The sequence below is a fragment of the Emys orbicularis genome, chromosome 12 (assembly GCF_028017835.1).
Source record: "Emys orbicularis isolate rEmyOrb1 chromosome 12, rEmyOrb1.hap1, whole genome shotgun sequence".
NCBI classification, from domain to species: Eukaryota; Metazoa; Chordata; order Testudines; family Emydidae; genus Emys; species Emys orbicularis.
Genome location: NC_088694.1, coordinates 36,092,460 through 36,216,995, shown reverse-complemented (window position 1 = coordinate 36,216,995; position 124,536 = coordinate 36,092,460). Strand labels below are relative to the sequence as shown.

Below are 124,536 nucleotides of genomic sequence, written 5' to 3'. Positions count from 1 at the left end.
ATGGACTGTCTGCTAATCTCTGTTTATGCAGAACTGAGCACAACGGGGCCCTGATCTTGGCTGATTCGTGGACGCTACCATAATAAACACGATTAATGATAAATAACAAAACAAAGTTTTTTTGTATTTTGGTCTAAAAGTTCTGTTTTTTCAACCAAAAAATCTGAAACTGGAAAATGTTTTTTTTTAATATAAAAAAAAAAACAACCTAGTTTTTCAATTAAAAATAAGATTTTTCCACAAAATTGAAAATTTTACCAGATAAGTTATTTTACTGCAAATAATTTTAGAAATTTGAACATTTCCCATTGTTGGTCTTTCTTCTTGAGCAAAGTCCCCCAAAATTTCACTGGAAAGTATTTAAAAAAATTTCCAGTGAAAAATAATTGGCATTTGTCAACCAGCTGTAGCAAGCAATATCATGTGGCCTGTACTATCCCCCGTACAGCCCCCAAAACCAGATGATGGATTCACTTCCAACAGCCCACACTCAGTCATGTCCAGTTGTCCCTCCATCCTTTGTTGAGTTTCCCAGGCAAAACTTGTCACCTGGCCTCCACCTCTCTCTCTCTTTCTTCTCCTGGCTGGCTTCTTGTAGAAGTTGCCCCTCTCTCCCCGGCCATCAGTTGCTAAGTTACAAAATATGAGGCCATTGTCTGGGGTCCTGGCAGCTAAACCACAGTCAGACCCAATCATCTAAGAGTCTCTGTAAAGATCAAACATTGTTATCCCACTGCCTGGTTAATCATGCAACACATAAGGGAAACTGAGGCATGCACACACTATTCATACAAATCATTAAGAAGACCCCCCACTTCATCACAATCTCTAATTAATATTTATAACTTATTATTCCATTTATTTAAAAGTCCTGTCTGGACACATGAGAGACTTTGTAATCAGTCTAGATATCAGGTTTCATGGAGGTATTATGGTTTTCAGGATAAGGCACTGGACTAAGAGTAGGAAAGTTAATGAGAGTTGAATGCCTATTCCTCCTGGGGATGCAGGGTTGCTATAATTGTGTCAGTCCCAGGATATTAGAGAGAAAAGGTGCATGAGGTAATAGCTTTTAATGGACCAACTCCTTGCCTCTATCTCCAACAGAAGTTGGTCCAATAAAATATATTACCTCACCCACCTTATTCCTCTTGGGCTCTTTTTAGAAAATCCCAGCCACTGTATTAAGCAGAATATTTTGGCTGGACCTTTACGCAGATGCAGATGGATTTCAGAACCAGGTTACTTCATTTGGGACCAGATAGGCAACAATATTTCATCTATGCTACCTGAGGGAATGATGGAGATCATTCAGCCTCAGGTTTTCTTCCCTGGACCACATCAGGAGAGGATTTATGAAGGTGTACAGTGGTGACCTAACACTGTTTCAGTGGCAAAGCCTTCATTGGCCTTGATGGGAGCCGAGTTGGGCACATTTGAAATGCCATCTTTAGGCTTGGAATTTCAGTACCCCCTGTGGGTTTTGATGTGAGTGAGTCACACACTGCAGCACCGTGGCAGTTATGGGAACAGAGCAACTCAATGATATCCAGTTGAATTTACTCACCAGGGCAGGACATAACCAGTAGTGCAATGGGAAATGTACAGTTGCAGGACTCTGTCTCTCTGCTTGTCTAGCTGTCTATTGTCATATATACCCCTCCGTCTATCCATGTAGGCTGAGATGCTACTGAAGGTATTAGATTGGCCTATTCTCACTCATTTAAATAAGAATTGGGTGTCTAGATGCCCATGGTGGATTGAAAATCTTCTCCTTAACGTGTCTATGAAGTCTATCAGCTATTATTCATCTGTCTAACCATGCCATTCATTTTTCTGCCGCTCCTTCTGTCCACAACTGTCTAATAATCTCTAGCTAGCATTGATATATCGGTCGAGGTATGCATTTGTAATGTGCCCAATCACACTGTTTATAAGGCACTGATTCCCTTCTCATTTACCCTGGTATAAATCAGGAGTAACTCCATATGAGTCAATGAGTCTGAAATTTCGCTCGCTCACCTCAAAGTAAAGCAGGAGTAATTTCTTTGAAATAACTGGGGGTGCTTTTCCTCTCACTCACCTCTGTGTAAATCAGGAGTAACTGTAGTGGAGTTAGAGCTGGCTGAACATTTTTCATATTTTTTTCCACCAAGAAATGGGGTTTCATCAAAAATAAACTTTTTCAAATGAAAATGTCATTTCTGAATATTTTTTTTAAAAGTTTTTCTACAGGATAATCCTATATGAAACAATATTTGTTCCATTTCCTTATGAGCTGAACGTTTTCATTTTGTTTCACTTTTTGTACATTTTGGATTTTTTTAAAACCCGCCTTTTTATTTTTTAACTACTAAATCCATTTTTAGGTTGTATTTTGTTTGTTTGCTACTTTTTCCTTTTATTTTTCTTCTCTTTTTCCACATTGTAACTTATCAAAACTTCTGCAACATTGGAATGAGCAGCAATAGGAACAACGAAACTGGATAATGCCACCACTCTGTAACTGTTGAAAAGCTGAGGAAATTTTGAAGTCAGTGTAGTTACAGCATTGTGAAACTGAGTGAGGAGAGAGACAAGGTGGGTGAGGTAATATCTTTTATAGGACCAACTTCTGTAGGCGAAAGAGACAAGCTCTTGTCTCTTTCACCAACAGAAGTTGATCCAACAAAAGATATTAACTCACCCACCTTGTCTTTCTCATATCCTGGAACCAGTATGGCTACAGCAACACTGCAAACGTTTGAGGAAAATCAGATCTTACTTATTTGATTTTTAGCTTATCTCAGAAGCCTTCAGTGGTCCCTATTCTTGATCTCACTGAGAAAACTCATGGAAAAAAATGTGTTTGTTCTTTGTGTGATTGCTTCCATTGGGATGTAGGTGTAATTTTCAGATCAGTTCTCGAGGGACACTGAAGGTAAATAAAGAGGCACATAAATATGTGTACCAGCATACTTCATGTAGCTGGAACTAAACTCTGCTCTTCATATCTACTCTGCTATCCAGCTACTCCAAGTTTGATTAGGGCTGCGTACACAGAAGTGGCTTGAACTTTGTTCTGATAATATACAAGGTTAAGGCAAGTTTTCCTTCTATTGCAAAGGTGTACTTCTGAAGTGTTCCCCATTTTGTTTCTGAAATATAAATCTGGATTAGACCTATATTGAAATTATGTACAGATGAATTTATCCATACATAACTTTAAATAGCCTGGGATTCTCAAAAGGACCTAGGGAATTAGAGGTCTGCAAGCCGTGGAAAGCCTATGGAAGTTTGATGCCTAACTCACTTATATGCAGTGTTGTTGTAGCTGTGTCGGTCACAGGATATTAGAGAGACAAGGTGGGTGAGGTAATATTTGTATTAGACCAGCTTCTATTGGGGAGAGAGACAAGCTTTTGAGTTTACACAGACCTCTTCTGCAGGTCTGGGAAAGATACTCTGAGCATCACAGCAAAATGCAAACTGGAACAGATTGTTGGACATAAGTGTTTAACACGTATTTCAAGGGACCCTTCAAGGTGAAGTGGCCCGTTATCACCCCTCCAGTCATAGGGGGAGAAGGAAGTGGAAGCAGGAAAGGCCGCCTGGGGGCAGTTGCTAGTGGGTTATAGATTGTTGTAAATCCAGTATCTGTATTCTGCCAATGATTTTTAGTGTCTAGCAAAGTTATGAATTTAAGCTCCTGGCTAGTCCTTTGAAAAGATTAAATAGAGACACTAAATTTATGGCTTATTACATCAATCTCTAATCCACTAACCCCCGTTCCATCCTAACTCACTCCCTCCTCCTTACTTCCCCCCAGTGACTGAAGGGGTGTTGACAGGCCAATTCACCTTGAATGGTCCCTTGAAATACGTGTTAACTACTTATGCTAAACAATCTGTTCCACTTTGCATTTAGCTGTGACACTCAGAGTATCTTTCCCATACCTGAAGAGCTCCATGTAAGTTCAAAAGCTTGTCTCTCTTACCATCAGAAGCTGGTCCAGGAAAAGATATTACCTAACCTACCTTGTCTCTCTAACACACTCATACTCCTTTGAAAATCAGAGACATAATGTATATATGTTAATCTGTATACATGCCCTTAATTAAGATATCTTTAGGATTATAGTCCCCATATATTTAGTCTTGGAAGGATTAGATTTTTATTTTTTAATATTGGAAAATAAAGATTCCATCACATACACACACACACAAAATGACAAAAAATATTTCCGTCGGTAGTAATTGAAATTTACAGATAAGCAAAGTAAAAAAAAAGCTACTTGAGAGCTTATGAGAGTGTGATTTAAAGATATTTACTTTGTATATTTTTACATGTGATGTTGACTATTTGTGTTTCAATGGTTATAAAACTTTCACTTTTTGAATCTCAGTGTCTTCTGCCATTAAATAATTATTGCCTGACACTTATTGTCTGACCCCACTCATAATTTCCTGCAACTGTGAACAGTTTAATTGATAAATATAAAATAAAGAAATGCTTAAAATCCATAATTTTGTGCAACTGTGAAAATTTAAATTGATAAACATTGGAAAAATACTTAAAAATAAACATTAACATTATTTCTCAATGTGATAAAAATAAAAATTGAAGTCAGAGACACTGGATTTATGGCTTATTACAACAATCTCTAAACCACTAACATTGAATGGCCCCTTACCATCTGTGCTAACTACTTATGCAGAACAATCTATTCCGCCTTGCATTTTGCTGTGATACTGGGAATATCTCTTCCAGAGCTGAAGAAGAGCTCTGTGTGGCTCAAAAGCTTGTCTGTCTCTCACCAACAGAAGTTGGTCCAATAAAAGATATTACCTCCCCCACCTTATCTATGTAATGGAGAAAGAGAGGAAGAGAAAGAGAGGGAGAGTGTCAGGCTTTGTCTGGAATCTTTAAAGGAGCCCAAGGGAATTAATTTTATATTATCCAATACTTCCAATAGCAGCGGCAATTAGTAGTTAATGACCAGATTCTCCTTTCAGCCACCACAGTGTAAATCAGGAGTTGCTCCACTGGCGTCACTGTGTCTGATTTGCCTCTCATTCACCCCAATGTAAATCAGATGTAAATCTATTGAAATTAGTGGTGGCCAAGATTAGCAGTAGCTGACTGTGCATAGTAGAAGTCATTGATTGTGTTTAAAATGAGTTGTGTTGCCATTGGTCCCCATTCCGAAATCTACTCGTTGTACTATTGCAACTGGGGTTTGTGATGTGGAGACCTGCCCCCCTAGCAACGAGAAGGAAGCCCACTGGATGCAAATCATAGACAAGTAGAGAGATGGAACAGCACTGGAGATAAGAATGGCAGTGTTGTTGGGTTTTTTTTAAATAACGCGGAGGTCTATTTATCCCATACACCTATCTATCTATCTATCTATCTATCTATCTATCTATCTATCTATCTATCTATCTATCTATCTATCTATCTATCTATCTATCTATCTATCTATCTAAACTGTGGTATCTAAGAGAAAACAATGACTGGACAGATTGATGTATGAGGGATTAGTTTGTTAGCAAGTGAACCAATCTCCCCGTGACTCTTTGTATATAAGACCCCATGAAACTCTGTACACAAGCCCGAAGTATTTTGTCTCTATCATTCTAGTTTTTGTTTCTCTAATTCTAGGGACTCTGTACTTAGGTTGAATTTAGCGTGTGATCAAATGATGGAATGTACATAAGATTTTTCTCTGACCTGATTGACCGGTGGAGAATGTGTCCAGATGTCCAGGAAGGGATTAATTGTGATTGATGAGGGACACTTGGTATTGCAAATGTCTTCAGTGATCAATGAGATAATGATCCATTAAGCGATTATTTTAGCTCATTAAGAATTACTTCTTGCCATTGGTCTTTTCTATAATAAGGACTTGGTTACAGATATCTTTAGCTTATTGATTAGATACTAGTGCATGGGATGGTGCATCCATTCAGTTTCCCATATGCAAGTATTCTATTAATGAATCCTCTCCTTTAAATATTCACAGATTCAAGTTTTGGATACAGCTCCACTGAAAGAAATGCCTCACCTTGCTGCATATTGACACCTCATTGAAATGTAAGTGCAGTCCTTATGAGTGTCTGGGATTTTCAACGGAGTCTAAAGGAGGAGGTATCCATTATCATGGCAACCATCCTACCTAGCCAAATGACTCACATTGCTTAGGTAGGAGAGCAGACGCGCTCCAGGCATAGAAGTCTGGCCCAGTGACTTGGCTGACCTGGCACCTAAAGAGCGGGTAACATATCATAAACCAGGGACCTCAGCAAAAATTGAGAAAAATTGGCCTAACTTTCTAGAAACTTTTGTTTAATCCCTAGTGGATGGAAACTGAGATGTTTCTCTCCTGTCTCACACACACACATACAAATACATTGAACCCACCAAACCAAGATGACCAGGGGAGATGGCACTGTGGATAGAAACTCAGATGTTCCTCTCCTGTCACACACACACACACACACATTGAACCCACCAAGGTGACCAGGGATGATGGCACGCTGTCTGGAGTCATGTAGGGAAGTTTCCAGATACTATGAATTTTTGAATCTCTGGGGCACGACTGAGGGGGGCACCAGGCAGGGTCAGAGCATGCACCCCTTTGCACGTCGATGGAAAATTTGAGAGTGCTGCATGCTGGGGTATCTGTCCATCCTAGCAACATAGCCAGCATTTCCCTCCCTTTCCATTCCTTTACGGTTTTGTTCTTTTGTCTTTTTTTCACACCTTATTTTTGAAAGAAAAAAAATCAATTATATAGAACTCCTTGAGAAGCCTTTCTAACTCCTTTAGGATCCTCTGAGATAGATAGATAGATAGATAGATAGATAGATAGATAGATAGATAGATAGATAGATAGATAGATAGATAGATAATCAAAGAAGCCCAAAGGAGTTGTATATATAAAGTTTATATATATAAAGGGAACCTAAAGGAGTTAGATGCCAATTCAATGGGAGTTGTGTGCCTAACTCCCTTAGGATCCTTTAACAATACCAGGCTTTTGTTGCAACTCCATCACACACAGTTGTATTCAATTTGTCACTTTGTTTGATCTTTCTCATAAAAGGTTATTTTATTTCCAATTTGTGGAGTACGCTGGGATTTTCAAAGGAGTCTTATGGACTTAGGTACTTGAACATCTTCAAAACCACCTAGGTAATTTAGGAACATCAGACCTATAGCAAAAGTCACTTAGGAGTATATTGACAAAGGTACTTGGACACTGTGACAATGAACACCTAGTTGGTAGGTGCCTAGGAAATCACACACTGCAATTCACAAAGCCTGCGTTTGGCACCCAGGCTCCCTACACAATGAATGGGGAGAATCAGATGTCTTAGGCTATGATTCCCAAAGCCACCATACTAGCCAGAGAAGAGCCTAAGCTAGCCAACGGGAGATTCTGATGAGAGGGGTGTATGCTAGTCCCACCCCTCTCTCTGAGCTAGGTGACTAAATCTAGGTCACAGGGAAGCACCTGTTTCTGCTTAGCAATTCTCAACTGTGATCCCTCTCTGGAGTTAGGTGTCTAAGGCATTTTTTGCAAGAAGCCAGAGGGTGAGGGAAGAATGACCTTCCTCATAACTGTTAGCCCAGTGGTTAGTGTACTCCCCTGGGATCTAGGAAACCTGCTGATTCAAGTATCCCTCTGCCTCACAAGGCAAAGGGATTTGAAGCATAAGCTGCTGCCTCTGAGGCAAGTTCCCTAATCCCCAGGCTTTGGATGTTCTGATATAGAGCTCCCTCAGTCTCTCCTGTTGATAGAGCCCTGCTCAGATACAAAATGTCTATCTGCGGATGCGGATATCTGTGAATATAAATCGGTATCTGCGGAGCTGCAGGGCTCTACCGGTAACTGCAGCGATGAAAGCAGCAGCCTGGTGGGCCACCACTCCCAGTAGCCAGCACCCCACGCCGGCAGTTCCTCTGGTATGGCTGTACCGCCCCCAGCCCTGCCCACAGGGGTGGTCACCAGGCTCACCAGCAGCTGTCCCTGGTCGCGCTAGTGCAGTGGGCAGGGCTGGGGGCGGGGCTGGCACTGGTACAGCCATACCGGAAGAGCTGCCGCTGCAGGGCACTGGCTCCTGGGTGTGGCGGCCCACCAGGCTTCTGATTTCGCCATTGCGCTCCTGGATAGAGCCCTGCAGCTCCACAGATACCAATTTATATCTGCAGACATCCGCATCCATGGATAGACATTTTGTATCCATGCAGGGATCTACCTGTTGAAGCGGTTCAACTCCGGATAACTAATTAATGAGTCATTGAAGTGGAAGGATTGGATCCTGGGTCTCCCTCAGCCTGGGGGGGGGGGCGTACTCTAGCCATTGGGCTAGAGAGTCATTCTAGCAGGCTTTATCTGGCCTAATGACTCTTTAACTATTTATCCACGCTTCAGCAGGAGAGATTGAGGCAGTTGAACAGAGATTATCCCTTCGTCCAGCAGTGAGAGCACTCACTTATGGGCTTGCAGATCCTTGTGCAAATCCCTTCCCCTCACCAGGTGGGAGGGGACATGAACTGGGGGGCTGTCCCAGGTGTGTACCCTAGCCACTGAGCTGAAAGTTATGCTGGATTTCTCCTTTTTGCACCCTATCTTTTTGTGTGAATTTGCCTGAGCAGCCCAATTTGATAGGCAGCCTCTGAGCACATACCTACTGGTTAGGGCCCCACATGGGAGTTAGGCAGCTGAGCACCTGTCTTCCCCTGGTTTGTGAATCGCTCGAAGGCTTTGGTGGGAGATAGGTGTCCGGATGCCTAGAATGAGGCAGCAGTGTACATGTCCAAAGGTAGATACATAGGCACCCAGGGAACTTGTACTGCAAAAGCCTAGGTGCCGAGTGCATTTAGGCACCTACTGGGTTCAGTGGGAGTTTTGTGAATTGCAGTGGAGCCTAAAACTGGGATTTAGGCAACCAAACCCAGATTTAGGCACCTAAATATGCACTTTAGGTGCTTAATTCATTTGTGAATCTAGGCCTTGGGTGCTTGACTTTCAATGAAACTTTGGTTCTATAGGTCAGCTTTTCAAAGGCCTTTAAGTACCTAAAGAAGCAGATGCTTAGTGGTGTTTTCAAAAGCACATTGGTGCCTAACTCCCATTGAAATCCTACTGTGTTAGGTGCTGGACAAACACAGAACAAAAAGATGGTCTCTGGCATGAATAATCTACAATATTAGTCCCTCTCGTCTATTCAGATTCTAAAGGTATTTGGTGCAGGGACTGTTCTTGTACAATATGTCTATACAGAGTCACACACAATGGGGCCCTGCTCTTGGGTTGGGCTGCTAGTTGCTACTATCAAGCAAATAATGAACAGCCATGGATCTAGACTGGTTGGAATCTGGCTAATCATGATTAAATTCATCACAGGTGGAGAAGGAAGGCACTGCATGTAAGGAATGGACGAAGGAAACCAAACCAATGTCAGCCACTTCATCCTACTAGGATTCCCCACTTCTGCTGAGCTGCAGCTGCTCCTCTTCTCCGTCTTCCTCCTGGCCTATTTGCTAACGCTGATGGAAAACATCATCATCATCCTTGTCATCCGGGCCAACCACCAGCTGCACAAGCCCATGTATTTCTTCCTGGGCAACCTGTCGTTCCTGGAGATCTGGTACGTGACAGTCATTGTGCCCAAGATGCTGGCAGATTTCATGACCCAGGATAAGAGCATTTCCTTCCAAGGATGCATGGCACAGCTGTATTTCTTTGTGACCTTTGTGTGCACTGAGTACATCCTCTTGGCTGCCATGGCCTATGATCGTTACTTAGCCATATGCAACCCTTTGCGGTACCCGTCCATCATGAGCAATAGGTTCTGTGCCCAGCTGGCTGCAAGCTGCTGGGTTTGTGGCTTGATCACCGCTGCAATCAAGCTGAGCTTCATCGCCCAGCTCAGGTTCTGCAGCATTGACACTATCAACCACTACTTCTGTGACATCTCACCTCTATTGAATGTCTCCTGCACTGACTCATCCCAGGCCGAGCTGGTGGACTTCATCCTGGCCCTGATGGTCATCATGGTGCCTCTGTGCATCGTGGTCACCTCGTACATCTGCATCCTGTTCACTGTGCTCAAGATCCCCTCATCCCAGGGCAGGCAAAAGGCCTTCTCTACCTGCAGCTCCCACTTGGCCGTGGTAGTCTTGTTCTACTCCACCACCCTGTTCACCTACGCCCGGCCCAAGGCCATGTACGCTTACAACTCCAACAAGCTGGTGTCAGTGCTCTATACTGTGGTGGTGCCACTCCTGAACCCCCTCATCTACTGCCTCAGGAACAAGGAGGTCAAGGATGCCCTGAGGAAGGCAAAGCTTGGAACAAGGAGCACTGGGGAACATAGTTAAAGACTGCTGGAGAAGGGGGTTACTGATGAGTCTCGGATGGATGTCATGCTACACGAGGAACAAGCAAACCTGTGTTATCCTATATCTAGGTGAAATTCGGCAAGCCACACTGCTGGGGAAGGATGGGCTTGTGGTTAAGACAGTGGACTGTAGCTGAGCAGATCTCTGTTCAGTTCTTCTCTCTGCCTCACACCTTGAATTTCAGTGAGATTTCGGTCCCGAGCTCTGGCAGGCTCTTTCAAAAATCCCAACCTAGGTTCCCAGCTCTGTCTGAATATCAATGGGTAGCTAGCTTCTTTGGTCACGTTTGAAAATCTCAGCCCAAGTTTACTCAAAAGTTTACCAAAAGTTTGTGGCCGTGCTGGGGCGATGTTTGGGATCACAAGACCATTCCCCCCGCCCACCCAAGATTTGTGTTGGAAGCATATTGATTCTGGTACTGCTGTCCATGGAGAGAAAACCAACCATTAATATACAGCCATGTCTCTCTTGTCTACATATATAAGTATACACCAACCCGTTGTGTCTGGGCTTTACTACCTTTACACACATCCCACCTGTTCTGTCTCTCTCTGCTCCTCCCTTTGCTGACTTCTCCACCATTCTATCCCTATTCTGGGTTCCCCCATTCAAAAAATTCCTATCCCATTGGAGTACACCTCAATTCTTGTCCTCTTTCTAACCCCCTGTGCTATCTCTGTTCGCCAGTCCTTTGCTCCTCTCATTCTCACTTATCCCCCCCAATCATCTGAAATCAACGGGTGTTATGGCTTCTCAGCACTCGGGCTGGTCAGAAATTTTCCATGAAAGTGTGTTCTGACAGAAAATTGGCATTTTGACTAAACAATTTTTTTCACAAGTGCTTACATTCTGTGGAAAATTTCAATTTTTCTTTAAAAAAACCAACAAATGCTTGAAAAAACAACTTCTTGAAAATATTTTGGCAGTGCCTAATAGGAGTTTGGTTCAGTTTCCTCACATCCTCATCGTCCTCTTTAGGTAGCTCTCACCAACCAAACTACATCTCCCATAATGCACCACAAGTGGGGACTCACATGATGCAACTGCCTCCCATGTCCATGACAGGAAACCATGGTAGGTGTAGTCCAATCAGGGAGCTCGGGTTATAGTGGTGTTGAATGTATGAGGCAATTGAACTGCAACTGCAATGTGGCACTATGGTTGCATTTCAAAACTGAAATTGATTTTAAATATTTTGCCAAAAAGGCAAACTTTTCTGTGGAAAACTTAGATGAAATAAATGTTTGTCATTGAAAAAATCCCATTTTCTGATGAGTTCTACTCAATATCCAAAAACTTCTGAAAAATCAGACCCAAGGTGTCTGAAGTCATCCTCTCACAACCCAAGGAACCAACAATTTATGAACATGTTGATCTAACTCCTTCTGTTCTTGAGATTCACATCTGTAGAATGGCAAAGATCCTACAGTTAGCTATGACATCAAAGAAAGGACCAGCCATAAGATGCAGGATGGCTGAACACTGTTGGGACGGTGGATTCTTCCATTGTTGAAACTGCCTTTGAAGCATGACTTAATTGTGCATTAATTATTGGAAAATAAATTAAATTACTTTCTTTGGAGTCCATGCTCAGAGGACGCTCAGCTAATGAGGGAAGTTGGTCTTAAGGGTGAGCATAAATTTAATGAACAAGTGTGACACACCCAGTATATTGTTTTCTAGGAGAAGAAAGATGGTCTTGATTTACTGGAACAGATCTCCGGATACTGGGGGTCAATTTTCAGCTCTGGGTGACCTTGGAAATGCATTGAGACAGGGATTTTCAAAATTGCCCAAGGAAATTAGGGACCCAAGGAGGGATTTTTCAAATGCCAATGGAACTTGTGCTCCTAAGTCACTTAGGCATTTAAAAAAATAAGTCTCACCCCAATTTCCATTGGTTTTCAATGGTATTTGGGTACCTTATTCTTCCTTTTTCATTTAAAATCTCCACCCAAGTCCTTTGTAGATCCCAACTAAAAGTCTCTATGCCCCAGTTCTCTATCTGTCAAACAGGAATAATAACAATTCCTTCACCTACCTAGTTTATTAGAAATGCAAACTCTTTGAGGTACGGACAGCCTATCACTCTGGCTGTGCAGTGCCCAGTGCAACGGGGCTCTAATCTCACATTGAGTCTATTGGAGCTACGGTACTGTAATAATAAATAAATCTTTCTTTGTCAACTTAATAAAAATGCCTTTGTCATGACCTATAACAGCAATTACCGTTATCAATATGCAACAAACAATCAAAATCAGTGCTTAAACACTTCCCATAAAATACTTGCAAAATGTTTACTGGATCCCCCTGTAGGGGCTGGCCCAGAGAGAAGATAACAGCCTACTACTCTGCCACCAGATAGATATCCTCCTTTAGTTCAAGTGTCAAATGGCTGTGATTTAGGTCTGATGATCCAAAGTTCCAACTTTACTGATGATGGTGAGGGAGGGGGAGTTATTACATTGTATCTGAGCTCATGCATCAGACTTAGACTTGAGAAAAATGTCTGGTCAAGAATTTTCCATTTAAATTGTTTGCCAATGGAAAATTGGGTTTTCAACTAAACAACATTTTCTCAAACAATTCTGATAGTTAATAAAGCTTAACCCCCCCCCCCACGCCCATTCATGAAGAGGGGTTTTTTTTCAGCCAAACCCCTAAATATTTCAATTCACAATGACACAGTAGTGCCTCTTAAAAGTTGTAGTTTGGGTGGCCTATGTTGTCATTTTCCACTATGGGCTCGGGTCTCTGGCCAGAATACATCTCCCATGGTGCACACCCACTCCATACAACAAGGAGAAAAACTCGTGCATCATTGGAGGTGTAGTCCAGCAGGAGATTGCGGCCCCAAGAGAAGGAGGGGTGCATAAGGCATTGAACCTACCATGATGCTCATGATGCCACACGGCCCCATTTTGAATATTTTGCTTTTTTGATATTTCACCAAAAAATAATTTCTGTCAAAATTTCCCAGGGAGGTGGGGACAACACCCAACACAATATTGCACTGTGGGACATCTCCAGTCCCAGTCTCCATAGCAATAGGCCGTGTCCTATTCCTGTTGCAATCAATGGAAGCTTTAACAATGGGAGTGGGTTGTATCCCTAGTCAATCAACAAAGTTATGGGACTTTTCATCCACCAAAAGTGCTCAAGCCAGCGCTTCTCCTTGGGAGAAGCCAAAGTTAAGAGATAAGCCTGGGGGTGGACAAGAAACCTGTTGGATCCCGTATGTGAGCTGGAGCTAAAGAAAGGAAGGGTGATCCAGTGGTTAGTGTGTGTGCTGGGGCAGGTTCAAGGCCCTCTTCTGCTACAGGCTTCCTGTGTCACTTAGGGTCACTTTTGTCAAGGTATTTAGGTTTCTAAAGATGCTGACAAGAACCTAGCGAGATTTTCAGAAGCACTTACATACCTAACTCCTGGTGACTTCAAATTGATTTTAATGTGCATTAGGCACCTCTCTGCATTGGTAGGCATCTTAATCCCCTTTAAAATCTGGCCTAAGTGACACGGGAAGTCTATGACAGAGTAGGGGACCCAAACCTAGGTGTCCAAAGTCCAAGTCGAGAGACCTAACCGTGGACCCATCCTGCCACTCAAATAATTGTTTACAAAACATTCTGAAATTTTGCAGTCAGTGAGCAAATTCTCCAGTGAGATCTACTCTTTCTACAGCACCAGCCATTCTTAGTTTCTTAGTTCTTAAAAAGATTGCATCCTTATCCACATGTGGAAAACAAAGTTAATTGACTGCTTAAAGAATGTGTCCTATGGGAAAAGGAAAGTCACTTTAAAAAGCAGACCACGGGTGAGTTAACGAAACACTCAGAGTTACTCATTCTGAGTCAGCCAAGAAAGCTGCTGCTGCTTCCTAAGGTACCATAGAGCACAATAGATAATGCTGAGTACATTCAGAAATATAATCACAAATGTATGCAGATGGAAAACTCATTTTTTTTTCTCTTCTGTAAGAAATCAGTGAAATCAAGGAAGCACTTTTGTCATTGCTTTCCTGCCATATGACTTCTGGATGTTTCAAAGCTTAGGATTTTGTTTTGTTTTTTTATTTTTTTATTTATCATATTTCTTAAGATCCACTTTTTTTGAATGAAATAAACCCAATGGATTATCTGTGAATCACTGTGGCGGTGTATATACCTGAAAAGTAAGTAATTTTATTATCATCTGACCGTGTGATGTTTCCAGTAGCTACCCTGATTTGTTTTCAGTGACAAAATATTAGTCCTTCTTGGGTGGGAAGACAAGTAAGTTAGAAAAGGCAGAGAGTTAATTTAAAATAATTACTAGTTTATAATGGGGGGGAAGAGAGAGAGAAACTGGCTCTGTGGTGAAGTCAGATGATTAGACATAAGGACACATGATATCTGATTCTGTTGTCTCTTAAGCCAACTTTACAACAAAGCTCTACATTGACTATTCTGGGGCTACACTAGAATAACATTGGAGTGAGTGAGAGCAGAATCAGTCCTGCTGATGCCAATGGAGGTACTCCTGATTTACATCAGGGTGGGGGAGAGGAGAAAACCGTTGATCTTAACACATATTTTCATATTCTATTCTATTCTATTCTATTCTATTCTAGATAGGTTTTTATACTGCACTCCTCATGCTAGTATCCAAGCACTTTCTAGTAGAGCATTAAGCAATGTGACTTCACATCTCTTCCTGATTTACACCAGTCTCAGCATAAGTAAAATTTGGACCCCTTTTCTCCTCTTTCAAATGAGGAGTAAGGAAGTGATGTTTGGACATGAATCAGGCAAACAGTTTTCTAGCTATAAGACAAATTGGCTTGGATTGGCTTGGGCTGAACTCTTGTGAGGTGAAAGCCTGAATTTTCTGCCACTATGAATGGTGAAACTGTCATGAGATTGGCTCTTGTAAAAATGTAGGGGTTGGTTCTTATCTAACAGATTCCCATCTAACTTTCCCCTAAAATTTCCATACTTAAGTTTTCACATCTATCTATCTATCTATCTATCTATCTATCTATCTATCTATCTATCTATCTATCTATCTATCTATCTATCTATCTATCTATCTATCTATCTATCTATCTCACACATTTTCCCTGTTTTCCCTTTCTAATCTCTTTCTCTACTTCCCCTCACTTCTCTCTTTTTTCTAGATTTTTTAATGAAATATATGTATTTAAGTCTACATGTTTATTACAGTTTTCCTGGCTTGTAAAAGTTCTCTCATTCATTCTCAACCTTCTTTCAACTTTCAGGACCAGTCTACTTCCAACATGATAAACTACACATGTGGATGTTTGCTTATGATGAAGAAGCACAATATCTGTTGCAAGAAAGTGTGATTCTTATGTATTGTCTTCTCTGTCCCATGCCCAGGGTTGCAATGGATAGTTCAACTGCATGTGTCTGCTGACAGCTAGTATATACCAACATGGTGATTGGAGCTCATTGAGGAAACAACATTCTCCCCAAATTGTCTCTTCTTTCCTCCATATACAAAAAGAGCCATGGAAAACCACACAATGGTGGCTGAGTTCATCCTGGTGGGATTTGGAGGCCATCCTGAACTGCAAGTCTTCCTCTCTGTCCTCTTCTTGGTTCTGTACACTGTCACCCTGGTGGGGAATGTCGGCATGATCACCATCATCAGCGCTGACTCCAGGCTCCACACCCCCATGTACTTCTTCCTGAAGAACCTGTCCTTCCTGGACCTCTGCTACTCCTCCGTCATTGCCCCCAAAGCCCTGCTGTGCTTCTCAACAGGGCGAAAAGCCATTTCCTACAATGGCTGTGCTGCCCAAATGTTCTTCTTCTCTCTCTTTGGGACCACCGAGGCATTCTTCCTAGCCATGATGGCTTATGACCGCTTCGTCGCCATCTGCAACCCACTGCGTTATCCAATCACAATGTCCAAGAGGATATGTGTTTTCCTGGTGGTGGTCTCCTATCTCTCAGGCTGCTTCAATGGCAGCATCCAAACAGGCTTTACATTCACCTTGTCCTTCTGCGGGCCGGGGAAAATTGACCACTTCTTCTGCGACGTCCCCGCAGTGATGCAAGCCTCCTGCTCTGACACCTTTGCCAATGAAATGGCGATGCTGACTGTGTGCGGGTTCATCATAGTGAGCACTGGCCTGGTCGTCCTTATCTCCTACAGCTACATCATCACCACTGTCACGCGGATACCCTCCGCTGAGGGAAGACGCAGAGCCTTCTCCACCTGCACTTCCCATCTGGTGGCTGTGAGCTTGTTCTTTGGGACAGTCTTCTTTATGTATGCTCAGCCTGGGGCCATAACCTCCCCAGGTCAAAGTAAAGTTGTCTCTGTGTTCTACACCATTGTCATCCCCATGCTGAACCCTTTGATCTACAGCCTGAGGAACAAGGAGGTGAAAGTGGCCCTGAGAAGACAACTAAAAAAGAAAGGCTTTTTCCACTGAGCTCCCTGAAGTAGCTAAGCAATTCAGCAGTGGACAGGTAACTGGGATGGACAACAATAGGTGCCAAAGACAACGAAATTTCTACAAGGCGCTTCCATGGAACAACAGTTTCAGCTGGTGAATATTATAGGGAAAGGCAGGGACATTCAGTGGCCTGAGGGAATTAAGAACTCCATTGAGCATCTAACTCCCTTTGGCTCATTTTAAAATCCCAGACAAAATGTAAGGGTGATGAATCAGAGGCTAAGTCTAAGTGCCTTGAAAGAGGAAAAATGGGGGTGGATGGTTTTGTGATGAAGATGTTGGACTGTGACTTGGGAAATCTGGGATCTATTTCTAGCTCCCCGTGTGAACTTGGGCAGGCTGCTTACGCTGAGATGCTAAAAGATTTGAGTGCTCAGTTCTCATTAACTTTAATAGGACTTTAGTGTCCAAAATCTTAGGCAGCTTTGAAAATCTCAACCTTAATCCCACCGTTTCTCAGGTCCCCATCTGTAAAATGTGGATTTTGATGCTTCCTTTCTCTGGCTCAATCTGTTTACATGGCGACATTTTTGAGAGCACAGACTTTTTCTGACCATGTGTTGTGCAACATCTGGTAAAATGGGACACTGAATGTAAGTGGAATCTGTAGTTATTGCTAATACAATAATTTTAAACCCTGGAAATGCATTGGCAGGGACAGCGGACAGCCACCTCTATGTGAAGAAAACCCGCCTCTTGATTCTACTTTGCATGGTTGCTTACCCTTTCCTCTGAACATTGTCAAACTGTACATACTCCTTTCAATGGACGCTGATGTAAAAGTCTCACAGAAATAAACTATGGGACTTGGGCTCCCAAGTCACTTAGGGCCATATTTTCAAAGGCATTTAGACACCTAAAGAGGCAGATAGACAGAATTTATGTCTCTTCATAATTTTATTTTTATTTTTAAAAATTGGTACATTCTGAGACTCATTCACCATATTTACAGGAGACTGATATTCAGTGATTAACATCCTGGGATTTCCATGGTAAATGATCAGAGTGAGTCTGATACAGCGACCTATAGTCCACCTAAATCTCATCTGAGATCAAGGAGATTTTATCCTATAAAAAGCCTGCAGAATTGAGCCAGTGTTGTGTCCATTTCACCTCCAGAAGAAACAGGAAAAGGGTTTTGATGTGATTTTTTTTACTAAGTTAATGAAACTTTAAATGTGGAGAGAATGGTCTTGACCTTTCCTTCATTTATACACGTTTTACAACAGTACAACTACATTGATATCAGTGGCGTTACTACAGTTTTACAATGAGCAGATGAAAGGAAAATCCATCCCCTTGGCACCAGCAGATTTCCTCCAGACTTACACTTGGGTGAGTGAGAAGAGAATGATCACCACTGGGTGCAACAGAGTTACTAACGATTTACATGAGCGTATGTGATAGTGGAACCAAGCCCACTGGTATAAACGCAGCTACTAGTGATTTATACCAGGATGAGTGAATACTCCTGATTTACATCAATAGGAATGAGATTTGAATCAAAACCACTGACTTTATTGAGGTGTGTTGCAGACAAAACACAGGAGTATTGCACATAGATGAACCAGTCTAACATAGACTCTGTTTCCATTACCTGACACAGATGTCACATTTTTCACCATTTTCCAACAGCTACCTCACCATTACATCAGAGATACTTCAAGGGCCAGATTCTGAGAAGGCTTAAATCCATGTGGCTCCACTGAAGTCAGATTGGCTAAACCAAATTTATATTACCTGATGATTTGGACTGAGGTAATTCCTATTATCAATATATGGAAATATACAAATAAATATGGAAATACTTTATTGTCACAAATATGTTGTATAGTCAATGCTCTGGAATGTTATAGGAGCAGAAGAATTGCCATGCATCATCATCCTATCTCCAGTAGTGCCCAGTGTCAGCTGTTTCAAAGACAACAGTATTATAATCTGAATCATGGAGAAAAAATCTTCCTAAACCAGAGAGTAACAGTTGGTTCATACCCCAAAGCAGGAGGTCCCTATAAACAATGAAGCCATTTTAGAATTCTGCAAATTTATTTGATTACATATTATCCAGTGGCAATGAGTTCTACAGCTTAGATGGCTAGATAGATATGTTGAGCTAGTCCCCTGCTCTCCCATGTCATCCTCCAACCATTCATACACTGATCCCAAATATTCATTAGTTTATAGCTGGAGAAAAATGACAAAGAAAATAATGACATATTTTGTCAGAAATTTGTATTTCTTCTCCCCCCCTCCCCCACATTTCAGAAGTTCACAAAAGCCCTGCACAGGCAGATTTGGTCTCTATGTTCATAAGCAAGGTTCTACTTTTCAAAGATTTCTTCCCCATAGTTCTGACCCAAGCTTCTTTCACCTCTTTATTCTTTAGACTGCAGATGAGGGGATTCATCATGCGGATGACAAAGGTGTAAAACACAGACACCGTTTTCCTTGGGTACAGAGAAGTTAACCAGGTGGGCTGTGCATACATGAAAGCTGTGGACCCATAAAATAAACTCACCGCTATTCTATAGGCGGTGCAGGTGGAGAAAGCTTTGTGTCTGCCCTCAGCAGAGTGAATCCTGAGGATGGTGGAGATGATATAAGCATAGGAGATAAGCATGAACAGGGAGGTGCTCCCTATGATAAGGCCGCATAAGGTAAACATCACCAGGTTATTGACGTATGTATCACTGGTGGCGAGACTAATCGAGGGAGGGCCATCACAGAAGAAATGATCGATCTCGTTTGACCCACAATAGTGCAGTGTAAAGGTGAAGCCAGGCTGCACCATGGAGTTCACACAGCCACCAAAATATGACCCCGCCACCAGCTGAACACAAACCCACTTGGACATGGTGATGGGGTACAAGAGTGGGTTGCAGATGAAAATGTACCGATCGTATGCCATGGCTGCCAGCAGGAACCCTTCAGCAGCGAGGAAGACAGAAAAGAAGAAGAATTGGGTGGCACATCCATTGTAGGGAATGGCTTTGCTCCCTGCTAGGAAGCTCACCATGGCTTTGGGGGTGATGGTGGAGGTGAAGCAGAAGTCTAAGACTGACAGGTTCATGAGGAAGAAATACAAAGGGGTGTGCAGGCGAGAGTTGGCTTTAATGAGGAGGATCATGCTGACTCCCCAGTCCAACCTCTCTCCTCAAAGACCTTAGAGCTATTAATGAATTTGCTGTTGTGAACACAGTAAATAGGAGGTTGTATTAAATGGCTAGCTCTGAATAGGGAAGTTAATTATCTCCGTATATGGCACTGGAGAGGCCACTAATATCTGCATCTGGTGCATACTTCAAAAAGGATATTTCTTAAAAAATGAAAATGGTGCAGAGAGGAGATAAAAGATTGATTTCACGTTTCACTGTGAAATAATGAGGGAGATTTAGTTAATTTAGTGTACTTAGTTAATTAGAGAGAAGGTTAAGAGATGATTTGATCATGTCTGTAAACCCCTGGTAGCAGAGATCGTTAGCCTTTTTGGCAACAACATCACATTGAGAGTTCGTGACCCCACAGTTACCCTCAACTCATGTTGAAAAGTTGGAGACATGGCAGAGAAGAGCCACAAAAATCATGTCAGAACTGCAAAAAAGCATGAGTGAGCCAGATGTAGAGAACACAGTCTGTTTATCTTAGCAAAAAGAAGATCATGTGTGTATGTGTGTGTGTGGGGGGGGTGACTTGATCACAGACTATAAGCACAGAGAGAATATTCTGGATATAAAAGGCATCTTTATTTTTTCAAAGAAAGGCATAACAAGATCCAGTGTCTGGAAGAGAAACCAGACAAATTCAAATTAAAAATCAGGCACATGCTTTTGACAGTGAGAGTGCTTAACCGTTGGGACGAAGTGCCAAGGGAAATGGTGGAGTCTGTCTAAATAAAGACAGAGTGCCTTTCTCGAAAATGCTTTAATAAAACACAAGTTTTCAGGCACAAAACAGGGTTAATGGGTGAAATTGTCTGGCTGGCATTATACAGGAGGTCAGGTTAGAAGATCAAATGGTCCATTCTGGCCTTGAAATCTGTGAATCTCTGTGGTTTTGTTACAGCGGAGGGTTATTTAATTTCATATATTCTCAAATTCCAAGGGTAAAAGGTACTACTGTGACCATCTAGCCTGATCTCCTGTAGAACACAAGTCAAATGACTGCCTTAAAATAATTCCTAGAGCTGATCTTTTAGAAAAATATCTGATCTTGATTTTAAAAAATTGCCAGAGAATCCACTATACCCTGCTGCAAATTGCTTCAATATGTAATCCCAATGGCAAAGAATTAAGAAATAAATGAAAGAAAGGTTTGACATGTAAGAAGGTCTTTCTATCTTCTTGACTCTTATAGTGTTTCCGAATGTTTTTACCATTGATGGTGTTGGTTTCAGCTCTGCTGCTTCTTTCACTAGCTGGCTCATCTCCTGAGTGACTATCTCCTGGACTGCGGCAATTGTTAGCTGTTGCTGATGTCTCTGGGTTCCGTCAGTCCCATTGGTGGCTGGCTGCCGGGGAAGGAGAAGTGCTCTTTCATCCAATCCCGTGGCTTCTACAAATAAAGGTGCAGTAGCATAGGGCAGTGACTCATCGCTAACAAGGCTTCTTAAAGTCCATTTTCTTTGCTTTCCCCTCCCTCCCATGTCTCTACCCCGGAGCCCCAGGACAAATCAGAACTAAGCATTCCCCCCAGAGTCACTGGGCTTTGCAATCAACAAGGGTAGATTGAGACATCTGAATCAAAATCAGGAGAGTTGAAGAGTGGAGAGTGGAGAGTGCTTTGCCCAAGAGTTTAACCTCTCTAACTGCTGGGTATGCTCTCAAATCCCGCACCACGCGGCAGGGTTACCTTGGAGGGTAGTCCCCCAAAATTGGTCAGATATCTGCTGGGGATGGTTCAGTAGGGGAAGAAATACCTCGGGTACCCCCTTGTAGCAAAACTGCACCATAGAAGCCCCCTTTAGCCTGCTAGGAAATGACACCTGGAGGCCATTTAGTAATGCTACCACCATTCCACAAGTACATCCTGTCCTCTGAATAGGCCTTCAATCAGTGGAAGGCCCAGGAACAGGAACCCACTCTATTTGATACCCTCTGGAGCTGGCTCCCTAGCCTAGGGGGCTTGGGAGGTGGTATTGTCCGCCTCCTGCTTACTGGTCTCGTACTTTGTTTCCTCACCCTAGCTCTCTTCTCATGCCTGAAATGTTTAATGATTAAAGTATGTACCACCTCTAGAAGTCAAGACATCTCCTTTTTCCCTTTAATCAATGATCCTAAGCCCACGGCCTTAAATCACATTTTGTCCTCAGAATATGAGAAAACTCAGCCAAAAGCTTGTTGAGTATTCTCAAAGGAGGGAGTTTTTGGTGTCACTAGGCATGACCCTAGGTAACTCAGGGTGTTGGAAGACCTGAGAGTCGATGAAGCCCCCCCCCCCCGCTCTAGGCCACTAGGTAACTCGGGGGGTTGGAAGACCCGAGAGTTGATGAAGCCCTCCCCCCCCCCCGCTCCAGGCCAAAGTGAATCAAAGCCCCTGCATGTTAAACTTTACTAACCTCACAGGCCAGCAGCTGGGAAGCAGTAGTGATAAGGGGAACCTACATGCTTCTAGCTAAAGGACAAGATTACTTGCAGAAAGAAACAGTGAGAACAAGCTGCACAGCCAAGGTCATGTAATGTAGCCAGAGGGAGAAAGGGGGAGAGGCGGGAATGGAGGAGGGGGGGTGAGAAAGGACGGGGGAAGAAGGGAAAGGCTTAGTTACAAACTATAAAAGACAAAGGCCGCTTATGTTGGTGTGCTTGATTTGAGACGTGCCTGTCTCCTTGCACCACTTTGAGATCTCAAATAAACTTTGATTGCTTCTCCACCCTGGTGTGTTCATTGGCGCGAAGCACACCGGGCAACGAACCCCACTGTTGCTGTCCTCGGGCACTCTGTGCCGGCAACAAGATCTTCGGAGGAAATGAACAGAACACAGCAATTGAGTGATCCATCCTCTTTGTTGTCCACTCCCAGCTATATTTCAGGTATAAACCCTTTGCCAGGGTTTCCTCCCCACTCTGAACTCTGGGGTACAGATGTGGGGACCCGCATGAAAAACTCCTAAGTTTATATTCCACCGGCTTAGGTTAAAAACTTCCCCAAGGCACAAATTCCTTTCCTTGTCCTTGGACGGTATTGCTGCCACCACCAAGTGATCTAAACAAACATTCAGGGAGGGGCCACTTAGAGCCCTATCTCCCCCCAAAATCCCCCCAAATCTCTTCACCCACTTTCCTGGGGGGGCTTGAGAATAATATACCAACTAATAGGATAACAAAGTGAGCACAGACCAAATCCCTGGTATTTAGGAAACTGAAATCAATCAGGATCTTAAAAGAAGAATTTTATTTAAAAGAACAAGTAAAAGAATCACACCTGCAAAATCAGGATGGAGGATAACTTTACGGGGTAAATAAAAAGATTTAAAACACAGAGGATTCCTCTCTAGGCTCAACTTCAAAGTTACAAAAACAGGAATAAACCTCCCTCTTAAATTTACAAGCTAAAACAACAGATAATCTAACACATTTCCTTGCTATTACTTACAATTTCTGTAATTTTTAGATGTATCAGTTCAGGATCTTTTTAGAAGATGGGTTACCTGCTTGGTCTCTCTCTTTGTCCTGAGAGGGAACCAAAAAAGAAAGCACAAACAAAACCTCCCCCCCTCAGATTTGAAAGTATCTTCTTTCCCCATTGGTCCTTCTGGTCAGGTACCAGCTAGGTTAATTGAACTGATTAACCCCTTACAGGTAAGTGATTCTGTACCTCTGGCCAGGAGGGATTTATGTTACTGCATACATTACTCTACCTTTAATATTTATGACAGCCTTCTTTCACAATAGTTCCTCTCCCCCAACCGCATGACCTATTCTGTCAGTCCTATATATTCTGTGCCTGGTATTACCATGTCCGATTGATTATCATCATTCCACCAAGTTTCTGTGATGCTTATTATGTCAATATTCTCCTTTAGTACCAGCCCCTCAAGCTCACCCATCTTAATATTTCAACTTCTAGCTTTTCCGTACAAGCACTTATAAAATACATCAATATTGAGTTGTCTGCCATCATGTGATGCAATTGAATGGGACTTTTTTTCATTTGACCATTTCTCTTCAGCTCCAAACTGTACTTTAGCAACTTCTACCCTCTCTTCTCTTGCCATTAAACAGAATGGGAATGCTACCGGGGGGAGGGATAGTTCAGTGATTTGAGCATTGGTCTGCTCAACATAGAGATGTGAGTTCAATCCTTGAGGGGACCACTTAGAGATCTAGGGCAAAAATCAGTACTTGGTCCTGCTAGTGAAGGCAGGGGGCTGGACTTGATGACCTTTCAAGGTCCCTTCCAGCTCTATGAGATAGGTATATCTCCATATACTATTATAACTGTAGGCCTAGGAGCAGAAAATTTTACAGATCTAGTCTGTCCACATCACTCACCCAGCATAGTAGTTGGGTCTCACCATTGGTTTCACAGATATTATGCACTGCACAGCATGCACCAGCAGCTGCTGGAATATTTTCCTCCTCAGAGATGGATCCTTTTCATGAAACACTTTCACCTACCCTTCAAAGTCCACTCCCTAGTCACCCTGAACTTGCCCAGGTGACCACAAAACCTCTTCTTGATTCTCTCTAGGTTATTGTACCACTTTCAGAGAAGGAAAGGATGGGCCGAGTCCCCAAGAGAGAGGCAGAGCTGGCACAGAAACCCTGCTAAAGTCACTTGGACAGTCTGGGGAGAACACCCTAACTTTCAGCCTTTCAAGAAGCCCAGCATTTCTAAAAGTTTGAGAGGTGTGGACTTTTCCCAACCAGCCAACATTCATGTCAGTAAATCACCCACTAGAGTTCACCAATGCCTCTGTACTATGGAGTAGTAAACCTTGTTGTTTATGTACTCAAAGTCTAGCTGGGGAAAAGGACACACAACAAGGACTCAGCATTGTTAGGGGAGTCATAGATTTCATCTACTATTTCCTGCACATTGCCCAGGTTTTCTACACAGAACAGCAAGACATTATTTCGCACCTTGCATATCTGCATGATGATGTACTCCAAAACTGATTTTCTGGAATCAAATTGATTTCCCACTGAACAATAGCAAAATGAGGTTGCACGATTTCACATGGCAACATGCATTCTTTTCTCCACCATCTGGACAGCGCGCATCTGAATGTCTGTGCACTGCAGGGTTTGGGTGAGCTTGGACCTCAGTTCCAGGAATGTGGTTTTCTACACCTGAAAGTCCTGGAGCAACTGCTGGTCATCCCAGGTTTTCATCATAACCCAGTCCCTGCATTCAGTGCTCATTGGATGGGCCCCAAACCACCTCTCTGCTGGGTGCACCTGGTCTTGGGAAGTTGTACGGGCATATCCGCAGGACTATCAGTTCGTTCATCCTCAGGTGACTCGATCTGAACACTGGGGACTAGCAAATAAAACAGAATGGTTTGCTCTCTATATAAAATGGAGGAGAGTGCTGTCTTTCTCTGCACTGCGTGCATCTTTGCAGTGGACAATTCATACATACACTGGGCACGAGAGCAGCAGGCTACTGGATGGAACGGAGGGAATTGTCAACAGTTTTCCCTGGATTCCCTCAAGTCTCTGAGAGACATAAAGGTATTCCACAATGCACTGTGAAAATCTCCCACAAGGTAACATGCTAGAAGGTGCCAATAGGGGACACTGGGGTTCCTATACAGAGTACAACACATCTTTCCCCAATACATCCTAATGCTGTGTGGACACAAGGTACCAGCATAACTGACCGAATATGAAGGTACTCTGTTCAATTAGTTTTGTCCACGGTAGAGCTGGTTTAGAACTCGAATTCCCATTCTGTGGGAAATTCTGAAATTTGAAAAAAGGAATTGTTATTCACATGGGGGCCAATTCCGCACCTCTTATTCAGCAGAACTACTTGCATCAGTACGCTCTACTCAATGAGAGTAAGGGTTGTGGAACTGGTCACACAGTTGGTTTCACTGGGCGTGTTCATGTGAGGAGGGTAACCAGCATCTTTATGGAAAGAAGACTAAAAACACACTCAGTTCCTGTGAGCCCTATATTTCAGTCTGGTGAATCACTGTAATCCCAGAACAAAGCAACAATAAAAAAAATCTATCTTGAAGTTTTGAACCTAACGAAGTACCCGGGGACCATGTCCCAGAGCTTCTAGGAACCAAGCAGAAATACTCATCATTGAAGTCAGTGCTCATTGTTCAGACGTCAGTGCAGAGGAGATGTTGCCAGGATAAAAGTGACTTTACTGGCTCTTGATAGAACCCTAACAGCCATGATAGTCGTGGTCCTTGAGTCTGGGGTGAAATTTTCAAATTCCAGTTCTCAGCAACTTTAAAGCAGTTGCACTTTGGAAGTACTTGAGCTGTGTGTTACACAGCTTTGTTGATCCATTGAGAGAAGAGAGCATGAAGTCACTATTAAGGTTCTGCAAGTTGAATGAAGCTGGGGTATGTATTGTTTTCAGGCTTCTGTTGGAGATCGATCTGAAAGCCATATGGAATGTCATAGTGAATTATCAACAGTGTTGTCTGTAATGTGATGGTGGCAAGCAATACAGAAGACATTTCTTTCAATTCTGGTTTCAATGGTTTTATGTTCTGGTTGGTGGGGAGTGCCCTGATGCAACCTGAAGTGTCACTAAACCTAAGTTTTGATTGTGTTTGTTATTATAAGAGCTGCTCTGAACTTTTTTCCCCTACTGAAACTTTTCAGTTTTCATTGATATACTAAAAATATTCAGTTGAAAACTTAATTGCAAACTGTGGGAGGGAGAATGATTTTCCAATGAAAAATTGAATTGTTTTGAGGAAAGCAGACATTTTATGTGAATATTTTCATTTAATTGAAAGTCACCATTCTGCTGATTAAAAAATGATGACTGGCCTTAATGATTACAATTGTTACAATAGCACCAGAATGAAGGATCAGGGTCACATTGTGCTAGGCTCTGCATGAAAATAAGAAAGAAAGTTCTCCTGATGAAGTCAAGGGGCATTTTTTTAACTAAGGTATGGGAGAAAAACTGGAAGCTGGCATGGAGAGGAGACTGGACAAGGAAACTGGGAGCTGGGAGGTAAACCGGGACTAACTGGGAAATAAAACTAGTGCTGAGAGTTGGGAGGGAGACTACATGGGCAAAGAGAGTAGGACTGAATGCCAGGGAAGGACATGGGGCGGGGCAGTGTTGATAGCCAGTAAGTGACGGGGAGACTGAGATCAGATGAGGAGCTGGGGGAGATACTGGGACTATCAGAGCAGGAAGAATGGGACTGAGAACCAGTAGAACAGGGCGGAGGAGGCATGGTGGACAAATCCAACGAGAAGCCAGGGTGAAGGAGCAGAATCAGCACTGGCTGGGGAAAGAGACTGGCAGAAGGAAATGAGATGGGGGCGAGGGGAAGATAGTGAGATTGGATGAGGAGCCTGGAGAGGGAGACTGGGACTGAGAGCTAGTGGTATGGGGAAATTTAGACAAAGGGATGAGTGAAACTGGTTTTGGTAGGAGACTTGGACAGGGCTGAGAAGCCTGAGAAGAGGGGACTTAGACTGGCTCAATGAGGAGAATAGGATGGGACAAGGAGCCAGGCTTGGGGAAGAGCCAGGACTGGGAAAGGGAAAGGTTGGGGCAGAATAAAAATCCCTCATCTCCAGTGCTGTGAAAACAAATTCATTGATGTTTGTGAAGCGCTCAGATTCTATAGTGATGGGCACTACAGGAAAGCCCCTGGGGGAATTAATTCTCTCTCTGGAGCAGGGTTTGAATCGTGTGCAGTCAGCAAGTCTTGTGGCCACTCACTGATCAAGGAAGACAAAACAAAATATTGAATAACAGTCCAGTAAGTGAGCCCCATCCATCCTGTGCACTGGATGAGGGAGAGGTACTGTCGAAATAATAATGTGTGATCAGGTTAATTTCATTGGATACTATCAATGTTTATTTATAAGCCTTTTTTCAATTGTTATCAATTTAAATTTTCACAGTTATGGGAAATTATAGAGGCTCAAAAAACGGGGGTTAGACACTAATTATTTAATGACAGTACACATTCAGATATAAAAAGTTAAAGCTTTATAACTGCTACAACACAAATTGTGAGCGTCACATGTCAAAGTGTTCAAAAAAATAGATCCTTAAATCAAACTCTATGAGGTTGTCAAGCAGCGTTTTTCTGACTGCCTGTCTGTAAATTGCAATGGTTATTGATGGAAATGCCATTTTTGTCAATGTGTGTGTTTGCTATCAAGTACCTCTAAAAATACAACCTGTCCAAGTCTAGTCATAATGTATGTACAGGGCAGTGAATGAAAGTTGCACAAGCAACTTTAATCCTGGTATTTCCTAACTTTAGAGAGAGAGAGAGTTATGCTCTATTTAAATCACAAACTCTTGGGCTTGATGCACACTAAATCCTCATCTTGCTGCCTTCTAGCCTTGTAATAAAGGACTGTGTACACTGAGAGCCACATTTCACCACACTAGCTCATGTCGAGTACTCCTTCACTCCAAGGGGAGTCCCATGGATCTCAGTGAGTAAGATCAAGATAAGAGCAGCAGAATCTTGCACTCTATGGGAAAATTCCCCTCTTGTAAATAATTGTTATATGGGAAAGCTAATAAATTGGTGTTCTACTGCAGAAAAGTCAAAATTTCTAAAAGAACCTCTGGAGATTTATTAAGAAGTCCACTTTTATCTAAGCCAAGGGGAGACGTGCATTCATTTTCAATGGGTGTGAGCTGAAATTGGGCCTGTAGCCTGGTGTATTCTCCTTAGCCATTTTATTCTTTTTAAAATTATTATCTCATTACTTTTCTCAAGGAAATGAAGACAATGAAAGAGAGAAACCACACAGCACTGACAGAATTCATCCTGCTGGGATTTGGAAGTGGTCTGGGGCTCAAGGAGGGCCCCTTTGTGGTGTTTCTGGTGATTTACATGACAACCGTGGTGGTAAACACCACCATGGTCTTCCTCATTAGAGCCAACTCTCGCCTTCACACTCCCATGTACTTCTTCCTCATGAATCTGTCGCTCTTAGACCTCTGCTACTCCTCAACCATCGCCCCCAAAGCCATGGCGAGCTTCCTAGTAAGCAGCAAAAGCATTTCCTTCTTCGGATGTGCCACCCAATTCTTCTTCTTCGGTGTCTTTGCTGCTACCGAGGCGTTCATCCTGGCAGCCATGGCATATGATCGATACACCGCCATCTGCAACCCGCTCCTGTATCCCGTCGCCATGTCCAAGCAGGTTTGCATTCAGCTGCTGGTGGGTTCCTATGTTTGCAGTGGTGTAAACTCCATGGTGCAAACAGTCTTCACCTTTACACTCTGTTTCTGTGGGTCCAATGAGATAGATCACTTCTTCTGTGACATTCCACCCCTGCTAAGCCTCTCATGCACCAACACAGACATTAATGAAGTGGTGATGTTCACTTTATCTGGCCTCATCATCGTGAGCACCTCCATGGTCATTCTCATCTCCTATGCTTACATCATCTCTGCCATTCTCAGGATTCGCTCTGCTGAGGGCAGACGCAGAGCCTTCTCCACCTGCACCTCCCACATGATGTCCGTGAGTTTATTTTATGGCACTGTTACCTTCATGTATACCCAGCCCAGTTCACTATCTGCTCCAGCTCAGAGCAAAGTGGTGTCTGTGTTTTATACCCTGGTCATCCCTATGTTGAATCCCCTCATCTACAGCATGAGGAACAAGGATGTGAAAGAAGCTTTGGGAAGAACCATCAGCTCAGTGTTTCTACAATGAAACTTCTCTATAAACATTGAGCTAAATAATCCTTTGGGTTATGGAAAGTCCAGTACTGTAACAGTCATAATCTAATCTCTCTCTCTCTCTCTCTCTCTCTCTCTCTCTCTCTCTCTCTCTCTCTCTCTCTCTCTCTCTCTCTATCTATCTATCTATCTATCTATCTAAACTAGCAATTACCATTTGTACTCGTCTCTCTCTCTAAATTTGTACACCAGTCTCAACACTGATGTATGCCATTATAAGAGTGATTTACAAAATAAATCAATCAACCCGCTGTGTATGTATGTTACATTTTTTCACATTGTTATCTATTCATGTACCTTAAAAATGCATCTGGTCTGGAAATATGGATTCAAACGCCCTTGAACCTTGGGGAGAGTTTGAGATCTGTGTCAGAATTTCACCACTGGTCTATCAATGCTGATCCACACACTGGAACTCAAAAATAGTCCCTTGGCTTAATATGTGTGTGTGTGTGTGTGTGTGTGTGTGTGTTTATATCATTCTTTACTGGCTGGCTCCTGCTGAAAGGAGGTAAGGTAGGATTTTCAGAAGCACTCAGTGTTGCAGTCAATGGCAGTTTTATCTCTGATTTCAAAGGGGGATGGGGAGAGGGGCAGCATTAAGCCAACAATGTGCACTTCTAAACAGCCCCCTTTTATTTTCACTTCAAATGATAGGGGTATGTGCTATTGGTGCCCAGTTCCCATTGTCACTCAATGGGAGATGGGTGATAAAATACCATTGGTCTCTTTGAAAATTCCAGCCTTGGTGCTGAAATACCCGTACTTGTTACATTAATATTGGTCTCTCTCCTTTACCAGCTTGTGGTGTATGTATTGTTTGGATGGCCAAATATTATTATAGAAAAAGTGCCATCATCATCATCATCATCATCGTCATCGTCGTCTAAAAAATAATTTTGTATCAACCCAAACCACATTCTTTTTTTTTTCAAGTTTTCAATTGAACCAGTGATTAGGAAAGTCGGTTATTTTCACAGCTACATACGTGGTTATTTCAGACATAGGAGGCATGGTACAAGTGTGAACTACTCTTCTGACCCTCAGTGGTTCTGAACACCATTTGCTCTCACTGAAGTCAATAGCCGTTGCACCTGCAGAAGAAGAGACATGATAACAGTTGAATGGGAGACACACTGGCTCTGTCGGAGCACCTCTGAAGCTAGCAACTTGGATGGCCCTGCAGCCAGTCGCACCAGCCGTTGCTCTGGCATCCCTGGGCAGCTGGCCCCTAGGACTGCCCAAGCAGTGGCCGATGCAGAGGGCCCCAGTAGCAGTCCCGGGGGTGGCGGGAACAGCCACAGATCACTGACTCCAAGCAGTGGTCCTGGGGTGGCTGGAGCAGTGTCTGGCCCCCCAATTCTTCCCCTGGCCATGGCCAGAACAGCCACTGTCCCCCAGGGCTTCCCTGCCCAGCCCCCCAGCAGCAGTTGGAGTGAAAGCAGCCCCCCCGTAGCTCCCCCTCCCAAGGCTTCTCCCTGCAACTGGTACCAGGGCCTTCCCCCCCGCAGTGCCCCCCATCACAGCACCCCCCCCCCATGATTAAATCACGGGTATTTATGGTATAAGTCTTGGTAAGGTCACAGGCCCCTGATTTTTTGTTTCTTGCCCGTGACATGTACATGACTTTTATTAAAAATACCCGTGATTAAATCTTAGCCTTAATTATCATCATTCCACCAAGTTTCTGTGATGCTTATTTTGTTAATATTCTCCCTTAATATCACTCACTCAAGCCCACCCATTGTAATATTTTGACTTCTAGTATTTGTGTGCAAGCACTTATAAAATGGGTCAATATTTAGTTGTCTGCCTTAATGTGATGTAATTGAATAGGACTCTTTTTCATTTGACCATTACCCTTCAGCTCTGAACTGTACTTTATCAACTTCTACCCTCTCTTCTCGTGTCATTGACAGAATGGGAATGCTACTGCAACTGTAGGCCTAGGAGAAGAAACATTTTTACAGCTTTAGTCTGTCCACCTCACTCATCAAGCCTAGTAGTTGGGTCTCACCGTTGGTCGCAGGATATTATGCACTGCACAGCATGCATCAGCGGCTACTGGAATGTTTTCCTCCTCAGAGATTGATCCTTTTCATGAGACACTTTTACCTATCCTTCAAAGTCCACTCCCTAGTGATCCTGAACCTGCCCAGGTGATCATTAACCTCTCCTTGATTCTCTCTAAGTTGTTGTCGTACAGCTTCCAGGGAAGGAAAGGGTGGGCCGAGTCACCAAGAGAGAGGCAGAGCTGGCACAGAAACCCTGTTAAGGTCAGTTGGACAGTCTGGGGAGAACTCCCTAACTTTCAGCCTTTCAAAAAACCCTGCATTTCTAAAACGTTGAGGGGTGTGGACTTTTCCCAACCAGCCAACATTCATGTCAGTACATCACCCACTAGGTTTCACCAAAGCCTCTATACTGTGGAGCAGTAACCCTTGTCGTTTATGTACTCAATGTCTATTTGGGGAAAGGGGCACACAATAAGGACTCAGCATTGTTAGGGAAGTCATTGAATTCATCTATTGTTTCCTGCACATTGCCCAGGTTTTCTACACAGAACAGCAAGACATTATTTCTCACCTGGAATGCCTACATGATGACCAACCCCATAATGATTTTCTAGCATCAAATTGGTTCCCCACTGACCAGTAGCAAGATAAAGTTGCATGATTCCATGTGGCAATGTGCATTCCTTTCTCCACTGTTGAGACAGTGCTCATCTCGGTGTCTGTGCATTGCAGGGTTTGGGTGAGCTTGGACCTCAGCTCCAGGAATGTGGGCTTCTACATGTGAAACTCCTGGAGCAACTGCTGGTCATCCCAGGTGTGCATCATAACCCAGTCCCTCCACTTGGTGCTCATTGGATGGCCCCCAAACCACCTCTCTGCTGAGTGCATCTGGTCTTGGAAAGTTGTACGGGTGTATCCACAGGACTATCTGTTCGCTCGTCCTCAGGTGACTCTATCTGAGCACAAGGGCCTTGCAAATAAACCAGAATTGTTTTCTCTATACATAAAATGGAAAAGAGTGCTGTGTTTCTCTGCACTGCATGCATCTCTGCAGTGGACAATTCTTACACGGGGCTTGAGAACAGCAGGCTATTTTATGGCACAGAGGGAATTGTCAACATTTTCCCCTGGATTCCTTCAAGTTTCTGAGGCCAGGTCTACACTACCGCGGTAGTTCGACAGCTGGCAATCGAACTTCCGGGTTCGATTTATCGCGTCTGGTCTGGACGCGATAAATCGATCCCGGAAGCGCTCGCCATCGACTACGGTACTCCAGCTCGGCGAGAGGAGTACTGCGGAGTCGACGGGGAGCCTGCCTGCCGCGTGTGGACCGCGTCTGAACCGCGGTAAGTTCGAACTAAGGTATGTCGACTTCAGCTACCTTATTCACGTAGCTGAAGTTGCGTACCTTAGTTCGAATTTGGGGGTTAGTGTAGACCAGGCCTGAGAGACATAAGGGTATTCCACAACGCACTGTGAAAATCTCCCACAAGGTGACATGCTAAAAGGTGCTAATAGGGGACACTGGGGTTCCTATGCAGAGTACATCACATCTTTTCCCGATACAACCTGATGCTGTGTGGACACAAGTTACCAGCACAATTGATCAAATATGAATGCACTCTGTTCAATTAGTTTTGTCCATTGTAGAGCTGGCTTAGAACTCAAATTCCCATTTTGTAATAAATTCTGATATTTAAGAAAAGAAGAAGAAAGAAAAAAGGAATCATTACTCACTTGTGGGACAATCCCCACCCCTTACTCAACAGAACTACTTGCATCAGTAAGCGCTACTCAATGAGAGTAAGGGCTGTGGAACTGGTCACACAGTTGGCTTCACTGGGCATGTTATTTTGAGGAGGGTAGCCAGCATCTTTATGGAAAGAAGACTAAAAACACACTCAGTTCTTTTCAGTCTGGGAAATCACTGTAATCCCATAACAAAGCAACATTAAAAATAATATCTTGCTTGAATTTATTAACCTTATGAAGAACCTGGGGACCATGTCCCAGAGGGTCCATTAATGACGCAGAAAGTCTCATCAATGTAGTTAGTGCTCATTGTTCAGAGGTCAGTGAGGAGGAGATATTGCCGGGGGGAAAAGTGACTTTTCTGGCTGTTGATAGAAACTAACAGCCGCAACAGTCGTGGTCCTTTAGTCTGGGGTGACATTTTCAAATTCCATCACTCAGCAATGTTAAAGCAGATGAACCTTGCAAGTATATGAGCTGTGTGACAGGCAAATGTGCCGATCCCTTTACAGAAGAGAGCATGAGGTCTCTATTAACGTTCTGCAAGTTGAATGAAGCTAGGGTATGTATCGATTGCAGGCTTCTGTTGGAGATCGATCTGAAAACCTTATGGAATGCCGGAATGAATTATCAACAGTGTTGTCTGTAATATGACGGTGGCAAGGAATACAGAAGACTTTTCTTTCAATTCTGGTTTCAATGCTTTTAGGTTCTGGTTGGTGGGGAGTTCCCCGATGCTACCTTAAGTGTCACTAAACCTAACTTTTGATTGTGTTTGTTATTATAAGAGCCGCTCTGAACTTTTTTCCCCTACTGAAAGTTTTCAGTTTTCATTGAAATACTAAAAATGATCAGTTGAAAATTAATTACAAACTGGGGAGGGATAATGATTTTCCAAGGAAAAATTGAATTGTTTTGAGGAAAGCAGACACTTTATGTGAATATTTTCATTTAATTGAAACTACACTATTCTGCTGGGAAAAAAATTATGACTGGCTTTAATTATTCTAATTGTTACAGTAGCACCAGAATCAAGGCTCAGAGTCACATTGTGCTAGGCTCTGCATAAAAAAAGAAAGAAAGATCTCCAGATTAAGTCAATGGGGATTTTTTTTAAGTACGGTGACGGGAGAAAAACTGGAAGCTGGCATGGAGAGGAGACTGGACAAGGAAACTGGGAGCTTTGGAAATAGACGGGGACTAACTGGGCAATAAAACTAGTGCTGAGAGTTGGGAGGGAGACTACACGGGCAAAGAGAGTAGGACTGGATGCCAGGGAGGGACATGAAAAGAAGGGGTGGGGGGGCGGGGAGTGTTGATAGCCAGTAGGTGACGAGGAGCCTGAGATCAGATGAGGAGCTGGGGGAGATACTGGGACTATCAGATCAGGAAGACTGGTGTTGAGAACCTGTACAAAAGTGTGGAGGAGATGAGGCGGCATGGTGGACAAATCCAGTGAGGCACCACGGTGAAGGGGCAGAACCAGCACTGGCTGGGGAAAGAGACTGGGAGAAGGAAATGAGATGGGGCCGGAGGGAAGATAGCGAGATTGTACGAGGTAGATTGGGACTGCGAGCCAGTGGGAAATTGGATCTTGGATGGAGGGGGTGAGTGAAACTGGCTGTGGAAGGATACTGGGACTGGTCTGAGAAGCCTGGAGAGAGGGGAATGACTCGGTGAGGAGAATAAAATGAGACAAGGAGCCAGGCTTGGGAAAGAGCCAGGACTGGGACAGGGAAAGGTTGGGGGCAGAATAATAATCCCTCATCTCCAGTGCTGTGAAAACAAATTCACTGATGTTTGTGAAGCGCTCAGATACTATAGTGATGGGCACTATAGGAAAGCCCCTGCATGAATTAATAATTCTCTCTCCAGAGCAGGGTTTGCATAGTGTGCAGTAAGTAAGCCTTGGGGTCACCCATAGAACAATGAAGACAAAACAAAATATTCAATAGCTGTTCAGTAAGTGAGCCCCATCCATACTGTGCACTGGATGAGGCAGGGGTACTGTGGAAATAATAATATGTGATCAGGTAATTAAGGACTCTATCATAATTAAGCTTGGCATAATTCAATGTTTTAATATAATTTCAACAGAAAATACCAACGTTGATTTTAAGCCTTTTTTCAATTGTTATCAATTTAAATTTTCACAATTATGGGAAATTATTGGGGGCTCAAAGAAAGGGGATTAGACACTAATTATTTAATGACAGTACACATTCAGATATAAAAAGCTAAAGTTTGATAACCGCTAAAACACAAATTGTGAGCGTCACATGTGAACATGTACAAAATAAATAACCTTAAATCACACTCCAGTAAATTCTGAAGCAGCATTTTTCTGGCTTTTCCTGTCTGTAGATTTTAATGGTTACTGATGGAAATGCTTTTTCATCAATGTGTGTGTTTGCTGTTAAGTACCTCTAAAAATACAACCTGTCCAAATCTAATCATAACGTATAAGTACAGGGCAGTGAATGAAAGTTGCACGGGCAACTTTAATCCTGGCATTCCCTAATTTTGAGAGACAGAGAGTAATGCTCTAGTTCAGTCACAAACTCTTGGGCTTGATGCACACTAAATCCTCATCTTGCTGCCTTCTAGCCTTAAAATAAAGGACTGTGTGCACTGAGGGCCACATTTCACCAAACTAGCTCATGTCGAGTACTCCTTCACTCCATGGGGAGTCCCATGGATCTCAGTGAGTAAGAACATGATAAGAGTAGCAAAATCTTGCACTCTATGGGAAAATTCCCCTCTTGTAAATAATTGTTATATGGGAATGTTAATAAATTGGTGTTCTACTGCAGAAAAGTCAAAATTTCTAACAGAACTTTTGGAGATTTATTAAGAAGAAATGTAATGACATTTCTAAGGGTTAAGTCCACTTTTATCTAAGCGAACAGGAGACGTGCCTTTATTTTCAATGAGAGTGAGATACAAAAGGAACCTGCAGCCTTCTGCATTCTCCTTAGCTCTTTGGTTCTTTTTTAAAATGCTTATCTCATTCCTTTTCCCAGGTAAATAGAGACAATGAAAGAGAGAAACCACACAGCACTGACGGAATTCATCCTGCTGGGGTTTGGAAGTGGTCTGGGGCTCAAGGAGGGCCCCTTTGTGGTGTTTCTGGTGATTTACATGACAACGGTGCTGGGGAACACCACCATGGTCTTCCTTATTAGCGCCAACTCTCCCCTGCACACCCCCATGTACTTCTTCCTCATGAACCTGTCGCTCTTAGACCTTTGCTACTCCTCCACCATTGCCCCCAAAGCCATGATGAGCTTCCTAGCAGGCAGCAAAACCATTTCCTTCAACGGATGTGCCACCCAATTATTCTTCTTCGGTCTCTTTGCCAGTACTGAGGCGTTCATCTTGGCAGCTATGTCGTATGATCGATACACCGCCATCTGCAACCCGCTCCTGTATCCCATCGCCATGTCCAAGCAGGTTTGTGTTCAACTGCTGGTGGGTTCCTATGTTTGCGGCGGTGTAAATTCAATGGTGCAAACAGTCTTCACCTTTACACTCTGTTTCTGTGGGTCCAATGAGATAGATCACTTCTTCTGTGACATTCCACCCCTGCTAAGCCTTTCATGCACCAACACAGACATCAATGAACTGGTGCTGTTCACTTTATCCAGTCTCATCATCGTGAGCACCTCCATGGTCATTCTTGTATCCTATGCCTGCATCATCTCTGTCATCCTCAGGATTCGCTCTGTTGAGGGCAGACGCAGAGCCTTTTCCACCTGCACCTCCCACATGATGTCTGTAATTCTATTTTATGGGACTCTTACCTTCATATATGCCCAGCCCAGTTCGCTATCTGCTCCAGCTCAGAGCAAAATGGTGTCTGTGTTTTATACCCTGGTCATCCCTATGTTGAATCCCCTCATCTATAGCCTGAGGAACAAGGACGTGAAAGAAGCTTTGGGAAGAACCATCACCTCAGTGCTTCTAAAATGAACCTTCTCAATGAACATTGAGATAAATAATCCTTTGGGTTCAGTACAGTAACAGTCAAAATCTCTCTCTCTCTCTCTTTCTCTCTCTCTCTCCCCCCTGCATCAATCTATCTATCGATCTACCTATCTATCCCCATACAACCCCTTTATCTATCTATCTATCTATCTATCTATCTATCTATCTATCTATCTATCTATCTATCTATCTATCTATCCCCATACAACCCATCTATCTATCTATCTATCTATCTATCTATCTATCTATCTATCTATCTATCTATCTATCTATCTATCTATCTATCTATCTAAACTACCAGTTCCCATTTGTACTCATCTCTCTCTCTAAATTTGTATTTCACTCCCAACTCTGGTGTATGCCATTATAAGAGTGATTTAAAAATAAATCTATCAAACCTTTGTGTATTCATGTTACATTTTTGCACATTGTTATCTATTTATGTACCTTAGAAATGCATCTGATTTGGAAATATGGATTCAAATGCACCTGAACCTTATGGGAGTGTTTGAGATCTGTATTGGAATTTGACCACTGCTCTATCAATGCTGATCCACACACTGGAACTCAAGAATAGTCCTCTGCCTTAATGGTGTGTGTGTGTGTGTGTGTGTGTGTGTGTGTGTGCGCGCTCACTTTTGAAAACAGCCCTTTTTACTTTCAGTTCAGATGACAGGGGTATGTGCTATTGGTGCCCGGTTCCCATTGTCATTCAATGGGAGATGAGTGATAAAATCCATTTGGCCCCTTTGAAAATCCCTGTCTTGGTGCTAATATCCCAGGACTTCTTACATTAATATTGGTCTCTCTCTCTCCTTTATCAGCTTGTGTTTTGTGTATTGTTCGGATGGCCAATAAAAGTAATGATTATAGAAAAAGTGCTGTGTAGTCTCTGCTCTGCACCATGGAGTACCCCACTTATTCATAACCTCTCTAGTGTAGTCGATCTTGGGGGGGCTAACCTCTCACAGATTAAAGTATGTGTAAAATCTCACCTTAGGAACATAAGAACAGCCATACTGGGTCAGACCAATGGTCCATCTAACCTAGAATCCTGTCTTCCGACCGTGGCCAATCCCAGGTGCTTCAGAGGAAATGAACAGAACAGGGAACATCGAGTGATCCATCCCCTGTTTCCCATTTCCAGCTTCTGGCAAAGAGAAGCTAGGGACATTCAAAGCAAGGGGTTGCATCCTCTCACTGTGGGCTGGGTAATTGGTTAATGTAAACCATAACTATAGATAAGGATGCACATAGGATGGAGGAGGTGAGGGAACCAGCTCCTGGATAGAGATGCGGAAAAAAATTCTGACAAAAATCTTTGGGGATGAAAAATTGAGATTTATGTTGACCAAAATATTTGGCAAATTTGAGCTGACTTTTCCAAAATTTTGTCAGTTGGAGAGAAAAAAACGGATTTGCTTTTAAATCAAAACTTTTCCTTTCAACATTTTTTAAAGGAAACGTTTTAATTGTTTCATTCAAAAAATGTTTTTTCATTTAGAATTTTACCGCAATTTTATTTTCTGAAGAATGGTTAAAAACTCCAAAATGAGAAAAACAAAATATTGTGTTTGGGGAATCTGGCTAAACTTTTGTTCAACTGAAAAGATTTTTTTCCAACTTGTTTGGTTCACTGCATCATCATCATCATCATCATCTAAAACACTTTCTTTCAAATTTTCAATCTAAAAAAATAATTTTGGCTCAACCCAAAACACATTCTTTTTTTTTTCTTCAGGTTTTCAGTTCAGCCAGTGAGTAGAAAAGTTGGTTATTTTCACAGCTACATACGTGACTATTTCAGACACAGGAGGCATAGTACAAGTGTGAACTACTGTTCTCGTCCTCAGTGGCTCTGAACACCATTTGCTCTCACTGAAGTCAGTAGCTGGTGCACCTGCCGAAGAAGAGGTGTGATAACAGCTGAACAGGAGATCAGCCACAGCATCTAATGGTCATCTTGCTGCTTTAACCGTGGTTTATTTGGTGGGAATCCTAGGGGATTAATAGGCCAAATAACCATTCAGTTGGGCCTGTCCCAGTGATTCTGTCATAGATCTGCTTTTAAACAGTCTCTTGGTGGTTCAGAGTTCAGACTGGCCAACACCAGGGCTCCCCCCAAGCCAAGCTGCAGGAGAATCCATCTTGGCTCTGCCCCTGTCTCTTTGTCTGTCAGTCCTAGGTGACAGCTCCTGAGTTTCCGTGAGCCCACTTCTTATCACAACCATCGCTGGACACCTTTCTCCTTTGTTCCCCAGCTCAGGTCCTTTGCTGTGCTAGGTGTTTCCATTGCCTCTTTCAGAACCTCCATTTACATATGTAGGTTTATTCAATTTGTCAGTAACTCTGGGTCTCCAACCAGACATCTCTGTAAGTCCAACATCTTGTCCCTTCCCTTTAGACTTACGACACATCTACACTTCAAATGATGCACTGATGCAGCTGCGCCACTGTAGCACTTTAATGAAGATGCTCTATGGCAACAGGAGGGAGCGTAGTTAATCCACCTCCCCAAGAGGCAGTAGCTATGTTGGCTGGAGAAGCTCTCCTATTGATATAGTGCTGTCTACACAGGGGGTTAGGTCAGTGTAACTGGATTTTTCACCCCCCCCCCACCCGAGAGACATAGTTATATTCATATAGGTCTGTAGTGTAGATCAGACCTAAGTTCATAGTGCTACAGAGCACAGAGGGAAAAACAACCGTGCATAGGAATTATAAAAATGTTACCAAAATCTCCACATTTGTCCCAGCATCTACTATTATTTGTGTTAATAGTAGTACCTGCAAGCCTCCCCTGAGTTTGGGGTTCCAATATTCTAGTTGTTGGGCAAGGCACAGGGTAGAAGACGGTCCCTGCCCCAATCTGAATAAACAAGAGGTGGAAGATGACACAGAGACATGGAAAGGAGAAGCAACATGCCCGAGGACACAAGCCAAGTTAATGGCAGAGACAGGGAGAGATCTGTCATAATAGCCTGTCAAAAAGTTCTGTACTTCTAAAAATCTGAGCATCGTGGACATTTCCTGACAGCCAAGATTAGTATCAGTAAACCACCAGCCTGCCAGACAAGGACGAAGCAGTCCTTCTGGGCTATGTACCCAGAGTCTAGGGGAGTGTATGGGTGGCACAGATTGAGGATATGGGCCCCATCTATCACCATGGATACGGAAGCCCTGGTCACTGAATGACCAAAAAGTACATGAGTGAGAGTCTGCTCGTCACCCCAGACAGCATCACCATAGCCAGCCATCATCACAGAGCAATTCATAAAATTCAGCACAATGCCTGAACAATCTTATCACAATTACCATTTCCCCAACATAGCAATTCTTAGATTATAAGGCCAGGAGGGACCATTAGGTAGCGCTCATTAGGAATGGGGGTTACATACATTTTTCATGGAACATATCAATGAAAAGGGTTTTTTTCATATTTGTAATTTTTATTGAATTTTTTTTGGCTTTTAATAAAAATATCAAAGACTCCAAAATCTGTTTTCAGTTTTCTGACAAACAAAAAAAAATTTTTGAGGAAAACATCTGCAAAATGTTTCATGTTGTTGAAAACCCAGTTTTCCACAAAAAAAAAAAAAGAGTTTAAATGGAAAGTTTCCAACCAGTTCTACCATTAGATCATCTAGTCTGACCTCCTGCATAACCCAGGCTTGAGAATTCTACCCAGATATGTCTGAAGCCAGCTTATGTGCTGAAAGAACACCCCTGCTCAGAAACCCACAGCAGCAAGTCTTTTGAAGGGTAAACTTTCCCAGGGATTAGTGGAAGAATGTTTTGCGCAAGGGTTTGAAGGCTACTTCCAGGTCTTCTCTAGGACAGACGAACCAAGAGTAAGAAGAATGGAAGCATCAGTAATCCTGTTTCCTATGGGTGTGTTTGCAGGATCCCTCTCAATTTAAATGACCTGAGCAACACTGAAATAGTTAGTAATATAGCCTGGACATACACCCAGAGAGCTAGGGGAAGAAATTTTCAACTGCAAGAGCAAGAATTTGGAACATCCTTCTGCAGTCATTCTGAAAAAGTCCCCCCTCGCCAACTGCAGGTCTCACAGGAGGACTCACCACACCATCGATGACCAGAAGAGCAGAAAATCTGCTTACGGTGTGTACAGCTGTTGAGACACATGACTAATGTCCACACTTGGATGGACTATTGACTGACCTTCTGGCCAATTTCACTGTTTTGATAATTCCTGTGCAATGCCTAAGTACCATGGTTGCCAACAATTTGAAAACTCTAATGAAAAAAGTAGATGATACTGCAGAGACCACTAATATATGCATCTGGTGCATTCTTCAAAAAGGATATATTTAAAAAATGCAAATGGTGCAGAGAACAGATAAAAGATTGATTTCAAGTTTCACTGTAAAATAATAAGGGAGACCAGTGTATTTAGAGAGAAGTTTAAGAGATGGTCTGTAAACGCCTGGTAGCAGAGGTCGTTAGCCTTTTTGGTGACAACATCACACTTAGAGTTTGTGACCCCACAGTTCCCCACAATTCATGTCAAAAAGCTGGAGACATGGCAGAGAAGAGCCACAAAAATCATGTCAGAGCTGGAAAAAATGCCTGAGTGTGCCAGACATAAAGAGCACAATCTGTTTATCTATCAAAATGAAGATTGGGTGTGAGACTTGATCACAGAGTATAAGCACAGAGAGAATATTCTGGATATTAAAGTCATCTTTATTTTTGCAGACAAAGGCATAACAAGAGCTAGTATCTTGAAGAGAAACCAGACAAATTCAAATTAAAAATCAGGCACACGCTTTTGACAGTGAGAGTGCTTGACCGTTGGGATGAAGTGCCAAGGGGAATAGTGGAGTCTGTCTAAATAAAGACAGAGTGCCTTTCTGGAAGATGCTTTTTTAAAACACAAGTTATCGGGAACAGAACAGGGTTAATGGGGTGAAATTCTCTGGTTGGCATTGTACAGGAGGTCAGGTTAGAAGATCAAATGGTCCGTGCTGTCCTTGAAAACTATGAATCTCTGTGGTTTTGTTACAATGGAGGGCTATTTAATTTAATAGATTCCCAGATTCCAAGAGCAGAAGGGACTACTGTGACCATCTAGCCTGATCTCCTGTAGAACACAAGTCAAATGACTGCCCCAAAATAATTCCTAGAGCAGATCTTTAAGAAAAACATCTGATCTTGATTTTAAAAAATTGCCAGTGAATCCACCACACCCAATGGTAAATTGCTCCAATATTTAATCCCACTGGCAAAGAATTAAGAACTAAATGAAAGAAAGGATTGACATGTAAGAAGGTCTTTCTAACTTCTTGACTCTTATAGTGTTTCCGAATGTTGTTTGCTATAGATCATGTTGGTTTCAGCTCTTCTGCCTCTTTCACTAGCTGGCTCATCTCCTGAGTGACGAACCGCTGGGCTGTGGCATTTGTTTGCTATTGCTGATGTCTCTGGGTTCTGTCAGTCCCATTGGTGGCTGGCTGCCGGGGAAGAAGAAGTGCTCTTTCATCCAATCCCGTGGCTTCTGCAGACAAAGGTGTAGTAGCATAGCACGGTGACTTATTCCTAACAAAGCTTTGTAAAGTCCACTGTCTTTGCTTTCCTCTCCCTCCCATGTCTCCACCCAGTAGCCTCAGGACAAATCAGAACTAATCAGTCCCCCCAGAGTCACCGGGCTTTGCAATCAACAGGGTTAGATTCAGACATTTGTAGCAAAATCAGGATGGTTGGAGAGTGGTTTACATCCATCAGAGGAGAATCAGACACTCAGTCTGCAGCCTGACTCTGAGACGTTCTCTGAGGGTGTTTATGAATTTAGATTAATTGGTCTACTAATGCACATAGTATGGTTTCTCTATTCCTGGAATGGATTAATTTAACTCTGAGAAGTAGGTGTTGGGTTTGACCACTTGTCTTCCAATTTACCTTGAGCGTGATCTCATATTCATTGAAAATTGGGGGCAATCAAAAAAAATAATTATTTTTCATGGAAATTTGAAGTTTTTTTTGAAAAATACATTTCACTTTTCAGTAGTCTTAAGCTGAAAAATTTGGCTTTCAGTTTTTCAATTAACATTCACCATTTTCTAGGGGGTGGGGAGAACACCTTTTCTGTCCAGCTTTAAAAGTCCAGTGAAGATTATGGGTAGGATTGTCTTGTTTGGCAAATTTCTTTCAAACTGTGACTTGCATTTCTATAAGAATATAGCAATGGCTATACAGGGTCAGATCAATGGTCCGTGTAGTCCAGGGTCCTCTCTTCAGACAATGACCAGTGCCAGATTCCTCAGAGGAAATGAATAGACAAGAGCGATTATCGAGTGATCCATCCTCTTTGTTGTCCACTCCCAGTTATATTTCAGTCTATGCCTTCTTTCACAATAGTTCCTATCCCCCAACAGCATGACCTATTCTATCATTCCTATATATTCGGTGCCTGGTATTACCATGTGACATTGATTATCATCATTCCACCAAGTTTCTGTGACGCTTATTATGTCTATATCCTCCTTTAATATCAGCCCCTCAAGCTCACCCATCTTAGTATTTCAACTTCGAGCACTTGTGTATAAGCACTTATAAAATGGGTCAATATTGAGTTGTCTGCCTTCATTTGATGTAATTGAATGGGACTTTTTTCATTTCTCTTCTGCTCCAAACTGTACTTTATCAACTTCTACCCTCTCTTCTCTTGCCATTGAACAGAATGGGATTGCTACTGCAAATGTAGGCCTAGGAGAAGAAACATTTTTACAGCTCTAGTCTGTCCACCGCACTCATCCATCCTAGTAGTTGGGTCTCACCATTGGCTGCACGATATTATGCACTGCACAGCATGCATCAGCGGCTGCTGGAATGTTTTCCTCCTCAGAGATTGATCCTTTCATGAGACATTTTCACCTGCCCTTCAAAGTCCACTCCCTAGTCATCCTGAACCTGCCCAGGTGATCACTGAACCTCTCCTTGCTTCTCTCTAAATTGTTGATGTACAGCTTCCAGAGAAGGAAAGGGTGGGCTGAGGCACCAAGAGAGAGGCAGAACTTACACAGAAACCCTGTTAAAGTCAGTTGGACAGTCTGGGGAGAACACCCTAGCTTTCAGCCTTCCAAAAAGCCTTGTATTCCTAAAACTTTGAGGGGTGTGGACTTTTCCCAACCATCCAATATCCATATCAGTAAATCACCCACTAAGGTTCACCAAGGCCTCTGTACTATGGAGCAGTAACCCTTGTGGTTTATGTACTCAATGTCTATTTGGGGAAAGGGGCACACAATAAGGACTCAGCATTGTTAAGGAAGTCATTGAATTCATCTATTATTTCCTGCACATTGCCCAGGGTTTCTATCCAGAACAGCAAGACATTATTTCGCACCTGGCATGCCTACATGATGACCCACACCAAAACTGATTTTCCGGCATCGAATTGATTCCCCACTGACCGATAGCAATATGGGGTTGCACGATTCCATGTGGCAATGTGCATTCCTTTCTCCACTGTTGAGACAGCGCTCATCTCGCTGTCTGTGCACTGCAGAGTTTGGGTGAGCTTGGCCCTCAGTTCCAGGAATTTGGCTTTCTATATCTGAAAGTCCTGGAGCCACTGCTGGTCATACCAGGTTTGCATCATAACCCAGTCCATCCACTTGATGCTCATTGAATGGGCCTTAAACCACCTCACTGGTGGGTGCACCTGGTCTTGGGAAGTTGTACGGGTGTATCTGCAGGACTATCAGTTCGCTCATCCTCAGGTGACTCTGTCTGAACACTGGGGCCTTGGAAATAAACCAGAATTGTTTGGTCTATACATAAAATGGGGAAGAGTGCTGTGTTTCTCAGCACTGCATGCATCTTTGCAGTGGACAATTCATACACAGGGAATGAGAATAGTAGGCTATTGGATGGTATGGAGGGAATTGTCAACATTTCCCCCTGGATTCCCTAAAGTCTCTGAGAGACATAAGGGTATTCCACAATGCACTGTGAAAATCTCCCACAAGGTAACATGCTAGAAGGTTCCAATAGGGGACACTGGAATTCCTACCCAGAGTACAACACATCTTTTCCCAATACAACCTGGTGCTGTGTGGACACAAGGCAGTGATACAATTGACAGAATATGAATGCACTCTGTTGAATTAGTTTTGTCCGTGGTAGAGCTGTTTTAGAACTCAAATTCCCATTCCAGGGGAAATTCTGAAATAAAAAAAAAAAAGAAAAAAGTAGAAGAAGAACAGAGAAAAAAGGAATTGTTATTCAGATTGGGTCTAATTCCACACCCCTTATTCAGCAGAACTACTTGCATCAGTAAGTGCTACTCAATGAGAGTAAAGGTTGTGGAACTGGTCACACAGTTGGCTTCACTGCGAATGTTAATTTGAGGGGGGTAACCAGCGTCTTTATGGAAAGAAGACTAAAAACACACTTAGTTCATGTGAGCCCAATATTTCAGTGTTGGAAATCACTGTAATCCCAAAACAAAGCAACATTAAAAACAAATCTTGTGTGAAGTTTTGAACTTTATGAAGCACTCGGGGACCATGTCCCAGCGGGTCCTGGAATGAAGCAGAAAGACTCATCAATGAGGTCAGTGCTCATTGTTGAGAGATGCGTGAGGAGGAAATATTTCTGGTGGTAAAACGACTTTTCTGGCTGTTGATAGAAACTAACAGCTGCAATAGTCTTGGCCTTGAGTCTGGGGCAACATTTTCAAATTCCGGCTCTTAGGAACATTAAAGCAGACCGACGTTGAAATTACTTGTGCTGTGTGATAGGCAGATGTGCCGATCCATTGAGAGAAGAGAGCATGAGGTCACTGTTAAGTTTCTGCAAGTTGAATGAAGCTGGGGTATGTATTGATTTCAGGCTTCTGTTGGAGATCAATCTGAAAGGCTTATGGAATGTCATGGTGAATTATAAATAGTGTTGCCTATAATATGATGGTGGCAAAGAATTCTGAAGAGTTTTCTTTCAATTCTGGTTTCAATGCTTTTAGGTTCTGGTTGGTGGGGAGTGCCCTGATGCAACCTCAAGTGTCACTAAACCTAATTTTTGTTTGTGTTTGTTATTATAAGAGCCGCTCTGAACTTTTTTCCCCTACCGAAAGTTTTTAGTTGAAAACTTAATTACAAACTGGGGGAGGGAGAATGATTTTCCAATCAAAAACTGAATTGTTTTGAGGAAAGCAGACATTTTATGTGAACATTTTCATTTAATTGAAACTCCACTATTCCACTGAAAATTTTGACTGGCTGTCATTATTACTATTGTTACAGTAGCACTGGAATCAAGACTCAGGGTTACATTGTGTTACACTCTGCATAAAAATAAGAAAGAAAGGTCTCCAGATTAAGTCTAGGGGGATTTTTTTTTTTTGTAACTAAGGTGATGGGAGAAAATCTGGAAGCTGGCATGGAGGGGAGATTGGACAATGAAACTGGAAGCTGGGAGGTAAACTAGGACTGACTGGGCAATAAAACTAGTGCTGAGAGTTGGGAGGGAGACTACATGGGCTAAAAAACTATGTCTGGAGCCCAGGGAGGGACATTGAGCAGGGGGAGTGTTGATAGCCAGTAGGTGATGGGGAGATTGAGATCAAATGATGAGCTGGGGGGGGGGATATTGGAACTGGCTGAGCAGGGGCTGAGAACAAGTAGAACAGGGTGGAGGAGGCGAGGAGGTATGGTAAACAAATCCAATGAGGATCCAGTGTGAAGGGTCAGAACCAGCACTGGCTGGACAAAGAGACTAGGAAAAGGAACTGAGTTGGGGACGGGGGGAAGATTGTGAGATTGGATGAGAAGCCTAGAAAGGGAGACTGGATCTGGGAGCCAGTGGGAAAGGGGAACTTAGACAAAGTGGTGAGTGACTCTGGATGTGGAAGGTGTGGAAAATAGAATGAGAGAAGGAGCCAGGTTTGAGGAAGAGCCAAGACTGGGAAAGAGAAAGGTTGGAGCAGATTAAAAATCTCTCATCTCCAGTGCTGTGAAAACAAATTCACTGATGTTTGTGAAGCGCTCAGATACTATAGTGATGGGCACTATGGGAAAGCCTCTGGGGGAATTAATAATTCTCTCTCCAGAGCAGGGTTTGCACAGTGTGCAGAAAGTAAGTCTTGGGGTCACCCATAGAACAATGAAGACAAAATAAAATATTCAATAGCTGTTCAGTAAGTGAGCCCCATCCATCCTGTGCACTGGATGAGGCAGGGGTACTGTGGAAATAATACAGGCGAGTCTCATCTTACGCAGGGGTTCCGTTCCGCGGTTAGCGCGTAACGTGAAAACCACATATAGTTAAAATTACATTGAGTTGAATGGCGGGTGGAATCGCCCACACTACAGGTAGAGTATTAAAATTATTATTTTTCTCTTTTTTTTCTTTTTGCCGACCGCGTAAAGCTGAAATCGCGCATGTTAAATGCGCGTAAGATGCGACAGACCTGTAATATGTGATCAGGTAATTAAGGACTCTATCATAATTAAGACTGGCATAATTCAATGTTTTAATGTAATTTCAACAGAGAATATCAATGTTTATTTTTAAGCCTTTTTTCAATTGTTATCAATTGAAATTTTCACAGTTATGGGAAACTACCGGGAGCTCAATGAAAGGGTGTTAGATGCTAATTATTTAATGGCAGTACACATTGAGATATAAAAATTCAAAGCTTTATAACCGCTAAAACACAAATTGTGAGTGTCACATGTCATCATGTACAAAATAAATATCCTTAAATCAAACTCTAGTAAGTTCTCAAGCAGAGTTTTTCTGACTTTGCTTGTTTGTAAATTTCAATGGTTATTGATGGAAATGTTTTTTCATCAATGTGTGTGTTTGTTGTCGAGTACCTCTAAAAATCCAGTCTTTCCAAGTCTAATCATAATGTGCAAGTACAGGGAGGTGAATGAAAATTGCACGGGAATCTTTAATCCTGGCATTCCCTAATTTTGAGAGAGAGAGAGTTATGCTCTAGTTAAGTCACAAACTCTTGGGCTTGATGCACACTAAATCCTCATCTTGCTGCCTTCTAGCCTTAAAGTAAAGGACTGTGTGCACTGAGGGCCACATTTCACCACACCAGCTCATGTCGAGTATTCCTTCACTCCAAGGGGAGTCCCATGGATCTCAGTGAGTAAGGGCATGAGTAAGAGTAGCAGAATCTTGCCCTCTATGAGCAAATTCCTCTCTAGTAAATAATTATAATAGGGGAAAGTTAATAAATTGGTGCTCTATGACATTTCTAAGGGTCAAGTCCACTTTTATCTAAGCCAACGGGAGACATGCCTTTATTTTCAATGAGAGTGAGCTACAAATGGGGCCTGTAACCTGCTGCATTCTCCTTAGCCCTTTGGTTCTTTTTTAATGCTTATCTCATTCCTTTCCCCAAGGAAATGGAGACAATAAAAGAGAGAAACCACACAGCACCGATAGAATTCATCCTGCTGGGGTTTGGAAGTGATCCAGGGCTCAAGGAGGGCCCCTTTGTGGTGTTTCTAGCAATTTACTTGACAACTGTGCTGGGGAACACCATCATGGTCTTTCTCATTATAGCCAGCTCTCGCCTGCACACCCCCATGTATTTCTTCCTCATGAACCTGTCACTCTTAGACCTCTGCTACTCCTCCACCATCGCCCCGAAAGCCATGGCAAGCTTCCTAACAGGCAGCAAAACCATTCCCTTCATTGGATGTGCCACCCAATTCTTCTTCTTCGGTGTCTTTGTCACCACTGAGACATTCATCCTGGCAGCCATGGCATATGATCGATACACCGCCATCTGCAACCCGCTCCTGTATCCCATCGCCATGTCCAAGCAGGTTTGTGTTCAATTGCTGGTGGGTTCCTATGTTTGCGGCGGTGTAAACTCCATGGTGCAAACAGTCTTCACCTTTACACTGTGTTTCTGTGGGTCCAATGAGATAGATCACTTCTTCTGTGACATTCCACCCCTGCTAAGCCTTTCATGCACCAACACAGACATCAATGAACTGGTGCTGTTCACTTTATCCAGCTTCATCATCATGAGCACCTCCATGGTCATTCTCGTCTCCTATGCCTACATCATCTCTGCCATTCTCAGGATTCGCTCTGCTGAGGGCAGACACAGAGCCTTCTCCACCTGCACCTCCCACATGATGTCTGTGAGTTTATTTTATGGGACTCTTACCTTCATGTATGCCCAGCCCAGTTCACTATCTGCTCCAGCTCAGAGCAAAGTGGTGTCTGTGTTTTATACCCTGGTCATCCCTATGTTGAATCCCCTCATCTATAGCCTGAGGAACAAGGATGTGAAAGAAGCTTTGGGAAGGACCATCAGCTCAGTGTTTTTAAAATGAACCTTCTCTATGAACATTGATCTAGATAATCCTTTGGGTTATGGTAAGACCAGTACAGTAACAGTCAAAATTTCTATCTATCTATCTATCTATCTATCTATCTATCTATCTATCTATCTATCTATCTATCTATCTATCTATCTATCTATCTATCTAAACTTGCAGTTCCCATTTGTACTCATCTCTCTCTCTAAATTTGTATGCCACTCTCAACACTGGTGTATGCCATTATAAGAGTGATTTAAAAATAAATCAATCACCCCTCTGTGTATCTATGTTACATTTTTTCACATTGTTATATCTTCATGTAACTAAGAAATGCATCTGGTCTGGAAATAAGGATTCAAACATCCCTGAACCTTGGGGAGTGTTTTAGCTATGTGTCAGAATTTCACCACTGGTCTATCAATGCTGATCCACACACTGGAACTCAAAAATAGTCCCTTTGCTTAATATGTGTGTGTGTGTTTGTGGTTATATCACACTTTACTGGCTGACCCCAGTGACTAATCTCCATGCTATTGGCCAAAGAAGGTAAATTACCATTTTCCGAATCACACAGAATTGCAGTCAGCAACAAAACATTTTGTGTATGAAAAATTCAGATTTAGTTTGACCAAAAGCTTTGGCAAATTTGAATTGAGTTTTCCAAATGTTTGTCAGTTGGAGAGAAAAAAAACAACAGATTTGTTTTGAAATCAAAACTTTTCCTTTCAACATTTGTTAAAGAAAACATTTTAATTGTTTGAGTCAAAAAATGCTTTTCCATTTAAAATTTTACAGCAATTTTATTTTCTGAAGAATGGTTAAAAACTCCAAAATGAGAAAAGCAAAATATTGTGTTTGGGGAATCTGCCAAAACTTTTTGTTCAACCCAAAATATTTTTTTCAACTTGTTTGGTTCACTGAATCATCATCGTCTAAAACATTTACTTTCATATTTTCAATTTAGCCAGTGAGTAGAAAAGTTGGTTATTTTCACAGCTACATACGTGGGTATTTCAGACACAGAAGGCATAGTACAAGTGTGAACTACTGTTCTCGCCCTCAGTGGTTCTGAAAACCATTTGCTCTCACTGAAGTCAGTAGCCGGTGCACCTGCAGAAGAAGAGGTCTGATAACAGTTGTATGGGAGATCAGCCACAGCATCTAATGGCCATCTTGTTGCTTCTACCCTGGTTTATTTGGTGGGAATCCTAGGGCGTTAATAGGCCAAATAACCATTCAGTTGGGCCTGTCCCAGTGATTCTGTCATAGATCTGCTTTTAAACAATCCCTTGGTGGTTCAGAGTTCATACAGGCCAACGCCGGGGCTCCCCCCAAGCCAATCTGATGGAGAATCCATCTTGGCTCTGCCCCATTTCTTTGTCTGTCAGTCCTAGGTGACAGCTCCTGAGTCTCCATGAGCCCAATTCTTATCACAGCCATTGTCAGGCACCTTTCACCTTTGTTCCCCAGCTCAGGGCCTTTGCTGTGCTAGGTGTTTCCATTGTCTCTTTCAGAACCTTCATTTACATATCTAGGTTTATTCAATTTGTCAGTGACTCTGGGTCTCCAACCAGACATCTCTGTGAGTCCAATATCTCATCCCTTCCCTTTAGACTTACGACACATCTACACTTCAAATGATGCACTGATGCAGCTGCGCCACTGTAGCACTTTAATGAAGATGCTCTATGGCGAGAGGCGGTAGCTATGTTGGTGTGAGAAGCTCTCCTATCGACATAGTGCTGTCTACACGGGGCGTTAGGTCGATGTAACTGGATTTTTTACCCCCTCCAAGAGACATAGTTATATCGATATAGGCCTGTAGTGTAGGCCAGACCTACACTAGGAATGATGAAATTATTACTAAAATCCCCACATTTGTCTCAGCATTTACTATTATTAGCATTGAGTAGTACCTAGAAGCATCCCCTGAGCTTGGGGTTCCAAAATTCTAGCTGTTGGGCAAGACACAGGGTAGAAGATAGTTCCTGCCCCAATATGAATAAACAAGAGGTGGAAGATGACGCAGAGACACGGAAAGGAGAAGCGACTTGCCCGAGGACACAAGCCAAACTAATTAAATTAAATTAAATTAAATTAAATTATGGCAGAGACAGGGACAGACCTGTCAAAATAGCCTGTTGAAAAGTACTGTACTTCTAAAAATCTGAGCACCGTGGACTTTTCCCAACAGCCAAGATTAGCTTCAGTAAGTCACCAGCCTGCCAGACCAGGGCAAGCAGTCCTTCTGAGGCTAGTCGAGTGCATGGGTGGCACAGATTGAGGATACGGGCCCCATCTATGACCCCAGCATGGATACGGAAGCCCTGATCACTGAATCACCAAAAATACATCAGTGAGGTTCTGTTGGTCACCCTAGGCAGCATCACCATAGCCAGCATCATGGAGCAATTCATCAAATTCAACACAGTGCCTGAACAATCTTTACCGCAATTGCTGTTTCCCCAACATAAAGAACGAGGAGTACTTGTGGCCACAAGTACTCCTCATTCTTTTTGCTGATACAGACTAACACGGCTACCACTCTGAAACCTTTCCCCAACATAGCAATTCTGAGATTATAAGGCCAGGAGTGACCATTGCATAGCTCTCTTTACCAAATGGGGGTTACATATTTTTTTCATGGAACATTTCAATAAAAAGGATTTTTTTTTCATATTTGTAATTTTTCTTGAAATTTTATTGGCTTTTAATCAAAATATCAAAGACCCCTAAATGAAAAATAAAATCTGTTTTCAGTTTTGTGACAAAAAAAAACCCCAAAAACTTTTTCTTTGAGGAAAACAGACACATCTGCAGAATGTTTCATGTTCTTAAAAACCCAGTTTTCCACCAAAAAAAAAAAAAAAGTTTAAATGGAAAGTTTCCAACCAGTTCTACCATTACATCATCTAGTCTGACCTCCTGCATAACACAGGCTCAAGAATTCTACCCAGTTATGCCTGAAGACAGCTTACCACTTCTGGTTGAGCTATAGGTGTCCTGATCCTATTAATTTTATATTATTTGCCTTAAGGACAATTGTCCTGTGTAAGGCTCCTTCTGAAATGCCTCCCCTTCTTAAACAGTTTAGACCCATTAATTAACACCTGGGGAAAACATCCACCATGCTTGAAAGACAACAAAATGGTGATTAACACCAGGATTTTTGCTTCTTCTCAGCAACTGATGGTGGATCAGCTCCAGGCAAGTATGCACTCAAGGAACACCCCTGCTCAGAAACCCACAGCAGCACGTCTTTTGAAGGGCAAACTTTCCCAGGGATTAGTGGAAGTATGTTTTGGGCAAAGACACATTCTCTGATATTTGCTTGCAAGTGTTTGAAGGCTTCTTCCAGGTCTACTCTAGGACAGAAAAAACAAGAGTAAGAAGAATGGAAGCATCAATAATCCTGTTTGCTTTGGGTGTGTTTGCAGAATGCCTCTCATTTTAAGTGACCTGAGCAACACTGATATCGTTAGTAATATAGCCTGGACATACACCCAGGGAGCTAATGGAAGAAATTTTCAACTGCAAGAGCAAGAATTTGGAACATCCTTCTGCAGTCATTCTGAAAAAGTCCCCCCTCGCCAACTGCAGGTCTCACAGGAGGGCTCACCACACCATCAATGACCAGAAGAGCAGAAAATCTGTTTACGGTGTGTACAGATGTTGAGACACATGACTAATCTCCACACTTGGATGGACTATTGACTGACCTTCTGCCCAATTTCACTGTTTTGATAATTCCTGTGCAATGCCTAAGTACCATGGTTGCCAGCAATTTGAAAATTCTAATGAGAAAAGTAGCCGGCACTGAAGAGACCACTAATATCTGCATCTCGTGCATACTTCAAAAAGGATATATTAAAAAAAATGAAAATGGTGCACAGAAGAGATAAAAGATTGATTTCAGGTTTCATTGTGAAAAAATAAGTGACACCAGTTTATTTAGTTTATTTGAGAGAAGTTTTAGAGATGATTGGATCATGTCTGTAAACCCCTGGTAGCAGACGTTGTTAGCCTTTTTGGTGACAACATCACACTGATAGTTTGTGACCCCACAGTTACCCTCAACACATGTCAAAAAGCTGGAGACATGGCAGAGAAGAGCCACAAAAATCATGTCAGAGCTCGAAAAAATGCCTCAGTGTACCAGATGTTAAGAACACAATCTATTTATGTTATGAAAACGAAGATTGTGTGTTGGGGGGGAGGAGACTTGATCACAGAGTATAAGCACAGAGAGAATATTCTGGATATTAAAGGCATCTTTATTTTTGCAGAGGAAGGCATAACAAGAGCCAGTATCTTGAAAAGAAACCAGACAAATTCAAATTGAAAATCAGGCACACACTTTTGACGGTGAGAGTGCTTAACTGTTGGGACGAAATGCCAAGGGAAATGGTGGAGTCTGTCTAAATAAAGGTTCAGAGTAGCCGCCGTGTTAGTCTGTATCTGCAAAAAGCATCTCCCAGAAAGGTACTCTGTCTCCATGTAGACAAAAAGAACAGGAGTACTTGTGGCACCTTAGAGATTAACAAATTTATTTGAGCATAAGCTTTCGTGGGCTACAGCCCACTTCTTCGGATGCATAGAATGGAACATATATTGAGGAGATATATATACACATACAGAGAGCATGAAAAGGTGGGAGTTGTCTTACCAACTCTGAGAGGCCAATTAAATAAGAGAAAAAAACTTTTGAAGTGATAATCAAGGTAGCCCTGTACAGACAGTTTGATAAGAAGTGTGAGAATACTTACAAGGGGAGATAGATTCAATGTTTGTAATGGCTCAGCCATTCCCAGTCCCTATTCAAGCCTAAGTTGATTGTATCTAGTTTGCATATCAATTGCAGCTCAGCAGTTTCTCACTGGAGTCTGTTTTTGAAGCTTTTCTGTTGCAAAATTCCCACCCGCAGGTCTGTCATTGAATGACCAGACAGGTTAAAGTGTTCTCCTACTGGTTTTTGAGTGTTATGATTCCTGATGTCAGATTTGTGTCCATTAATTATTTTGCGTAGAGACTGTCCGGTTTGGCCAATGTACATGGCAGAGGGGCATTGCTGGCACATGATGGCATATATCACATTGGTAGATGTGCAGATGAATGAGCCCCTGATGGTATGAGTGATGTTATTAGGTCCTATGATTTTTGTGGATACAGACTAACATGGCTGCTACTCTGAAACCGGTCCTATGATGATGTCACTTGAATAGATATGTGGACAGAGTTGGCATCGGGCTTTGTTGCAAGGATAGGATCCTGGGTTAGTGTTTTTGTTCAGTGATGTGTGGTTGCTGGTGAGTATTTGCTTCAGGTTAGGGGGTTGTCTGTAAGCGAGGACAGGTCTGTTTCCCAAGATCTGTGAGAGTGAGGGATCATCTTTCAGGATAGGTTGTAGATCTTTGATGATGCGCTGGAGAGGTTTTAGTTGGGGGCTGAAGGTAACAGCTAGTGGTGTTCTGTTATTTTCTTCGTTGGGCCTGTCTTGTAGGAGGTGACTTCTGGGTACTCGTCTGGCTCTGTCAATCTGTTTTTTCACTTCAGCAGGTGGGTATTGTAGTTTTAAGAATGCTTGATAGAGATCTTGTAGGTGCTTGTCTCTGTCTGAGGGATTGGAGCAAATGCGGTTGTATCTTAGAGCTTGGCTGTAGACAGTGGATCGTGTGGTGTGTCCTGGATGAAAGCTGGAGGCATCTAGGTAAGTATAGTGGTCAGTAGGTTTCCGGTATAGGATGTTATTTATGTGACCATCGCTTATTAGCACAGTAGTGTCCAGGAAATGGACCGCTTGTGTGGTTTGATCTAGGCTGAGGTTGATGGTGGGATGGAAATTATTGAAATCATGGTGGAATTCCTCAAGGGCTTCTTTTCCATGGGTCCAGATGATGAAGATGTCATCAGTGTAGTGCAAGTAGAGTAGGGGTGTTAGGGGACGAGAGAAAAGGAAGCGTTGTTCTAAGTCAGCCATAAAAATGTTGGCATACTGTGGGGCCATGCGGGTTCCCATAGCAGTGCTGCTGACTTGAAGGTATATATTGTCTCCAAATGTGAAATAGTTGTGGGTGAGGACAAAGTCACAAAGTTCAGCCACCAGGTTAGCTGTGACATTATCTGGGATACTGCTCCTGATAGCTTGTAGTCCATCTTTGTGTGGAATATTGGTGTAGAGGGCTTCTACATCCATAGTGGCCAACATAACACTCAAAAACCAGGAGGATAACACTTTAACCTGTTTCAGAGTAGCAGCCGTGTTAGTCTGTATCCGCAAAAAGAACAGGAGTACTTGTGGCACCTTAGAGACTGACAGACCTGCGGGTGGCAATTTTTCAATGGAAAAGCTTCAAAAACAGACTCCGATGAGAAACTGCTGAGCTGAAATTGATATGCAAACTAGATACAATCAACTTAGGCTTGAATAGGGACTGGGAATGGCTGAGCCATTACAAATATTGAATCTATCTCCCCTTGTGAGTATTCTCACACTTCTTATCAAACTGTCTGTACTGGGCTACCTTGATTATCATTTCAAAAGTTTTTTTCTCTTACAGAATTGGCCTCTCAGAGTTGGTAAGACAACTCCCACCTTTTCATGCTCTCTGTATGTGTATATATATCTCCTCAATATATGTTCCATTCTATGCATCCGAAGAAGTGGGCTGTAGCCCACGAAAGCTTATGCTCAAATAAATGTGTTAGTCTCTAAGGTGCCACAAGTACTCCTGTTCTTTTTGTCTAAATAAAGACAGAGTGCCTTTCTGGAAGATGCTTTAATAAAACACAAGTTATTGGGAACAGAACGGAGTTAACGGGGTGAAATTCTCTGGCTGACATCGTACAGGAGGTCAGGTTAGAAGATCAAATGATCCGTGCTGGCCTTGAAAACTATGAATCTCTGTGGTTTTGTTACAGCAGAGAGTTATTTAATTTCTTAGATTCACAGATTCCAAGGGCAGAAGGGACCACTGTGACCATGTAGCCTGATCTCCTGTAGAACACAAGTCAAATGACTGCCCCCAAATCATTCCTAGAGCAGATCTTTTAGTAAAACATCTGATCTTGATTTTAAAAAAATTGCCAGAGAATCCACCACACCCTGCATCAAATTGCTCCAATATTTAATCCCACTGGCAAAGAATTAAGAACTAAATGAAAGAAAGGTTTGACATGTAAGAAACTCTTTCTAACTTTTTGATTCTTACAGTGTTTCTGAATCTTATTTGCCATCAATGATGGTGGTTTTATCTCTGCTGCTTCTTTCACTAGCTGGCTTGTCTCCTGAGTGATGTTCCGCTAGACTGTGGCAATTGTTAGCTGTTGCTGATGTCTCTGGGTTCCGTCAGTCCCATTGGTGGCTGGCTGCTGGGGAAGGAGAAGTGCTCTTTCATCCAGTCCTGTGACTTCCACAGACAAAGGTGTAATAGCATAGTGCAGTGACTCATCCCTAACAAGGCTTCTTAAAGTCCACTGTCTTTGATTTCCCCTCCCTCCCATGTCTCCACCCAGGAGCCTCAGGACAAATCCAAACTAAGCATTCCCCCAGAGTCACTGGGCTTTGCAATCAACAGGGTTAGATTCAGACATGTAGAAAAATCAGGAGGCTTGGAGAGTGGTTTACACCCATCAGAGAAGAATCAGACACTCAGTCTGCAGCCTGACACTGAGACACTCTCTGAGGGTGTTTGTGAAATTAGATTAATTGGTATTCTAATACGCATAGTATGAAGAAACAGATTGACAGAGCCAGAAGGGTACCCAGAAGTCACCTACTACAGGACAGGCCCAACAAAGAAAGTAACAAAACGCTACTAGCCGTCACTACATCCCCTAACTAAAACCTCTCCAGTGCATCATCAAGGATCTACAACCTATCCTGAAGGATGATCCCTCACTCTCGCAGACCTTGGGAGACAGGCCAGTCCTCGCTTAGAGACAGCCCCCAACCTGAAGCAAATACTCACCAGCAACTACACACCACACAACAAAAGCACTAACCCAGGAATCAATCCCTGAAAAAACCCCGTTGCCAACTCTGTCCTCATATCTATTCAAGGGACACCATCATAGAACCTAACCACATCAACCACACTATCTGGGGCTCGTTCACGTGCACATCTACCAATGTGATATATATTATGTGCCATCAATGCCCCTCTGTTATGTACATTGGCCAAACCGGACATTCTTTATGCAAAACAGTAAATGGACACAAATCAGACATCAAGAATTGTAACATTCAAAAACCAGTAGGAGAATACTTCACTCTCCCTGGACACTCAATACCAGACTTAAAAGTGGCAATTCTTCAACAAAAGAACTTCAAAAACAGACTCCAACAAGAAACTACAGAACTGGAATTAATTTGCAATCTGGACACCATCAAATTAGGCCTGAATAAAGACTGGGAGTGTATGGGTCACTACAAAAAGTAAATTTCCCTCTGCTGATATTCACACCTTCCTGTCAACTGCTAGAAATGGGCCACCTTGATTGCATTGGCATCGTTAGCACTACAAAAGTAATTTTCCGTCTCTTGGTATTCAACCCTTCTTGTCAACTGTTGAGAATAGGCCACTTCCACCTTAATTGAATTGGCTCATTAGCACTGACCCCCCACTTGGTAAGGCAACTCCCATCTTTTCATGTGCTATAATATATATTCTTCTTACTGTATTTTTCACTCCGTGCATCTGATGAAGTGGGTTTTAGCCCACAAAAGTGAATGCCCAAATAAATTTGTTAGTTTCTAAGGTGACACAAGGACTCCTCGTTATTTTTGCTGATACAGACTAACACGGCTACCACTGTGTAACCTGGCACATAGTATGGTTTCTCTATTCCCAGAATGAATGAATTTAACTCTGAGAATTAGCTGTTGTGTTTGACCATTTGTCTTCCTTATCTCCCTTGAGCATGATCTCATATTCTCTGAACATTGGGGGCAATAAAAAATATTATTTTTCATGGAAAAGTTGAAGATTTAAAAAAAATACATTTCACTTTTCGGTAGTCTTAAGCTGAAAAGATTGGCTTTCAGTTTTTCAATTAACATTCACCATTTTCTAGGAGGTGGGAAGAACACCTTTTCTGTCCAGCTTTAAATGTCCAGAGAAGATTATGGGTTGGATTGTCTTGTTTGGCAAATCCATTTCAAACTGTGACTTTCATTTCTATAAGAATACAGAAATGGCCGTACTGGGTCAGACCAATGGTTTCTGTAGCCAATGTCCTGTCTTCAGACAGTGGCCAGTGCCAGATCATCAGAGGAAATGAACAGAATAGAGCAATTAATGAGTGATCCATCCTCTTTGTTGTCCACTCCCAGCTATATTTGAATCTCTACCTTCTTTCACAATTGTTCCTATCCCCCAACAGCATGATCTATTCTGTCGTTCCTATATATTCGGTGCCTGGTATTACCATGTCCCATTGATTATCATCATTCCACCAAGTTTCTGTGATGCTTATTATGTCAATATCCTTCTTTAATATCAGCCCCTCAAGCTCACCCATCTTAGTATTTTGACTTCTCGTATTTGTGTATAAGCACTTATAAAATGGCTCAATATTTAGTTGTCTGCCTTCATGTGATGCAATTTAAAGCACTTGAATGGGTTACTGTAACAAGGCAAGACTCACCCCTGCAGCGCCTCCTGCCGGTATCATCCGGGAATTAGCTCTCCAGCCGTTAGAGTGCCCTCTGCAGGCCAGTGCCCTGCTGCTGCTTGGCACCCGGGTCTCTCTCTGGACTCCAGTGACCCATTATCTGGGGTGCTGCACCCAGGCAGTACACACCTCAGTCGCAGGATCTCCCCTCCCCGGGGAATCCCCATCCCCTATACCCACCTTGCCTCAGTCATAGGCTACTGCCAGTCACCAACTAGCTCCCGCTCACTGGGGCAGACTGCAGTATAATCCACTCATCACAGGCAAGGTTGGGTTTGGACTAGCTACCTCTGCCTAGCCTTGGGCTGTCCCCTGCAACCCCAGTACATATTTGGCCTTATACTAGGCCGCAGCCTGGGGGTTTCCAGGCCGGAGCTCCCAGCTTCCTTGGCCTTCCCCCAGCCCTGCTCCACTCCAGGCACCTCCTCTAGCTCCCTGCAGCCAGGCCCCTCCCTCTCAAAGCTAGAGAGAGAGTCTCTCTGCTCCTGGCTTCAGTGGCCTTTATAGGGCCAGCTGGGTCTGTTTGGGGCGTGGCCACAGCTGAGGCTCTTTCCCAATCAGCCCAGCTTTTCCCCCTGCCCCAGCCCTCTCCCAGGGCTGTTTTAAGCCCTTCCAGGCAGGAGCGGATGACCATCCCGCTACAGTTACCTAGCGAGGTGGTGGAATCTCCATCCGTAGAGGTTTTTAGGGCCCGGCTTGATAAAGCCCTGGCTGGGATGATTTAGTTCGGTTTTTCCTGCTTTGAGCAAGGACTTGGACTAGATGGTCTCCTGAGATCTCTTCCAACCCTATTCTTCTATGATTCTAATGGGACTTTTTTTCATTTGACCATTTCTCTTCTGCTCCAAACTGTACTTTATCAACTTCTACCCTCTCTTCTCTTGCCATTGAACAGAGTCGGAATGCTACTGCAACTGTAGGCCTACGACAAGAAACACTTTTACAGCTCTAGTCTGTCTACCTCACTCATCCAGCCTAGTAGTTGGGTCTCACCGTTGGTCTCACAGCTATTATGCACTGCACAGCATGCATCAGTGGCTGCTGGAATGTTTTCTTCCTCAGAGATTGATCCTTTTCATGACACACTTTCACCTGCCCTTCAAAGTCCACTCCCTAGTCATCCTGAACCTGCCCAGGTGATTGCTAAACCTCTCGTTGCTTCTTTCCAGGTTGTTGATGTACGGCTTCCAGAGAAGGAAAGGATGGGCCAAGTCACCAAGAGAGAGGCAGAGCTGGCACAGAAACCCTGTTAAGGTCAGTTGGACAGTCTGGGGAGAACACCCTAGCTTTCAGATGGGCAAAAAGCCCTGCATTTCTAAAAGTTTGAGGGGTGTGGACTTTTCCCAACCAGCCAACATTCATGTCAGTAAATCACCCACTAGGGTTCTCCAAAGCTTCTGTACTGTGAAGCAGTAACCCTTCTGGTTTATGTACTGAAAGTCTAGCTGGGCAAAATGGCACACAATAAGGACTCAGCATTGTTAGGAAAGTCATTGAATTCATCTATTATTTCCCAGAACAGCAAGACATTATTTCGCACCTTGCGTACCTGCATGATGACCAACCCCATAATTGATTTTCCAGCATTAAATTGGTCCCCACTGGCCAGTAGCAATATGAGGTTGCATGATTCCACATGGCAATGTGCATTCCTTTTTCCACTGTCAGGATAGTGCTCATCTCAGTGTCTGTGCACTGCAGGGTTTGGGTGAGCTTGGCCCTCAACTCCGGGAATGTGGCCTTCTACACCTGAAAGTCCTGGAGCCACTGCTGGTCATCCCAGGTTTGCATCATAACCGAGTCCCTGCACTTGGTGCTCATTGGATGGGCCCCAAACCACCTCTCTGCTGGGTGCACCTGGACTTGGAAAGTTGTATGGGTGTATCCACAGGACTGTCTGTTCCCTCATCCTCAGGTGACTCTATCTGATCAAAAGGGCCTTGCAAATAAAACAGAATTGTTTTCTCTATACATAAAATGGAGAAGAGTGCTGTGTTTCTCTGCGCTGTGTGCGTCTTTGCAGTGGACAATTAATACACAGGGCTTGAGAGCAGCAGGCTATTTTATGGCACAGAGGGAATTGTCAACATTTTCCCCTGGATTCCTTCAAGTTTCTGAGAGATATAAGGGTATTCCACAATGCACTGTGAAAATCTCCCACAAGGTAACATGGTAGAAGGTTCCAATAGGGGACACTGGAATTCCTACCCAGAGTACAACACATCTTTTCCTGATACATCCTCATGTTGTGCGGACACAATGCATCAGCACAGTTGACTGAATATGAATGTACTCTGTTGAATTAGTTTTGTCCGTGGTAGAGCTGTCTTAGAACTCAAATTCCCTTTCCATGGGAAATTCTAAAATTAAAAAGAAGAAGAAGAAGAAGAAGAAAGAAAAAAGGAATTGTTATTCAGATTGGATCCAATTCCACACACCTTACTCATCAGAACTACTTGCATCAGTAAGTGCTACTCAATGAGAGTAAGGGTCGTGGAACTGGTCACACAGTTGGCTTCACTGGGCGTGTTAATTTGAGGAGGGTAACCAGCGTCTTTATGGAAAGAAGACTAAAAACACACTTAGTTCATGTGAGCCCAATATATCAGTCTGGGAAATCACTGTAATCCCAAAACAAAGCAACATTAAAAAAAAATCTTGCGTGAAGGTTTGAACTTTATGAAGCACTTGGGGCCCATGTCCCAGTGCAGGGCCGGCTTCAGGCACCAGCCGACCAAGCACATGCTTGGGGCGGCACCTTGGAAGGGGCAGCCAATCTTGGGGTGGCAGGGGACGCTCGGGGTTTTTTTGGTTCGTTGGGGCGGCACTCAAGGTTTTTTGGTTGGTTGGTTGGTTTTGTTTCAGCGGTGCATCACTGGGAGGGGCGGGGGCTTTGGCGGCGCGGCGCTGGGGGGGTGGAGGTTGGCGCGGCGCGGCGCTCGGCAGGGGTTTGGACGGCGCGGTGCGGCAGTCGGGGAGGGCAGGGGTTTGGGCGGTTCAGCATTCGAGGGGCGGGCAGGGGTTTCGGCGGCCCGGCCCGGCGCTCAGGGGCGGGGGTTTCGGCGGTGCGGCCCGGTGCTCGGGGGCAGGGGTTTCGGCAGTACGGTGCGGCGCGGCACTCAGGGGAGGCGGGGGTTTCGACAGCTCGGCGTGGCACTCAGGGAAGGTGGGGATTTCGGCGGCCCGGCCCGGCGCTCAGTGGGGGGGCAGGGGTTTCGGCGGCCCGGCCCGGCACTCGGGAGGAGGGGCGGGGATTTTGGTGGCACCGCGCTCGTGGGGGGGTGTTACAGCGGGGCGGTGCTCTTTTTTTTTGCCTGGGGCGGCAAAAAAGTTAGAGCCAGCCCTGTCCCAGCGGGTCCTCGAATGAAGCAGAAAGACTCATCAATGAGGTCAGTGCTCATCGTTGAGAGATCAGTGAGGAGGAGATATTGCTGGTGGTAAAAGTGACTTTTCTGGCTGTTGATAGAACCCTAACAGCCGCAATAGTCTTGGCCTTGAGTCTGGGACAACATTTTCAAATTCCAGCTCTCAGCAACGTTAAAGCAGATGAACTTTGGAAGTACTTGAGCTGTGTTATATGCAGCTGTGCTGATCCATTGACAGAAGTGAGCATGAGGTCATTACTAAGTTTCTGCAAGTTGAATGAAGCTGGGGTATGTATTGATTTCAGGCTTCTGTTGAAGATCGATCTGAAAGCCTTATGGAATTTCAAAGTGAATTATCAACAATGTTGTCTATAATATGATGGTGGTGAGGAATGTAGGAGACTTTTCTTTTAATTCTGATTTCAATGCTTTTAGGTTTTGGTTGGTGGGGAGCACCCTGATACAACCTGAAGTGTCACTAAACCTAATTTTTGTTTGGCTTTGTTATTATAAGTGCTGCTTTTTCACCTACCAGAAGTTTTCAGTTTTCATTGAAAATCTGAAAATGTTCAGTTGAAAACTTAATTGAAAACCAGGGGAGGGAGAATGATTTAAAAAAAATGTTTTGAGTAAAGCAGACACTTAATGTGAACATTTTCATTTAATTGAAAGTCCACTATTCTGCTGAAAAAAAAAGATGACTGGCCTTAATTATTACAATTGTTACAATAGCACCGGAATCAAGATTCAGGGTCACATTGTGCTAGGCTCATCATGAAAATAAGAAATAAATGTCTCCTGATGAAGTCAAGGGGGATTTTTTTTCCTAAGGCTAGCGGAGAAAAACTGGAAACTGGCCTAGAGGGGAGATTGGACAATGAAACTGGGAGGTAAACCGGGACTAACTGGGCAATAAAACTAGTGCTGAGAGTTGGGAGGGAGACTACATGGGCAAGGAGACTAAGACTGGAGGCTAGGGAGGGACATGGAGCGTGGCGGAGTGTTGATTAGGTGAGGGGGAGACTGAGATCAGATGAGGAGCTGGGGAGGGCATACTGGGACTGACTGTGCAGGGGGTGAGAACTAGTAGAATAGAGTGGAGGAGGTAAGGAGGCATGGTAGACAAATCTGATGAGGATGAAGGGGCAGAACCAGATGAACCAGCAGAACCAGCACTGTCTGGGCAAAGAGACTAGGAGAAGGAACTGAAATTGGATGAGAAGCCTAGAGAGGGAGAATGGGTCTGGGAGCCAGTGGGAAAGGGGAACTTAGACAAAATAGTGAGTGAAACTGGATGTTGAAGGACACTGTGACTGATATGAGAAGCCTGAGGAGAGGGGACTTGGATTAGCTCGGTGAGGATACTAGGAGGAGACAAGGAGCCAGGCTTGAGAAAGAGCCAGGACTGGGACAGGGAAAGGTTGGGGGCAGAATAATAATCCCTCATCTCCAGTGCTGTGGAAACAAATTCACTGACATTTGTGAAGCGCTCAGATACTATAGTGATGGGCATTATAGGAAAGCCCCTGGGGGAATTAATTCTCTCTCCAGAGCAGGGTTTGAATAGTGTGAAATAAGTAAGTCTTGGGGTCACCCACTGAACAGTGAAGACAAAACAAAATATTGAATAGCTGTTCAGTAGGTTTCAGAGTAGCAGCCATGATAGTCTGTATCCGCAAAAAGAACAGGAGTACTTGTGGCACCTTAGAGACTAACAAATTTATTTGAGCATAAGCTTTCATGGGCTATAGCCCACTTCATCGGATGCATAGAATAGAACATATAGTAAGGAGATATATATACACATACAGAGAATATGAAAAGGTGGGGGTTGTCCTACCCATTATAAGAGGCTAATTAATAAAGATGAGCTATAATCAGCAGGAGAAAAAAAAAACCTTTTGAAGTGATAATCAAGATAGCCCATATCAGACACTTTGACAACAAGGTGTGAGGATACTTAACATGGGGAAATAGAGACTGTCTGGTTTGGCCAATGTACATGGCAGAGGGGCATTGCTGGCACATGATGGCATATATCACATTGGTATATGATAGTAGCAGAATCTTGCCCTCTATGGGAAAATTCCCCTCTTGTAAATAATTGTTATATGGGAAAGTTAATAAATATGTGCTCTATTGTAGTAAAGTCAAAATTTCTAACCGAACAGCTGGAGATTTATTAAGAAGAAATTTAATGACGTTTCTAAGGATTCAATCAACTTTTATCAAAGCCAATGGGAGATGTGCCTTCATTTTCAATGAATGTGAGCTACAAGTGGGGCCTGTAGCCTGATGCATTATCCTTAGCATTTTTTTTTAATGCTTATCTCATTCCTTTTCCCAAGGAGATGGAGAAAATGAAAGAGAGAAACCACACAGCACTGACGGAATTCATCCCGCTGGGCTTTGGAAGTGGTCTGGAGCTCACGGTGGGCCCCTTTGTGGTATTTCTGGTGATTTACATGACAACCATGCTGGTAAACACCATCATGGTCTTCCTCATTAGCACCAACCCTTGCCTGCACACCCCCATGTACTTCTTCCTCATGAATCTGTCGCTCTTAGACCTCTGCTACTCCTCCACCATTGCCCCCAAAGCCATGGCGAGCTTCCTAGTAAGCAACAAAAGCATTTCCTTCCTCGGATGTGCCACACAATTCTTCTTCTTCGGTCTCTTTGTCGCTACCGAGGCGTTCATCCTGGCAGCCATGGCGTATGATCGATATACCGCCATCTGCAACCCACTCCTGTATCGCATCGCCATGTCCAGGCAGGTGTGCGTTCAACTGCTGGTGGGTTCCTATGTTTGCGGCGGTGTAAACTGCATGGTGTAAACAGTCTTCACCTTTACACTGTGTTTCTGTGGGTCCAATGAGATAGATCACTTCTTCTGTGACATTGAACCCTTGCTAAGCCTTTCATGCACCAACACAGACATCAATGAACTGGTGCTGTTCACTTTATCCAGCTTCATCATCGTGAGCACCTCCATGGTCATTCTCGTCTCCTATGCCTACATCATCTCCGCCATCCTCAGGATTCGCTCTGCTGAGGGCAGACGCAGAGCCTTCTCCACCTGCACCTCCCACATGATGTCTGTGAGTTTATTTTATGGGACTCTTACCTTCATGTATGCCCAGCCCAGTTCACTATCTGCTCCAGCTCAAAGCAAAGTGGTGTCTGTGTTTTATACCCTGGTCATCTCTATGTTGAATCCCCTCATCTACAGCGTGAGGAACAAGGATGTGAAAGAAGCTTTGGGAAGAACCATCAGCTCAGTGTTTCTAAAATGAACCTTCTCTTTGAACACTGAGCTAAATAATCCTTTGGGTTATGGAAAGACCAGTACTGTAACAGTCATAATCTATCTATCTATCTATCTATCTATCTATCTATCTATCTATCTATCTATCTATCTATCTATCTATCTATCTATCTAATCTAGCTAGGTAGCTAAACTAGCAGTTCCCATTTGTACCCATCTCTCTCTCTAAATTTGTATACCATTCCCAACACTGGAGTATGCCATTATAAGAGTGATTAAAAAATTAATTGATCAACCCTCTGTGTATCTATGTTACATTTTTTCACATTGTTATCTGTTCATGTACCTTAGGGAGTGTTGGAGATCTGTGTCAGAATTTCACCACTTGTCTATCATTGCTGATCCAAACACTGGAACTCAAGAATAGTCCTCTGGCTTAATGTGTGTGTGTGTGTGTGTGTGTGTGTGTGTGTGTGTGTGTGTGTGTGTGTGTGTGTGTGTGTGTGTGTGTGGTTATATCACACTTTACTGGCTGACCCCAGTGACTAATCTCCATGCTATTTGCCAAAGGAGGTAATTTAGGATTTTCTGAAGCACTGCATGTTGCAGTTAATGACAAAACATTTTGGGATGAAAAAAATCAGATTTAGGTTGAAGAAAACATTTGGCAAATTGGAGTTGAGTTTGCCAAATTTTTATCAGTTGGACAGAAAATAAACCAGATTTGTTTTTAAATCAAAATTGTTCCTTTCAACCTTTTTTAAAAGAAATATTTCATTTGTTTCATTCAAAAAATGTGTTTTCATTTAGAATTTTACTGCAATTTTATTTTTTTTAAGAGTGATTAAGAACTTCAAAATGAGAAAAGCAAAATATTGTGTTTGGGAAATCTGACTAAACTTTTTGTTTTCAACTTGTTTGGTTCACTGAATCATCATCATCATCATCATCATCATCATCATCATCATCATCTAAAACACTTACTTTCATATTTTCAATTTAGCCAGTGAGTAGAAAAGTTGGTTATTTTCACAGCTACATACGTGGGTATTTCAGACACAGAAGGCATAGTACAAGTGTGAACTACTGTTCTCGCCCTCAGTGGTTCTGAAAACCATTTGCTCTCACTGAAGTCAGTAGCTGGTGCACCTGCATAAGAAGAGGTCTGATAACAGTTGAACGGGAGATCAACCACAGCATCTAACAGCCATCTTGCTGCTTCTACCGTGGTTTATTTGGTGGGAATCCTAGGGCATTAATAGGCCAAATAACCATTCAGTTGGGCCTGTCCCAGTGATTCTGTCATAGATCTGCTTTTAAACAGTCTCTTGGTGGTTCAGAGTTCAGACTGGCCAACACCAGGGCTCCCCCCAAGCCAAGCTGCTGGAGAATCCATCTTGGCTCTGCCCCATTTCTTTGTCTGTCAGTCCTAGGTGACAGCTCCCAAGTCTCCGTTAGCCCAATTCTTATCACAGCCATTATCAGGCACCTTTCTCCTTTGTTCCCCAGCTCAGGGCCTTTGCTGTGCTAGGTGTTTCCATTGCCTCTTTCAGAACCTTCATTTATATATGTAGGTTTATTCAATTTCTCAGTGACTCTAGGTCTCCAACCAGACATCTCTGTGAGTCCAAAATCTCATCCCTTCCCTTGAGACATAGGGCACGTCTACACTTCAAATGATACACTGATGCAGCTGCGCCACTGTAGCACTTTAATGAAGATGCTCTATGACGATGGGAAGAAGCGTAGTTAATCCACGTCCCTGAGAGGCGGTAGCTATGTTGGCGGGAGACTCTCTCTTATCCACATAGCGCTGTCTACACCAGGTGGTAGGTCATTGTAACTGTGTTTTTCACACCCCTGGGAGACATAGTTGTACCGACATAGGTCTGTAGTGTAGACCAGACCCAAGTGCATAGTGGTACAGAGCACAGAGAGAAACAGAACTGTGCATAGGAATTATAAAAATATTACCAAAATCCCCACATTTGTCCCAGCATCTACTATTATTTGTGTTAACAGTAGTACCTGCAAGCCTCCCCTGAGTTTGGGGTTCCAATATGCTCACTGGTTGGCAAGGCACATGGTAGAAGACAGTCCCTGCCCCTATCTGAAAAAACAAGAGGTGGAAGATGACACAGAGACATGGAGAGGAGAAGTGACTTGCCCAAGGATACAAGGCTGGCTAGTGACAGAGATAGGAATAGACCTGTCAAAATAGCCTGTTGAAAAGTTCTGTACTTCTCAAAATCTGAGTATCCCAGCAGCCAAGATTAGTATCAGTAAATCATCAGCCTGCCAGACCAGAGACTAGGTGAGTGTATGGGTGGCACACATTGAGGTTATGAGCCTCATCTATCACTCCAGCACAGATAGGGAAGCTCTGGTCACTGAGTCACCAAAAAGGACATCAATGAAGTTCTGCAGCTCACCCTAGGCAGCATCATCACAGACATCATCACGGAGCAATTCATCAAATTCAGCACAATGCCTGAACTATCTTATTGCAATTTCCATTTCCCCAACATAGCAATTCTCAGATTCTAGGCCAGGAGGGACCATTATGTAATGCTCGATAGGAAATGGGAGCTATATATTTTTCCATGGAATATTTCAATGAAAAGGATTTTTTTTTCATGTTAGTAATTTTTGGCTTTAATCAAAATATCAAAGACCCCGAAATGAAAAAGAAAATCTATTTTCAATTTTCTGACCAAAAAAACTCTTTTTTTGAAGAAAACAGACACTTCTGAAAAATGTTTCATGTTGTTGAAAACCCAGTTTACCACTAAAAAAAAAAAAAGTTTAAATGGAAAATTTCCAACCAGTTCTATTATTACATCATCTAGTCTTGATCTCCAGCATAACACAGGCTCGAGAATTCTACCAAGTCATTCCTGAAGCTAGCTTACCACTTCTGGTTCAGATATCGGTGTCCTGCTCTTATTTATTTTTATTAAGTTCCCTTAACGACAATTGTCCTGTGTAAAGCTCCTTTTGAAATTCCTATCCCACCTAAACAGTTTAGACCCATTAATTAACACCTGGGGAAAACACCCACAGTGCTTTAAAGACAACACAATGGTGACTAACACCAGAGGTTTTTCTTCTTCTCAGCAACTGCAGTCATTTTGAAAAAGTCCTCCCTTGCCAACCTCAGGTCTCACTGGAGGACTCACCACACCACAAGAAGAGCAGAAAATCTGCTCAGGGTGTGTGCTAAGGTTGAGACACATGACTAATTTCCACACTTGGATGGACTATTGACTGACCTTGTAGCCAGCTTGATTGTTTTTATAACTCCTGTGCAGTGCCTAGGTACCATGGTCGCTAGCAATTTGGAAATTCTAATTAGTAAGTAGACAGAAATGTCTTGATAGATAGATAGATAGATAGATGGATAGATAGATAGATATATCTGGTTTAAGCTGCTAGACTGACTTCTTGAGAGCTGAAAACTTTTGCAAGCTGTCCCACCTATCTGCACCTTCTCACCATCCACCCTGATACTGCAGAACTTTTTGTAACAGTGAAAGGTGAGTGCAAAGTTTACCAAGTCTTCATATCTATCTATCTATCTATCTATCTATCTATCTATCTATCTATCTATCTATCTATCTATCTATCTATCTATCATGTGAAAAAAAATGTTGACTTCAGTATGATGAGTACTGTGAATAAAGATTGCTCCCAAGTCAAGGTTTGTAACATCATCCACCAGCCACGCTTTTTAGGGTTTTTTAAAAGATTAGTATTTATAATAGCACTAAATACCTGTCTATGTTTTTCTAGTGGCACCCATAACCAGTGGTTACTGACCCTCATTGTTAAAAAATCCTTGCTCCCCATTTCCAGTTAAGGTTAATCTAGCATGTTTCCAATCACTTGATAACATAACACCTGGGGCTGCTCTATGAAAGAACACAGCCTTTTGGGGGGAAAAAAAGAAAGAAAGAAAGGAAAAGATAAGTATATTTCATGAAAAAAATAGGAAGAAAACAGAAAATGCCAAACGACATTATAAGGGAAGATTGCACAATTTTAAACGAGCATGTTCCCTAATCAATCAGCAACGTAACAATGAAACAACGTTAACCGGAATGACTTTAAGTGAGGAGTTACTGTACTAAAGAACAAAATTAGCCAATACATATATAAACAGGGTATTGTGGGAAGGAGTCAATATGGCTTTTGTAAAGGGAAATCATCCCTCACTAATCTATTAGAATTCTTTGAGGGGGTCAACAAGCATGTGGACAAGGGGGATCCAGTGGATATAGTGTATCTGGACTTTCAGAAAGCCTTTGACAAGGTCCCACAGCAAAGGCTCTTAAGCACCATAAGCTGTCATGGGATAAGAGGGAAGGTCCTCATGGATCAGTAACTGGCTAAAAGGTAGGAAACAAAGGGTAGGAATAAATGGTCAGTTTTAACAATGGAGAGATAAGTTGCAGGGTTCCTCAAGGATCTATACTGGGACCAGTACTATTCAACATATTCATAAATGATCTGGAAAAGGGGAAGAACAGTGAGGTGGCAAAGTTTGCAGACAATACAAAATTACTCAAGATAAGTCCAAAGCTGATTCTGAAGAGTTACAAAGGGATCTGACAAATTTGGGTGACTGGGCAACAAAATGGCAGATGAAATTCAGTGCTGATAAGTGAAAAGAAATGCACATTGGAAAATATAATCCCCTCTATATATACAAAATGATGGGATCTAAATTAGCTGTTACCTCACAAGAAAGAGATCTTGGAGTTATTGTGGTTAGTTCTCTGAAACATCTGCTGAATGTGGAGCAGTCGTCAAAATAGCTAACGAATATTAAGAACCATTAGGAAAAGGATAGATAATAGAACAGAAAATATCATAATACTGCTATATAAATCCATGGTACACCCACACCTTGAGTACTGCCTGCAGTTCCGGTTGCCCCATCTCAAAAAAAGATATATTAGAATTGGAAAAGGTAGTGAGAATGGCAACCAAAATGGCTAGAGGGATGGAACAGCTTCCAAATGAGGAGAGATTAAAAAGACTGGGACTGTCCAACTTAGAAAAGAGATGACTAATGAGGGATATGATAGAAGTATATAAAATCATGACCTGTGTGGAGAAAGTAAATAAGGAAGTGTTGTTTATCCCTTCACATAACACAAGAACCAGGAGTCATCCAATGAAATGAATAGACAGCAGGTTTAAAACAAACGTAAGGAAGTACTTCTTCACACAATGCACAGTCAACTTGTGGAACTCATTGCCTGGGGATGGTGTGAGGGAAAAAGTATAACTGGGTTAAAAAAAAATTAGGTAAGTTCATGGCGAATAGGTCCATCAATGGCTATTATCCAAGATGGTCAAGGACACGACCAAATGGTACAGCAGTCCCTAAACCTCCAACTGTCAGATGCAACTGACACTGACCAATGTCAGAGATAGGATATGGGGCTAGACGAGCCATTGGTCTGACCCACTATGGCTGTTCTTAAGTTATGGGCACCCAGGGGCAACTAGTGAAATGTAATGTCCCATGTTATACTAAGGGTCAGACTAGATTATCCTTTATGGCTTAAATAATATGAATTTATGGGGGGGGGGGGAAGATGAGAAAATATGGAGAGTTGTTTCTGTCTAAACAAAACACTTGACAACTTTCAACATTTTTCATTTACAAAATCTTCCAAAAAAACCCAAATGTTTCAACAAAAGTGAACATTTTTTTGGTGATTTCCTTCTGTTTTGATCAAAAGGAATGTTCAAGAAGGTCTTTAAAGGTCTTTTAAGCTCTCTGAGGAAACAGCACAACAGCTGTGAGAATAATGGATATTTCAGTGCACAGGCATTTCCAAAAAATTGGAAAAAAATCATTTGGGGTTGAACCAAAAACTTTTTTTTTCAAAATTTTCAACAAATCAAAAAATAAAAAAAAGTTTTGGGTAAAAAAAAAAGTTTCATTTTAGCTTTGACCATTTTAGAATGGTTTTGTTTGTTAATAAAATCAAGGGGAATTTTGACACACATGTCATTTTGAACCAAAGTATCAAAACAATTTGTTTACAAAATGTCAGAACAAAACATATATATATATATATATATATAAATTAGGTCTTTTCGCCCAAAATAACTTGGCAAAACTGACACAAATTTGCAAAATATTTTGGGATTGAAGAATCCGCATTTTTGCTGAAAAACATTTCAGACAAAAAATACCACCCAGGTCTGCCTAGCACTAGCACATGAGGGTCATAATGGCAATTATGTGCATCATCATCACCCACATAAGTACTTACACATGATGATGAAGTAGCCCCTAATCCATGTATGATTGTGAGGTGGTCAGCTACTCTACTGATGTGGCCCCTATAATTACTTAGATGGATGGATTCACGGGCTCGATCCATTGCACAAAGCACAAGTTCACTGAGCTGCTTTTTGCATTCCTTTCACATCTGCAGATAACGAATTTGAAACCCAAGCCAGGATGGAGAACCAAACCGGCCTCAGAGAATTCATCCTCCTGGGATTCCCCGCCCAACTGGAGCTCCAGGCCTTGCTCTTCCTGCTTTTTTTGCTCACCTACGTGCTGACGGTCACAGAGAACGTGGTCATCATCCTGGTGGTGAAGCAGAACCACCAGCTCCACAAGCCCATGTACTATTTCCTGGGGAACCTGTCCTTCCTGGAGATCTGGTACGTCTCGGTCACCCTGCCCAAGCTGCTGGTGGGCTTCTGGTCTCAGAACAAGAGCATCTCCTTCCCCAGCTGCATGGCCCAGCTTTACTTCTTCATCTCCCTCATGTGCACCGAGTGTGTCCTCCTGGCCGTCATGGCCTACGACCGCTACATGGCAATCTGCCACCCACTGCGCTACCCAACCATCATGACCCACCGGCTCTGCCTACAGCTGGCAGCTCTCTCCTGGGCAGGCGGCTTCTCCATCTCCCTGGTCAAGGTGTACTTCATCTCTCGTCTAACGTTTTGTGGTCCTGGGGTCATCAACCACTTCTTCTGTGACATCTCCCCAGTGCTCAACCTGGCCTGCACCGACATGTCTGTGGCAGAGATGGTGGACTTCGCCCTGGCCTTGGTCATCCTGCTGCTCCCGCTTGCTGTCACCACCCTCTCCTACCTGTGCATCATCGCCACCATCCTGCAGATCCCCACCACCCAGGGCAAGAGGAAAGCCTTCTCCACTTGTGCCTCCCACCTCACCGTGGTTGTCATCTTCTTCTCAGCCACCGTCTTCATGTATGCTCGGCCCAGGAGGATCCACCCTTTCAACCTCAACAAGGTGGTGTCTATCTTTTATGCCGTGGTCACCCCGGCGCTGAACCCTCTTATCTACTGCCTGAGGAACAAGGAAGTGAAAGAAGTCCTGAGGAAAACCCTGGACAGGAACTGCTCCCTGACCAATAGGATAGGCATGGAATCATAGCAATGTAGGGCTGAAGGGGATCTCAAGAAGTCATCAAGTCTGAGGCAGGACCAAGCATGTAGTCTGGGATTCCCAAAGGGGTCTAAATCCAGCTTTTTAGGATTAGAAAGTTGGTCTAGCAGATAGAGAAGTAAAACTGGATTCCTGAGACCTGGGTTTAGTTCCTGGCTCTGTCACTGGTTCTCTGTGTGACTTTGGACCTTGATCTACTGTATGGAAGTTTCCCCATCTATAAAATAGGAATAATAATTCCCTACCACACAGGAATGTTGTGAGGATTAAATCCATAACTGATTGTGTAGCCCTCTGATGCAATGAGGATAAGGGCCATATAAATATCTTGGTAGGCAGATAATTCCTGGTGAATTTCAATATGGGCTTGGGGGCCTAACTCCTTTAGGCTCCTTTGAAATCCCAGCCATAGGCTGAGATTTTTCAAGGCCACTAAAAGATTTGGGGACTGTCAGAAAGGAATGGGAATTGGTCACCCAAATGTCCTAGTATCTTGAAAAGTCCTGCGTATAATCCAAGTGCTGTAGCCACCAGGTGCAGGCACAGGATGAAAAGACGTGGGATACAACAGATCTGGGATCAACTACCAACCCTGCCATGAAATTCCTGTTGGACCATGGGTGAGCTGGTCCCTTCATTCCCCATCTGTGAAACAGTAATAACGATACATCTTTTGCCAGCTGTTTGGCTGACTTGTCTATTTATGCTGAGATTTTCAAAGATGTTTGATGCACATAATTACCTTAGAATGTAAGCTCCTTTGGGCAGGCTCTGTCTCCCATTATATGTCTGTATGTTGCCTAGCACAGTGGGGGCCTGATCTCAGTTGGGGTTAATAGTAATTTTGTGTCAGTTCCATCTCTTCCATAGGAAGGGGAAAAAATATTCCTGACCCCTATTTCCCTATTCCCTGAAGCATGTGGGTTGATATCTCCTAAATACGTTTGTTGCACTTCAGGTGCTATTCCTACTCATTCCCACCTCTAAACATATTTCTTATCATATTGATAAGCCACTGGCCTATGTAACATTCACAATTAAGGATGTATTGAGAAGAAATGGATTTAACTTATTCCCCTTTAATCATGTTTTCTATTGTTTTATTCCACTGAGTGCCTTTTTGCTTTTAGGATAAATTGGCTTTTTGTGACTCAGTCATTATGTTGTATGTGGTCAAAAATTTCTGCCAAAACTTCTGTTAATCAAAAATAAGATAGTCAACTAAATAACTTCTTTCTATATAAAATTGAGTTTAAAATAATCTAACCCCCCCGAAACCATAGAACTTTTTTTTTTTTTTTTAATTTTCAGCCAACACAGTGAAATATTCTGGCCAAAGAGTGAAATCTTGTACCCTTAAATTGAGATATTTTGATTTTGAAATCCTGCAGCAGTGCCTCATAGGAGTCTCCTCTGTAAGCTAGCCTCCCTAGCCGGACTTCATCTCCCATAATGCACTGCAGCCATGGGACTCCCATGATGCATTGACTCCCATTGCCAACACCTGATCCTGTACATTAGAGTAGCTGGGATTCTCAAAGAAGCCTAAGGGAGTTAGGCACCCAAGTCCCTTGGAAATTCAATGAGAGCTAGACACTTCTATAGGAAATCACAGACCCTGTGTCCTCACATCCCAGTGACTGCAGAGGTCTCAGTCGGAACTGACCTTTAAGGGCAGTTTCCAGGGCCTGACAGTATTGAGCTCTAAACAATTGTGGAGTTTTCAGTCACTTAGGCTGGGATTCTCCAAGGACCTAAAGGAGCTGGGCACCTGACTTTCATTTAAATTCAATATTGCCTCAGCCCCATCAATGGGAATACAGGCTCATGTCCCTGGCGTCAACTAAGAATGATTCTGGGGAAGAAGGCATTCACTTCAGGAACAGAATATAGCTTTATTAGATCTAGAAGCTGGATCCTCTGATGGAATTAATCAGCATAGATCTAGTGACAACAGTGGAGCTGCCACCGATTTCCACCAGCTGAGGATCTGGCCCCATTGACTGAGTGGAGCTATGGCAGATTTACATGACTTAGCATTTATACTGCAATAAACTAATAAAGAAGGCCAAAAAAGGACGTGTTTTTTGAGAATATCTGAAAGTTACCCTGAGATCTGAGGAAAGAATCTAACTCTGAGGTGTCTTTTCTACCCACCTTCCCACACCAGAAGATGAAGCTTATGGAAGGGAAGTTTTGCTAGGGCTGGCTAGCTACATATCCCTTGTAAAGCCTTTTAATTTGAATGTCCCAAGAGTGAGACTGGAAACAAAATGGTGTGTAGCCTATAGGACTAACCTGCTTGCTTTTATATATATATATATATCTTTTCTTACAGTTTAAGTATTTGGTTTATTGTAATAGGTTTATAGATTTATATTAAAGTAAGTTTGGCTGTAATGCAAGGGACCTACAGGCCATATCCTGTATGTTAAGCTAAGGCAAAGTTAGCATATCTATATTAAGACCTTTTACTCAAAAAGCAAAGTTGACCTATAGCTTGTTACCTAAATTGATGAGTATCCATGTCTATGTCTATGACCTTTTATCTGGACCAGGCATCTCAAACAGAAACACACAGCCCCTCCACCCCCCCCCTTCCCCATGGTCCAGCCTCTTGCGGGGGCATGGCAGACAGGCAGGCAGGGAGCCTGCCCTGCCCCCGGTACACGCTGGGCCAGATCCTGCCCCCCGAACCCTTCCTGCAGCTGAACCCCCTGCCCTAAGCCCCCTGCCGCACCCTGCACCCCAACCCCCTGCCATACTCTGCACCCCTCCTGCACCCTGACCCCCTGCCCTGAGCCCCCTGCCGCACCCTGCACCCCGACCCCCTGACATACTCTGCACCCCTCCTGCACCCTGATCCCCTTCCCTGAGCCCCCTGCCACACCTTGCACCCCGACCCCCTGCCCTGAACCCCCTGCCACACCCCACACTCCTCTTGCACCCCAACCCACTGCCCTGATCCCCCTGCCACACCCCACACTCCTCTTGCACCCCAACCCCCTGCCCTGAGCCCCCTGCTGCACCCTGCACCCCTCTTGCATCCCAACCCCCTGCCCTGAGCCCCCTGCCACACCCCACACTCCTCTTGCTCCCCAACCACCTGCCCTGAGCCCCCTGCTGCACCCTGCACCCTGATCCCTTGCTGTACCCCTCACCCCTCCTGCACCCCACACCCCAACTCCCTGCCCTGAGCCCCCACCACACCCCACACCCCTCCTGCACCCCCTGAGGGCAGGGAGGGGGCAGAGTTGGGGTGGGGATTTCAGGGAAGGGGCTGGAATGGGGGTAGGGAAGGGGTGGGAAGAGGCGGGGCAGGGGCGGGGCCTCATGGAAGGGGTGGATTGGGGGCGGCACCGAGGGCGGCGGGGGGGGGCAGGTGTCAGTAATGCGGCCCTCGGGCCAATGTACTAGTCCTCATGTGGCCCTCATGGTCATTTGAGTTTGAGACCCCTGATCTAGACCAATAGACAATGGAAGATGGCATAGGGTTTTTTTCCCACAGACTTAACAAGTACACCACAAGAGACTGATGTGCGTACATACCTGTCATCAATACGCACATACATATTAGCCTATGGGGTAAGTGTACCCTAACATTTCTGTGGGTGAGGAATGAAATTTGGGCATAAGAGGAAGGCTGTCTGGCATTTGCCCTATAAAAGAGGTAACCCACCACAATAGAGTATCTCCATTTTCTCCATTTCTCTCTCTCTGTTCTCCATTTCTCACTATCTCCGTTCTCACTTTACCCTATTCTCATTTACTTCCTCCACTCTATCTATCTACGATGACTGTTACTATTTGTAGGCTGTACTTGTTCTTCTTAAACTTTAAGTTTCAAGGGAACTAGGCTAAGTTTGGTTTCCCTACGTTTTATTCTTAATTTGTTTATTAGGTTTTGATTTAAGTTTAAGTTAGTCAAGTAAACCCTAGTCAGCTTTGATAGCGCTTAGCATTTTCTAAGCACTGCATCCCTCACTCAAGAATTGAGAAACCTGAACTGCAAGGCTAGTCCTGTGTCTCTTACCACCAGGTTATCAAGGAAGGGTGTGAGTATGTTAACCAAAGCTTTGTTGCATATAATACTATATTATCATATGTATCTTTTGAATAGCAGTAATGCAATTGTAACTTTGTAACTCTGGGTATTTTACCATTTACTTACTATTATTAATTTTAATAAAAAGTCTTTAATGCTATATCTGTCTCAATGTGAGCCTCCTGTCATACCCCCGAGGGTCCTTTGTAAATTCTGTGGAGCCTGATTCAGGACAAGAACTTTTATCTTCTGATCAAACAGATTGACGAGCCTATTATCCATACTAATTAATATTGAGGATAATAATTATTAATATTATTATTAATATCAAATAAAAATAAATTAATAAGTTAAATTCCCATATTATCCAAATTAATATGATCAGTACACACTAAATCAGGCTACAGTGGGTTTACTCTTCCTGGCTCAATCCACAATTGAAAACAAAATGCCACTCACACCAAACAGCCCATCTTCTTCCTTGCTGGATTTGACCACCAATGAAATAAGGAAATGGGTTAGCCACAAAGCAAGTTGTTTTCTACCCAAAATAGATGCTTTCTTCAAAAAAATGGTGATTTTCCATCAAGAAGCCAAAAACTTGAACAATATCACACCAAAAATGGAATTTCTTTTCATTTTCACAAAAAAACTTTCAAATTTCAGGGCCTTCTATTTTGTAACTAAAGCCATTTTTTTTTTTTTTTTTTTTAGTGCAGGAAAAATCAAACCAAAGCAAAACCTTTGTTAATGAGTGCTGTTTATTGCAATGGGTGGGAGCAGTTGCTGCCTACCCCAGAGTCACTGTGACAGGTTCTCTGCAGACAGGCAGACACCACTGTGTTGCTTAAACTCAAGTCCTGATCCCATGAAGGCTAGAGGGTAGTTAACCACGGGCACAATTTACCAAGTGTCATGATGGATTCTCCATCACCGACAATTTAAAAATAAATACTGGAGCAGTTCTACTTTGAACAGGAATAAATGCAGGGAATTCCCATGACGAGGGTATCCATTGACACATCCCCAACATAGAGGACATTCCGATACTTCCTCACGGTGTGCTTGAGACTGTGCCATACATGGGACATGATTTTGAAGAATGTGTCCATGGGGGTGGCATGCTCTTCAAAATGGCATTCCCTGTCCGATACCAGCAAAACCACATTCAGCTTTTGTCTCACTACCAGATGGTGGACAAATCTTAGAAAAGTAGGAACATCTGTCTTAAAACCAGACAAATGGCCTGCCTACCTATGAAATACAGGAGGGTGGATGAGATGCTCACAGTGTTCATTTCTTTGGCTTTATAATCTATGAATCTAGAAGGCAGATTTGGATTTTCAAAGGATCCTAAGGGCACCTGCCAGCCTAAGACATTTTTTGAAAATCCCTGCCTTAACGTACAAAAGCTTAAATATAAGTTTAAATTCTGAAGTACAAGATGCCAAATAAGTGATGCAGGACAATCTGTTCCCGACTAATCATTTTAATAAAATGTGGAGCAAATTCTGATGGCTTTATGCAGCTTTTCCTTAGGCAGGTGTTTTCAAAGGGCCTATGTTTTGCAGGTGGTCAGACTAGATTACACTGGTCTACAATTTTTGAGAAGTCGTCTGCTTCAGAGATAAAATGTGCTATTTATTATGTATTTTGATGTGCTGAATTCAAATATGACAATTAAAACAACTGATTGGCTACTGTTTCTAAGATATTTAAGTTTTTACATTTTATGTCTATGTATATTGTGTAGATAGTAGAGTTTTAATCATAAATTGTAAACCTAGGTCTTTTCATGTGTTTATGGTTGCTTTACATGATAATATTTCACCTGTCCTGTTTATGTAACACTTTAAAAATCAGCAAAAGGGTTATATAAATAAAATTTATTATGAAAGAAAAGGCAAAAAACTATTCTGTACATAGTTTAGTCCTATTCAGTGTCTACTCGGCGCTTCTTGGCTTGTCTCTTGTATTCATTAAATGGAGCATCTCTTGTCACTGTCCAGCAATAGTCTGCAAGCATTGATGGGCTCCATTTGCCCTGATAGCGTTTCTCCATTGTTGCAATGTCCTGGTGAAATCACTCGCCATGCTCGTCGCTCACTGCACCACAGTTCGGTGGGAAAAAATCTAGATGAGAGTGCAAAAAATGTATCTTTAGTGACATGTTGCAACCAAGGCTTTTGTATGCCTTGAGGAGGTTTTCCACCAACAACCTGTAGTTGTCTGCCTTGTTGTTTCCGAGAAAATTTATTGCCACTAACTGGAAGGCTTTCCATGCCGTCTTTTCCTTGCCACGCAGTGCATGGTCAAATGCATCATCTCGAAGAAGTTCACGAATCTGAGGACCAACAAAGACACCTTCCTTTATCTTAGCTTCACTTAACCTTGGTAATTTTCCACGGAGGTACTTGAAAGCTGCTTGTGTTTTGTCAATGGCCTTGACAAAGTCCTTCATCAGACCCAGCTTCATGTGTAAGGGTGGTAACAAAATCTTCCTTGATTCAACAAGTGGTGGATGCTGAACACTTTTCCTCCCAGGCTCCAATGACTGTCGGAGTGGCCAATCTTTCTTGATGTAGTGGGAATCTCTTGCACGACTATCCCATTCGCAGAGAAAACAGCAGTACTTTGTGTATCCAGTCTGCAGACCAAGCAAGAGAGCAACAACCTTCAAATCGCCACAAAGCTGCCACTGATGTTGGTCATAGTTTATGCACCTCAAAAGTTGTTTCATGTTGTCATAGGTTTCCTTCATATGGACTGCATGACCAACTGGAATTGATGGCAAAACATTGCCATTATGCAGTAAAACAGCTTCAAGACTCATCTTCGATGAATCAATGAACAGTCTCCACTCATCTGGATCGTGAACGATGTTGAGGGCTGCCATCACACCATCGATGTTGTTGCAGGCTACAAGATCACCTTCCATGAAGAAGAATGGGACAAGATCCTTTTGACGGTCACGGAACATGGAAAGCCTAACATCACCTGCCAGGAGATTCCACTGCTGTAGTCTGGAGCCCAACAGCTCTGCCTTACTCTTGGGTAGTTCCAAATCCCTGACAAGGTCATTCAGTTCACCTTGTGTTATGAGGTGTGGTTCAGAGGAGGAGGATGGGAGAAAATGTGGGTCCTGTGACATTGATGGTTCAGGACCAGAAGTTTCATCCTCTTCCGACTCAAGTGAGAATGATTCTGGTGCATCAGGAACCGGCAGTCCTTCTCTGTGGGGTACTGGGCGTATAGCTGATGGAATGTTTGGATAATGCACAGTCCACTTTTTCTTCTTTGACACACCTTTCCCAACTGGAGGCACCATGCAGAAGTAACAATTGCTGGTATGATCTGTTGGCTCTCTCCAAATCATTGGCACTGCAAAAGGAATAGATTTCCTTTTCCTGTTCAACCACTGGTGAAGATTTGTTGCACAAGTGTTGCAGCATATGTGTGGGGCCCACCTCTTGTCCTGATCTCCAATTTTGCAGCCAAAATAAAGGTGATAGGCTTTCTTAACCATAGTGATTATACTGCGCTTTTGTGATGCAAAAGACACTTCACCACAAACATAGCAGAAGTTATCTGTACTGTTCACACAAGTACGAGGCATCTCTGCTCACTTTGGCTAAACAGAAATGTGTCCCTTTGCAAAATCAAACACTGACAAATAAGAGAGCACGACACTGTATGATTTCTAGAGCTGATCTAGGGCAATTTGTTCAGCAGAGTGATGTAAGCTTCGTTATGATTGCATCATCCATGACTTCTAGGAATAACATGATGCAATTCCTATCATGTATGACGCAATACCAGCTTCAGATTGCATCATTCATTGTTTTGCCTAAAAAGCAAGTACTGTCCAAACCCAGTCATAGATTTATTCATAGATCCAGTCAACGATGTATTTTAGTCATTTCTCATTTAAATTGAGATCCCTTCCCTTTATAACTCACTTATCCTCTGCCATTCCCAAGTCAAGGGTCGTATATACTGACCCAAGAGCATATCTTGAAAACTAGAGCCAATCAACAATTTTAAGCATCATTTTCGTTCTCAGTGACCCAGAATTAGTAAAGTTTGACTACATTTATTTCAGAAGGATTTTGGCTGTAGAGCAGTGTTATCATAATGGTCCCTTCTAGGCTTAAAATTCATGTATGTACCTTAAGGAATGAGCCCCCCAAATCTAACTGATCACCAATCTGACTTCTTTAGGCTCCTTTGAAAAATTCCTGGCAAACACTCACCAAAATCAACAATAGTATTGCCAGTGTGAGAAACAAGCTTGTTTCTAAGTAGCAGCTTCCAGAGTTGGCCCACAGCAAAGAAGGAGAAACTAGAAATCCTCTATGATTTTAATTATTATTGTGAAGTAGAATGAATGGCTAGCAGATGGCAGCAGTGAGAGGCTTAGCAAAGAGGCAGCTTTGCTTCCTATCCAGAAGTGCTTTGAATCATTTTCACTGCCATTGGAATTGGCCTAGCTGCAACAGAAATTGCTGCAAGGGATGGATTGTATCAGAACTTTAAGGGTCCACTCTGCATTTGGTAATAGTGTGTGCATGGAATGATAGAGAGATTTCATCAGTGCTGTTGTTTCTGCCTATCAATCAGCACAAGTAAAGCAGGTTGAAAATTTTCCAGCAGAACAGTTTCCCAAAGGAAAATGCTGATTTGAGTCAATCGAAATATTTTATGGTAATATACCTATTTCATAGCTTTTTAACATGAGTTCAATTCTCCCTGGGGCCTCTGAGGCTATTTTGTACAGTCATAGCAAGTTTTGACAAGTGTGGAGAAAGTAAATAAGTAAATAATAAATAAGAAAGGGTTATTTACTCCTTCTCATAACACAAGCACTAGGGGTCACTAAATGAAATTAATAGGCAGCAGGTTTAAAACAAATGTAAGGAAGTATTTCTTCACACAAAACATTGTCAACCTGTGGAACTCCTTGCCAGAGGATGTTGTGAAGGCCAAGTTTATGGAGGAACTAGATAAGTTTAGGGACTATTAGCCAGGATGGGCAGGGATGGTCTCCCTAGTCTCTATTTGCCAGAAGCTGGGAATGGGTGATGGCATGGATCACTTTGATTACCTGCCCTGTTCATTCCCTCTGAAGCACCTGGCATTGGCCACTGCTGGAAGACAGGATACTGGGCTAGATGGACCTTTGGTCTGAGCCAGTATGGCTGTTCTTATTTTCACAGGAAATATTGAAATATTTCATTTTAATTTTACAATTTTGGCTATATAATATAATATAATATAATATAATATAATATAATATAATATAATATAATATAATATAACAAGAATGTCAAAACTAAACCTTTTCAACCTTATTGCAGTGAAATGTTTTGATAGTTTTGAAAGGAAATACTTTTTGGAATATTTCATTTAATGAAAAATTCCAAATTTTTGGCCCATTTCAGGACAAAACCAAATTTAAAATCTCAGAATTTCCTGTGGGACTGAAGTTCTGAATTCTGACCCGCTCTGATTACAAGTTATTTCTTCTGTGACAAGGAATATTACTGACTAGACTAGGGTTCCACTTCTTAATTATCTTTTAATCTGCCCGGTATGTGGACACCACACATATATGAAATCTGGGATATCCAAAGAAGCTAAGAGCTGTGGAAACCTAAATCCCTTAGGCTTCTTTGAAAATCGCAGCTTAAGTATTTTTCTGCTCTCCTGCGGCTGAAGTGTAATGGTATTTTCAGCCTGGAAGACAACTAAGGCCTGGTCTACACTATGAGTTTATGTCAAATTTAGCAGCATTAAATCAAATTAACTCTGCACCCGTTCACAGAACAAAGCCATTTACTTCAACATAAAGGGCTCTTAAAATTGATTTCTGTACTCCTCCCCGATGAGGGGATTAGCGCTGAAATTGATACCACCCGTTCAAATTAGGGTTAGTGTGGATGCAATTAGACGGTATTGGCCTCCGGGAGCTATCCCACAGTGCACCATTATGACCGCTCTGGACAGCATTTTCAACTCAGATGCACTGGCCAGGTGTACAGGAAAAGCCCCGCAAACTTTTGAATCTCATTTCCTGTTTGGCCAGTCGAGCTCATCAGCACAGGTAACCATGCAGTCTGAGAACTGAAAAAGAGCTCCAGCATGGACCATACGGGAGGTACTGGATCTGATCACTGTATGGGGAGACGATTCTGTGCTATCAAAACTACGTTACAAAAGATGAAATGCCAAGACATTTGAAAAAATCTCCAAGGGCATGATGGAGAGAGGCCACAACAGGGACTCAATACAGTGCCACATGAAAGTTAAGGAGCTCAGACAAGCGTACCAGAAAACCAAATAATCAAACAGATGCTCTGGGACAGACCCGCAGACATGCCGCTTCTACGCTGAGCTGCATGCAATTCTAGGGGGGGCCCGCCACCACTCCCCCACCCCTGACCGTGGATTCCAAGGAGGGGGTACTCTCAGCCATGCCTGAGGACTTTGCGGATGGGGAATATGATGATGATGAGGAGGACAACCTTGAGGAGCGCACACAGCACACCGTTCTCCCCAACAGCCAGGATCTTTTTCTCACTGTGACTGAAATACCCTCCCAACCCCCCCAAGGTGGTATCCTGAACCATGAAGCCATAGAAGGGACCTCTGGTGAGTGTACCTTTGAATATATAATACATGGTTTAAAAGCAAGCGTTTTTTAATGATTAATTTGCCCTGAGGACTTGGGATACATTCACGGCCAGTACAGCTACTGGAAAAGTCTGTTAATGTGTCTGGGGATGGAGCAGAAATCCTCCAAGGACATCTCCATGAAGCTCTTCTGGAGGTACAGCCTTTGCAGAAGGCTTCTGGGAAGAACTAGCAATGTGGTGGGGGAAGGGGTAAAGCGATCATCCCAGAGAATTTGATGGGGGGTTACTTTGTTTTCTGCTGCTGCACTTTAACACGAAAACTGCAGCACTCAACAGGCTTTGCTTGTTTGTATGGGAAAGGTGGGCGCTGCTTTTATGAAGGTTGCAGAAGCCGAAAGACTATGGCTTACCATGGCCGCCTGCAAGCCACATTCTGTTGCCCGGCCCTGCATCTGTGATTTCTAACACCAAAGCCGCAGGCACTCAATATAAAAGATGTAAAATGCAACCTTATACCGAATTCACATGTGCTATGTAATGTGAATAGTGTTGTTCACAGTGAAAGGGTATACTCATTGTTCTGTAAAATGTATCTTTTAAAATACTTCTCTCCCTTTTTTTCCTCCCGCAGCTGCAAATATTTCAAGCCTCCCTCCTCCATCACGAAGGCTATCTCAGATAAGGCGGTGAAAAAAACGCACGCACGATGAAATGTTCTCTGAGATCATGCAGTCGACCCGCAATGAAAGAGCTCATCTGAATGAGTGGAAGGACACAGTATCACAGTACAGGAAAGCGGCCAATGACTGTGAAGACAGAAGGGATGACTGTGAGGACAGGAGGGACGATTGAGATGAGAGATGGTGGCAGGAAGATCAGAGGAGGCAGGATGCAATGCTGGGGCTACTATGGGATCAAACGGACATGCTCTGGTGTCTGGTGGAGCTTCAGGAATGGCAGCAGGATCACAGAGTGCCACTGCAGCCCCTGTTTAACTGCCCTCCCCCCTCCCCAAGTTCCATAGCCTCCTCACCCAGACACCCAAGAACGCGGGGGGGGGGGGGAGGCTCTGGGGACCCAACCACTCCACCCCAGTGGACAGCCCAAGCAACAGAAGGCTGGCATTCAATAAGTTTTGAAGTGCAGTGTGGCCTTGTCCTTCCCTCCTCCCCCACCCCACCTGGGCTACCTTGTCAGTTATCTCCCTATTTTTATAATCAATTAATAAAGAATACATGGTTTTTAAATGATAGTGACTTTATTTCCTTTGAAAGCAAGCTGTGATCGAAGCGGGGAGGGTGGGTGGCTTACAGAGAATGAGTCAACCAAGGGGGTGGATTTTCATCAAGGAGAAACAAACAGAACTGTCACACCATAGCCTGGTCAATCATGAAACTGGTTTTCAAAGCTTCTCTGATGTGCAGTACTTCCTGGTTTGCTCTTCTAATTGCCCTGGTGTCTGGCTGCGCGTAATCAGCTGCCAGGCGATTTGCCTCAACCTCCCATAAACGTCTCCCCCTTACTCTCACAGAGATTGTGGAGCACACAACAAGCAGCAATAACAATGGGAATATTGGTTTCGCTGAGGTCTGAGCGAGTTGGTAAAGTGTGCCAGTGACCCTTTTAATGTCCGAATTCACACTCTACCACCATTCTGTACTTGCTCAGCCTGTAATTGAACACCTCCTGACTACTGTCCAGGCTTCCTGTGTATGGCTTCATGGCATTCAGGGGTAGGCTGGGTCCCCAAGGATAACTATAGGCATGTCAACAACCCCAACAGTTATTTTCTGGTCTGGGAAGTAAATCCCTTGCTGCAGCCATTTAAACAGACTAGTGCTCCTGAAGACACGAGCGTCATGAACCCTTCCCGGCCATCCCATGTTGATGTTGGTGAAACGTCCCTTTTGATCCACCAGGGCTTGCAGCACCATTGAAAAGTACCCCTTGCGGTTTATGTACTGGCTGCCCTGGTGGTCCAGTGCCAAGATAGGGACATGGGTTCCATCTATCGCCCCACCACAGTTAGGGAAACCCATTGCAGCAAAGCCATCTGCTATGACCTGCACATTTCCCAGAGTCACTACCTTTGGTAGCAACAGTTCAGTGATTGCTTTGGGTACTGGCATCACAGCAGCCCCCACACTAGATTTGCCCACTCCAAATTGATTCCCGACTGACCGGTAGCTGTCTGGCGTTGCAAGCTTCCACAGGGCTATCGCCACTCGCTTCTCAACTGTGAGGGCTGCTCTCATCTTGGTATTCTGGTGCTTCAGGGCAGGGGAAAGCAAGTCACAAAGTTCCATGAAAGTGCCCTTACGCATGCGAAATGTTCACAGCCACTGGGAATCGTCCCACACCTGCAACACTATGTGGTCCCACCAGTCTGTGCTTGTTTCCCACGCCCAGAATTGGCGTTCCAGGGCATGAACCTGCCCCATTAACAGCATGATCTCCAAAGTGCCAGGGCCCGCGCTTTGAGAAAATTCTGTGTCCATGTCCTCATCACTCTTGTCACCACGCTGCCGTCGCCTCCTTCTCGCTTAGTCTTTCAGGTTCTGGTTCTGCATAAACTGCATGATAATGCGCGAGGTGTTTACAATGTTCATGACTACTGCGTTGACATGAGCGGGCTCCATGCTTGCCATGGTATGGCGTCTGCACTGAAAAAAGGCGCGAAATGATTGTCTGCCATGGCTCTGGGGATGGGCGACTGACGACATAGCTTACAGGGAATTAAAATCAACAAAGGGGATGGCTTTGCATCAAGGAGAAACACAAACAACTGTCACACAGAATAGCCCCCTCAAGGATTAAACTCAAAACCCTCGGTTTAGCAGGCCATTGATTTCACGGAAGGAGGGGGAGCAAATGAATACAAAACAAATCTGGTCTATTTCTTGTTTTGATCCACTCCATCTATCTTTTACATCTTAGGCTGGCAGCAGATGGTTCTGTACGACTGCTAGCCATCGTCATCTCCTGGGTGCTCGGCAGAAGCTGCTGCATTATGACTGCTAGTCATCGTCATCTCCTGGGTGCTCGGAAGAAGAAAATATTTTTTGTCCCATCAAGCATTGGGATCTCAACCCAGAATTCCAATGGGTGGGGGAGACTGCAGGAACTATGGGATAGCTATGGGATAGCTACCCACAGTGCAATGCTCCGGAAGTCGACGCTAGCCTCGGCACTATGGACGCACACTGCCGATTAATGTGCTTAGTGTGGGCGCATGCACTCGACTTTATACAATCTGTTGCCAAAAATCGATTTCTGTAAAATCGGAGTAATTTTAGTGTAGACATACCCTAAGGCCCCAGTCCTGCAGACATTAAGGTAAAGATGTGCATGCATTTAAATGCTGGAAAAAACAGGGCCTAACTAAGTGACTATACAGGTTAGATGCAGCCTTACCACCTCTATTTTATCTATTCATGTATAGGAAAGGGGGCTAGCGATACTGCTTTAACGCACCTTTATGTTGATAGACCTGTATTCATTGTAGTGGTTGTACTGGTATAGCTATCTCTTCTAAAAAACAACCCCTGGCACTAACATAGTTACAGCAGTACAAGACTTGGGTGCAGATGAGTCATAACTATAAAGGGAAGGGTAACAGCTCTCCTGTGTACAGTACTAAAATCCCTCCTGGTCAGAGACTCCAAAATCCTTTTACCTGTAAAGGGTTAAGAAGCTCGGGTAACCTGGCTGACACCTGACCCCAAGGACCAATAAGGGGACAAGATACTTTCAAATCTTGGGGGGGGGGGGAAGGCTTTTGTGTGTGCTCTTTGTTTGAAGGGGTTCTTCGCTCTTGGGACTGAGAGGGACCAGACATCAATCCAGGTTCTCCCCATCTTTCTAAACAAGTCTCTCTTATTTCAAAATTGTAAGTAAAAGCCAGGCAAGGCGTCTTAGATTTACTTTGTTTTCTGAACTTGTAAATGTACCTTTTACTAGAGTGCTTATCTTGTTTGCTATACTTTGAACCTACGACAGAGGGGAGTCCTCTGAGCTCTTTAAGTTTGATTACTCTGTAAAGTTATTTTCCATACTGATTTTACAGAGATGATTTTTACCTTTTTCTTTAATTAAAAGCCTTCTTTTTAAGAACCTGATTGATTTCTCCTTGTTTTAAGATCCAAAGGGGGTTTGGATCTGTATTCACCAGGAGTTGGTGAAAGGAAGGAGGGGGGAAGGGTCAATTTCTCCTTGTTTAAGATCCAAGGAGTTTGGATCTGTATTCACCAGGGAATTGGTGAAAGGTTTCTCAAGGCTTCCCAGGGAGGGGATTTTTGAGATGGTGGCAGCGGACCAGAGCTAAGCTGGTAGATAAGCTTAGAAGTTTTCATGCAGGCCCCTACATTTGTACCCTAAAGTTCAAAGTGGGGATACAGCCATGACATGAGACCTAAGGGTTTATCTGTTCACAGACATTATGTGATGATCCCCCTCTTGACCAGCACACTGGGGATTGAAGTAGGAATCTCCAGAGCTAAATACACAAGCCACTGCAGCTTGAGCTAAAGTTCTATAGCAGCTGACAGTAACAACTCATATCCTCTGTGCATCGGCCTTGAGGGGTCATCTAACACACACTCACAAGTGGGTTATAATTGCATCAGCTGAACTTCAATCAATTTTATTAAACCAGTGCAACTTTTAAGTGTGAACACGCACACATTGATTCACACCTGGTTCTTTGGATTTAGTTGTGCCTGTATATTTTTGGGCTCATGCCAAATGTTTATGTGCCACAATGGCACTGAATTTGTTGTGTTTTTTTAATATAATTTTGATAGATAATATCAATGTTTATTTTTAAGCATTTTTTTCCCTATTTTTATTTATTTAAATGTTCACAGTTGTGCAAAATTATAGGTAAGCATGAAATTATGGGGGGTTAGATAATTATTATTTAAGATCAGTAGATGCCGAGATTCAAAATGTTAACTCTTTGTAGCCATTAAAAGACAAATTGTCAGCGGCACATGTCAAAATATACAAAGTAAATATTTTTAAATCAAACTCTAATAAGTTCTCAAGCAGCATTTTTCTTACTTTGTCTGTAAGTTTTGATTACTATGGATGGACCTTTGGTCTAACCCAGTATGGCCATTTGTATGTTCTTATGTTATGCTGATGGAAATATGCTTTCATCAGTATGAGTGTGTATGGTGAAGTCAATGTTTACTGATATTTACCGACTAAAATCGAATCCTTCCAAGCCCAGATGTAAGAGTCTCCGCAAACACAGTTGCACTAGATCAGCTAAATCAGTATAAAATTGCACCTTCAGTTCTATCAGTACCAGTTTCCCTGTGGCAATGCTGAAGTCCTGTTGACTTTCAAAAGGATTTAAACCCAGATTTTGAAATGTATTAATGTATTGCTACATTCAGTGTGGCAAGGCCTAAGGCCCAGGTCCGCCAAATATTTAGACACCTAAATCCCAATGAAATAATTGTGAGTTAGGCACCTAAATGCCTTTAAAAATATGGAGGTAAGTGACTTAGGCACTTATGAGCCTAAGACTTATTGAAAGTCAATTGGACTAGCCACCTAAGGGCCAGATGTTCAAAGGTATTTAGGGGCCTAAAGAAGCAGCTAAGTGCCTGGTGCGATTTCTGAAAGTGCCTATGGCCCAGAACCTGAAAATTATTAGGCACCAAACTCCCATCAATATAAATGGGAATAAAGTGCCTAAATGCCTTTGAGGCTCTTGGCCCTGGGCACCTGAAGTCAATGGAACTTAGGATCCTAAATGCTTATAAAATCTTCCCTTTAGGCTCCTAAATCCTGTAGATGCTTTTGAAAGTTTTACTCGTTAAACTTGAGTTCCCCAAACCCTGATCAAGTGCCCAGTGCAATGGGGCTCCTGATGGTGACTAGTGCTCCCATGCAGTACCCCAATACAAATAAATCCTAATTCATTGGTCTCAGCCCGCCACAGATGCAGGGATTTTCCTATTGAACTCTCATGCCTCGCAAACCTCAGCTGCTAGTTCTTTGGCAGTCCACCCATCCCCTGCGATTTCCCAGCACTTGTGTAAATTTAAAACACGGCTAATGACTGAAATGAATGACCAAGTTCGACTCAGAACATAGGGGATTCATCGGGTGTGGGTGTGGGTTGTGGTTTCACATTGGATTCAGTTACGGGCTCTGGCCAGAGACGTGAGACCCACAGCAAGGGGATGATTAGATCCAAAATGACAAGCAATGGTAGTTTCAGCCACAGCAAAGGTGAACACAGCTTTGCCTCCGGGGTCCCCAGCTGGGGAGCAGCTTGCTCAGCTTGTCTAATGAGATCCCACCGGACATGTGCAGCCTCGCTGCTCCTGCACTGCTGCTTCCTTTCTTCATTGGCACGGAGGCAATTACTAGCAGGGCTCTAACAACCTGGCTGTGCTCCCAGGGCGTTAGAAGCAAGAAAAGCCTCCACATCAATAAACACTCAGCCACAAACATTGGCTTCAGATTTTTGTTTTTTCTTATCAGACCTGGGTTCCAAAATTACAAAAGACAGCAGAGAAATGAATCTCTGTGTGCATGTATGTGAAATACACTGGGTGAAAGCAAGGAGAGTAGGCAGAATACAAACATAAGGCTTTTATTTTTATTATTACACAATAAACTGGTTTCATAGAATAACAGTCTCTCTCCAGCTTCTTATTCACATTTGTTTGGTTAGCTCGGAGGATAATAGGAAATTATCATATGTTCACATTCACATTCTTACCTTAACATTATTAATTATTATTATTATTATTATCCTCTTGAGAAAGAACAGAAATATGAAAACAGGCTAATCCCCTGTTATCATTAATACTAATAAACTGGGTAATAATAGACAAAAACACAAATATACAGTGTTATATGTGACAATAACAATTAAAATATAAATACATTATTAATTATTATTATTATTATTATTATTATTATTATTATTATTATTACTCTTATCCTAATAAAGGCCTATACAATGCTTCACTCCTATTTTGACAGCTGAGGAAGGATTTGAGTGGTGTATTGGAACTGTGCCGGCCCTCTGCACAGGGGCTGAACTTTTCAAAGGGGCCTAAGGGAGTTAGGCATGCTACTCTCTTTGATATTAAGAACATAAGAAAGGCCACACTGGGTCAGACCAAAGGTCCATCAAGCCCAGTATTCTGTCCTCTGACAGTGGCCAGTGGCAGAATTCCACAGGGAATGAACAGACAGGAGTTCATCAAGTGATGTATGTCCTGTCATCCAATCCCAGCTTTTGGCAAACAGAGGCTAGGGACACCATTCCTGCCCATCCTGGCTAATAGCCATTGATGGATCTATCTTCCATGAATCTATCTAGCTCCCTTTTGAACCCCGTTATAGTATTGGCCTTCATCGCACCCTCTGGCAAAGAGTTCCAGAGGTTGACAGTGCGTTGCGTGAAAAAAATACTTTCTTGTGTTTGTTTTAAACCTGCTACCTATTAATTTCATTTGGTGGCCCCTTGATCTTGTATTATGAGAAGGAGTAAATAACACTTCCTTATTTACTTTCTCTATACCACTCATGATTTTATAGACCTCTGTCATATCCCCCCTTAGTCGCTTTCTTTTTCAAGCAGAAAAGTCCCAGTCTTATTAATCTTTCCTCATATGGAAGCTGTTCTATACCCCTAATTGTTTTTGTTGCCCTTTTCTGAACCTTTTCCAATTCCAATATATCTTTTTTGAGATGGGGCGACCACATCTGCACACAATATTCAAGGTGTGGGCATACCATGGATTTATATAGAGGCAATATGATATGTTCTGTCTTATTATCTATCCCTTTCTTGATGATTCCCAACATTCTGTTCATTTTTTTGATTGCTGCTGCACATTGAGTCGATGATTTCAGAGAACTATCCACGATGACTCCAAAATCGCTTTCTTGAATGGTAACAGCTAATTTAGGCCCCATCTTTGTATATGTATAGTTAGGATTCTGTTTTCCAATGTGCATTACTTTGCATTTATCAACATTAAATTTCATCTGCCATTTTGTTGCCCGGTCACTCAGTTTTGTGAGATCATTTTGTAGTTCTTCGCAGTCTGCCTGAAACTTAACTATCTTGAGTAGTTTGGTATCATCTGCAAATTTTGCCACCTCACTGTTTACCCCTTTTTCCAGATCATTTATGAATATGTTAAATAGGACTGGGCCCAGTACAGATCCCTGGGGGACACCACTATTTACCTCTCTCCATTCTGAAAACTGACCATTTATTTTCCTATCTTTTAACCAGTTACCAATCCATGAGAGAACCTTCCCTCTTATCCAATGACAGCTTATTTTGCTTAAGAACTTTTGGTGAGGGACCTTGTCAAAGGCTTTCTGAAAATCTAAATACACTATGTCCGCTGGATCTCCTTTGTCCGCATGCTTGTTGACCCCCTCAGAGAATTCTACTAGATTGGTGAGGCATGATTTCCCTTTACAAAAAACATATTGACTATTTCATTAGGATGTGAATGGATGTCTTAACTGAAAATCCCAGCCTGGGTGAATTTCATCCAAAGTGTGATCTATTACATGTATTAGACAAAGTGAATCAATAGAGGAGAAGACAATTTCATCCTAAATGCTTTTTTATGTGAACTAATTTTAGGTGTGCATCTGGCAACTATAATAGTTGTGGGTTTGTGGTTTTTTTTGTCCCCGGTCAGCATCTAGTCAATGCAGATTCACCACTTGCATTTTTCCTCCCTCTTCTCTTGAAAACCAATTTTTGTTTCAAACTGGAAAATCTGATTTCAAAAGTATCAGAATGTTTCGCTCTGACCATTTTAAAATGTGAGAAGTTTGTCATACCTGACCCTGTTTGGCAAACAGTTTGGGTCTTGACAAATCAGCATTTTCTGATTTAAAATATATATTAAGAAATTCCCCATCAGCTGTAACACAGAGAGTTTGCAATCAGAATGGACAAGTCAGACAGAAGGTGAAAGGAAATGGGTCGAGTGATTTACTCAAACTCAAAATGTCAACACTGCTCTACACATGGTGTTTTCTGTCTTTATAATTATCTTGGGCATGGAATGCTTGTATTTTGTTTGCTTGTTTGTTTGTTTTGACCGGAATAATTATACTGGTACCACAGTATGGATGATGCTATATTGGTATAGAGATGCTTTATATTAGTAGTATTACTCATTCCTCTTCCTGTAGGCGAATAAGCTACAGTGGCATAAAACACAATTATACCAGTATAACTTTCTACCTTAGACCAACATAACTTAGAAACATTTTAGCCATTGTTGACTTTTTTAAAAGTGCCCTAATTAGAATACATTTCTGAAAGAAAAGGCATTTTAAACTATGGAAAACTGGCATTTTTCATTTCAAAAAATGCCAAAACAAAATGTTTCAACAATTTTTGGACTTCTTTTCAACTTTTTTTTCTACTAGAAACATTTCTCAAGTTCAACCCTTTCCCATGAAAAGTTCAGTTTTGACCAATTGGTTCTTTCCTGGGGGAAGAGGGGGAGGGGAATCGTGTTTTATTTTCTATGCACTGCTGCAACAAAAATATTGATAGCAATGATAACTCAGAATGGTTGCCAGTGGTCTATTTCCTAATTACAGCTGTAATACAAATAGCAATAAGAATGATAAATTACAGTGTAATTTCTGAGCACTACTTTAATAAAAAAAATTTACAATCATAGTTGATATGGTTCCCTAGAATGTATTTTCATGTGTCCCAAGCAGGATTGTCCCTTATAGTACATTAGAAAGATAAGAGGTAATATCTTTTATTGGACCAATTTCTGTTGGTGAAAGAGACAAGCTTTTGAATTTACACAGAGCTCTTCTTCAGCTGATTAGGGGGCCTATAAAAGCGGCCACCCAGCCAGGCAGTGGCACAGCTGCGAGCAGCGGCACAGGAGCCGGCGAACAGGGGAGTTTGAGTGGGAGTTTGCAGGGGGAGGTGGAAGGGGAGTGTCAAGGATGTATCCCCACTTTGAACTTTAGGGTACAAATGTAGGGGCCTGCATGAAAACTTCTAAGCTTAACTACCAGCTTAGTTCTGGTCCGCTGCCACCATCCCAAAGCTAATTCCCTTTCCTGGGTAGCCTTGAGAGACCTTCACCAATTCCCTGGTGAATACAGATCCAAACTCCTTGGATCTTAAATAAGGAGAAATTGACCCTTCCTCCCTCCTTCCTTTCACCAACTCCTGGTGAATACAGATCCAAACCCCCTTTGGATCTTAAAACAAGGAGAAATCAATCAGGTTCTTAAAAATAAGGCTTTTAATTAAAGAAAAAGGTAAAAATCATCTCTGTAAAATCAGTATGGAAAATAACTTTACAGGGTAATCAAACTTAAAGAGCTTAGAGGACTCCCCTCTGTCTTAGGTTCAGAGTGTAGCAAACAAAGATAAGCACTCTAGTAAAAGGTACATTTACAAGTTGAGAAAACAAAGTAAATCTAAGACGCCTTGCCTGGCTTTTACTTACAATTTTGAAATAAGAGAGACTTGTTTAGAAAGATGGGGAGAACCTGGATTGATGTCTGGTCCCTCTCAGTCCCAAGAGCGAACAACCCCTTAAACAAAGGACACACACAAAAACCTTTCCCCCCCCCCCAAGATTTGAAAGTATCTTGTCCCCTTATTGGTCCTTGGGGTCAGGTGTCAGCCAGGTTACCCGAGCTTCTTAACCCTTTACAGGTAAAAGGATTTGGAGTCTCTGGCTAGGAGGGATTTTAGTACTGTATACAGGAGAGCTGTTACCCTTCCCTTTATAGTTATGACACGCCCCCCAAATCACAGATAATGTTGGACGTTTGGTTCCACACTGGCTGTGATTTCTTTCCTGGAGCTCTAGGAGAAAACAGAGTTAATAAGACACATGTACCTTTAGACATACTACTGATTATATAAAAACTAACAATATGTTTCATTCCAAGAACAATTGTTAACCAGTTAACTCTGGGAAACTTTCCCGGGAGAGTGCATCAGCCACTTTGTTAGAAGCTCCCGAAATGTGTTGTATTTCAAAATGAAAATCTTGGAGAGCTAAACTCCACCGAAGAAGTTTTTTGTTATTTCCCTTGGCGGTATGAAGCCACTGTAGCGCAGCATGGTCTGTTTGTAGTTGGAAACGCCGTCCCCAAACATATGGGCGTAACTTTTCCAGCGCATACACAATGGCGTAACATTCCTTTTCGCTGATTGACCAGTGGCTTTCCCTCTCAGACAGTTTCTTTCTAAGAAACACGACAGGATGGAATTCTTGATCCGGTCCTTCCTGCATTAAAACTGCTCCCACGCCTCGCTCGGAAGCATCTGTGGTTACTAGGAACGGTTTGTCAAAGTCTGGGGCCCTTAGCACAGGGTCAGACATGAGTGTTGCCTTAAGCTGGTTAAAGGCCTTTTGACACTTATCAGTCCACTGAACTGCATTTGGCTGTTTCTTTCTGGTTAGGTCTGTCAGCGGGGCGGCGATTTGGCTGTAGTGTGGTACAAATCGCCTATAATATCCGGCCAAGCCTAATAAGGATTGGACCTGTTTTTTGACTTTGGAACCGGCCACTTTTGGATAGCATCCACTTTGGCCTGTAGGGGATTTATAGTTCCTTGACCCACCTGGTGCCCCAGGTATGTCACTCTGTTTTGGCCTATTTGACACTTTTTAGCCTTAACAGTTAGTCCTGCCTGCCGGATGCGCTCGAAGACTTTTTTCAGGTGCTCCAGGTGTTCTGTCCATGAATCAGAAAAAATGGCCACATCATCGAGATAGGCAACGGCAGATTCTCCCAATCCCGCCAAGAGACCATCTACAAGTCTTTGGAAGGTGGCGGGTGCATTTCGCAACCCGAAAGGGAGTACATTGAATTCATACACCCCTGCCTGGGTGACGAAGGCGGACCTTTCCTTAGCGGGTTCATCTAGTGGTACTTGCCAGTACCCCTTGGTTAAGTCTAAAGTAGAGATGAATTGGGCATGTCCCAATTTCTCCAATAGCTCATCTGTGCGTGGCATTGGATAGTTGTCAGGACGAGTTACAGCATTTAGCTTACGGTAGTCCACGCAAAAGCGTATTTCCCCATCTGGTTTGGGAACTAGAACCACTGGAGATGCCCATGCACTGGTAGAGGGGCGGATTATACCCATCTGTAGCATGTCCTGGATCTCCCTTTGTATAGCCGCTTGGGCATGAGGTGACTCCCGGTAGGGTGGGGTTCTAATTGGGTGAGCATTACCTGTGTCAATGGAGTGGTATGCCCGTTCGGTCCGTCCTGGAGTGGCTGAGAAAATCGGTGCAAAGCTTGTGCACAGCTCCTTTATCTGCTGTCGCTGCAGACGTCCCAGGGTCGTGGAGAGGTTCACCTCTTCCACGCCACCATTCCTTTTTCCTTCATAGTAGACACCTGCAGGCCACTCCGCGTCATCAGTTTCCTGGGCTGTAAACTGGCAAATGTTTAATTCTCTAGAATAAAAGGGCTTAAGAGAATTAACATGGTATACCTTAGGCTTTATGTTGGAGGTGGGGGAGGCTATGAGATAGTTAACAGCTCCTAGGCGCTCCTGGACCGTGAATGGTCCTTCCCACGACGCTTCCATTTTATGGGCCTGGAGCGCCTTTAAGACCATGACTTGGTCTCCTACTTTGAAGGACCGTTCTCTGGAATGTTTATCATACCAGGTCTTTTGCTCTTCTTGAGCATCCTTTAGGTTTTCTTTAGCAAGGGCTAAAGAGTGTCGGAGGGTGTTTTGTAGGTTGCTTACAAAGTCTAGAACGTTAGTTCCTGGAGAAGGCGTAAACCCCTCCCATTGCTGCTTCACCAACTGTAATGGCCCCTTAACCTCGCGGCCATACACAAGTTCAAATGGTGAAAACCCTAAACTGGGATGTGGTACAGCCCTGTAGGCAAAAAGCAACTGCTGCAACACTAGGTCCCAATCATTGGAGTGTTCATTTACGAATTTACGTATCATGGCCCCCAAAGTTCCATTAAACCTCTCCACCAGACCATTGGTTTGATGGTGATGAGGGGTGGCAACCAAGTGATTCACCCCATGAGCTTCCCACAGGTTTTTCATGTTCCCTGCCAGGAAATTAGTTCCCGAATCTGAAGGATGTCGGAGGGCCAACCTACCCTGGCAAAAATGTCTGCTAATGCCTGGCACACACTTTTAGCCTTGGTGTTGCTTAAGGGTACAGCTTCCGGCCATCAGGTAGCAAAATCCATGAAAGTCAGTACGTACTGCTTTCCTCTGGGTGTCTTCTTTGGGAAAGGACCCAGAATATCCACAGCTACTCGCTGAAATGGGACCTCAATTATGGGGAGTGGCTGGAGAGGGGCTTTAACCTGGTCTTGGGGCTTTCCCACTCGTTGGCACACCTCACAAGACCGGACATAATTAGCAACGTCCTTGCCCATTCCCTCCCAGTGGAAGGACTTCCCCAACCGGTCTTTGGTTCTGTTCACCCCAGAATGGCCACTGGGATGATCATGGGCTAAGCTCAAGAGTTTTACCCGATACTTAGTGGGAACTACCAGCTGTCTTTGAGGATGCCAGTCTTCCTGGTGCCCACCAGAAAGAGTCTCCTTGTATAAAAGTCCTTTTTCTACAACAAACCGGGATCAGTTAGAAGAGCTGAGAGGCGGTGGGGTGCTCCGTGCCGCTGCCCAAGCTTTTTGAAGGCTGTCATCTGCTTCCTGCTCGGCCTGGAACTGTTCCCTTGATGCTGGAGACATCAGTTCCTCCTTGGACTGTGGACTGGGGCTTGGTCCCTCTGGAAGCGATGCAGGTGCTGGGGCTTTTTTCATTGACTGTGAACCGCTGTCCGCTGGTGCACTATGTGGTATTTCAGGCTCTGGCTGAGCCTCTTGGGTAGGGTTATCTGCTGCTTCCGCCAGTTTAGGCTCGCTGGTGCCCTCTGGCATTGGAGTTGTAGACGGGGTTGCAAGCGCTGGACTCAGTGCTGGCAATGGTTCTGGTGCTGGTTGCGTTGCCAGTTCCGGTTCTGGGACTGGCTTTGGCTGGGTCTCTGGGATTGGATCCACTACGGCTGTTGCAGTCGTTGGCAGGGGATCCGGTTCCACCACCTGTGTTTGGGTCTCCGGTAACACAGATGGGGCCCTGGTGGATGGCTCAGGAACAGGGATGGGGGTGAAAGCTTGCTTAGCCTGGCTGCGGGTGACGATTCCCACCCTCTTGGCTAGCTTCACATGGTTGGCCAAGTCTTCCCCCAGCAGCATGGGAATGGGATAATTGTCATAGACTGCAAAAGTCCACATTCCTGACCAGCCCTTGTACTGGACATGCAACTGGGCTGTAGGCAAGGTTACAGACTGTGAAACGAAGGGTTGAATTGTCACTGTAGCCTCCGGGTTGATGAGTTTGGGGTCCACTAGGGATTGGTGAATCGTTGACACTTGTGCCCCAGTGTCCCTCCAAGCGATAACCTTCTTTCCGCCCACTCTCAAGGTTTCCCTTCGCTCCGAGGGTATGAGAGAGGCATCTGGGTCTGGGGTTCTTTGGTGTGATTGGGGTGTAATGAACTGTAATCGGTTGGGGTTCTTGGGGCAGTGAGCCTTTATATGCCCCAGTTCATTACATTTAAAACATCGCCCTGCTAAGGTATCACCGGGGCGATGTTGGTTGATGGAGACTGGTGTGGTGGGGTGAGAAGGCGTCTGGGGTTTCCCTTGGGATGTGGGTGGGGCCTTGGGTTGTCCCCGGTGATAAGGTTTTGTTTCGGCTTGCCCCTTCTGATATTCGCTCCAACTGCTACTAGCTTTTTTCTTTTCTGTCACCTCCACCCATTTGGCTCCAATCTCCCCCGCCTCGGTTACAGTTTTGGGTTTCCCATCTAGGATGTACCTGTCTATTTCCTCAGGAACACCCTCTAAAAACTGCTCCATTTTTACTAGGGAAAGCAGATCTTCCAGAGATTTAACATTTGCTCCTGATACCCAGGCATCACAATTTTTGTCAATGTGGTAGGCATGCCGGGTAAATGACACATCTGGTTTCCACCTTAGGGCTCTGAATCGCCGACGGGCATGCTCGGGTGTTAGCCCCATTCTGAGTCTGGCCTTGTTTTTAAAAAGTTCATAACTGTTCATGTGTTCCTTAGGCATTTCAGCCGCCACTTCTGCTAAGGGTCCACTGAGCTGCGGCCTCAGCTCTACCATGTACTGGGTTGGAGGGATGTCGTATCCAAGGCAGGCCCTTTCAAAATTTTCTAAGAAGGCCTCAGTATCATCGCCTGCCTTGTAGGTGGGGAATTTCCTGGGATGGGAAGTGGTACCTGGAGAGGAGATGTTAGGATGGTCTGATGCACCCTGCCTAGTCCTTGCTGCTTCCAGATCCATCTCTTTTTCTTTCAGCTCCATCTCTCTTTTATGGGCCTCCTGTTTGGCTTTTTCTTCTCTTTCATGGGCCTCCTGTTTGGCTTTCTCTTCTCTGTCATGTTTGGCTTTTTCCAGCTCCATCTCTCTCTTGTGGGCCTCCTCTTTGGCTTTTTCTTTGGCTTTTTCCAGCTCCATCTCTCTCTTGTGGGCCTCCTCTTCAAGTTTTTTAATTTGAAGCAGTCTTTGATGTTTTCTTTCATTTTCTTCTGCTTCTAGTTTGGCCAGTTCTATTTTGTTAGCTGCTTCTTTGGTAGTCATTTTCCTGTTTTCTTGTGCTGGGTCACACCCTCTGCAGTTGACTGAAACTGGGATGTATTTAGCTCAGGCTCCTGCTGAGTGCTGCTGAGTTAACAGAGACTTCTAACTAGCTACTTCCGAGGATGTAAAAAGAAAAAAAAAACAATTCAGCTTGTAAATTACCTTTACCAGATCAAAGTTTGCTCACTTATTGAACCGTTCTCTTAACAAAGGACCTTGTTAAAAAAACTTAACACCTCTGCCTTCAGGCAAGGAGAGATAAGATATGCATCTACCTTCAGCTCTGCTCTCCAAGCAGCTAGAAGGAAAAAAAATTTCTTACTGCCTTTTGGGTTTAAAACGATCCCACCGCTGTGCCACCATGTCAAGGCTGTATCCCCACTTTGAACTTTAGGGTACAAATGTAGGGGCCTGCATGAGGACTTCTAAGCTTAACTACCAGCTTAGTTCTGGTCCGCTGCCACCATCCCAAAGCTAATTCCCTTTCCTGGGTAGCCTTGAGAGACCTTCACCAATTCCCTGGTGAATACAGATCCAAACTCCTTGGATCTTAAATAAGGAGAAATTGACCCTTCCCCCCTCCTTCCTTTCACCAACTCCTGGTGAATACAGATCCAAACCCCCTTTGGATCTTAAAACAAGGAGAAATCAATCAGGTTCTTAAAAAGAAGGCTTTTAATTAAAGAAAAAGGTAAAAATCATCTCTGTAAAATCAGTATGGAAAATAACTTTACAGAGTAATCAAACTTAAAGAGCTCAGAGGACTCCCCTCTGTCGTAGGTTCAAAGTATAGCAAACAAGATAAGCACTCTAGTAAAAGGTACATTTACAAGTTGAGAAAACAAAGTAAATCTAAGATGCCTTGCCTGGCTTTTACTTACAATTTTGAAATAAGAGAGACTTGTTTAGAAAGATGGGGAGAACCTGGATTGATGTCTGGTCCCTCTCAGTCCCAAGAGCGAACAACCCCTAAAACAAAGGACACACACAAAAACCTTTCCCCCCCCAAGATTTGAAAGTATCTTGTCCCCTTATTGGTCTTTGGGGTCAGGTGTCAGCCAGGTTACCCGAGCTTCTTAACCCTTTACAGGTAAAAAGGATTTGGAGTCTCTGGCTAGGAGGGATTTTAGTACTGTATACAGGAGAGCTGTTACCCTTCCCTTTATAGTTATGACAGGGAGGCAGGAGGGCACGGTGTCCTGTGTGCTCTGTTCCCCCAGGTGCAGAGGGCACAGGTGAGCAGGCAGGCCCAGACAACAGCAGCCATGAGCCAAGCAGCAGGGGATACAATGCAGATGATTCCATGTGGCAGCTGCGGTATGTACATGGTCCTAGCGGGGGTGCCTGACCAGAGGTATGTCTGCATGAAATGCCGCCTAATAGAGCTGCTGGAAGAAAAGATCCGAGGTTTGGAGATGCAGGTAGATACCCTGGTGGAGTTTAGAAGGGGGTTCGAGCAGCTAATGGAGCAAAGGCAAGGAGTGGCTGAAGGGGAATGCTCAGGGGTACAGGTGGAAGCAGGGGCTAAGGTCTGTGAGGGGGGAATGTTGGGGGGAGAACAAGGGCAGTGGAAGCATGTGACCGTGAGAAGCAGGCCAAGGAAAAGGAGGGCCAGTGAAGGAGAAATAGAGCTCAGGAACAGGTTTGGGTGTGTGGATAACGAGGAAGGGGTGCAGCATGCGGTAACTGAAGGGGGAAGGGTGAGGAAAAAGAGAAGAGCGGCTAGTCCCATAGAAAGAGGGGAGGAGTTGATGGAGACAGCACCAAATCTGGGCCCCGGGAGGGTACAGGATGGCATAAGGGGGATTATAACGGAAAATAGGAACGGACAGGGGTTGCGACTAGAGGGAACAGGGGATAGATTAGTAGATCACACTGTCACCAGGCAAAGGCAGGTTTATGTGATTGGGGACTCCTTACTGAGGAGGTTAGACAGGCCTGTGACCAGGGCGGACCCAGAGAACAGAAGGGTGTGCTGTCTACCGGGCGCTAAGATACGGGATGTGGACCTGCGGTTGAAAAGGATCCTAAAAGGAGCAGTTAAGAACCCCTTGATCATCCTTCACGTAGGAATGAATGACACTGCTAGGTTCTCGCTAGAGAGAATCAAGGGAGATTATGCCAGGCTGGGGAAAACGCTTAAGGAAATCGAGGCTCAGATCATCTTCAGTGGGATTCTGCCTGTTCCTAGAGAAGGACAGCAAAGGGCTGACAGGATTGTGATGATAAATAGTTGGCGAAGGGAGTGGTGCTATAAGGAGGGCTTTGGGATGTATGGCCACTGGGAGGTTTTCGGGGACAGACAACTGTTCTCAAGGGATGGACTTCACCTAAGTAGGAAAGGAAATAGACTTCTGGGAGGGAGGCTGGCTCATCTCATCAAAAGAGCTTTAAACTAGGAATTCGGGGGAGACGGTTGGGAGATGTCCAGTTAATCTCCACGCCAGATTACAACATTGAGAAGGAGGGTGATGAGACAAGAACTGATATAGCCAGGGGGAAGAGATTGGACATAAGGAAGATGGGGGGGGGGGGTGGATACTAGACTAATAGGTCATACTGGCGGTATGGTGTCCGTACCAAATTGGATAACTAATGTGAGAGAGGCTAAACGGCATAAATTAAGATGTTTATACACCAATGCGAGAAGCCTAGGTAACAAAATGGAGGAATTGGAGCTCCTGGTCCGAGAAATGAAACCGTATATCGTAGGAATAACCGAAACGTGGTGGAACGGTAGTCATGACTGGAGTACAGGTATGGAAGGGTATGTGCTGTTTAGGAACGACCGGAACAAAGGTAAAGGTAGGGGAGTAGCATTGTATGTCAATAATGAGGTAAACTGTAAAGAAATAATAAGTGATGGAATGGATAAGACGGAGTCTGTCTGGGCAATACTCACATTGGGTAAAAAAACTACTAGATCCTCCCCTAGGATAGTGCTTGGGGTGTGATATAGACCGCCGGGATCTAGCCTGGATATGGACAGAGAACTATTTAATGTTTTTAGGGAAGTAAATACTAATAGGAACTGTGTAATCATGGGAGACTTTAACTTCCCAGATATAGATTGGGGAACAAATGCTAGTAACAATAATAGGGCTCAGATTTTCCTAGATGTGCTAGCTGATGAATTCCTTCATCAAGTAGTTGCTGAACCAACGAGGGGGGATGCCATTTTAGATTTGGTTTTGGTGAGTAGTGAGGACCTCGTTGAGGAAATGGTTGTAGGAGACAACTTTGGCTCGAGTGATCATGAGCTAATTCGGTTTAAACTAAATGGAAGGATTAACAGAATTAAATCGGAGACTAGGGTTTACGATTTCAAAAGGGCTAACTTTAATAAATTAAGGCGACTAATTAGGGAAGTGGATTGGGCTAAAATATTTATGGATCTAAAGGTGGAAGGCGCCTGGGATTATTTCAAGTTGAAGTTGCAGGAGCTGTCGGAGGCCTGTATCCCGAGAAAGGGAAAACGGTTCCTAGGCAGGAGATTTAGACCAAGCTGGATGAACGAGCGTCTCAGAGGGGTGATTAAGAAAAAACAGAAAGCGTACAAAGACTGGAAAAGGGGAGGGATCAGCAAAGAAACCTACCTTATTGAGGTCAGAGCCTGTAGAGATGGAGTGAGAAAGGCCAAAAGCCGTGTAGAGTTAGACCTTGCGAGGGGAATTAAAACCAATAGTAAGAGGTTTTATAGCCATATAAATAGGAAGAAAACAAAGAAAGAAGAAGTGGGACCACTGAAGACTGTAGATGGAGTGGAGATTAAGGATAATCTAGGCATGGCATGATATCTAAACAAATATTTTGCATCGGTCTTTAATGAAGCTAATGAAGGGTTTAGGAATAGAGGCAGCGTGACAGAGGGGAATAAAGGAGGGGGGGTTGACATTACCGTATCCGAGGTAGAAGCCAAACTCGAACAGCTTAACAGGACTAAATCGGGCGGACCGGATGATCTTCATCCGAGAATATTAAAGGAACTGGCGCGAGAAATTGCAAGCCCGTTAGCGATAATTTTTAATGAATCTGTAAACTCGGGGGTGGTACCGTTGGACTGGAGAATAGCTAATGTAGTTCCTATTTTCAAGAAGGGGGAAAAAAGTGACCCGGGTAACTACAGGCCTGTTAGTTTAACATCTGTAATATGCAAGGTCTTGGAAAAAATTTTGAAGGAGAAAGTAGTTAAGGACCTTGAGGTCAATGGCAATTGGGACAAATTACAACATGGTTTTACGAAAGGCAGATCGTGCCAAACCAACCTGATCTCCTTCTTTGAGAAAGTAACAGTTTTTTTAGATAATGGAAATGTGATCTAATATACCTCGATTTCAGTAAAGCTTTTGATATGGTACCGCATGAGGAATTATTGGTTAAATTGGAAAAGATGGGGATCGATATGAAAATCCAGAGGTGGATAAAGAACTGGTTAAAGGGGAGACTGCAGCGGGTCGTACTGAAAGGTGAACTGTCAGGTTGGAGGGAGGTTACCAGTGGAGTTCCTCAAGGTTCGGTTTTGGGTCCGATTTTATTTAATCTATTTATTACTGACCTCGGAACCGAATGTAGAAGTGGGCTGATAAAGTTTGCGGATGACACAAAGTTGGGAGGTATTGCCAATTCGGAGAAGGATCGGGATATTCTGCAGGGAGACTTGGATGACCTTGTAAACTGGAGTAATAGTAATAGGATGAAATTTAATAGTGAGAAGTGTAAGGTGATGCATTTAGGGATGACTAACAAGAATTTTAGTTATAAGCTGGGGACGCATCGGTTGGAAGTAACGGAGGAGGAGAAGGACCTCGGAGTCCTGGTTGATCGCAGGATGACTATGAGTCGGCAATGTGACGTGGCCGTGAAAAAAGCTAATGCAGTCTTGGGATGCATTAGGCGTGGTATTTCTAGTAGGGATAAGGAGGTGCTGCTTCCGTTATACAAGGCACTGGTGAGACCTCATTTGGAGTACTGTGTGCAGTTCTGGTCTCCCATGTTTAAAAAGGATGAACTCAAACTGGAACGGGTACAGAGAAGGGCCACTAGGATGATCCTAGGAATGGAAAACCTGTCGTATGAAAGGAGACTCGAGGAGCTCGGTTTGTTTACCCTAACCAAAAGGAGGCTGAGGGGGGATATGATTGCTCTCTTTAAATATATCAGAGGGATAAATACCAGGGAGGGAGAGGAATTATTTCAACTCAGTACTAATGTGGACAGGAGAACAAATGGATATAAACTGGCCGTCGGGAAGTTTAGGCTTGAAATTAGACAACGGTTTCTAACCGTCAGAGGGGTGAAGTTCTGGAACAGCCTTCCGACGGAAACAGTGGGGGTGAAAGACCTCTCTGGCTTTAAGATTAAGCTTGATAAGTTTATGGAGGGGATGGTTTGATGGGATAATGTGATTTTTGTCAATAGGTCAATAACATGCCATCGCTGGTAATTACTATCAATGGTCAATGTGGGTCTGGCTGGAGAATCTTGCCCGCATGCTCAGGGTTCTGCTGATCACCATATTTGGGGTCGGGAAGGAATTTTCCTCCAGGGTAGATTGGCAGAGGCCCTGGAGGTTTTTCGCCTTTCTCCGCAGCATGGGGCAGGGGTCGCTTGCTGGAGGATTCTCTGTGACTTGAAGTCTTTAAATCATGATTTGGGGACTTCAACAGCTGAGTCAAGGGAGATAATTATTCCAGGAGTGGGTGGGTCAGCTTTTGTGGCCTGCATCATGCGGGAGGTCAGACTAGATGATCATAATGGTCCCTTCTGACCTTAAAGTCTATGAGTCTATGAGTCTATGAGCTCTGGGACAGATACTCAGAGAGTGACAGCTAAATACAAGCTGGAACAGATTCTTAAGCATAAGAAGTTAATACATGTTGCAAGAGACCATTCAAGGTGAAGTGAGAAGTTAACACCTCTACAGTCCCAGGACAAAGGTGGGTTAGTGGGTTACAGATTGTTGCAATGAACCATATCCAGTGACTTTATCAAGTCTGTGATTTTTACACTATGTTGTCTATTTTCCCACTTCCCATGACAACATCAGAGACAGAACATTCACTTTATGATAATTCTCGCCACTTGATTCACTATTGCCCATGGAAGAGGTTTATCCTCACTGCTTCCCTCAAGGTGGATTTCACTTCCTGGTTCCTCAGGACGTAGATCAGGGGTTCAGCACTGGGATGAAGATGCTGTACATGAAGATGACTATCATCTCCCTCTCACAGTGGCTTTCCAAGGGTGGTGGCATGAAACCAATGAGAAGGAGCAGATAGAGAAAGGTCAACCCCATGAGGACAGACTGACCCAGAGTGACAAAATGAGGGACAAAATATGTTTTCAAAAATCTGTGGATCTACAAAGACTGAAATGCCTTAAACATAATTGTGGGCATTTTGGATTCATGTAATGCATGTCCTTCCAGGGACAGGGCTTTCTGTTCAGGAATTTCTTCAGGGAAGATTTCACCTCCTCATTTCTCAGGGTGTATATCAGGGGGTTCAGGACTGGGGTGGCGATGCTGTACATGAGGGTGGGTATCATGTCTCTTTCAGAGGAGACCCCAGGGGCGGCAGCTATGTAGTTGCCAAGAACTGGTATATAGAAAAGAGACACCACTGTGAGGTGGGAGGCGCAGGTCGAGAAGGCCTAACTCCTGCCTTCTCGAGACTGGACCTTCAGGAGGAGGAAGGAAATGATGTAGATGTAGGAGAGGAGTGTGAGGATGAAGGAATTCAGACCGAGTACCGCAGCATCTACATTGACAAGGATCAGGTTGAGGTGGGTGCTACCGCAGGCCAGGTTCAGCAGGGGCTTGATGTCACAGAAGAAGTGGGGGACATGGTTGTGGCCACAGAAGGGCAGCCTGGATGCCAAGACGGTGGTCATTAGGGCATGCAGGAAACCGGTGGACCAGGTGGCTGCTGCCAGGAGCAGGCAGGCCCTTGGGCTCATGACCACCCTGTAGCACAGCGGGTTGCAGATGGCCACATAGTGGTCATAGGCCATGACGGCCAGTAGTATGGCCTCACTGCTGCCCAGGAGGTGGAAGAAGTGGAGCTGGGCCAGGCAGCCACCAAAGGAGATGGTCTGGTGCTCTGACAGGAAACCAGACAGCATCTTGGGCATGGTGACTGTGGAGTAGCAGATGTCCAGGCAGGAGAGATTACCCAGGAAAAAGTACATGGGGGTGTAGAGCCGGGGCTCAGCCAGCACCACAGCCAAGATGGCCCCATTACCCAGGAGGCTGGTCATGTAGAGCAGGAGGAAGAGAGGGAAGAGGAAGTGTTGCAGTCCCTGGAGATTGGTCAGGCCGAGAAGGACGAAATTGCTCACCTCTGTCTGGTTCTCCATCGCTGAGGAGGAATGGGAGACGTGTTGGAGCAGAAAGAGTTGAAACTCTCCTTGCAGTTTGTATTTCTATAAGCACCTTCCACCCAAGGTCTCAGAGTGCCTGCGAGTCATTAATGTAACCTTTCCAGTGCTGCTGTGGGTTAGCATTCTCATTTTACAGTTGGGGAAATGGAGCTGGAGAGAGGTGATATGTTATCTACATAGCCATAGCTATAAAGTTTATTGGTTGCATTGGTGAACACTTGAACGTAAGGAGATGTCAGATTATGTATAGTTGCCCATGCAACCTAATTCTGCCCCTTGTGCAGCTGTCCTGTGCACTCAACAAAGCAAGGATCTCATGGAAGAAAACAGAAGGGCTCCTTCTGAGCTTGGAGCTGCTGGTATTATTCCCAACTTGCATATCCGTGCTAGCTCTGCTTAAGCTAGCATGCTAAAAATTGCACTGTAGCCATGGTAGCACAGGCAGGGGCAAACAGCAGTATGAGCTAGCTGCCTCAAGTACATATGTGACGAAGTGGGGATTTTCCCTTTTTATGTTGTATGTGAGCCTATGTGAGTCTTACTGTTTTCATGGATGCTGTGTGCCTCAGTTTCCCTGTGTATTGCACCAATGTCTAGGTGGTGAGAATAAGGGTGTATGACTCTTGTGGGGGCTGCTCCAGCTGCCTGCATGGATGCTATGGCTGCCCTTCATAACCTGAGACCCAGGAGGGGGATGCGACCAAGTGACTCTTGGCCAGGGAAGCAAGACAAAGGCCAGAGGAGGAGCAACGGGCAGGGCAAGGGCCAGGCAGCTGGAAGTGAGTCAGTCTCCGCTGGCTAGGGGCACAGGGGGAGATCAGAGCCCTGGCTCTGGGCTCCCCTCCTCCCAAGATGGACTTGGCTGAAAGTCACTGATTTCTGTGCTAACAAGCTCTGTTCTACACTGTGTTCCTGTCGATTAATAAACCTTCTGTTTTACCAGCTGGTTGAGAGTCACGTCTGACTGCAGAGTTGGGGTGCAGGGACCTCTGGCTTCCCCAGGAGCCCCGCCCGCGCGGACTCGCTGTGGGAAGCGCACGATGTGGAAGGGGATGCTGAATTCTCCGAGATCAGAATCAGGAAGGTTGAAGCTGTGTAAGCTTCTTGCCCTGGAGACAGTATGCTCAGAGAGAGGAGGCTATACCAGAGTCCTGACTGGCTTCATATGGAGTAGTTCCAGAGCATCGCCCCAGTGACTCCATAACAACTCAGGGCATGGGTTCAGATTCCACCTTTACCACCAGTTGTCACCAGCTGATCAGTCCCCACAACAGTCACACCCCCTTATTCCCACCACCTAGACATTGGTGCAATACACAGGAAAACTGAGGCACACACAGCATTCATTCAAAGCAGTAAGACTCACATAGACTTACATAAAACATAACAAGGGAAAATCCTTACTTGGTCATATCTCTTCCCCCTTCGAGAGCGAACTGAGCGGGGTCACTCTAGCCAGTGACCTGGGGAAGTTCAGGCCTCCCTCTCTGGGACAAAGCATCAGCTATAACATTTGCACTCCCCTTAACATGGACCACTTCCATCTCATAATCCTGGAAGGACAGACTCCACCTCAGGAGCTCGGCATTGGCCCCTCTCATCTGGTGCAGCCACGACAGGGCAAGTGATCCATGTACATTGTGAAGCACCGCCCAAATAGATCCAGCTGCAGCCTTTCCATGGCCAGGCATTCCTTCTCTATGGCTACATAGCCCTGCTCCCGGGGCAGCAGCTTCCTGCTCAGGTAAAGGATGGGGTATCCCCCACCCCCTTTGAATTAGCCTGCATTAGCACCACGCCCAGACCTGTGTCTGGGGCACCGCTGAACACCATAAAGGGCTTGTCAAAGTCTGGGTTTCCCAGCACCAGGCCCTTGACCAGATTCCCCTTCAGCATGCAGAGAGCCCTCTGGCACTGCCTGGTCCAGAGCAGTTTGTCTGGCTTCCCCTTCCTGCATAGCTCAGTGATGGGAGCTGACACAGAGCTAAAGTGGGGCACAAACCTCCAGTTGTGCCCTGCCATCCCAATAAAGGCCTGGGCCTGTTTCTTAGTCTGGGGAGCAGGCCGGTCTCTGATCGCGCCCACCTTGGCTGGCTCTGGCTTTAGGCAGCTGCTCCCCATCTTGTGGCCCAGGTACGTCACCTCTGCCATCCCCACCTTGCACGTCCCAGCTTTTACAGTCAGCCCTGCATTCTGGAGGTGACCCAGCCCCCTCTTCACCTGGGACACATGGTCGTCCCAGGTCTGGCTAACGGCAAAAATATCATCAGTGTACGCTAGGGTAAAATTCTCCTTCCCCCTCAGTAACTGATCCACCAGGCACTGGCAGGTGACGGGTGCCTCCTTGAGGCTGAAAGGTAGGACCAGGGATTTGTACCCCACAGGGGTGACAAAAGCAGGTTTCAAACTGGCATCTGGGTCCAAAGGCACCTGCCAGTAGCCTTTGGTGAGATCCCTGGTCATGGGGTACTGAGTCCTACCAACTTGTCTAGGATCTCATCAGGCCTAGGCATAGGACAGACACCAGACATTGTGATGGCATTGAGCTTCTGATAGGCCACACATAACTGGATTGCATCCCCCTCCTGGGTCTCAGGTTATGAAGGGGTGGCCATAGCATCCATGAAGGCACCTAGAGCAGCCCCCACAAAAGTCACACACCCTTATTCCCACCACCTAGACATTGGTGCAATACACAGGAAAACTGAGGCACACACAGCATTCATGCAAAACAGTAAGACTCACATAGGCTAACATATAACATAACAAGGGAAAATCCCCACTTTGTCACAACATATAAAAAGGGTCCGTGCAGGATTGTACCAGTGGAGGCTAGCCCGTGCCACGTCTTGCCCCTGCCCAGGCTACTGCAGCTACACTATTATTTCAGAGCGTTACCTCAAGCAGAGATAGTGTGAGGATGTCTATGTGAGCTGGGAATTGCACCGCCAGCTCCAAATGTAGATATATCCTTCATCATCATGTAATTAAAGACTGTCTCATAATGTGCATACACAACGGTGCAGAATTCTGGTTCCACAGGCAGCTTCACGCAATGCAAAGAAAACCTGTGGAACTCATTGCCAGGGGATACTGTGAAGACCAAAAGTTAAATTGGGTTAAAAATTAATTAGATAAGTTCATGGAGGTTAGGTCCATGAATGATTATTAGCCAAGAGGGTCAGGGACTCAACCCCATGCTCTGTGTCTCCCTAAACCTCTGGCTGCCAGAAGCTGGGAGTAAATTAATCATAGAATCATAAAATCATAGAATATCAGGGTTGGAAGGGACCTCAGGAGGTCATCTAGTCCAAACCCCAGCTCAAAGCAGGACCAATCCCCAACTAAATCATACCAGCCAGGGCTTTGTCAAGCCTGACCTTAAAAACTCTAAGGAAGGAGATTCCACCACCTCCCTAGGTAACCAATTCCAGTAATTCACCACCCTCCTAGTGAAAACGTTTTTCCTAATATCCAACCTAAACCTCCCCCACTGCAACTTGAGACCGTTACTCCTTGTTCTGTCATCTGGTACCACTGAGAAAAGTCTAGATCCATCCTCTTTGGAACCCCGTTCAGGTAGTTGAAAGCAGCTATCGAATCCCCCCTCATTCTTCTCTTCTGCAGACTAAACAATACCAGTTTCCTCAGCTTCTCATAAGTCATGTGCTCCAGCCCCCTAATCATTTTTGTTGCCCTCCGCTGGACTCTTTCCAATTTTTTCACATCCTTCTTGTAGTGTGGGGCCCAAAACTGGACACAGTACTCCAGATGAGGCCTCACCAATGTCGAATAAAGGGGAATGATCTCGTCCCTCGATCTGCTGGCAATGCCCCTACTTATACAGCCCAAAATGCCATTAGCCTTCTTGGCAACAAGGGCACACTGTCGACTCATATCCAGCTTCTCATCCACTGTAACCCCTAGGCCCTTTTCAGCAGAACTGCTTCCTAGCCATTCGGCCCCTAGTCTGTAACAGTGAATGGGATTCTTCCGTCCTAAGTGCAGGACTCTGCACTTGTCCTTGTTGAACCTCATCAGGTTTCTTTTGGCCCAATCCTCTAATTTCTCTAGGTCCCTCTGTATCCTATCCCTACCCTCCAGGGTATCTACCATGCCTCCCAGTTTAGTGTCATCTGCAAACTTGCTGAGAGTGCAGTCCACGCCATCCTCCAGATCATTAATGAAGATATTGAACAAAACTGGCCCCAGGACTGACCCTTGGGGCACTCTGCTTGAAACCGGCTGCCAACTAGACATGGAGCCATTGATCACTACCCGTTGAGCCCGATGATCTAGCCAGCTCTCTATCCACCTTATAGTCCATTCATCCAGCCCATACTTCTTTAACTTGCCGGCAAAAATACTGTGGGAGACCATATCAAAAGCTTTGCTAAAGTCAAGGAATCACACATCCACGGCTTTCCCCTCATCCACAGACCCAGTTATCTCCTCATAGAAGGCAATTATGTTAGTCAGGCATGACTGGCCCTTGGTGAATGCATGCTGACTGTTCCTGATCACTTTCCTCTCCTCTAAGTGCTTCAGAATTGATTCCTTGAAGACCTGCTCCATGATTTTTCCAGGGACTGAGGTGAGGCTGACTGGCCTGTAGTTCCCTGGATCCTCCTTCTTCCCTTTTTTAAAGAGGGGCACTACATTAGCTTTCTTCCAGTCAACCGGGACCTCCCCCGATCACCATGAGTTTTCAAAGATAAAGCCAATGGCTTTGAAATCACATCCGCCAACTCCTTTAGCACCCTTGGATGCAGCGCATCCGGCCCAATGGACTTGTGCTCGTCCAGTTTTTCTAAATAGTCCCAAACCACTTTTTCTCCACAGAGGGCTGGTCACCTCCTCCCCATGCTGTGCTGCCCAGTGCAGCAGTCTGGGAGCTGACCTTGTTCGTGAAGACAGAGGCAAAAAAAGCATTGAGTACATTAGCTTTTTCCACATCCTCTGTCACTAGGTTGCCTCCCTCATTCAGTAAGGGGCACACACTTTCCTTGACTTTCTTCTTGTTGCTAACATATCTGAAGAAACCCTTCTTGTTACTCTTAACATCTCTTGCTAGCTGCAACTCCAAGTGATATTTGGCCTTCCTGATTTCACTCCTGCATGCCTGTGCAATATTTTTATACTCCTCCCTGGTCATTTGTCCAATCTTCCACTTCTTGGAAGCTTCTTTTTGATATTTAAGATCAGCAAGGATTTCACTGTTAAGCCAAGGTGGTCTCCTGATGTATTTAATATTCTTTCTACACATCGGGATGTTTTTTTCCCTGCAACCTCAATAAGGATTCTTTAAAATACAGCCAGCTCTCCTGGACTCCTTTCCCCCTCATGTTATTATCCCAGGGGATCCTGCCCATCAGTTCCCTGAGGGAGTCAAAGTCTGCTTTTCTGAAGTGCAGGATCCATATTCTACAGCTCTCCTTTCTTCCTTTTTTCAGAATCCTGAACTCGACCATCTCATGGTCACTGCCTCCCAGGTTCCCATCCACTTTTGCTTCCCCTACTAATTCTTCCCAGTTTGTGAGCAGGAGGTCTAGAAGAGCTCTGCCCCTAGTTGGTTCCTCCAGCACTTGCATCAGGAAATTGTCCCCTACACTTTCCAAAAACTTCCTGGATTGTCTGTGCACTGCTGTATTGCTCTCCCAGCAGATATCAGGGTGATTAAAGTCTCCCGTGAGAACCAGGGCCTGTGATCTAGTAACTTCTGCTAGTTGCCAGAAGAAAGCCTCGTCCACCTCATCCCCCTGGTCTGGTGGTCTATAGGAGACTCCCACCACGACATCATCCTTGTTGCTCACACTTCTAAACTTAATCCAGAGACTCTCAGGTTTTTCTGCAGGGGATGGATCATTCAAGAATTGACCTGTCCAGTTCATTCCCTCTGAAGCACCTGACACCAGACCCTGCTGGAAGACAGAATAGTGGGCTAGATGGACCATTGGTCTGACCCAGTGTGGATGTCCTTATGTTCTTACCTGTAAACCAGGCATTTTCTCACTGCTGAGTTAGTGTTTCAATTTGCAACTTAAATAAGAGCAATTTACATAAATGTTATTTCTAAATTCTACCATGTTTAGTTTTAATAACCTCACATTATACATCATCAGAATGAGCTTAACCCTGAGCACTGCTGCAAACCCTGCTACTACTTCCACTACAGGAGCAATTACATTAGCTGGGTGCAGGAGAAGGGTTTTATCCAAGAGATCATTGGTCTGGGTGGATGAGGCCAGGTGTTGGGTCTGGGAGATGGCCAAGGGAAGCCCGGCATAGACTAATAAGAACAGCCATACTCTGTCAGACCAAAGGTCCATCTAGCCCTGTACCCTGTTTTTCGACAATGACCAACACCCGATGCTTCAGAGGCAATGGACAGAACAGGGCAATTTTTGAGTGATTCATCCCCTGCCACTCAGTCCTAGCATCTGGCAGTCAGAGACTTAGGGGGACACAGAACATGGGGCTGTGTCCCTACCCAGCCTGGCTAATAGCTAGGGCCCTACCAAATTCTCGTCCATTCTGGTAAATTTCGTGGCCAGGGGGGTTTCAAATTGGTCAATTTCACAATTCATCTGAAATTTTAGGGTGTTCTAACCATGGGATTCCTGACCCAAAATGGGATCATGAGGGGGTGGGGGGTGGAGAGGGTTGGGCAAATTTGTTGTGGGGAGGGGGTCCCAAGATTGCCACCCTCACTTCTGTGCTGCCTTCAGGACTGGGCTAGAGGAGGTTCCCGGAGGTGGAGGTGAGTAGGTGTCAAGGGTTCCTAGCTGTTAGTCCAGGCCAGTGGCAGATTAAGGCAGGGGCCCTGGCCAATTTATGGGCCCCCCATGAAAAATTGGTGCCCCAGCCATGGAAGAAGCTCCAGAGGCTGTAGCCCCCTACCCGGTCACCCCAAGTCCCGGCAGGAGCCGTGGGGGAAGAAGTCCTGAGTCTGGGTGCACTGAGACCGGCTAGAGACACGGGGGGGGCGTAAACTTTGAGCCTGGTCAGTCCTAGGCCCCAGCTGGAGACACGGTGATAGAAGCCCCGAGCCCATGCTGCCCCAGCTGCAGCTGCCGGGAGCAGAAGCGCCATACCCAGCTGGAGCCACTGGAGGGAGGAAGCCCCAAGCTCCGCACCCCAAGCCATGGCAGGAGCCCCGGGGAAGGGGGGAGCAGAAGCCGTGATCCCAGCGCCTGGGCTGCGCCAGTGTAGAAGTGAGGGTGTACCACCCTCATTTCCGCACTGCCTCTCAAGATGGGTCTGATCTCCCACCAAGAGTGGCCATGCAGGGGAAGGACAACTCCTCTCCCTCCCCAGCCTGGCCAGACTAGCAGCTAGGAGCTCCAGGCTCCCAGCAGCACTGGGAGAACAGATTTCACGGGGAAGGGCAGATTTCACGGTCCGTGACACATTTTTCATGGCCATGAAATTGGTAGGGCCCACTAATAGCCATTGATGGACCTATCCTCCCTGAAATTATCTAATTATTTTTTTGAATCCAGTTATGCTTTTGGCCTTCACAACATCCTCTATCAATGAGGTTCACAGATTCACAGTGTATTGTGTGAAGAAGTACTTTATTTATTTTAAACCTGCTTCCTATTAATTTCAATGGGTGCACCCAGGTTCTTGTGTTATGTGAAGGGGTAAATAACACTTCCTTATTCATTCTTTCCACTCCTTTCATGATTTCGTAGACCTCTATCATATCCTCCCTTAGCTGTGTCTTTTCTAAGATGAACAGTCCCAGTCTTTATAATCATTCCTCATATGGAAGCTGTTCCATATCCCTAATCATTTTTCTTGCTCTTCTCCAATTCAAATATCTTTTTGGAGAAAGGGCAACCAGCACTGTATGCATTATTCAAGATGTGGGCAAACCATGGATTTATATAGTGTCATTATGAATTTTTCTGTCTTATTAGCTATCCCTTTCCTAACAGTTCCTAACATTCTGTTAGCTTTTTTTGAATGCTGCTGCACATTGAGTATATGCTTTCAGAGAACTATCCACAATGACTCCAAGATCTATTTCTTGAAGGGTAAAAACTAATTCAGAATCCATCATTTTGTATGTATAGCTGGGATTATGTTTTCCAATGTGCATTACTTTGCACTTATCAACACTGAATTTCATCTGCCATTTTGTTGTCAAGTCACCCAGTTTTTGTAACTCTTCCCAGTCACCTTTGGACTTGATATACTCACTGGATCACCCTTGTCCACATATTTGTTGGCCTGCTCAAAGAATTGCAATAGATCAGTGAGGCATGGTTTCCCTTTGCCAAAGCTGTGCTGACTCTTTCCCAAAATATCCTGTTTGCCTGGAATTGAAGTTGGACTCACCAGCCTGTTAGTAGTTCTGCAATTTTATACTTGAGTTCCTTCAGAACTCTTGTGTGAATACCATCTGATGCAGGTGGCTTATTACTGTTTAGTTTATCAATTTGTTCCAAAACCTCCTCTAATGACCCCTCAATCTGGGACAGTTCCTCAGATTTGTCACCTACAAAGAATGGCTGAGGAGTGGGAATCTCCCTCACATCCTTTGCAGTGAAGATCAATGCAAAGAATTCATTTAGCTTCTTTGCAACACTCTTATCTTCCTTGAGTGCTCCAATGGCACCTAGATCATATGGTGTCCCCCCCTCCCAAATTCTTTGGCAGACTTCCTGCTTCTGATGTACTTTAAAAATTACTATTAGTTTTTGTCTCTTTTGCTAGTTGCTCTTCAAATTCCTTTTTGGCCTGTGTATTTATAAGTTATGCTTGACTTGCCAGAGTTTATGCAATTTTCTATTTTCCTCCATAGGATTGAATTTCCAGTTATTAAAGGATGCCCTTTTGCCTCTAACCTCCTCTTTTACTCTGTTATTTAGCCATGGTGGCATTTTTTTTTTTGGTCCTCTTAATATTTTTTTTCATGTGGGGGTATACATTTAATTTGAGCCTGTATTATGGTGTTTTAAAAAAGTTCCCATACAGCTTGCTGGAATTTCACTCTTGTGACTTTTCCTTTAAATTTCCATTTAATTAGCTTCCTCGTTTTTGTGCCGTTCCCCTTTTTGAAGTTAAATGAGACTTTGGTGGGTTTCTTTGATATTTTCCGTCCACAATGATCTTAAATTTAATTATATTATGGTCACTACTACCAAGCGGTTCAGCTATATTCATCTCTTGGACCAGATCCTGTGCGCAAATTAGGACTAAATCAAGAATTGCCTCTCCCCTTTGGGTTCCTGGACTAGCTGCTCCAAGAAGCAGTCATTAATGGTGTCTAGAAATTTAATCTCTGCATCCAGTCCTGAGGTGACATGTACCCTGTAAACATGGGGATAGTTGAAATCCCCCATTTTATTGATTTTTCTGGTTTTGTGGCCTCTCTCACCTCCCTGGACATTTCACAATCACCATCACCAACCTGGTGAGGTGGTTTGTAGTATATTCCTACTGCTATACTCTTATTATTCAAGCATGGAATTTCTATCCATAGAGATTCCATAGTACAGTTTGATTCATTTAAGATTTTTACTATATTTGAGTCTATGCTTTCTTTCACATACAGTGCCTCTCCCCCACCAGTATGACCTACTCTGTCATTCCTATATATTTTTACCCTGGTATTACTGTGTCCCATTGATTTTCCTCATTCCATTGAGTTTCTGTGATGCCAATTATATCAATATTCTCCTTTAACACCGGCCATTCAAGTTCACCCATCTTAGTATTTTGACTTCTATCATTTGTATACAAATACTTAAAAATGGGTCAATATTTAGCTGTCTGTTTTCCTGTGATGTAATTGAATGGGATTGTTTTTCATTTGACTATTTCTCTTCAGCTCCTACTAGTACTTTATCAACTTCCATCCTCCCCTCTTTACTAGGGTATAGAGAATGCCCATTAATAAATCCTCTCCTAAGAGATGTCTCTGTCCAAACCATGTGCTCCTAAGCACCTGTCAACATTTCCCCAATCCTTAGTTCAAAAATTCCTCTATGACCTTTTTAATTTTAATTTTCCTTTACAAAATGTTTAATTCATAGACTTTAAGGCCAGAAGGGACCATTGTGTTAATCTGGTCTGACCTCCTGAACATCACGGGTCGTAGATCCTCACCCACCCACTCCTGTAATAGACCCATAACTTATAGTCTGTTACAAAAGTCCTCAAATCATGGTTTGTCAAATAAGTCAAAACTTAACGTTACAGAGAATCTACCATTTACACTTCTTTAAACAAGCTAGTGACACATATTCCATGCTAAACAAGGAAGCAAAAAATCCCCAGGATCTCTGTCAATTTGACCTGGAGGGAAATTCTGTCCCAAGTATGGCAACCAGTCTCTCTTTCTTTCTGACCCTTCACCCCCACTGTTCCACCAGTTCTAAGGTATCCCAATACCTTAGGTGTTGCTGCTGCTAGTTCCAAAAATCAGTAGTCAGCTCATATGCTGTGTGCACCAACCAACTGAAAATAGAATGAAAAAGAGAAAATGGAGAGATTGAGTGAGGAGTGGAAAAAATGAAGTATAAGAAAGAAATATAGGGGGGGGAAAGGAAGAAAGAATAATAATTTCCTAGTCTGAGAAAACTCTGAGGTTTTGTCTCTGCTGATAAAAAGAGTGAATTGTTATAAGCTCTTCGGTGCCATATCATACCTGAGTAAACTGGATTCCTCTTGATGCTGAAATATTATAAAAATGACATGGGATAATGTCCATTGTAGGGGAAAATTCAGAGATGATTGAACACTGAAAACCTTGATGACTGTGCAAGTGAGACATCCTTTTATTACAGTCACACTCTCTGAAACACCTACTTTGTTAGCGGTGAAGGGAAATTTCCTTTCATCTGACAGCTCATCTGGGACAGAATTCTTGCCTCACTTGAGAATTTCAAGCTGCAAAACAAACAAGACCAACACTTCCTGGAGAGTTGGAAGTCAACAATATTGTGAGTTGGCTGAAAATCAAAAAGAGCAACTGATTTGAAAATATTTTCACTGGCATATATTTCACTCAATTTCTGTAAAAAGTATTTGCATAGTGAAGTAGTTCTTTTTGAGAGGTTGGGAAAGTCATGCTAGTGTGGTATGTGGAGGTTGTAGAAGCAAGAGACATGAGCTGAGAACATCAAAGTTAATGGAGGGATATTGATGCCCCGGTCTCATTCAAATTAATGAGTATTAGTGGGCATTGGGTGTATAGGCCTCTTTGAAAGTCAATAGATACCATAACTGATGTATAAGCACCTGAATAGAACTGAATAAAGACAGAATGTGTCTTCAAAGGTTAGGGCTTACAGCATATTTCCAAAGGTATTTAGGTACCTCAAGATGCAGATAGGCACCTACTGGTAGTTACAAAAGCACCTACATAAGAACATAAGAACAGCCAGACTGGGTCAGACCAAAGATTCACCCAGCCCAGTATCTTGTCTTTCGACAGTTGCCAATGTCAGGTGCCCCAGAGGGAATGAACAGAACAGGTAATCATCAAATGATCCATCCCCTGATGCCCATTACCAGCTTCAGGGAAACAGAGGCTAGGAACACCATCCCTGAACATCCTGGTTAATAGCCATTGATGGACCTATCCTCCATGAACTTATCCCGTTCTTTATTGAATCCTATTATAGTTTTGGCCTTCACAACATCCTCTGGCAAGGAGTTCCTAAGTGTGTTAGGCATCTAATACCTCTTCAGCTCACATGATGGAGTGATCTGTCCCCCTCTAGTGGCAACTATGCAGTGTGGAGTGGTTGATGTGTTGCTATGGCCATGGTTAACAGAACTGTGTCTTTTAGCCCCAGTAGTAGAAGCTTGTGCTTTACTATCCCAAGGTCCTAGGTTTTGATTACTGATGCTGATGTTTACAGCAGAAAATTGAGATTTGCTTTTCTGATGAGAAATCAACATATTTTGAGAAAAGCCAAATCCTTTAATAGAAAACATAGAAAGGTAGGGATGTAAGGGACCTCAAGAGGTCACTTAGGCCAGCCCCCCATGCTGAGATAGGACAGAGGAAACCTAGACCATCACTGACAGGTGTTTGTCTAAACTGTTCTTAAAAACATCCAGTTATGGGCATTCCACAATCTCCCTTGGTAACCTGTTCCACAGGTAAGCTAGCCATAGACTTAGAAACTTTTTCCTAATATCGAACTTAAATTGCCCTTGCTGCAAAATAAGCCAATTCCTTCTCATCCTGCCCTTGGTGAATGTGATGAGCAATTGATCACCTTCATCTTTATAACAATCTTTTACTACAAACTTTGAAGCTCTGAACAAAGGACTGAATGACCCATCCAAGCTGTGGCTGTGGGGGGCTTTCAAGCCAAGAAACTCACCAATACTGCTAAGAACCTGATATGTGGATTTTGAGTCTTTGTATGTATGTGAGTGCTTTATCATTTAACAGCTCCCCTCTTGTTCTTCCTTTTTTCTTTATAACAAACTTTTAGTTTTAGGCACTAAAGGATTAGCTGGCAGCATAGTATTCTGGGTAAAATCCAAAGCTATATTGACCTGGTAACGTGGCTGACCCTTTGAGGTCAGAAGAACATTTTGTATATGTGAGCAAAGTTTTTTAAATAACTTCTCACTGTACTGGACCTATGTGCTGACTGGAAACCAGAGAACTGGAATGCAATAAACAGGTCTATATGATTTCTTTTTTGCTTTTTGATAACTAGATAACTCCCTTATCCTGTTTCCCTTCCTGTAAAGCAGCAGCCCCTCCCAGCTGTTGCTCCTGCCTCTCTGTGGTGCACAGCTCACAGCGCGCTGGCTCTCCCAGCTGCCGTGCAGGGAGGGGACCCAGCCGCACCATATAACCGAGTGGGGCTGGCAAAACCTTGCAGAAATCAGGGGGGCACGTGACCCCTTGTGCTCCCCGTGTGTTGCCTCTGGTTTGACATGATTTGTACTTAAAAATCCCTGCTGGCTCTCACTTATCACCTAGGTTTGATGACTATTGTAAATTATAGAGAAAATAAAACCGAGAATTTCCTAATTAGTGTGTAAGAAATCCAAACACGTTAATTTGTGGAATTACACAAATAGTTCACCCATATAACCTTAAATCTGACCTATCACAGGGTTTTCCAGCTTCCCAGAGAGTGAAACTCAGGGAAATATTATGCACATTCTCTATTTGAATAATTTTATTTATTTTATACGATTAACGGTCATTCCCCTTTGTCTCCCCCACCTTATGTCTCTAACTCAAAGTTTATCCAATAACAGACTATAAAGTGGAGTTAATGTTCAGAGCACATGTCACTCATTTTGTGATAAATATATTACAAGGATGTTGTAATTTTTCCCAAAAGGACACAGGACAGTCACCATTATAATTAAACAAAATCCAAACAACTTACAATAAGAAATGACAGTTGGGTTCCCACATAACTTTAATTCTGCCCTGCAGTGACACCACTAAGGGGAAATTGGGGGGGGGGGGGAAAGTACTGTTCTTAAAAAAAAAATCTGTGTGTCAACAAATACTAAAATGTTTTACTTGTATTTTTTTTTGTCTTCATTTAATTCATGTTCATTTAGGAAAGAGTTTTCTGTTCAGGAATTTCTTTAGTGCTGTTTTCACCTCCTCATTTCTCAGGGTGTAGATCAGGGGGTTCAGAACTGGGGTGATGATGCTGTACATGAGTGTGGGTATCATGTCTCTTTCAGAGGGGAAACCCGGTGAGGAAATCATGTAGTTGCCAAGGACTGGCATATAGAATAGAGACACCACGGTGAGGTGGGATGCGCAGGTGGAGAAGGCCTTTCTCCTACTTTCCCGCGAGTGGACTTTCAGGAGGAGGAAGGAGATGATGTAGATGTAGGAGAAGAGTGTGAGGACAAAGGAACTCAGACCAAGGACACCAGCATCGATGTTGAGTAGGGTCAGGTTGAGGTGGGTGCTGCCGCAGGCAAGGCTCAGCAGGGGCTTGATGTCACAGAAAAAGTGGGGGACGAGGTTGGAGCCACAGAAGTGTAGCCGGGAGGTCATCACTGTGGATATCAGGGCGTGCAGGAAGCTGGTGGACCAGGTGGCCGCTGCCAGTAGCAGGCAGGTCTGTGGACTCATGACCAGCCTGTAGCGCAACGGGTTGCAAATGGCCACATAGCGGTCGTAGGCCATGACGGCCAGCAGCACGGCCTCACTGCTGCCCAGGAGGTGGAAAAAGTGGAGCTGGGCCAGGCAGCCGGCAAAGGAGATGGTGTCGTGCTCTGACAGGAAACCAGACAGCATCTTGGGCACAGTAACTGTGGAAAAGCAGATGTCCAGGCTGGAGAGGTTGCCCAGAAAGAAGTACATGGGGGTGTGGAGCCGGGGCTCAGCCACTACCGTGGTTATGATGGCCCCGTTACCCAGCAGGCTGGTCACGTAGAGCAGGAGGAAGAGAGGGAAAAGGAAGTGATTGAGCCCTGGGAGATTGGTCAGGCCCAGGAGGACAAACTCACTCACCTCTGTCTGGTTCTTCATTGCTGAGGATGGCAGGGAGACATGCTAGTGCAGAAAGAGATGCATGAATCACTGTAATTTGTATTTCAACAAGCACCTGCCACCCAAGGTCTCAGAGTGCCTAGCGGTCATTAATTAAACCTTCCCACTCCTGCTCTGGGTTAGCATCTCCATTTCATAGTCGGGGAAATGGCAGTAGAGAGGGGCAATGTATCATCTATATACCTGTATCTATAAAATGCTATTTGGTTGTAAATGTAAACACTTGATAGTAAGGAAATTCCAGAACATCTACAGTTCCCAGTGTAACTGTGATTCTACCCCTTGTGCATCCATCCCATGCACTGAATAAGGCAAAGCTCTTGGGCAAGAAAACACTATATGTTAATGTGATTAAATCCCATAGCATAATGCATATGAACAAAGGTGCTGAATTAAAGTTGTAAAGTTGGCATTTTCTAACTGCCAAGAGTAGAATTTGACTTTGAAATTTAACGATACTGTTGTTCATAGGGGTTGTTTTCTGTTTGTTTGTTTTGCATAATTCTATTAGTTGCAACTATAATCAAGATAATCAGTTCTGGCTTCCCCCTGAGCTGTGCTGCAAAGATTTCTGCCACTCAATCAACAGGCATCATTACATTAGCTTGTGTCAGAAGAAGACTCTTATAGATAGAGCCCTACCAAATCCATGGTCTTTTATGGTCAATTTTACGTTCACAGGATTTGAAAATTGGTAAATGTCACATTTTCAGCTGTTTAATCTGAAATTTCACGGTGTTGTAACTGTGGGGGTCCCAACCCAAAAGGGGATTGTGTGTGGGGGGGGTGACAAACCTGTTGTAGGGGGGTCACGGGATTGCCACACTTGCTTCTGTGCTGCCTTCAGAGCTGGCCTGTGAAGGCAGCAACTGCAGAGCTTCCTGCAGCCGCAGGAGGTTCCCGGAGATGGAGTCCTGTCCCTCCCCTGCCCAGCCAGAGTTAGGAGCCCCCATTGTTGGGGCGTTCCCAGCAGCACAGGGAAGATCGGACACAACTCCACAAGTCTCCTCCAGCTGCAGGAATGTCTGGGGCTGCTGCCCAGTCCCAGAGAGCACCCTGCAGCAGGGGGATGCACCTGGAGGTGGGTCTGGTCTCCCGCCCCAAAGGCAGCTGTGAAGGAGATGGACAAGTCCTTTCCCCCCGTGCCCACCTGGAGATAGGGGCCCCCTTTACTGGGGCACTCCTAGGAACAAGGGCACATCGGATTATGTGGGGAATGGCTTATTTCATGGTCCATAATGCATTTTTCATGTCCATGAAATTGGTAGGGCCCTACTTATAGAAGAGGGCAGGGGCATAGAGAGATGAGGCCAGATGGCTCGTCTTAGAGACAGCCAGGGGAAGCCTAGCTCATATCTCTTTCTTTATGCCCTTCCATCCCCCCAGTGCTCCAGCAGCAATCAGCTATTCCATTACCTCTTGTGTTACTGCTTCCAAAAGTCAGTAGTCATATCCTCTGTGCAGCATCCAACTGAAAATAGAATAAAACAGATAAAATGGAGTGATTGAGAGATGAGTGAAAAAAAATGAAAAATATGAACTGTAAGAAAGAAAGATAGAAAAAAAGGGAAGAAAGAATAATAATTTCAGAGTCTGAGAATGCTCTGATGTTTTGCATCTGTAGATAAGGAAGAGTGCTTTGTTATAAGCTCTTCAGTTCCATAACATACCTAAATAAACTGGATTCTTCTTGAAGCTACAATATTATAACAATGTAGGACAAAATCCGCTCTATGGGAAACTTAAAAGAGGATCAAACACTGATTGTTCTGGAAACCTTGTTGACTGTGAACAGAGAGACCTTTTTAACACAGTCACACTCTCCGAAAAACCACATTGTGAACAGGGAAATTGCCTTCCATCTGACAGTTCATCTGGGATGTAATTCTTGTACCACCTGAGAATTTGAAGTTAGAAAACAAACAAGACCAATGCTTCTTGGAAAGATGGAGGTTGACAATATTGTGAGGACTAGAGTTGTTTGAAAAGCATAAAGAAGAACCACTGATCTATAAATGTTTCCACTAGCAAGTCCACTCCATTTTTGTAACCAGTATTTGCGTAGTGAAGTGGTTCTGTGTGAGAGATTGGGAAACACCCCATCAATGGATACCATAATTGAAGTATAAGCATCTGAATAGAACTGAACAAAGATCTAGAGCTCAGAGGCTTGAGCATATTTCCAAAGGCATTTAGGCACCTGAAGATGTAGATACATACTTAATAGGATTTACACAATCACCTGAGTGAGTTAGGCACCTAACGCCTATTGAGTTCACTTAACTTTGGTACCTGGAAAAATAAAGGAGCAAATAATCAAACCATCAATTTGTAAGCACCTAGAAGAATATAAGATGATAAGTAACAATCAACATGACTTTGTCAAGAACAAATGGTGTCAAACCAGCCTAATATCCTTCTTTAACAGGGTAACAAGCCTTGTGGATAGGGGGGAAGCAATAGATGTAAGATACTTAAACTTTACTAAGGCTTTTGAAACTGTCTCATAATTCAGTCTAGATGAACCTACTATACCACAGGTGCACAATTGGTTGGGAAACCACACTCAGAGCGTAGTTATCAATGGTTCATTGTCAAGCTGGAAGGGTATATCAAGTGGGGTCCCATAGGGATCTCTCCTGGGTCCAGTTCTATTCAATATCCTCTTACATGATTTAGATAATGGCAAAGAGAGTACACTTATAAAGTTTCCAGATGATACTAAGCTAGGACGTGTTGCAAGAGCTTTG

General features: G+C 43.7%; 8 protein-coding genes and 2 pseudogenes across 8 annotated transcripts; 7 read left to right on the top strand and 3 right to left on the bottom strand.

Annotated features, from left to right (window-relative positions):
* Positions 1-9,423: 9,423 nt before the first annotated feature.
* On the top strand, positions 9,424-10,371 carry LOC135886078 (olfactory receptor 6Y1-like). Its single transcript, XM_065413963.1, has one exon. The coding sequence runs from the start codon at positions 9,424-9,426 to the stop codon at positions 10,369-10,371; it is 948 nt and encodes a 315-aa protein (XP_065270035.1).
* A 5,530-nt stretch (positions 10,372-15,901) lies between these two features.
* LOC135886674 (olfactory receptor 9S13-like) lies at positions 15,902-16,834 on the top strand. The gene has a single exon (XM_065414458.1). The coding sequence runs from the start codon at positions 15,902-15,904 to the stop codon at positions 16,832-16,834; it is 933 nt and encodes a 310-aa protein (XP_065270530.1).
* A 2,293-nt stretch (positions 16,835-19,127) lies between these two features.
* Positions 19,128-19,985, bottom strand: LOC135886077 (olfactory receptor 9S13-like). The gene has a single exon (XM_065413962.1). It carries the CDS (start codon positions 19,983-19,985, stop codon positions 19,128-19,130), a length of 858 nt encoding a protein of 285 aa, XP_065270034.1.
* Positions 19,986-28,754: 8,769 nt separating this feature from the next.
* Positions 28,755-29,699, top strand: LOC135886489 (olfactory receptor 9S13-like). Its single transcript, XM_065414217.1, has one exon. The coding sequence runs from the start codon at positions 28,755-28,757 to the stop codon at positions 29,697-29,699; it is 945 nt and encodes a 314-aa protein (XP_065270289.1).
* A 6,826-nt stretch (positions 29,700-36,525) lies between these two features.
* On the top strand, positions 36,526-37,464 carry LOC135886588 (olfactory receptor 9S13-like). Its single transcript, XM_065414346.1, has one exon. It carries the CDS (start codon positions 36,529-36,531, stop codon positions 37,462-37,464), a length of 936 nt encoding a protein of 311 aa, XP_065270418.1. The 5' UTR covers positions 36,526-36,528.
* An 11,402-nt stretch (positions 37,465-48,866) lies between these two features.
* LOC135886036 (olfactory receptor 9S13-like) lies at positions 48,867-49,811 on the top strand. Its single transcript, XM_065413927.1, has one exon. The coding sequence runs from the start codon at positions 48,867-48,869 to the stop codon at positions 49,809-49,811; it is 945 nt and encodes a 314-aa protein (XP_065269999.1).
* A 15,376-nt stretch (positions 49,812-65,187) lies between these two features.
* On the top strand, positions 65,188-66,132 carry LOC135886650 (olfactory receptor 5G9-like; annotated as a pseudogene).
* Positions 66,133-72,588: 6,456 nt separating this feature from the next.
* Positions 72,589-73,542, top strand: LOC135886076 (olfactory receptor 6B1-like). The gene has a single exon (XM_065413961.1). It carries the CDS (start codon positions 72,589-72,591, stop codon positions 73,540-73,542), a length of 954 nt encoding a protein of 317 aa, XP_065270033.1.
* A 32,694-nt stretch (positions 73,543-106,236) lies between these two features.
* On the bottom strand, positions 106,237-107,256 carry LOC135886074 (olfactory receptor 12D2-like; annotated as a pseudogene).
* Positions 107,257-120,829: 13,573 nt separating this feature from the next.
* Positions 120,830-121,765, bottom strand: LOC135887011 (olfactory receptor 12D1-like). Its single transcript, XM_065414790.1, has one exon. It carries the CDS (start codon positions 121,763-121,765, stop codon positions 120,830-120,832), a length of 936 nt encoding a protein of 311 aa, XP_065270862.1.
* Between the last annotated feature and the right edge of the window lie 2,771 nt (positions 121,766-124,536).

Excerpts from the sequence above, each read along its gene's own strand:
- LOC135886078 (XM_065413963.1), top strand. The coding sequence starts at position 9,424 with ATGGACGAAGGAAACCAAACCAATGTCAGCCACTTCATCCTACTAGGA.
- LOC135886674 (XM_065414458.1), top strand. The coding sequence starts at position 15,902 with ATGGAAAACCACACAATGGTGGCTGAGTTCATCCTGGTGGGATTTGGA.
- LOC135886077 (XM_065413962.1), bottom strand. The coding sequence starts at position 19,985 with ATGATCCTCCTCATTAAAGCCAACTCTCGCCTGCACACCCCTTTGTAT.
- LOC135886489 (XM_065414217.1), top strand. The coding sequence starts at position 28,755 with ATGAAGACAATGAAAGAGAGAAACCACACAGCACTGACAGAATTCATC.
- LOC135886588 (XM_065414346.1), top strand. The coding sequence starts at position 36,529 with ATGAAAGAGAGAAACCACACAGCACTGACGGAATTCATCCTGCTGGGG.
- LOC135886036 (XM_065413927.1), top strand. The coding sequence starts at position 48,867 with ATGGAGACAATAAAAGAGAGAAACCACACAGCACCGATAGAATTCATC.
- LOC135886076 (XM_065413961.1), top strand. The coding sequence starts at position 72,589 with ATGGAGAACCAAACCGGCCTCAGAGAATTCATCCTCCTGGGATTCCCC.
- LOC135887011 (XM_065414790.1), bottom strand. The coding sequence starts at position 121,765 with ATGAAGAACCAGACAGAGGTGAGTGAGTTTGTCCTCCTGGGCCTGACC.